Source organism: Pinus tabuliformis, chromosome 3_1, assembly GCF_031772625.1.
Source record: "Pinus tabuliformis cultivar Carrire ecotype Pingquan chromosome 3_1, CPIR1, whole genome shotgun sequence".
Taxonomy (NCBI): domain Eukaryota; kingdom Viridiplantae; phylum Streptophyta; class Pinopsida; order Pinales; family Pinaceae; genus Pinus; species Pinus tabuliformis.
The window spans coordinates 139,502,240-139,646,418 of record NC_142301.1 but is presented as its reverse complement, the minus strand read 5'-3'; the positions used below and the strand labels follow the sequence as shown (position 1 = coordinate 139,646,418).

Below are 144,179 nucleotides of genomic sequence, written 5' to 3'. Positions count from 1 at the left end.
AGAACTTGTCTTAGTCTCTTATTCAACTTGATCATCTCTCTTTGGATACGTCTTGCATTTCATGTCCTCCTTTTTCTTTAGAAACCAAGCTGGTACCAATTTCGGATGCAAATCCAAAATTTTTTCCTACTCATGTCCCCTCTTATGACAAAAACAACAAGATACCCAAGAGCTATCGCTGGAAGACCATTCTTCCTTTTCAACATAGCCCAAACCTTCATATCGAGGTCTCTCCTTTGCCTCAATTGGATGGAAAATGCCTTGATTGTTCACTCCAAGGCCTCCTCCCTTGTAACCTATCTTGGACAAGAGTGTTGTTCATATACCTTTGCTATGCTTCTCAAAGGCTACAAAAGAGCTTAAATTGACATTTTCATGTAAATAAATTGCATGTAAATGCTTACCATTTTCCTCATCTTTCGACTAAGGGACAAAGATACTCTTAAACTCTTTCCTAATTCATGAGGTGTCTTCTTAGACTCTTGGTCTTTCTTCTTTCAACTTCTTTGACTTTGGCGTGTTGAAAAGTGTGCAACAAGAAATGCTTGTTGAGAATGCAACAAGATGATGGAGCTTAGTGGAAAGGAGTCGCCTTCACTAAGTGAGCCCGCGGGCAATTTATGGCGCAAAGTCTATTTTTGGATCACAACAGGAGTGATCACAGCAGGAGCGATCACAGCAGGAGCGATCAGAGTCTATTTTTAGACTGCTAGTCAAAAATAGAAAAGTCAAATATTATTGTCTCATACTAATATTTAGACTATAAACTTTATCTTATCCTCTTGGAGCACTTCAGTTTGAGCTACAGATGTGGCACATGCAGCTGTCAGAAGGAAATACGTTTTCTTATGTGTTAGTTGAGCTATTGCATGCAGGACATCAGTTAGAACTCATGTGGTTGAGTTCTGTGGAGTTGGATGAGCAGTTAATGGAGTTGTGTTCAGTTTGACTTAGTTGAACTAGTTGTATTTAGTCTAACTGGCCAATGGACTAAGTGATGAGTTGTGTGAATTAGTTATTAATTAATTCACTAATTATTAACTCATAATACAACTGAAGAATACGTCAATTAAATCAGTGCATGTACAGTTCAGTGGAGACAAGTGTTAGAGGTTGAGATTACTATCAATTGTGCATGAGATTGTGCACATGCATGGGATTGAGTTATGCCAATGATCTCTGTGTAGTGTGGGCCAATACCAAGAAATATAGCTTGTGCTCACGTGATTCCTAGTGTGGGTCATTTTCACAAGGTAAATAAGAGTTTGGATCAGCCATTCTCATTTATTCTCAGCAGGTATTGTGCAGTGGAGGCAGGCAAGCAGCGGAGGAGATTTGGAGATCAGATCTGAGCTGTATTGTGTGTAACAGGTGGAGATAGTTCTGGATACTTGTGAGGAGTATTGTACTATGTTTGTTACATGTTCTCAATCAATATAATATACAGATAGTTGGGGTTTTTAGCGAGATACTTTCCCCGGGAAAATACTGTGTCGATATGTGTGATTGATGCTTCTATGTGCGCATGTTATTGTTTCTGCTTCTGCAAATTGATGATCAACGTAGAGGAGGTTATGTATTATGCATGTATTCCACAATAGTGTATAATCGAGATAATCTCTGTTGAATATGTGTTTATTATTCAAAATTTCTACATGGCGCTCATAGAACCTCAACATCATGCGGACAAAAAGTGAAGACTTGACCATCTCCCTTCTCTAAGTGGATTTCTACACTAGCCTCTTGTGGGTACTCATCCAACAATTCCTCCTTCTTCTCTGCTCTAGATGAAGTAGTGGAGGATGCTTCAAGGAAACCTCCTTGTGCCCCTGATACATAAGAGGCGTCCTCCATTTGACAAGAGCCATATGTTGAATTCTTTCCATGTCCACAAGATTGCTTAGTATTGGAGGGACTCTTTGCTGCTTTGGTAGAACAACATTCATCAATGTGTTCCTTCACAACATTCTGCAACATGAGGTGCATCTTTTGCTTCTCTTCCTCAGCAGCTTCAAGTAGTCTTTTGAGCTCCATGTTCTCTTGTTGGAGAAATGCAATAATTTCCTCTGAATCTTAGAGACTATCATGCTTTGAACCCATGCCCATGCTTATTGAAGCCTCAACTACAATTTGAGGTAGAAGTGGTGGTGGAGATTGTAGCAATCTTGCTCCCCTGACCAAACCTTCTCCTCTCTTGAGCTTCAAACTTGTAAGCTTCACATTCACTCGCAAACAATTCAATCCTTCTTGCACAAAGAAAACCAATAACTCCGATACCAACTTGATCTGAATGGGAAATTTAGTGTTTGGTGTGTTAAATTCCAATTCAAAATAGTAAACAAAGTGCTTGAGGATTATGAGGTAAATTGCAAGTTTTACATGAGTTTTTTTTATGTGTTTTTATGTAAATTTCATGAGCAAATTAACATAAGTAAAACATTGAACAACAACATAATAGTAATACACTCAACAATTGATAAAGGAGTTCACCCCTCTTGGGCTACGTCTCCTTGGTCCAGCTTCCAATGGCTTGACCCAATCTCATTATGCTCAAAATACTTCAATGATAAAGAGTACATAAAGTGTGCTGACCAAAAGAGTGGTTAGTTTCCCCTTCAAGGAAACATTCTTTTGCAAAGAAATCTCACTCTAAAAACATGACAACCTACAGTTAGTCATGAAACAATTAGCAAGAAAAGGGTTCTCAAATCAAGACCCCATACTCCATCTGACAATGAGCATAACAAGTACAACAATTCACTTGAAGTACTAAAAGAGAGCTTTCCTCAAAGATACAATGAGAAAAGAGAAACATGAGCTACACCATAGATGTCTCAGCTGCTGTAGAAAACATATGAAGGCTGGAAAACCCCTACAAGGTCCTCTCCATTCTCAAAAGCCTTCAAAAACTTATTCAACCCCCTAGTTGATCCTAGCACCCATAGAATTAAAACTGCAAAAAGTCTCCTCAGAAATGCTTCAATGTCTCCGAAACATGTTCCATTAACTTCAGAAGACCCAAAAATGTCTGTCTAGCCTCTTGCTGCTCTTCAATTGGATCAACTGAAGAAGTTATGAGCTCCCCAAGTTTTGTTGTTAGTCGACCTACAAATTCGCCAAGTTCGGCTAACTGCCCTACAACTTCGCCCTATTTTCCGCTAAAAGAGCAACAAATTTGCTCAATTCCAGCACAATTTGTGGGATGATTAAATTCGACATTAACTCTTGTGTGTGCCCTCCTGGTCACGTGGCCACTCCACGTGACCTGGGGTTGGCCCCCGCGGTTTAGCTCCCTCGGTCTAATCGACCCTTGGTCTCGGCTTATGGTCGCATAGCATATTTAATTAAGGTTCGAGGACCGAGGCTAAGCCTTGGACCCTAGTCCCTCCCTTGGTCCTTGTGGGCACGGTGACCAAGGCTGGGGCTAGCCCTCGGCCCTCACCCCATATCCGCCCCCATTTAATATTCAAATAAGGTTTGGATGGGTCCTTTTAACAAGGCCCACCCTTAGCGCAATGACATATGCGAATAGTTGTTGGCATGCGGTCCATAACTCGAATCTTGTGAGGTGCAGTTTGGCCTCCCAACAAGTTTTTGGTGGCCCCCATGCTGCCATGTGGCAGCCTCCGATTGGGCCACGTGGCAGCCTGTGGTTGGCCACCAACGCACCAATGAAAATTGCCCAAATCAGTGCCAATGATATTTGGACAAGTGGCAAGACATGATTGGCCCGATAGAGCCCAGTCAACCATGACCAGTTAGCAGGCCCAATCAGCCTGCTACGTCAGCAGTAAGGACTGCTGACTGGGCTATCAAAATTTTTGCCAAATTCCCATGTTTTGGAAAATGAACATAACATGTTTCTGGGAGCATACAAAGTCTGTTTCGCGCGAAACGAGTTGTGTCAGATTCAGAACAACAAGAACTACATGATCATTAAGGTTCCACATTTATCCGAAAAAATTTGAATTTTGAGCTTCGGATCAGTTCCACCAACTAATGCCTATGCCCATGTCGCGGCTTACTTTGAGGTTGGCTTGATCTTCCATAGGCGTAGAGGTGGTTGTAGGGTAGTTATAATGAGCTGAGAGGTGAGCGTCAAGCTAGCTTATATTTGTAGCTCACATAGAGGTAGCTATTAAACTCTGGGATGGCTTATATTTGGATCTCACGCACAGGTATATTAAACAACAACTAGGAGGGGTTGGTCCTGGAGGGGTTAGGGGAAAATTTGTTGATTGATGATCCCTTCTCAATAATGAGAATAACGAAGAGAGAAAGGTGCTTGGTTATGGCAAGAGAGACAAGTGGTTAGATAGTGGGCCAAAGAGTCAAACAAGTGGTAAAATCATGGGCCCACAGGTTCAGACAAGTTGCAATTTATATTTAATTCAATTATCAATGGATGATTAAGAAATTTTGTATATGATGTTTCTACATGCAATGCATTACATGTGTCTTATGCAGGACATTTTTTAGAAAGTCGCACAACTCCACTTGTTATAACAAATATGTTCCCATCTTCTGAATTCTTGACTTTTCTTCACTTATTGCATTTGCATGAGCGCTGAGTTCTCAACTTGAAGTTTTTGACACGAGACATTAGCATCAATTTCACAGAGAATTTACTGTCACGGAGCTTCCATCTGTATTTCAAATTGACATCTTAAAGTGGTCTTTTAAATTTTGCAACTTGTTCTAAAGTTGAAAACATCAAACCCTGTCATGAGTGATATTAGTTTCCTAGCTAGTTGTTATGTAATGAGGTCCCATAAATTGTGATCTATGTTATTATTTTCCTTGCTTGATTTATCTTTTCAATTTTTAGTAGTTGTTGCAAAGATGTCCTATTGCTCGAGGTTGATTTTAATAATAAGATAATTGTTTTATTGCCAAAAGTGTCTTTATTCAGTGGTGAGGTTAAGATATCCACCAATGCTCTATTTTGTATCACTTAATGGAATCAAAGTAGAAGAGTCCTAACATTCATGGTGATTTGTGAGAAAAAAACATCAACTCTGATCCAATTAACAACATATAGAATTAAAAGCAGTAGATCAGCCACATGCATGGCTTTTGATTACTATATATAATAACCCTACAAGGTTTGTGCTTAAACCTCAATTCAAAAATTGTATTTTAGAGTATAACCACAATAGATAAAAACAAATATTTTCATTGTAAAAGTTTTATTTATTTACAATGTATTGGAGTCACAATGATAGGAACAATAAGTTTAAATTTGTCTCTTTTCCATATAATTGTCTTTTTAACTATTAGCAATGAGTGTCTCAAGTCTTCTTTAGTGCATGATTATGATTGTGCTGACTTTGTGGACATTTATAAGGGTTTGTATTGTTTGATAGATATTCTTTCTATTTGTGAGTTCTTGAAATCTAAGTTCAACCTTGGTCAAAGATTTTCATGGTATATTTTAATAATGAAATTATTGAGGTCATAATATTGACTATGACTGCTATTGTATCAATTTCTTTGTGTTATTGTATCAATTGCTTTGTTTTGTCAAATAATATGAATAATTTTTGTTTCTCTTATGGATGTTCAAAGTATGCTAGATCTTTCTCCAACTTTTTTTATTGGATTTTTAGAGGTAGTATGTTGCATTGTTTCATATGTAAAGAACGTGCAGTTTATAAGCTCAGTATTGCAACATGTTATATATTATATCTATGAACTTGGGTTGTGGTGTATCCTATGTAAGTCCTAATGCCATCTCTCTTCATGAATATTTATGTTGTGGGTTTGGATCAAATATCTCCCATTGCAATAAACAAGGTAATTATCTTGTTGCTTTCTTTCACAATATATTGTTGATCTAATTCATAGTATCGTGTTGCTTTCCTTCACAATGTATTATTGATCTAAAAATCATCATTTTTTTGTCTTATACATTATACGTCTATATAATTGGTTATATTGAATTAAATCTCAATTCATAAAGTGTGTTTGCTGCACGGAGAGGGCAACGAGAGACTTAACATTTATTTCCTTCATATCTTTTGCTAGCCCTGCAAGGGTGTCAAATGAGTTGGAGGAACAAAAAGCTTTATCATATTATAGTATATAGTCACTACTGTGAATTAAACTTAAACTTAAACTTTATATATATAAACACAATAGGGAAACCAATAAATACATAGAGATAGACAAAGATCATTCTCAAGCATTAGATAACAATAAGAGCAAAGCCATAGGCATACTAATGCATGCCTATCCCCATTTGGACCCATACGCAAGCCCCATTGCCACTTAAGCCAACTCAGATAGTTAAATACCCGTGTGAGAGGGACAAGCTTCTATTTTTCATTTGGGACATTCGCATGTGCCTTTTTCTTTGAGCGCATTCCCTACCATCCGCCCGACCCTTGAAGATTCATTTTTTTAGCCAGTGATTTCAAACGCTTGTGCATGCTATGTTTCAAACTTCCTTGCCTCTAAGTTGAAGTCCTGAACCTATTTGACTAAAACCCAAACCTATCTTTTTGATCCTTGATGGCTTCAACCATGCACTTGTCTATCTGCTAGTAAGGGTTCTGCTCTAGTTGTGTTGTTGTCCTGAGCAGGAACAACTGAAGTATAAGGAACTCTTGGAAATTCCAAAATGGGGAGGACAATGGTTCACACTAGGAGAAGCAATGCGTTGAGAGGGGTGAGCAGGATCCCTAAATTGGCACTGCCAAGCCTTCAACCTGCCATTGGTTTGTGAGGTTGAAACTTGGGGCTACGAAGCCATAGTTTCTATGTTGTTTAAAATTTGTTGGCTTATAGATTCTTCCTCACTACGTGGGTCCAAGATCCTAAAGGATTTCAAGAGTTTACTATGTTCAAGATGATCACATATAAAGAAATATTTTGATCCAAATCATGACAAAATACTTTGAATGCAAGTGTCCGATATTATCATAAAATGCTAAATTTTTACTTTAAACATTAGCAATATTGAATGATGTTCACATTAGCAAATGCAAGGGGAAACCCTCTTGGAGTTCCAAGAAATTGACAGATAAAATGGCAGGACAAGTTCATGCAAACATAATGAAAATGGCAGACAGGTTCACAAAGCTGGTTCTTTTCTTCCCAATTCAAATTACCATTACACTGCAAACTGGCATACAGGTTCATCCAAACATAATGAAAATTGGCTTCAGTACCTTGCTTTTGCTTCATACCAAGTGGTATCAAACTCTTGTCAAGTTGGCTTCTTGGTCATTACCTTTACACTGCAAAATGACAGACAGGTTCATGCAAACATAATGAAAATTAGCTTCAGTACCTTGCTTTTGCTTCATACCAACTGGTATCAAATTCCTGTCAAACCGACTTCATACCAAGTGGGCAAGGACTTGTTGCTTCGCAACTTCCCTTGTTACAAATAAGAATTCAAGGAAAGTTTTGCAGATAAATTCAAGGCAAAGTTTCATAATCCTGCCAGTAAAAAAATGTATGCAACAACTTGGATGGGAGGGTATATTAATTTAATTATGCCGTAATGCGTTCCCATTTGAAAAGAGCTCACTTAGTTGCATCCGTGTCATAATCTATGCCATTGGATCTTTTGTTAGACGATTAGGTTGTAATTACCGTTGATTTAAATTGAATGGTGCGGCGGTTGCGACTCGGTAGTTGGAGGGTGATGAACTGGTAACCGACTTCTTTATGAACCGTCAACCAACCTCAACATTTTATATCGACGAGGCGTTGTCTACGGAGCAGTTGTGGTTGATTGGGTTAAAGTTCTTGATTTCAAAACTGAGATATTAAGAGGCCACAACATGAATCTTGAATCTTGGTCTATTGGAGGATAAGCTTTTGAGGTTATAAAAAACTGTATGGGTTTTGAGGGATTTGTTTGTTTTTTATACAAACAGATTCGGCTTTGTTTTCTTATACAAATAGATTCGGCAACTGATTAACCTATGGAACTTTATTTGTAGAGCGTCATATGAGTTTCTGAAGCAGAACATTGATTTTTAAATGGATTGTAAGTTATTTCTCACCTTTAATTTTCTTGCTCACACGTCTTTCGTTTAGTGAAATGTGAATCATTGATTGAGCAGGAGGTGCAAGCTTTACAAAGCAGTAGGTGCAATCTTTCCAACCTATGCATTTGTCGAGTTCTCGGGCCATTTCGCTGCCTAAATTTTCCACTCGTAATGGATTCTACCACGCCCTTCCCCGCTAAGAATTTGAGCACTATCACCACCAAAGAGGCCAAGCACCATGTGGTGATGCTCCCCTTCATGGCTCAGGGCCATATTATTCCCTTCCTACAGCTTGCCAAGCTCCGTTTCTTGGAAGCCTCAGAGCACCTAGAACCCCATTTCGAGTGCCTCATTCGCCACATCACTCAAGAAGACGGCGGGCGCCTGCCGCTATGCATCATCAGCGACATGTTCTTGGGATGGACGTTGGACGTAGGGAACATGTTGGTAATACCAAGAATCCAGTTCTGCACTTCTGGGGCTTACGGCACCTCCGTCTATTACTCTATCTACACTCATCTACCTTACACGAAGACCGACGCCGAGGAGTTTCTTCTGCCCGATATGCCGCATGTTACAATGGATTGATCTCAGCTCCCTCTATATTTAAAAATGGCCATAGGATCTGATCCCTCGATCTTGTTCATGAATCACCAGATATCTCGCAACGTGCATAGTTGGGGGTCAATCTGTAATACGTTCGAAGAGCTTGAGCATAGCAGTCTCTGACACATGAGAAAATCCACTGGCAGGCCGGTTTGGGCGGTCGGACCGATCCTACCCTCTTCATTTCTCTCTTCCTCTACTTCAAATACAACTGTTGATTCAGAATTTCTACTGCGGGGCAAGCAGGCAGAGGCAGAATAGGAAAGGGCATCTTTGCTATGGCTCAATTCCGAGGCGCCCTCCTTTGTGCTCTATGTTTCCTTTGGAACCCAAAATTCGATATCGTCGTCACACATGAAGGAGTTGGCTTTGGGGCGATTGCACCAGATGTTGCAATGGAAATGTTGTAAGGCATAAATTCAAGAAATTCAAGAGCAACAGATGCTAACAAAACATCTAGAAATAAACCATCATTTGCCAAGACAACTTGAATCGAAGGAGGCAAACAATTTTTTGAATGAGTTCAAGAGAAACACATGCTAACTTAGGAATTTTCCCTCTATGCTCTGTTCAGGATCTTCCGTCGTCATGGTCTCATATGTTTATCTCACACTGACGCCAGACAAATAAATAATAGATTTTTCCTCCTACGATAACCAACTCACGTGAGGAAAAAAATTATGAAAAAAATGAATACTTACCCAAATGCCACATATGAAATGAATTGATTCTTGATGAATCAACATAATCTACTACAACGAATTTTCCCTTTGCTGCAACTTCTATCTCTTTAATTGTTTCCCCTGTCGCTTAAACAACCACGGATGTGTGCTCGGGCGTTTCTCATCCTGTTGCTCGAGGTTTTGAATAAAAAGGAAAGGCTTCTTTGCATCACTTAATTTTATTATTCTCCAGCAACAGGATGAGAATCATTTCAACTAAGTCACGTTAGGGAAAAAAATTATGAAAAAAATAAATACTTACACCAATGGCACTTGGTGAAATGAGTTTTTTCTATTGCTCGAGGTTCTGAATAAAAAGGAAAGGCTCTTGCATCACTTAATTTTATTATTGTCAATTTATTGAGTAATATATATTAAAAAATAAATGAATTTTTTTAATATAAGTATTTAATACTATAATTATAATTTTGTAATATAAATAATTTATATAGAATTTTATTTTATTTTTGTTATATAAAATAATTAAATATTTTGTTTATACATTTTATAAAATATTTTCTAAATATTTTTGGTCGCAAGATTCTTCTCTCAAGGAACTATCATTCATATTCTATCAAAATTAATCCTGATGATGGACCCCGTTGGGGTTTGAAACATCGACAAAATGAACATGATACTGTGGATAATCCGGATCATGCTACTCCAAAAAACTACCACAGAAGCTTAAAATCTAACATAACTTCCCTATACGGAGGGGATACATGGAATGAGATCTGTCTTCTCGAAATCTTAAGGATAAAAATTGAGAGGAGAACTGCCGACCTGCAATTATACTCTGGTCGCAAGATTCTTCTCTCAAGGAACTATCATTCATATTCTATCAAAATTAGTCCTGATGATGGACCCCCTTTGGGGTTTGAAACGTCGACAGAATGAACATGATACTGTGGATAATCCGGATCATGCTACTCCAAAAAACTACCACAGAAGCTTAAAATCTAACATAACTTCCCTATACAGAGGGGATACATGGAATGAGACATGTCTTCTCGAAATTTTAAGGATAAAAATTGAGAGGAGAACTATCGACCTGCAAATATAATTTTTTTTATCAAGATCTAGGTTTATTTATACTCTGGTCGCAAGATTCTTCTCTCAAGGAACTATCATTCATATTCTATCAAAAGTAGTCCTGATGATGGACCCCCTTTGGGGTTTGAAACGTCGACAGAATGAACATGATATTGTGGATAATCCGGATCATGCTACTCCAAAACACTACCACACAAGCTTAAAATCTAATATATAAAAACAATCTAAAAATTGTGATTGTTAATCTTTTTTGTTTAACAAATTTATTTAAGTTGCTAGTTTAGAGAAATAATAGTTGATTATATGTTAGGAAGAGTACTAACCTCTTCATGTTCTATGATCTTGGATTAAAAATCTCAAAAAGTTTATGAAAGGTAAAAATAGTTAATTTAGATGAAAATGGCCTGTCAAAAATAATGAGGTCTAGAAACATTTGTGTGCTTGAAAGAATGGTAGTCTAGTAAGGGATTGTGATAAGGTATTCGGTAAAAGCAAGGACAATTATGATCCACAAAGAGACTTACAAGAAAAATCATAGAATAATTAAAAAAATTGTTTTGGTAGTCTAGCAAGCGATTGTGATAAGGTATTTGGTAAAAGGAAAGACAATTATGATCCACAAAGGAAATGTACACTTACAATAAAAGACATAGAATATATTCTCTAGATTTTCTAGAGCTTGAATGCTCATTCAAAAAACTGTTTGCCTATTTCATTCAACTTGTCTAGGAAAATGATGATGCACTTCTAGATGTTCTCTTAGCATCTGTTGCTATTGAATTTATGTTATGTTTTGTTAGCATATGTTGCTCTTGAACTCATTCAAAAAATTGTTTGCCTCCTTCGATTCAAGTTGTCTAGGCAAATGATGATGCACTTCTAAATGTTTTGTTAGAATCTGTTGCTCTTGAATTTCTTGAATTTATGCCTTACAGCGTTTCCACTACAACATCTGATGCAATTGCTAGTTTAAATGTCTCTCATGGGAATACCGAATAATTAGAAGAAATGAAGTTAAAATGAAGAATTCCTATTTCTATATCCTCCTCAATTAATATCGAATTCAAATTCGAGTTGTTTACACTGAAATTCCAAAGGATTTCACTAATAAGCATAATTAATTAAATGAATAAAAGATAACACTCACCCCTTGTAACCAGTGCCGCACCCACAATTCCCTCCACAGCACGACATTTTTCCAGAGCAGAAAGAGTTGAACTCTCACCAAAGAAAGATCGAAGAACTAAACACAACACAGAGAAACCCAAAAGCCCTCACAGAAGCAAATCCCAACAAAGATGAGATGAACAAATAAAAAACCCTGGTGGAGTATTTATCGAAGAGTCGCGCGATTGTTTGTGCTTCACCTGCTGTTGTTCACTGAGATCAGATACTCTTATTATTCAACCTAGACAAGAGGAAAAACTTTCGCTGGCACATCTTAAATATGAATGTATAATGTTTTTAAATAATGAGATTCAAAATATCTAATTTAGAGTCCATGGCTCTTCAAATCTTAAATAAAATTAAATTAAAGTTCAATGAAGCTGTTTTGGGCATTACGAAGCGTTGGCGCCTTTGTTCAAAGTTGAGGATGAATTCCTCAATCCTCATCGATTTGATTGCAGCCATTGATGAAATCTCATCGACGGTTCTCAAGGAACAGGTCGAGGTGAAACGGATCGAGATCTCTGAGCCGTTGATGAGAGGCATTGGGATTGAAGCAGCGAGATGTGAGTGACACAGTCTCTAGATATATATTCTCCTCTCGCATTTCTACCCAGCATCGCTATTCTTCATTCTATCATTTCGGTTGAAAGCAGCAGTAGGTAGCGAGAAAGATGTCTGGGCGTGGAAAGGGAGGAAAGGGTTTGGGGAAGGGAGGTGCGAAGAGGCACAGGAAAGTTCTCAGGGATAACATTCAGGGCATTACAAAGCCTGCCATCAGGCGTCTTGCCAGGAGAGGAGGCGTAAAGCGCATCAGCGGTCTCATCTATGAAGAGACCAGAGGCGTCTTGAAGATCTTCTTGGAGAATGTGATCAGGGATGCGGTGACATACACAGAGCACGCAAGAAGAAAGACTGTGACAGCCATGGATGTTGTGTACTCCTTAAAAAGACAGGGCCGAACTCTTTACGGCTTTGGGGGCTGAGAAGTCTCATTCTGACCATTGGTCATTCTTAATTCACTGTCATTTATGGTGTCTCTAGACACCACCTTCGTATCCACGGGAAATTTTGAGCCTGTCAAGTGCCGAATGCATTTTTTTAGTTGAAGCTCGTACGAATTTATTCAATGTGTTGAGAGAGGAGTTGTCTATGTCATTACTGAATTGCCCTATTATTTATTTCCTTGACCGTAATTTGGTGAAGAAAAGAAGTTCATTCAATTTGATTGCTATATTGTTCAGATGGTGCATTGTGATAACCTGGACCAAATCTAGATTGTGTAATTATGATAAATCTGGATCAATTCAAAAATCAATATCCAGGGTAAGAGGGCAGTTTTTAATTTTGGGATTATTTCTAATTTTAATTTTTCAAGTTATGCCAAGATGCTGCCGAAAATGGGGTGTAGTTAGTGATTGCCTTACTGTGTTAACTTTGGTATTTTCTATGGATTAGCCAAACTGCCTCTATTTCTATCTGTTTTGTCAATAATTTTGTTGGAGTTTTTTAGATGTAAATTACAACTAGATAATCCAATTCATTGCAATTCTTACAATCTGAATCAATTCAGAGGGGCGATTAAGCTGTTTGCGGTTGCAGTTTTAAAAACGTGAAAATACACTTTGATATATATGAGATTTTTAAAATTGAAAGGAGAAGGGTGAGAAAATACTTGGGTTATTGATATTGATATCTAGAGGAAGTGGGTAGAATATATATCTATGATTGTGTGGGGGCTTTGTTTCAATATGATATTTGACCAAAATTGTGGCTTTGGTGGAGTGTCATTTATTAATGAAATTGTGGTTTTGGTGGAGAATGTCATTTGTTAATGAAATTGTGTCTTTATAGGGAATGTGTTAAATTTGGTAACTAGAGTCAAACTCCACTTTACTTGGCATCTCATATGATGGAGTTGATATTTTTATTGGATTTTTTTTTTTTTTTTTCAAGAGGTGTAGCATTGGTTTAAAGATCATTTCATTTTGACTAGTATCTATTTTATTTGGACATTTATTATTTCACCCACTTTTTTTTTTCTTTTTTCATTTGATTGGGTGGTATGAATTTCAAGACAATGTTTTTCTCTTCAACATGTGTGAGGGTTGATTGTGTTTTTTGTTTTTTTGCATTGACCAAGTCTTAGCAAGTTTGACTAGTGTTGATTGAGTAGTATTTGACTTTGTTTGACTAGGTTTTTCTTGGGAGAATTTTTGTTTGGACAAATTGCATTCTTTGACACAAATTTTGAGGATTTATGGGTAGGATGACTAGTGTTGGTTGTAAGCCTTTTGATTGTAGAGTTGACTTTGTGTTGACCAAGTTTGATCAATTTTTTTAGGACTATTTTGGGCTAATTTGGATTGTTTTTGGAGGTTGAATTGATTAGGTTTGATTAAGTTCATTTGGAAGAGTAATTATGTTAATTTGACCATTGTTGAATTTTTGGTTGGGGCATCTTGTTGACCACAGTTTGATTGGATTGATTTGATTGTGTTTGGGCAAGTAAATTTTGTATATTGTATTTTTTCTTTGTTGGACTTTTGAAGAATAATAAGAAGATTTGATCAAAGGTTTTTTTTTTTTTTTTTGTATTTGTTAAATATTGTGTCTTTGTCTTGGTTTGTTTTCTGTTTATTATTTATGTTTTATCTACATTTACTATCATGTTAATATGATTGATAATATAGAAATTGATATTGAGTTAATAAGAAAAATTGAAGTGAAAATCCATTTATTGAGCTTTATGAGCCTACATTTTATTATGGTTGACTTTGACAATTTGTTCATAAGATAAATAAATTCATAATTCCATTTTTTCTTGTCAAAATGAAATGATCTTTATATCAAAATTTATTTCTTCGAAAGAGAAATTCAATGCAATAATTATCTCCATCATATGAGTTGTCTTAAGGTGGAAATTGGTCTTAGTTGCCAATTTTAACTCTCTCTTTCAATTAGGGAGAATTATCCTTGCCAATCCATCATCATGCCAACTTGTGATTTTAAACCATTTTTTTCATCACTGCTTTGTGTTGTTGAACCATGAAGTAATAATGAAGAAGTGATTGAGAATGGTGTATTATATCACTCTCCATTAACTAAAGTGAGTGCTTGATTCCAGATCAAGTTGTTGAACACCATGCATCCTAGTCATAGGGAGCATGGCAGTACACGATGCATCTATCTATAGTGCTATGGTCATTGACTAACTTTTCCCAACTCATTGGTCAGATGAGAGGTACTTTCCATGAGTCTTAGACTTTATGGGTTGGATGTGCGTCAGGGCATTAGCAAGAGAAGGTGAACCATTCACCCTACATGCATGTGTTCGGGTAGGGGAAGGTGAACCACTCACCTTGTATCCAATGTACCACTAGGGTAAGGTGAACCACTCACCCTAGTTGCTCAGCTAGCTCTAAGAAGTACTCCATGCCTCCCAGAACTCTATGTTCAACTCATATGGGACCTTCATAAGAGGATCGTTCCACGACTCTGAATCTCTCTCGGAAGATCAAGAATTTGACCTTCCTGAGAGGCTTCATGAGAATGTTTGCAACCTGTTCATCTGTCCTGATGTGTTGGTGCCTAACTATTCCTTGTTGTACCATATCTCGGATAAAGTGGTACCTAATATCAATGTGCTTGGAGCGGTCGTGGAAAATGAGATTCTCTGATAGATGAATCCCACTCTGGTTATCATAGAAGATCGCAGTGGTATTTAGCACATGCTCAAATAGCTCACTGAAGAGCTTCCTCAACCAAATTTTTTCACAACATGCCATACTTGTAGCAATATATTCGGTCTCAGCAATGCTTTTAGTGCAACTGATTTCTGCATCTTGTTCATCCAAGATATAGAAGCAAACCCCAAAGAAAAGCAACATCCAGACGTGCTCTTATGGTCCACCAAACTGTCAACCCAATCAGCATCTGTATATCCATGTAGCCTCAAATCCCTAGCGATGTATCTTAGTCCATAGTGGATTGTGCCCCAGAGATATCTCAAAAGATTCTTGGCAGCAATCCAATGAATTTGATAAAGCTCGACCATATATTGACTCAACATGTTCACATTGAAGAAAATGTTAGGACATGAGTTGACCAAGAACATCAGTGCCCCCACAAGTTGACGATACTCGGTAGGATTCACCAATCCAGGTCTAGTGACACTTCCACATAACTTCCAATGATGATGATGTTGATGTTCCATCGAAGTAGTTACAAATTTGCAGTCCACCATCCCACATCTCTCAAGTAGCTTTATAATATATTTTCCTTGAGAAAGGAAAATTTCACTTGGCTTTTGCCAGAGTTCCAGTCCTAGGAAATAATGCATCAGTCATGGGTCTTTCATCTCAAACTCGGAAGTCAACTCCCTCTTGCATTGTTGAATGGGAGGGTCATCCCCTGTCAGAAAGAGATCATCCACATAAAGGACTAGAATGAGAGGTATGTCCCTTTCAACCTTGAAGTATAGGTTTGGGTCAACATTGCTTCTTGTAAATCCTAGCTTCATAAAATAGCTATTGATCTTTTCATACCAAGCCTTAGGGATTTGCTTCAACCCATAGAGGGTTTTCTTCAACCTGCATATGTGTCTCACGATCTTGAATCTCGAACCCCTCGAGTTGTTCCACATATACTTCCTCCTTAAGTGAACCATTCAAGAAGGCAGTTTTGACATCCATTTGATGAAGATTCCATCCTTGCGAGGCAACAAGGGCTATGATCGAACGGATGGTGGTATGTCGAGTAACTGGAACAAATATCTCATCATAGTATACTCCTTTCTTTTGAGAGAAGCCTCGCGCTACAAATTTGGCCTTGAATTTCTCAGCACTCCCATTAGCCCCATGTTTGATCTTGTAGAGCCATTTTGAAGTGAATACAAACTTATCCTTAGGTCTGTGAACCACATTCCATACATCATTCTTCATGATTGATTCATACTCTTCGTTCATCGCATCCTTCCAAACATGTTGCATCACAACTACTTCGAATGTACAACGCTCAGATTGTAAATGGTACTTGTGGCAGCTAAGTACCCTTGGTACCTATTTGGCTTCTTGCTTTCACGAAATGTCTCCCTTGGTGCAATGTGTTTCTTGGCATCTTCAAAAGTATCTTTATGCCACAAAGGCCTCTTTCTTGTAGTAAAGGGTTCACTAGGAGGTGGATCAATGGAATCCATCACATGAAGATTCATCATGCTTTTCTACATCAACATCATCATTAGCCTTCCTAGGAATAGGAAGATCTTGAATCTTCATCGAAAGTGACATCATGACTTAATTCCACTTCCCTTTGACCAGACACATAGATTCTGTCTTTGAAGTTTCACTGTAGCCCACAAATGTTCTTTTCTTCCCAGATGCATCTAGTTTGTTTCTTTTCTCTTTTGGTACATGAAAGTATACGGGATAACCAAAACTTCTAAAATGAGAAACATCAGGTTTCTTACCAGTGAATACTTCTTCAGGTGTTTTGAAGTTCAAATCTTGATGTGGAAATCAGTTTTGGACATACACAACGATGTTGGCAGCTTCTCCCCATAAGAACTTCAGAAGACCTTGATCGTGAAGCATAGCCCGGGTGGCTTCAATGATAGTACAATTTTTCCTTTCGGCAACACCATTTTGTTCAGGGGTATATGTGGTGGTAGTATCTCTTAATGCCAGCTTCTCTACAATAGTATTTGAATTCATTAGACTCATATTTGGTCCCATTATCAGTCCTCATAATTTTGATTTTCTTTCCTATTTGATTCTCGACCAAGGCTTTGAAGGAGAGGCACCATTTGAATACTTCGTTCTTCTTCTTTAAGAAATAGATACATGTCTTGCAAGAGAAGTCTTCCACAAAAATAACATAATATAAATATCCACCCAAAGATGTCACAAGGAACATACCTCATAGAGCAGAATAGACCAATTGAAGAATATAAGTGGTTTGAGTTTCACTTGAGGGGAATGGCCCCATTGTATGTTTTTTAGCTTCACATCCCTGACAAACACCTTCATGATTTAAGTTGAATTCGAACATCCTTGTTGTTGAAGGAAATGTAACTAGGTTCAGTCTTCATAAATGTAATTTTGATATTTGTACTTATTCAAGAAAAATAAATATTATTTTTATAATACATGTCAATGAGTTTTTTGCTCATTGAAATAGGTCTAGCACATGTTAAATGCTATAGGTGAGTCAAGGAGTTAGAAGAAAATGTTGAAGACCCTTAGAAGGCATATTAAACTATGTATAATATTGTATAAGGTCAAAGGAATACCTCCAAGACAAGTGCAAGTCCTCTCCATGCATCAACGTCCTCCAAATGAAGCAAAACAATGAAATAAATTCATGTCTCCCTTCTAGTCGGCCTAAAAGGAGGGACAATCCTCTATATGTAGATTGCCCACTCCACTATAACGTCAAGTAACTCTCATATGAAATCAACGAAATATACAAGCCGAGAAGAAGTGACAAAACATTAAGAGAATTTTGAGGTCTAAAATAGGCCTCCTAAGAAAAATTTACAACCAAAATAAAATTTATAAAAATCAATAGGATTCAAGATGATGATGTCAACCATGGGGGATGATTTACCATTTTTGGAGTATAAAAGCAAAAAACTTAAAAATAATAAAATTATTTTTTCAACTCGTATTTTCAAATTATCTCCCTATGATTTTACTCAAATTTCGAGCATGAGTATTTGTTAGAGGGAAAATTTAATTCCTCATCCAAGGGGTACCCATGTTGCATACTTTCGATGGACCCTGCTACATGAAAAATGAGAAATACATGATTGCAATCACGTTTTTTCATGTATTTCTCATTTTTCATGTAGCAGGGTCTATTTAAATTATGGGGAATCAAATTCTACATCCAATGAGTGTTTTTGCTCGAAATTTGAGTAAACCCATATGGAGATAAGTTGAAAAAACAGTTTTTTTTTTTTTCCCTCTAAAATTTGATGATGTAATCTAATATTATTTTATTATTTCCACTATTATTTTATAATTTCTTTAGAAGACCCATTATAGACCTCAAAACTCCCCTAATGAGACAAGTTTAAGAGTCTCCTAGTGCAGTGAAGGAAGGAGAAGAAAAAGTGAAGTTATGGGACTGTTTCTAGGGCAAGAAACAGTCACACGTGCGAAGAAAAAGAGGACAATTTCCAGGTACAACAACAGTGATATCACAATTCAAAATTTGTTAGTGTTTGGGCTAAATATTAGGCCTCCCAAGTCAAGAGAAGAAGTTCCACTCTCTAGTAAAGGCAAAAAGGACTCTAACTCTCCAAGGGTACCTTTCACACTTGGAAAAATTAGGGTTGTTATTCAGTCACATCAAGTTTGCAGACCTACCTCAAGAAGAACCTCGTTGCATCAAGAGAAGGGTATCTCATTAAGTGAAGAACATCTTGAAGGAAGGAAGAAGGACATCTTATCAAGAAGCTAACTAGCCAAGGTCTATCTCTAGACAAAGTAGTGAAGAAAAGGGCGAAGTACTAGGGAGCAAAGTGTCAGAAGGAGGAAGTCAATGTGTCGGGAACAAAGTGCAGAATAGAGGAAGGACTTGACTTGTGCTTCGAGGACATCCTAGTCAAGGTTCTAGGGTTTGGCATTGATCAATGAGAAGCTTCAATAAGAGAAACTTACCAAAGGGTTTTCCTCTCAAGGAAAGAGAGGTTTTGGCCCTGACAGTCAGTGAACATCTTGTGTTCTTGTTCTTATGTTTTGGTAGCAGTTTTATGAAGTACACACACATGCATTAATAAGAAGAAGAAGATTAAGCTAACAAGAAAAGTAAAAAGACTCCACAAATTGTTATCAAGTCAAGAAGAATCACACACCTAATTGCCCTAGATTCTTCAACATGGTATCAGAGTTAAGGTAACACATCAAAGAAAGGGCATCTCAAGAACACTCATAAGGTGACTCATCAAGGAAGGACATCTACGAAGTTGAAGCATCAAGTCAAGAAGTCTCAATCACTTCAAGTACAAGAAGGCCTACCATTTATCATTCATCAAGAAAGACTACAAAGCAAAAGAAGAGCCTTACATGAAAGCATCTACAAAGAAGAGCAGATCAAAGAGGGACCTACATCATCTACAAGTCATCAAGCAAATCTCTTCATCAAACAAGTCCAGTTGGAGAAAGCAACTTGAAGAACATCAAGATATAAGGAAGGCAAGCCATCAAGTCTTCAAAGAGAGAGCAAGTCTACTACATCTCAAAATCTATCAAGTATATGTCAAAGGAAAGCAACAAATTGGTAGGTACCAATAGCTTTCTTGCATGGAAGAAGCTCATTGATCTACTTCTCAAGGAGAATGAACTCCTAGAACACATCAAAGGGAATGTTACTATTTCTGCTAAGGAACAAACTCAAGCTTTAGCCAAGTATAATAAGGATGAGACAAGAGCTCAAAGGATTCTAATAAAATCCATCAAGGACTTTCATTCCTTATGTCTCCAAATTTGAAACATCGAAAGAAATCCATGATAAACTAGTAGAGCTATTCTTAGTAACCACAGCTATAGAAGTTATATCTTTAAGAAATGAATTGTACAAGATAAAGATATCAAAGGAAGGAATAACTCCCTACTTCATGAAAATATCTGAGATGAGAGATCAACTTCAAGAGATAGGGGAAGTCATGTCTGACAAAGAAATGACAACTATAGTACTCAATGCTCTACCTAAGGATTGGGACAACTTAACATCAAGCATATATGCCAAGAAGGAAGCTACCACACTAAGTGAAATGTGGTTTCTATGCAAGATAAAGGAAACCGGACTCAAAGCCAAGGAAGATGTGGGATCAAAGGAGCAATTATTTGCTACCATGGCCAAGAGAAAGGGCAAATTTGGTCAACAAAGATATGTCCAATGTCCAATGCTTTGGATAACAAGAATATGGACACTATAAAAGGAATTGTCCTAAACTTAAGAAGGACAACAACAAAAGAAAGATGGAAGAAGCTCACATGACTCAAGATGTGAAAGAAGAAGAAAATAAACAAAAGAAGGAAGATCCTTTGGATCTCTACTATGATTAAGTCTACTTCTTTACTTAAAGTCTTCTTTCAAAGTTTTGAGTAGGATAGGAGCATGTACGAATAAAATAAAATTACATGTCTAGAAACATATTCTAGAATCTACCTGGGAGGATGGGGTGTTACAGAGTGGTATCAGAGCGTGGTTGCGCTCTCCTTGGGTGAAAGTTTTGGTCATGCATGCATGTCAGTTGCATGTGTATCTCTTACACTTGCATTCCATGTGCTTGTTGCATTACATCATGTTGATCATGATTGTAGTAAGGTTGTCGTGAGGAACTTGATGTGATTTTGTGGGATGCACCATCAAAAGTATATGACTGGTTGCATATGCTTATGTGTCGCTTACATGTTGATTATATGTCACTTGACTACATCCTTGTAGATCAGGTGCATTCCTGAATGTTTTGATTACATGTATTAGTCTTGTAGGTTGATTACAAGAGTTGATCGCTTATGCTCGACTACATGCGTCCATATGTATGTGTAGTTGATTAAGCATTGCTTATGTATGTTGATAGTTGCAGCAAACAATGTGTGCAATGGAGTAATGGTTGTTATCATGGATGAAGTCATAGCATGCATTGTTGATATGGACTTGCATTGATGAATGGACCCTAACTAAAATGATGTTTATGCGTTGATACACTTATTCGATATATGTCTATATGTTGTTATGATTATGTTATACATGTATCACGATGATTTGATGATCTTGCAGATAAGGCATCCTCCCCTAATTATGCTAAGGTACATTGATTTATTGTGATTTGGTTTAGCTGACATAGTATGCCTCACAGGAAAGAGATCATATGGCTAGCAAGGTGGTAGACTACATAGAATCTCCCTATGCATCAGATGGGCAGCGTGGTGTGGGACACTCTTCTGACTTGGCAGACACATTGAGAAGCCTGGAAGAAGAAATAAGGAGTTTCCAAGTAGACAATGACAAAATCATGCAAGCACAAGAGAAACAAGCAGAGCTGAATGTGATACTACTTCAGAGTTTATTAGATTTTCAGCAACATGGATCACTCTAGATCAACCACGGACATGAGAACAAAACTAATGGAGCATATGGCAATAGTAATCCTAGTAGACATAGGTCAGATAGATCTGACACGATCAAAGATGGCAGGTTATTGGACGCTCCAGATAGGGGAGGTGATAGACACAAGTACTATTCTAGATTTAGTTCTGATAGGCATCATGATCGTCATCGTCATCATCCTTACATGAGGAGTGATATGGGATACTTGCCGGATGAGTTTAAGAAGACAAAGCCACCTACCTTTGATGGAGATATGAAGAAATCGCAGGTGCACAAGCATGGTTGCATGGTATGAATAAATTCTTTTGATTGCATGATTATTTAGAAAACATGAAAGCAAAGATAGCCACTTTCAATCTCAATGGTAAAGAAGATATTTGGTGGGAAGATGTCAATAATGTAAAAGGAATACATAATGAGGATTTGACTTGACATGCATTTGAAATTCTCTTTAAGAATAAGTACTTGTCCAATAGGTACTATGATGACAGAGCTAAGGAGTTTTATGAGTTGTGGATGGGTTCTATGACAAATGATGAATATACTAGCAGATTTTTGGAGTTGTTGCGATATGTGCCTTACCTCAGTGATTCAAGATGTTTTTGCTTATAGATGTATAGAAAATAATCACATGTAAAATTGCAGCTTAACACAAAAATGTGCACATAAGAAAAGAATAAGTAAACACATGAAAGGCACAAAAGAAGACACCAAAGCTTGATAACGGAGTTCGTCCAATTCAGACTACGTCTCCAGACCCAGCTCAACAATGGGGAGGCCTTTCTTATTAAATGGCATGAAAGAAAAGAATTACAATCATCCACTGTCCATAAGAGGCTTATACCTCCAATCTGAAAGATCGCTGTAAAAATGAATGCCTGATATGGAGAGGTAAGCAGCACCAATGCATCCGTAGTAATGAAGGCGCTGAAGTCATGTAAAACTATCCAAAACAGACAAATATGTGCTCTCGGCCTCCTGCCAACGAAACAACGTGCTGCCAAAAATGCCTCCTTCCCGCTCTTTTCATCGATCGGGTTTTATAATGGGTTTTCAGACAGAATCCCCTTTAAATCGAGGCTATCTGGATAACAATGGAGGACGGTGTCATGGAAGGATCGGTGGGCGTAACTGCCTCTTAAAATGACCTTTTTATTGTTGAGGCAATAAGGCCTTAAAATCCCAAAAAACACTAAAAATCCGCCCCAAAACCATTTACCCGGACTTCAAAACTGGTGAAATTGGGCATATATTCCATATCGGCTCTGACCTGAGGTCGCAAATCGGTGTATCGCTGTCCCTAAGGTCTTGTAATCGGGGAACTTTCGACCGTCGATCGCTAATATCAGCATCGGCCGATCGCGTCGGTGTCCCACTCATGATCCCGTCGATTGTTTGATCACCGATCGCTCATGCCTATTCGCCAATATATATAAGACCTTTGATCTGATTGTCTCCAATCCAATTTGATCGAAGATTGGCAATTGGGGGTTCCACTGAACCTCTCCTAAGTCCACCTCCATAAGTCCTCCGATTGCGATTTGGCCTTTAAGGCTTACATCCATTTTCAAAGGAAAAATCCTCATTTTCTTAAGGATCAAAGCAACCTTCCTTGTGTGATAACTTCATCATCCAGACTCATATTGAAGTGTCGTTCACGTCGTTGGAATCAGGATGACGAGATCTACGCTCTAATCCTGAGTTGAATTCATTCCGATCATTTTGACTTCTGAGTTTTTCCATGCCATTGTATCTGAAGATCCACCTGGATCAATCCTCTCCATTGAGGAGATTTTGGACCGCCAAAAGCTTTTCATTAGTCAATTGGCAAGTGAGGGAACTGTTCCCTCACTTTCTCTTTCTCTAGCCATGTGGCCTTGCTAGGGTGCATTCCCTTGAATCCAAAATGAAGGTATTCTACATCTCCTCACTGTGAAGTCCTGGTTCTTCTGTCAAAGATGATTTCTTCGGGCAACTCATTGAGATATTCTGGCGCAAAATCATCGATGGTAGGAACTGTGCCCACCTCATCAGTGTCCATGATCAAAGGTGGTTCATACAGCTTTAAGTTCTCCACATTGACTACTAAGTACATCTGCATATATACCGACAATTCAAGACGAAAGGCATTGTTTCCAATCTTCTCCAATATGGTGAATGGTCCATACCAGATTGGCCACAACTTCTTTCCTTCTCCCTTCATCATGTCTTTGCTGATGTGGAACCACACCTTGTCGCCCACTTGGAATTGATGGTCGACTCAGTGTTTATCATGTTGAGCCTTATAACGGGCTTGACTCTTTTCCAATTGCTCTTGTACTGCTTGGTGAATCAATTGGATTCACTGAATGAACTGCTGAGCTTCATCCCTATCATTACATCCACTGGAGCCATCCTCCCTTCCAAAGACCATATCAAAAGGGTCCTTTGGCAGGTAACCAAAACATGTCTTGAATGGTGAACACTACGTCGATGAATGCACTGCTCGGTTGTAGGAATGTTGTATAGAGGGGAGATGTTCATCCCATAACTTGGGATGTTTCCCACAATAGCCTCGTAATAAGTGTACCACGGTACAGTTAACAACCTCTGTCTATCCATCGGTCTGCGGGTGAAATGTCGTGCTTCTTTTCAGTATGGTGTCCATCATCCTCCATAAGCTGGTCCAAAACTCTCCAAGGAAGTGAGAGTCTCGATCCGACACAATTGATGTGGGTAATCCAAAGTGGACCCAAACATGCTGAAAGAAAAGAGAAGCGTTGTGCTCTGCAGTACTCTGCTTTTTACAAGGCATAAGAATACACATTTTACTTAAACGATCAACAATGACATACAAATAGTTTTGACCCTTCCTAGACAAAGGTAAACCTCCTACAAAGTCCATTGACACACTTTCCCATGGACGACTCGGAATAGGGAGTGGTGTGTAGAGCCCAAGTTTTCTATTAGAGGGCTTTGAAACAGAACACATCACACAACCCTTTACATAGCGAGTCACAATGTTTTTCATATGAGGCCAAAAACAAAATCTTTGTACATGACATAAAGTCTTTTCGACACCAAAGTGTCCAGACACAAGAGAGGTGTGGGCCTCTCGAATTACATGTACTCTTTCTCCTGTGGGAATACACAATTTACCAAGGTGATACAACAATTTCCCCTGCAAGTGATAGTTGTCCACCTGTGAACCATGGGTTAGTTTTGCATAAACCTCCTTAAAGTCATCATCGTTAGCATATTGTTCAGCATAACTTTCAAAAGATAACGAAGCATTATGCAAAATAACAGAAGCAGAAATAGGAGGGCGAGATAGCATATCGGCCACTTTATTGCTAGTGCCCTTCTTATACTTTATTACCATATGAAACTATTGAAGAAAGCCCATCCACTTGAAATGGTGAGATCGCTGCAACTTGGTTTGTGACTAAAGGCACTGCAAGGGGTGATGATCTGTATGGATGATGGTCTCCTTGCCGATCAAGTAGGGTTTCCACTTTTTCACACTCTGCACCAAGGCATAAAGCTCCTTGTCATAGGTGGGATAGTTTATCACAGCTTGAGAAAACTTCTCAGAATGGTAAAAAATCGGTTGCTTTTGTTGCATCAGTACAGCTCCCATGGCATAACCCCTGGCATCAGTTTTGATCTCAAATGGTTGTTGGAGATCGGGTAAGGCTAAGACTGGCGCAGTGCTAATTATGTTTCGAAGGAATTCTGTTGTCTTCTTGCCCATTGGAAGACTGGTTTCACACTTGTCAATGTGTGCAAAGGTGTTGCAATAACAGAGAAATTATCAATAAATCTCCTCCAATACTGGACTGCACCTAGAAAGCTACGGACCTCAGTTACACTAGTAGGCTTAGGCCAATTTACAATTACTTCAACTTTAGAGGGATCAATTTTTAATTGACCATGACCAACAATATGACCTAGGTAACCCAAAGAGGTTTTCCCGAACTCACACTTTGACAATTTTACAAAGAGTTTTTCTTTCTTCAGCACATCAAGCACTTTCTTTACATGACTCACATGTTCAAACCAACTTTTGCTAAAAACTAGTATATCATCTAAATACACGAGAACAAACTCATCAATGAAAGGCTGAAATATATCATTCATAACCCGCATAAAGGTGGCTGGAGCATTGCAAAGCCCGAATGGCATCACCATCCATTCGAACAACCCCTGCTTGGTCTTGAAGGCGGTTTTCCACACGTCCTGCTCCGCAATTCTGACTTGGTGATAGCCACTACGCAAATCCAACTTTGTGAAATAAACAACACTTTTTAATTGGTCTAATAAATCATCTATGCGTGGGAGGGGATAGCGATTTTTCACCAATATCTTGTTGAGCGTGCAGTAGTCCATGCACATCCTCCAGCTGTCGTCTTTCTTTGGCACTAGAACGATTGGTGAACCACATGGAGAGGTGCTCGGCCTGATGACGCCTTGGTCTAGGAATTCCTGCACTTGCCTCTTGATCTCCTCCATTTCAATCGCCAACATCCTGTACATGCCGATATTTGGTAGAGGGGCATCATGCAATAGGTGGATTTCATGTTGGATTTCCCTCTTCGGGGGTAATCCCTTTGGCTCTTGAAACAGTTCAATGTAATTAGAAATAAATTCCATTAATTCCTACTTATGCTTCCCATCGCAGCCCTGGAACGCATCAGCGAATTCGACCTCCTTCTCCCTTACAACCATAAGCATGCATGTTTTATTGGAATTCACCAGTCGTTTCATTTGCCCAACGCTTACGAGGCTAGCATTAATTTTATTTTGATGAGCCCACACTATGTATTCTACCCCATCCTTGGTGATGTGATATTTATTCTCATGGCGGAAAAAGACTGTTTTTCTGTCATACAGGTATGGGCTCCCTAATACCATGCCACAGATATCCAGTGGTATTACATCCAACTCTACTTCGTCTACCAGCTTAGACGCAATCACAAATTTGACCTTGCACTGTTGGGTTACATTCAATTTTGCTTTATCATGTATCCATCCCAGCGGGTAAGGTTTTGGGTGTGGTTTTGTCTCTAAGCCAAGCTTCTTTACCAGGGATTCTGCAATTAAGTTTGGTTGGGACCCAGTATCAAATAGAGTTTCTACTTTGGTGTGATTTACTACCACCCTGATATGAAATAATTCAATTCTTTTTTCTGTCATTTGAAAGGGACTCATCTACAAAACTGGTGCCTTCATGCGATTTAGAATTAACAAGAGGTGTAAGGGTACCTTTTGTTCCCGCTGCTATGACCAGCACTTCATCTCCCGAATCTGATCCAAGGTCTTGCTGTGCCACTGCCACTATTTTCTGCTTCCCTTTTCCTCCATACTTCTTTGGACGCCTTTCTGGGTGTTGCTTCCAATAGTGATCGTCATCGTGGCCTTCCTTCTTGCAGTGATTGCAATAAGGCCACTCTCCTTCTTTGGCTGCTGCTATTTTCTTCTCCTTCCCTTTCCATTTCGCTTTGGATTTTCCATTGGGAGGTTTGAACGGTGGCTTTCTAGACTGATCCTCTCTTTCATTCTTGCCCCTGTTCTCAATATGAATTGCTTTTACACTGGCTGAATCAATAGTGGTTGGTTCAAACAATAATAATGAATGCCTAATATAACTATGCAGTGAGCCAATATACTTAGTTACAACTTTAGGTGCATCAAGTGCAATACCCAAATTTAGTGCTTGCTTCCTAAATTCTTTTGTAAAACTCTAAACATCCTGCCCTTTTCCTTGCCTTAAATATTGCCAATTCATCAAAGCTCTCTGTTTGTATCCTAAGGGATAAAATTGTTCCTTTAACGCAGAGGTGAAATCAGACCATGAGGAAAAGAGCTTACCCGCATTTTTACTGCTCTGCAATTTGCTCTCCCACCAAACGAGAGCTGTGCTGCCCAGCCATAGAGAGGCCAGCTAGATTTTCGCCTTATCCTCTACGATTTGTTGAATCCTGCAGTAAACCTCAATCTGCCTGATCCAATTGCTAAGCTTTTCTGCATCACTTTCACCATTAAACACAGGAAGATCAAATTTAACATCTAATTTTAAAAAAAAAGGTTTCTTAGATGCATCCTTTGGATTTCTCTGATTATGGTGGTGAGAGGAAGAAGAACCTTCACTCCCAGAAGGAGAAGGAGGGGGGTCTTCCCCACCATTCCCATGTGCTAAACCTTGTCCTTCTGGGTTCCTCTTTTCTGCTTTTTCCAGTCTTATAACCAGCGGGCTGATATTTTCTACCATTGAATAGAAAGTCTTTCTGAAATTGCGCTCCTCTTCAATATGAGCTTCGTCTTCAGCCATGTTTCTTCTCTGAGGTGCACTCCCTGCTTCTAGATCGAAAGGTTCTAGTTCCCCTTTGCCTCTATGAAGCCTGCATATTGTTAGCATGCAAACATGCAATTCACATCTAAAAATCCCTGCTCTGATACCACTTGATCCAGGATGTTTTCGCTTATAGATGTATAGAAAAGAATCACATGTAAAATTGCAGCTTAACACAAAAATGTGCACATAAGAAAAGAATAAGTAAACACATAAAAGGCACAAAAGAAGACACCAAGGCTTGATAACGGAGTTCTTCCAATTCAGACTACGCCTCCAGGCCCGGCTCAACAATGGGGAGGCCTTTCTTATTTAATGACATGAAAAAAAAGAATTACAATCATCGCCTATCCACAAGAGGCTTATACCTCCAATCTGAAAGATGGTTGTGAAAATGAATGCCTGATATGGAGAGGTAAGCAGCACCAATGCGTCCGTAGCAATGAAGGGGCTGAAGTCATGTAAAATTGTCCAAAACAGACAAATATGCGCTCTCGACCTCCTGCCAACAAAACAACGTGTTGCCAAAAATGCCTCCTCCCCGCTCTTTCCATCGATCGAGTTTTATAATGGGTTTTCGGATAGAATCCCCTTTAAATCGGGGTTGTCTGGTTAACAATGGAGGTCAGTGTCATGGAAGGATCGGTGGGCGTAACTGCCTATTAAAATGACCTTTTTATCGTTGAGGCGATAAGGCCTTAAAATCCCGAAAAACACTAAAAATCCACCCCAAAACCATTTACCCAGACTTCAAAACTAGTGAAATCGGGCATATATTCCATATCGGGTCCGACCTGAGGTCACAAATCGACATATTGTTGTCCCTAAGGTCCTGTAACTGGCGAACTGATGATCGTCGATCACCGATATCGGTGTCGGCCGATCACGTCGGTGTCCCGCTCATGATCCCGCCGATCACTCATGCCTGTTCGCCGATATATATAAGACCTCCGATCCAATTGTCTCCAATCCGCCGATCCAATTGTCTCCGATCCGCCGATCCGATTTGATTGGAGATCGGTGATCGAGGGTTCCACTGAACCTCTCCTAAGTCCACCTCCACAAGTCCTCCGATTGTGATTTGGCCTTTAAGGTTTAAATCCATTTTCAAAGGAAAAATCCTCATTTTCTTAAGGATCAAAGCAACCTTCCTTGTGCGATAACTTCATCATTTGGACTCAGATTGAAGTGTCATTCACGTCGTTGGAATCAAGATGACGAGATCTACGCTCTAATCCTGAGTTGACTTCATTTTAATCACTTTGATTTCTAAGTTTTTCCATGCCATTGTATCTGAAGATCCACCTGGATCATTCAGGGAGGAGAAGGCTAAGGTTCAGAGATTCATCAATGGAATTACAGTTGCATACATAGATCATATTGAGTTTGATGAGCCTAGAGCGTTGGAGGAGGCCATCCGAAAGTTGAAGCATTGTTATGAGTAATTGAAGCGCAAAGTTGAGCCTAAGCATGACTTGAAAAGAAATGACAAAGCTAAAGGAAAATGGCCACCAAATAGAGGAAGACCTCAAGATGCACGTGAGAAAGAAAATGCAATTCCTTACAAGAGATTCAATACAGTTGAGAAGGGGCGTGAAGAGCACCAAGCTAGAGGCAGTGGTAGGGAACCATTGCAATGTTGGATATGTGGTAAGGATCACCGTAAGAGGGATTGACCACAATATCCAAGTGGTGGTACACCCCAAATCTACAGTTCTCAAGAGACGCATACAGTTGGTGATGTTTGTCATAACATTCCTCAGATTTATGTAGTTGTAGACAACAGGAAGGCGGATCATCAAGCATCAATCATTGAGATGGACGGTAAGTTTTGTGATCAAGTTGTTTCTATTTTGATTGATCTTGGATCTAACTATAGCTATATTAACCCTGACTTGGTGGATAATTGTGGTTTGAGAAAATAAGTGCATGAAAAATCTTGGCTGGTAAAGTTGGATACAGGTACAAAGAAGCGAGTTCACCATTGGGTAAGATCTTGTGCATTTGAGCTAAATGGTATGCCTACAGCAGCACATTTGAATGTATTGCGATTGGGTTCGTATAATATGTTTTTGGGTATGGATTGGCTGTACCTTCACAAAACAAAGTGGATTGCTTTGATAAGGCCATTAAGTGTGTGGATGATAGTGGGAAAAAGAGGAATTTGCAGGGGAAGAAGAAGCCTACATCAATGAGGATGGTTACCACTATGCATGCTAATCGTAGTTGCATAAAAGGTTGTGTGATGTTTACAGTACACATTTCTAGCGAAAAAGGTAAGGAGGTTGAGGATGTCGATGTGTCCAGTTTTGCAGCAGTTTCAGAATGCATTTCCTGAGGACATTACAGAGTTTCCAACTCACAAGGAGATAAAATTTTCTATTGAGTTGGTGCCAGGGGCCGCCCCATATTCAAAAGCACCTTACAGGATGAGCACACTTGAGTTGGTTGAGCTAAAGTTACAGTTGAAGGAAATGTTGGACAAGGGGTACATTAGGCCGAGTGTATCACCTTAGGGCGCACCAGTGTTGTTCATGAAGAAGAAAGATGGTACTCTTATATTGTGCATTGACTACAGGTAGTTGGACAAGGTAACGATAAAGAACATGTACCCTTTGCCGAGGATTGATGATTTGTTCGATCAGTTGAAGGGAACAACAATGTTCTCTAAGATCGACTTGATATTGGGATAGCATCAAGTACACATTAAGGAAGAGGATATCTTGGTGATTTCATTCAGGACTAGGTATGGGAATTATGAGTTTGTTGTTATTCCATTCGGTTTGACTAATGCTCCAACTACATTTATGTGTTTGATGAATAGTGTGTTACGTCCTTATCTAGATAATTTTGTTATTGTATTCATTGAGATATACAAGTATATTCTAAAAATTAGGAAGAACATGTCGAGCGTTTAGCAACAATGCTGAGATTGCTAAGAGAGAATAATTTGTATGCTAAACTTAGCAAGTGCAGCTTCTTTCAGACATAGGTGCAGTATTTGGGGCATGTTGTCTCCAAGGATGGCATAGCAGTGGATCTAGAAAAGATAAGGTCTATCATGTAGTGGGCAACTCCTAAGAATGTGGATGAGGTGAGATCATTTATGGGATTGGCAGGTTACTATAGGAGGTTCATCAAGAACTTCTCACGCATTTCATATCCTATCACATCATTACAGTGGAAAGGTAAGAAGTTCGAATGGATAGAAGAATGTGAGGCTAGTTTTGAGCAACTTAAGCAGTTGTTGACACATGCACCAGTGTTAAATATTGTGAATCCGGACAAGGAGTTTGTAGTATGTACATATGCTTGCAAGAGAGGACTTGGTGGAGTTCTCATGTAAGAAGGATAGGTAGTGTGCTATGAATGATGAAAACTGAATGAGCACAAGAAAAACTATCCAACACACAATCTTGAGCTAGCAGCAATTATACATACATTGAAGATGTGGAGACACTATCTTCTTGGAAGGAGGTTTACATTGATGAGCGATCACAGTGGGTTGAGGTATTTGTTTGATCAACCAAATCTAAATGCCAGTCAAGCTAGATGGTTGGCTACCTTTAGTGATTTCGACTTCGAGATCAGATAAAACAAAGGGAAGGAGAATCAGGTTGCATATGCTCTTAGCATGAAGGTACAAGTAAAACATATAGCAACTATGAGCTCTTATGGGACAAAGTTACAGGATAGGATCTTGCAAGCAAGACAATGGGATGACAAACACATGGAGATTATGCACATGTTACATCAAAGCATAGGTACGGGTACAAGTACAGGTGATCGGGATGTAGACTATCGTTTCACGACAGATGGCTTGGTGAGATTTAGAGATAGGATCTATGTGCCGAATTGCATTGAGCTCAAGAAGCTTATCTTGAGGGAGTTTCACACCAAGCCATACTCGGGTCATCTAGGATATCAGAAGACGTTGATGGTGGTAAAGAAGTTCTAATATTCACTGAATATGAAAAAGGAAGTGCCAGAGTTCGTGGCTAGATGCCTAGATTGTCAGCAGGTCAAGGCGAAATGTAAGCATCCATGTGGTTTACTACAACCTATAACGATTCTAGAATGGAAATGGGAGGTCATTTCCATGGATTTCATTATAGGTCTTCTGAGGACAGTAAAGCAACATGATTCTATTATGGTCGTGGTTGACAGGTTGAGCAAGGTAGCTCACTTCATTCCAGTAAAGACTACATATTCATCCAGTGAGGTAGCACAGGTGTTCATCAAAGAGATAGTGAGACTACATGGTGTTCCAAAGAAGATTATGTCGGATAAGGATATGAAGTTCACTTCCAAGTTTTTGAAGGAGCTATTTGCAGGCTTGGGTATAGAGTTGGCCTTCAGTACAACTTATCATCCACAGACAGATGGACAGACAAAGAGGGTCAATAGGATCTTGGAGGATATGTTGAGGATGTACGTGATGCACCAACAGAGGAAATGGGAGGAGTATCTTCCATTGGTTGAGTTCGCATACAACAATGGTTATCAAGAGTCATTGAGGATGAGTCCTTTCGAGACGTTGTACGGACGAAGTTGTAACACTCCCATCAATTGGAGTGATCTAGCGAATAGGGTACTTATTGGACCGGACATGTTGGAAGACATGGAGCAGGAAATGAAGGTTATAAATAAAAATCTAACAGCACAAGATAGACAAAAGAGCTATGCAGATCAACACAAGGTGTTCAAAGCGTTTCAAGTTGGGGAGCATGTGTATTTGCGCATCAAGTCGAAGAAAAGATCTTTAAGGATTGGTTCATGTGCCAAGTTGGCACCATGATATTGTGGGCCTTTTGAGATCCTCGAGAGGATTGGACCGATGGCATATCTACTTGCACTACCTCCAACAGTGAAAGTCCACAATGTTTTTCATATTTCGTTGCTTAAGAAGTATATGCAGGATGTTAATCATGTTATTGATTGGTCTGTATTGCAAGTGGAGAAAGAAGGAGAGTTTTAGCCAGAGCCTAAGTGCATAATGCAGCAGAAGCATCCCATGCTTAGGAACAGAGCCATAGAAAAATTTAAAGTGCAATGGAAGCACTTTGGGCCTGAAAAAAGCAACATGGCACATGGCGGATCAAATGCGGGCCATGTATCCTTCATTGTTTTCCGGTTGAGGCAAAACAATTTTGGCTTGATGTTGGCATATGTTTTGCTGATGTTTTGGTATATGTATATGAATGTAAATACAACCATGAGCTAAGTTATAAAGCTCTAATAAGCGGTATGGGTGTCATGTTATTATGGTTGTTATATTGTCATGTTGTCATGATGTTTTGCTTTTGAGAAGGTCTTTCATTGCAAATATTGCATCGAGCTAAGATATAAAGCTCCATGGGCAGTATGTTTGCTTTTCTACGGTTTTGTTGAGGTCATGGTGTGGTTTAACACCGAGGATGGTGTTCCCCAAGGGGGAGGGTTCTGTAACAGCCCTAGTGAAATTTTCATGTAATAAAAGTTAATAAAGGCAAAATAAGACCACAATTAAGGGACACTTATTCCAAGTTGAATGTTGGGCAAAGATATCTTAATGGGCATCAATGGATGTGTGTTTTGGCTAAGGAAATTTGGCAAAGGCTAAGGCAAAGGCATTAAAAGGTAAAAAAACATTTTTGGCACATTTATTTATGAAAATAAAGGAAAATAGGAGAAAAGGAAGGTAAAAGGTCACGTGTTGCATGTGAGTAGGAAAATGAAGTGAAATAATGTAAAATGAAGAAAATAGAGGCCTCATTAATAAAAAAAATCTTCTGAGGACCCGTTGGTAACCTTTTGCCATTTCAAGTTTGGAGCTCTCTCAGTATTTTCTCTCTTCTTAGAGTTTTCTTGGAGCACTCTAGCTTTGGATCGAGGAAGGAAAAGAAAGCAAAGGGAAAGGAAGGAAAACAAGGATCAAGGAAAGGAAAGCAAGACCAAGTAGCTTTAGCAGGAATACTTATAGATAATCTTTTGCATGTGTGCTTTCCTAGTTGATTTGGACATGCATGGCTTTGCATGTTGGTGTATGGTTCTCTTGTTGTCGGTGGCATGGTTTTGCCAAATCATGACAGTGGTTTTCAGCCTAGCCTTGCCTTTTTTCAGATGCCATGGTATGTTGGGATGTTTATCTCGATTTTGATCTTTGGTTTTTCGGATGGGTTTCAAAATTCGAGGCAGAGGTGGTCTCAAGTTTCATTCCCAAAGGCCTAGAAATCCCTTGACTAGTTTTGGCGGGATACACAGTAAATCCTGAGGGAGAAGTCTTGGTTTAGGGCCTAGTGATCTGGGTTTGGATTGCGGTAAATCCTAAGAGACTGGTCTCAGTTTAGGGCCTAGTGATTCGAGATTGGATTGCGGTAAAGCTTGAGAGACAAGGAGACAGAAAATTCCTCAAGGATAGTGATGGATTCCAGATGGCATTCCAAGTTCGGTTCGATTGTGATCGGAGCACCGGTTTTGGTGTGATCATAGTTTGATGAGGGTGGACGTGGTTTAACCTCTAGATTCCCTTGGTTTTTCTTGGATTGGTTTTTCTATGAGATCCCACATTCATGCTTGGAATATGGCACGGGGGTGACTGGCTGAAAGAGAGATTTGGTTTAGCCATGCCTACGGCCGGGTGGTACGTGGAAGTCCCAAACTTGGCCGAATTTGCCTATGATTAATAAAAGCTAAGTTATATTACTTTTGTATTGATTTATATGCGGATTTAATGGTTTTCATATCTATGATATTTATATGGTTTTATGTTGGTTATAAGCATGGTTAAATGACTGGTTCATGTCATGGTTATTTCATGTATTTACTTGTAATTGTTAAATGGATGGATGCAAGACCTAATTGATGATATAATAGTTCAATGGAGAAGGAGGTGATCCTTCTGGTTATGTTTCATAAGTTCTTTCAGTCATTTATGCTTTGTCTTATATCCTAGATCTGTAGGTTCCATTGATGCCAAGTGTTTGACAGAATGTCAGTCTCGGTTGGGGGTGTTCAGGCCTAGTCCTAAGGTTGATTTTTGATTTATCGACATTCTTATCATGCTTTGATGGATTCTGAAGGTTGTAGTAATTTTTGGGCAGAGGTCAGGATTACGAACTAGAAAAGTGGCTCAAATCTCGGGGTCATTGGCACAGGTCTGCTGAGAAAATTCCACAATTGCTAGCACATAGGCATATGAGAACGACTTTGGGTTGTTGGACGTTGTCATGCCTATAGCATGAGAGTGAATTTGAATTAAAAGGCTTAAATCATCAGTGGGACTCACGGGATAGGATGTGTGAGTGGCTGACATGTCTCTTGAAGGTGTTGTTTCTGATGTGGATGGGTTTGTTTGATATGTTCTGTCGATTCCATTTCCTTAAGGTCACCAACGAAGTTGAATCCCTTATAGTAGCCTCTCTCGTCACATGTTTACCTTGGCTCGTCGGTTTCTTGGGTGGACCTGGGAGGAGTGGGTGTTATACCAATCCTGTCTCTTTGAAACTCGAATTTACATCTTGATAATGCCTTTGTAAAAATGTCAGCATCCTACTCTTCTGTGGGAATGTACTCCAACAACCTAATCTGCCTTTGCACGCAATCTCAAAGATGATGATACCAGATATCAATATGCTTGGACCGATCATGAAAAACTGGATTTTCATAGAGTTTGATACAAATCTGATTGTCACAGTAAATCATAGTTGGATCCATTTGTTAACCAAACAAACCAACCAGAATCTTCCTCATCCAGATGGCCTCATAAGCTACTTGACTAGCAACCATGTACTCTACCTCTGTTGAATTGAGTGTAACTGATCTTTGTTTCCTGTTGTACCAAGAAACAACTATTGACCCAATACTGAAGATCCCTCCTGATGTGCTCTTCTTGTTGGATGGACTCCCTGCCCAATCTGCATCGGTGAAGCCTTGAAGCTTCACTCCCTCTATCCGTATGTACCATAAACCATACTTAGTAGTGCCTCTAAGGTATCTCAACACATGCTTGGTCGCCTTCCAATATAGCTTAGTCAGCCTAACCATCGCTTGACTAAGCTAGTTAAATGCATAACACATGTACGGTCATGTGTTCACCAAATACATGAGTGAACCCACAAGCTGCCTGTAAACAATAGCTTCCAATACTTCACCCGAAGTAGAATCCTCCTTCCTCTAGTTACTTTCTAGAGGAGTCTCCATGGGTTTAATGCTCTCCATGCAAAACCTTTTTAGTATCTTGTTGGCATACTTTCCCTGAGAAACAAAAAGTTCCCCATCACCTTGCCATACTTCCATGCCTAGAAAGTAGTGCATGAGCACCAAGTCCTTCATTTAAAACTCTCTCACAAGATCCTCTTTGCAAGACTTGATCAACTTATCATCACCTGTCAGAATCAAATCGTTGACATATAAAACAATAATCAACAATTTACCTTCCACCACAATATGGTACATGTTTGCATGTACTTCACTTTTGGTGAATCCCAACCCGGTGAAGTAGCTATCGATCCTGGTGTATCAAGCACGGGTGCTCACTTCAACCGATACAACACTCGCTTGAGTTGGCACACATGTGAATCTTGGTCAAAGGTCTCAAAACCTTCAGGTTGTTCAATATCTACCTCTTCCTCAATCATGCCATTAAGGAAGGTTGCCTTTACATCCATCTGATGTATCTTCCAACCCATCTGCGCTGACAGTGCCAAAATGGATCCGATTGATGAGTACCTTGCAATATGAGAAAAGGTCTCATCTTAATTAATTCCCTCTACCTGATAAAATCCTTGGGCCACAAACTTGGGCTTATGTTTCTCCACACTACCATCCGTTGCTTGCTTTACCTTGTAAAGCCATCGAGAACTCACCACTGACTTATTTGCAATTCTTGGGAACACATCCCAAACAGTGTTACGAACAATGGAGCCATACTCCTCCACCATGACATCAACCCAAATTGGTTGCTTCACTGCCTCCTAAAAAGAAGTTGGCTTTGTCTCAACACATCTGCTCATAAGAGTCATGTATCTATTGTATCTCTCAGGTGACCTCTTATGCCTGTGTTGTGATGTGGGTCTCCCAAATTCTCTCTCACATCCAGCAATAACCTATCAGCCTCTCTAGTGCGCTTTCTCCCATCTCTACAAGACTTTGCCTGAGTGGATGTCTCCACTCTCGGATCCTCTGCATGTGGCTGCTCCACATCAAAATCTGAGGTTCCTCCGTAGGAGCCAAAAGTTCCTCAACCGCATGCAGCTGAAGCTCCCTCTCAAGGGAACATCGCATGGCCTTATCTTCATCAAATTTGACATCCTGGTGAACCACTATCATCCTACTGGTCGACAAGTACACTCGATAGTTGTGAGCTATATCAATGTACCCCACAAATATCCCCAACTCTGCAGTCGGATCAAGCTTCTTCCATGCATCTTTGGTCACATGGAAATGTGACGAAGGAACTCCTTTCCCTTACTAAAGATCACACCATAGCCTCTATCCTCCAACATGGAAATAGATACCAAGTTCTTCTTCAAACCAGGAACATACATAACATCTCACAAAGTGAGGGGAGCACCCAAATCCCTCTGAAATATAACTGTACCCAACCTGGTAGCACTATACCTCCTGTCATCACCCATCTTGATATGCATCTGGAGATCCTTCTCCTCCAAGTCACTTAAGAGCTCCTTGTTACCAGTCATGTGGAAATCAGCGCCACTATCTAAGTATCATACAATACCCATCACCGATGACACCATGCATGCGATGAGGGTAAAGTCCAATTCAAATTGTGAGAAAAGAGCCTCACTTTCTGCTCCTCATGAGGACTTCTTCTTGGACTTCTTGAGTGAAAAATTTGTAGCAAAATGTCCCAGCTCATGACAGTGAAAGCACTTGACTTTTGACATGTCCTTCTTCTTACCTCCATGGAAAGAATTCGATTTGGAATGGGACACCTTCCCCTTCCCTTTCTTTGCCTTACCCGCTAAGGCACAATTGTCCTCATCATCAGTCTTTGATGAGGATGCATCTCTGGTGTTCCTTCAAATCTCTTCCTGTACCAAATCTGACCACAGTTGTTCCCAATATAGCAGCTTTTCCCTCCCATTGACAAAGTCCTGATAACTGTGCCAACTCTTAGGGAGTCCTAGAAGAGCTAGGCTCACCATATCATTCTCGGCAACAGTAATCCCAACTCTTCCAATCTCATCATGACAGTGAGTGAACTTGGTCAAGTATTTCAGAATTGATTCACCCTTCTCCATATTGATCTTTCTAAGTTTGTTCTTCAATGCCAACTTCCTATGGTCACTGTTATTCTAAAACAGGTCTGTCAATGCCTTCCACATTGAGTATGGAGTTTCCTTGCCATGGAGACTCGAGACAATGTGGTCTCGAACTCCCTCAAGAATAATCTGCCTCGCCTTTGCCACACACTTTCTCCATTTAGCCAGATCTTGAGCATCTGATGTTGGAGGCTTAGGAATGTCTTGATCAATGAATTCCTTGAGTCCATTGTCTTCCAGCACTACTTCCATCCTGTCCTTCCATGCTATGTATTCGAGTTTCCTTCCAAGGTATACTCAAGTCGCAACCTGTAGAAAGACATATTGCTAATATGAAGTATGAACTGCAAATTTGATTTTCACCTGCACAAAAAACTTGAAATCTCCTCTTCTATACTGTCTTCAGCTCCAATACCATGTAGATTTTTCTGTAGATTCAACAACTCATGTGATATACTAAAACATAAGACAAGAATTTACTCTACTCTTTACAGCGGAAACCAATAATGATAGATGAAACAATAATCATAAAGGGGAATAATATCAATCACACGTAACACAATATTTCTCTGGGGAAAGCAACCGCTCAAAACCCATACTATCTATATTTCATTAACCAAAAGTTCTGAGAAGAAAATACAATGTTTTTTTCACACTAGAACAATCTCTACACAAGTATGATCTAACTCTCTGCTTCCTAGGCTGACTCTGGCCAACACTTAGCCAATTTACTAGCCTTCCAAGCCCCTACTTCCTTGCGCAATTATAGAGACAATCAACCCATATATAATTGGGAAATCCTTCCTCCATACCTGAGCAATCCAAACTTATGTCCTCAAGTGATTGCATACACCATCTGTAAAATTCATAATATTATACAAGTGATAGTACATTGTCCCTGAACTCTAATCTCAACTGGGTCTTCCTCTGAACTGGCATGCATGAGTTATTATTGAGTGAATCTTTAGTCACTATTCCACTATTAGAACTCTATTGGTTCCTCCAACAATGAGAACTAGTTTAACTAACTATAACTCAGTTAGACTGAGTTATCTAATTACAACCCAAAGAACTCAACCTGGGCCCTTAAAATTTAGGGATCACTCTACATGACTCTAGATAGACTTCCAACTCGAATTTTGAAAGCTAACTAAGTCAACTTAACTTAGTTTACTATTACAAGTTGCTATGAGAAAAGAATTACAATTTTAATTCACAATTTAATTCAAGGACAAATTAAATTGGAATTTCTTGTTGCTATTTTAACCCTAAAAATATATATATATAGTGTTTTTCTTGATGCTATGGACTACCCTATTGGGAAATCGGCCTAATAACACATGTTGTGCTCCTTTAGATTATGCATGTTTTCCTTAACTAGTATATCTGGCAAAAAGTATTGATAGTTCAGGCAAGAGCTACAAAATTGTTGATTACAATATGGACAACATCCCTTTGATGGGCCAACCGGATTTCGACAAAATTGAGAAAGAATCTCCATAAATTTGCAACTACATAACATAATTCTTAATGAGACACCAGACTAACCATACACCGAGAGCCTGAGAGGAATTGGCGTCAAGCCAAGAGGGTAACTCCACGAATAACTTGTTGCCTTTGCAATAACATAGAATATGACTATATACAAGGAGAGGAAGACTATTGGGTTTCATCTCCCAATGTCTCTTCATCTTCCAACTTCTCTTATTTTACTATTTACAATATTTACATAAAATTCATAATCCCAAATATTAGGTGTTCAACATTCCCCCCCTTAATATGAAGGGATGTTGGTGAGTCCAAGCATCATTCTGAATCTTTCAAACTTTTCCCTTCCAAGTGCTTTGGTGAAGATGTCTACAATCTGCTCATTTGTGGAACAATGTCGTAGGTGGATTGTTTTGGCCTCAACATGATGTCGAATCAGATGGTATTTTATATTGATGTGCTTCGTTCGATCATGGAACTTCGGGTTCTTGGCTAAATTTATTGTACAAGTGTTGTCAATCAAAATAGGAGTTGAATGCACTTGTTTCTCCTGCAAATATTCTAGAAATTTTCCCGAGCCACACAATTTCCTTCGTTGCTTCAGCTGCTGCCACATATTCTGCCTCAGTTGTGGAATTTGCTAGAACTGATTGTTTGTGTGACCTCCAGGAGACAGCTCCTGATCCAAGACTCATAACATAACCTGAAGTAGATACTCTAGTTTCTTTATCTCCATCAAAATCTAAATCAGAGTATCCATCAAGATGAAGTCATCCACTTGTGTATACTTGAGTCCAAAGTATTGAGTTCCCTTCAAGTACTTTAGAACTCTTTTTGCAGCAGACCCGTGACCCTCACAAGGCTTTTGCATAAACCTAGAGAGGATTCCAACAACAAATGAAACGTTTGGTCTGGTAGTAGTTGAGACTTCCTACGAGTTGTCTATACTTCGTTGCATCCTCAAATTATTTTCCTTCATGTAGGTTTTAACCCCGTACAGAAAATACCTGCATACAAATTCTAAAACACAGAAAATAAACAATGCGAGAGAATAACACATATAACAAATATACACAGAGATTTTCCCCTGGATCCCAAAACCGGGATTACTAGCTTGATTTTTCATTATGTTCCTTTCAATGTTATAATACATATTTATACATGCCAAAGCATCCAATACCAAGGACCAAAAAACCATCGCGTCCAATACCATGGACCGAAAACCCCCTGTGACCTCCCCCCTTCTAACTTCCAATTAACTACGTGGGCTAGTCGTGGAAAGAATATAACACAACCCAACATTCTCCCACTTGTTTTTTTATTTCCACAAGGGGCCACAAGAGAGCTTAGTCATTTATCCAGCCCTGCAATGCCCATTGTTTCTCTACACCAAGAGAACTTCTCAGAGCTCACAGATTTTGTCAATGCATCTGCAGTATTCTTCAAAGTGTCCACCTTTACCAGCAACACCTTTTTGTCTTTTATCATATCCCTCACAAAGTGATACTAAACATCAATGTGCTTTGTCTTTGAATGATATGCAGGGTTCTTTGCCAACAAAATTGTACTTTGGCTGTCACAGTCTATCCTTATAGCTTCTTGTACTAACCCCATACTTGAACACAATCTCTGCAACCAAACTACTTCCTTGCTTGCATGAGTGGATGCCATGTATTCTGCCTCTGTAGTTGATAGTGCCACTACAAATTGTTTCTTACTCATCCAACTGACTGCACCTCCAAATAGGTTAAACACATACCCACTTGTAAATCTTCTCTGATCCAGATCTCTAGCCTAGTCTGCATCAACAAAGCCACGAATATCCAACACTCTGTCCAATCCTGGTCTTCCTTGGTAGCACAAACCATAATCACTAGTGCCACGCAAATACTTGAAAACCCGCTTCACTGTTGTCCAATGCTCCTTTCTTGGTTTTGACATAAACCTGCTCAATACTCCCACTGCATGTGAAATGTTTGGTCTAGTACAGACCATTGCATACATCAGGCTACCGAATGCACTTGCATATGGATCACGGGACATGTCCTCTTCCTCTTCTTGTGTTTTGGGACACTGTTCAGCAGATAACCTCACACCTACAAGAATAGGAACCTTCACTGGTTTACTATCCTGCATATTAAACCTCTGCAATATTGTCTCAACATACTTCCCCTGGTTTAACCAAAGCTTCCTCTTTGCACGATCTCTTTTAATTTCCATGCCCAAAATATAGTTTGCAACACCAAGATCTTTCATGTCGAATTTGGAGGACAATTGGGTCTTCAAATCCTGGATAACTTCTTTATCATTTCCAACCAGCAACATATCATCCACATACAAGACCAGATAAATAACACGGTCACCAATTAATTTAAAATACACACAGTGATCTGCTTTGCTTCTTGTGAAGCCAAGTCCCCGTATAAATGTATCAAATTTCTGATACCACATCCTTGGTGACTGTTTTAACCCATACAGAGACTTCTTTAACTTGCATACCAGTTCTTTCTTACCCTTCACCGCAAAGCCTTTAGGTTGCTTCATGTAGATCTCCTCTTCTAGATCCCCGTGAAGAGATGTTGTCTTCACATCCATCTGTTCTACCTCAAAATCAAAAGCAGCAACAATAGATAAAAGTAATCTAATAGAAGTTACCTTGGCAACAGGAGAAAAAATATCACCAAAATCAATTCCCGACACCTGGGAATAACCTTTTGCTACCAACCGAGCTTTGTATTCCTCCACCTTTCCTTATGCATTTCTCTTATTCTTGAACACCCATTTGCTGCCAATGGGTTTCCTTCCAGCCGACAACTCCACTAGATCCCAAGCTTCATTTTTGTGCAAAGATGCCATTTCATCAACCACGACCTCTTTCCAGAGTTTGCCATCCTCTGAATCTACTGCTTCCTTCACAGTTCTGGGATCATCGTCAGTAATAGATAAAGCAAAATTTGAACAAAAAGCAGATGGACTATACCTTTCTAGTTGCCTTCTTTCTCGAACTGATCTTCTCACACCTGGAGTTTGTGGCTCTTCATCTTCTGATTCCTCCTCTGCTGTAGAGTCTGATTCTTCCTCCTTTAGCTCGAACTCTATCTTCTCAGGTTCCTTTGGTTGGACTTCATGTTTAATAACATCTTTCACCTCTCTGAACACCACATCTCCGCTGTACACAACCTTCCTTATTACTGTGTTCCAAAGCTTATAACCCTTTAAACCATCCTTATACCCAATAAAGATGCACTTTTCAGATTTACTATCCAACTTGGTTCATTTCTCCTTTGGAACATGTACATATGCACATCCAAATACCCTCAGATGTGAAAGAGAGGGTTTATTACCAGTCCATACCTCTTGTGGAGTCTTGTCCTCCAACGCTGATGAAGGTGACCTGTTGACTAGGTAACATGCAGTATCCACCGCCTCTGCCCAAAATTCCTGTCCTAACCTGGCACCACTGAGCATGCTTCTTGCCCTTTCCATCAACATCTTGTTCATTCTTTCTGCAACTCCATTTTGCTGAGGTGTATATGGAGTAGTATTCTACCATGCTATACCACACTTCTTACAGAATTCTTCAAATTCCTTACTGCGAAACTCTCCACCGTTATCTGTCCTCAACACCTTTATCTTATTCTTTGTTTGATTTTCCATGAGAGCCTTAAATTTTTTAAACCTATCAAAGACTTCAGATTTCTTCTTAAGGAAATATATCCATGTATTCCTTGAGAAGTCATCTATAAATGATACATAGTACACAAACTTACCCAGTGATGGAACCTTCACAGGTCCAAACACATCACTGTAAACAAGCTCTAATATCTGTTTCGCCATCTTACTACCAGAGGGGAAACTCACCCGATTTTGCTTCCCATATACATAATTTTCACAGAAATCAAAATCCAGAGAGCTATTACTCATACCTTCTACCATACCTTTACCATGAAGTATTCGAAGGCCCTTCTCTCCAATATGTCCAAGCCTTCGATGCCACAACATGGTCTTTTCTCCAGATACCACTAGATTTTCTGCTCCACTTTCAGGAACCACAGAACTATTGCACCCATCAATAATAGTGCTACCTTGCAACTTGTACAGAGTTCCAATCCGAACTCCCCGCATCAATACCAGTGCTCCCTGAACCATTTTGCATGTATCCTTCTCAAACACTGTTTTTACACCTGCATCATCCAACTTGCTTACAAAAATCAAATTTCTAGCCAATGCAGGAATATGCAGAACACCTAGAAGTGTTCTAACCCTTCCACCTTGCAACTTCAACTTTACTTTTCTGCGACCAACGATTCTAGCCTTCCTGTCATCCCCCAAGAAGACATCACCACCATCATATTTCTCATACTCACAAAACCACTTTCTATGGGGAGTGAAGTGAAAGGATGCACCTGAGTCAATCAACCATGCCTCATGATCTACATGTATACTTGAAGAGGCCAAGTACACATCCCCACCTTCATCTGAGGTGGTTTTCGCCTCTACAGAAGGAGCATCATCAGATCTCTTCTCTTTATCAGGAGCTTTAGATTTACAGTCCCTTTTGTAGTGCCCTTCCTTTCCACATTTCCAACACACCACCTTTACAGGTTTTCCTGGAGATTTAGATCTCCCTCTAGATTTAGATCTCCCACTCGATGACTTATTTTTGTTTCTGTTTTGGGACCGTCCTCATACAGACAAGGCATCACCATTTTGGCTCTCCATATTTTTCTGTCTCATCTCCTCCGTCAGTAAGGATGAGACTATTTCATCAAACTGCAAGGCAGTTGCATTGCTACCTATTGCAATAACCAGACTATCCCACGAATCTGGTAGAGAACACAACAAATTGATGCACTTCTCTTCATCTGAAATTTTAACATCAACAGATTCTAACTGACTTACCACAGTATTAAATGCGTTCAGATGCTCTGTCACCGAGTCTCCATCTTTCATCCTCAGGCTATACAGATTTTTCTGCAGGAACAATTTATTCACCAGAGATTTAGATTGCTACAAAGTCCCTAACTTGTCCCACAAAGCCTTCGTCATAGCTTCCCCTGATACATTCAACAATACTGAATCTGAGACACATAATCGTATTGTGCTCTTTGCCTTCCGATCCAACTTCTTCCATTCTTTATCGGACACTCCCGTTGGTTTAGTACCTGGATCTATTGCGATCCACTGATCTTTATCCACCAACAGATCCTCCATCTTGAGTTTCCACAACTCAAAACTCTGACCATTAAATTTCTCAATCTCTATCTTTCCACTGCTCGCCATCTTCTTTCACCACCAAAATCGATCTCGTAGTTCTTCCACTGAATAGGTTCTACCACAGGCTCGAGCGAAACCGCTCAGCAACAAAGGCGTCCCCTTGAAGCCAAAACAACTCTGATACCAAATGTAGGTTTTAACCTCGTACAGGAATTACCTGCATACGAATTCTAAAACACAGAAAATAAACAATGCGAGAGAATAACACATAAAACACATATACACAAAGATTTTCCCCTAGATTCCAAAACCAGGACTACCAGCTTGATTTTTCATTATGTTTCTTTCAATGTTATAATACATATTTATATATGCCGAAGCATCCAATACCATGGATTGAAAAACCATCGTGTCCAATACCATGGACCGAAAACTATCGCGTCCAAAAACATGTGCGAAAATCATGCACAAAACCATAGGTGGGTCCGCCCAACCTAACATAGGGTTACGGGTACGCCTCAAACCTCCTGTGGCTTCCCCCCTTCTAACCCCCGATTAACTATGTGGGCTAGTCGTGGAAAGAATATAACTCAACCCAACACTTCAATGGATGTGAGCTTTAAGTTATGTTCCATTAGAGCAGTCAAAGAGTTGGACTCGACGATGCCAAACCTGTTCAACAGATATCCAATGTACTTCTTCTGAGAGAGCAATATAAACTTCGAATGTTGAGTAACTTCAATACCAAGATAGTAGTGAACACAACCCAAATCTGTCATTTCAAAACCTTTCCTCAGTTCTTTCTTTATGGATGCAATGTAGCTCTCATTGTTCCCTGTCATCAGAATATCATCTACATACACCACAAGATATACAATTGTTTTGCCAACTTTCTTGACAAACAAAGTTGCATCATCAAGATCATAATGTTTGAAATTGAGTTTCAGAAGATGCTTAGCCAATTTCTCGTACCAGGCTCACGGTGTTTGCCTGAGGCCATACAAGGATTTTACAAGATTTCATACTTTGTGTTTCTAACCCTTCACAACAATTCCTTCTGGTTGCAACATAAAAAATTCTCTTTCAGATCTTTGTTCAAGAAAGCGGGTTTTACATCCATTTGATGGACTTTCCAACTGTTCTGAGCTGCCAAGGCAAAGAGTGTCTGGATGGTAGGCCATTTTGCTGTGGGGGAAAAAGTCTCCTCATATTCAACCCCTTCCTTTTGTGCAAAACATTTTGCCACAAGCATGACTTTATGCTTGTCAAGTGAGCCATTTTCTTTATACTTGTTATTGAAGACCCACTTATAGCCTATTGGTTTGGTTCCCAATGGAGGATTAACCAGCTTCCAGGTGTCCTTCTTTATCAAAGCATCGTATTCTTTCTTCATCACTTCTTTCCTTTCATCATGAGAAGTGACTTCCTAGAGGGAAGTTGGTTCGGAATCTATAGACAAATTTAGCTCACAATCATAAGAAACATCCATATCAATAGGTGAATCATAATCATCTACATAACCTCCATTATGTCTGGTTGAACTTCTTGTTCCTCTCTTTCCAACCACATTAGGACGAACACTTTCAAGTGTCTTTGTCAGCCCTTTTTGAGGACCTTTATGAGATGGCCTAGGCTGCTTAGTTGACTGAGATGGGGATGAAACAAGATTTAGTCTCCCAATTCTGTTAATCACATCACTCAAAGTGTCATCAGTGGTTGAAGCTTCATGTGAGGGAGATAGTGTTTCAAAAGAAGATTCGACAGATTGATCCAGTATAGGAAGCCCCCCTTCAAGATGTGGAATCTCATTATCAAACTCTTGAAAAGACTTTGCATGTTCGAATCTATTCAAGCGATAAAATTAACACTCAAAACCATTGTCAATCTTGGAAGATTCAAGAAATGTCACATATCTAGATAATATAAACTTCTTATTAACTTCATCATAGAGACGGTATGATTTGGAGGTATTTGAGTACCCCAAGAAGATACATTTGCTACTTCTTGCACTGAGTTTGTTTCTCTATTCCTCGAGTATCAAGGCATAACAGGTGGAACCATAAACTCTAAGATGCCTCACCTAAGGAATGTGGCCATACCACATTTCATAGGGAGTCTTGTTTTTTATAACATTAGATGGACACATATTCTTTATATACACAACACATAGAACTACATCAGCCCAAAACATCAGTTTAACATTCTTGAAAAACATCATGGAATGTACCATATTTAAGATTGTTTTGTTCATTCTTTCAGCTACTCCATTCTATTGGGGATTATAAGGCATGATTGTTTGATGTTTGATCCCATGTTGGCGAGGATAGTTTTCAAATTCATTTGATGTATATTCTTTTCCATTACCCGTACGAATAGATACAATATGAGATTGTGCATCATTTTGAATCCATGCAAGAAAGTTCTTGAATGTTTCAAAAGCTTCAGATTTGTTTTTCAATAAATAAATCCAACATATTCTAGTGTACTCATCAATAAATTTCATCATATATTTATTACCATTTGCAGAAGGAACATACATTGGGCCACATAAATCAGAATGAATGAGTTCATGATTTCTATGTGATTTGTAATGAGAATCATGAAAATACTGTTTGATGTGATTTCCTAAGATACAAGCATCGAATTGCTTAAGCTTCCTAGGAATAGTAGGCAAACTTGATGTTTCTCATTTTAGAATATTTGGTTGTCCTAAGTATTTTCATGTGCCTAAAGAGAAGAGAAACAAGTTGGGAGAATTCAGGAAGAAAGGAACATTTGTGGGCTACATTGAAAATTCAAAGGCATATATAATCTATGTGCCTAGTCAATGAGATCTGGAAGTAAGCCATGATGTTACATTCGATGAAGACATTGCCCTTGGGAAAGCAAGAGATCTCCCTATTCCAGGAAAAGAGAATGATGATCCTGCAGATAAACAAATTGAACCTCTGATAGATGAATCTATGCTCGATGTTGAAGGCCCAATGGACCCCATTGATCCACCTCCTAGTGATCCCTCTACCTCAAGAAAAAGACCTATGTGGCTCAAGGATACTATCGAAGATGTTGAAGGACATGTTTCTCCAAGAGGGACATTTCGTGAAAGTAAGAAGTCAAACAGGTATCAAGGGTACCTTGTTAATTTGAGTACTATTATTCAATTTGAGCCATGTACATTCAAAGAAGCCATAAAGCACAAAGTCTGGAAGGATGTGATGAATAAGAAATACAAATCAATCATGAAGAATGATGTCTCAAATGTGGTTCCTAGGCCCAAGACAAGTATGTGGTTACATCTCAATGGATTTACAAAATAAAACATGGCGTTGATGGGAGTGTTGAAATATATAAAGCCATGTTCGTTGCTCGAGGCTTCTCTCAAAAGGAAGGAGTGGACTATGATGATATATTTGCACTAGTTGCCTGATATACTACTATCCATTCAATTATTGCTCTTGCTACCTTTAAGGGATGGAGCCTACACCAAATGGATGTTAAGACTACTTTCTTGCATGGCTCGCTTAAGGAGGAAGTCGACTTGGAACAACCTCTGGGGTTCGAAGTACAAGATCGAAGGACACACATGTGCAGGTTGAAGAAATCCCTCTATGGGTTGAAGCAATCCCCCAGGGCTTTGTATGAGAGGAACAATAATTATCTTATGAAGTTGGGATTTACAAGGAGCGAAGCTGATCCTAACTTATATTTCAAGGTTGAAAATGACATGCCTCTCATTCTGGTCCTTTACGATCTCTTTCTGACAGGTGCAAACCCTCTCATTTATCAATGCAAGAGGGAATTGGCTTCTGAATTCGAGATGAAGGACCTAGGTTTAATGCACTACTTCCTAGGCCTAGAGGTTTGGCAAAGGCCTGGTAAGATTTTCCTTTCCAAAGGAAAATACATTGTGAAGTTTTTCAAGAGATATGGGATGGTGGATTGCAAGTATGTGTCTACTCTAATGGAACTCAACTTCGTGAAGCTATGTGGAAGCGTTGTTGGGCCCGAATTGGAAAACTCTTCCGAATATAGACAACTTGTGGGGGCCTAATGTTCTTGGTGAACTCTCATCCTAACATATGCTTCGTTGTGAATACGTTGAGTCAATTTATGGTTGAACCTCATCACATACATTGGATCACTGCTAAGAATCTCTTGAAATATGTCTAGGGCATAATCAATTATGGAATGAGATACACTGCCGGGAATTTGAGGATGCATGGATATACAGATGTTGATAGGGCTGGCAGTGTGGTGGATCGTACGAGCACGCATGGATGTTGCTTCTCATTAGGGTTTGCTTCAATTTCTTGGATGAGCAGGAAGAAGAAATCAGTTTCTCTAAGCACCGCCGAGGTCGAATACATTACAACTAGTATGGCCTGTTGTGAAGTTGTTTGGTTGAGGAAGCTCTTCAGTGAGCTATTTGAGCACATGTTGGATACCATCATGATATTCTGTGAAAACTAGAGTGGGATTTGCCTTTCAGAGAATCCTATGTTCCACGACTGCTCCAAGCACATTGATATCAGGTACCACTTTATCCGGGATATGGTACAACGGGGAGCAATAAGGCTCCAACACATCAGGACTGATGAGCAGGTCGCATATATCCTCACGAAGCCCTTGGGGAAGGTCAAATTCTTAACATTCCGAGAGAGACTCGGAGTCATGGAAATACCCTCCCATGAGGGTCCCGCTTGAGTTGGACATTGAGCTCTTGGGGGCTTGGGGTACTTCTTGGAGCTATGAGTGACCATAGGGTGAGTGGTTCACCTTCCCCTATTGGTGCGTTGTATATAGGGTGGTTGGTTCACCTTCCCCTATTGGTGCACTATATAGATGGTGAGTGGTTCACCTTCCCCTATGATTGACATATGCATAGGATGAGTGGTTCACCTTCTCCTGCTGATGCCCCAACATATATCCTACCTATGTAGTCCAGGACTCATGGAAAGTACCTCTCATCTGGCCAATGAGTTGGGAAATGTGGATAAGGACCATAACACTATTGATGGACGCATAGTGTACTTCCGTGCTCCCTATGTCTAGGATGCATGGTGTTCAACCACTTGATCTAGGATCAAGTCTGATTGAGGTTCTACCTCTAGATTAACTTTTGTCAGTGGAGAGTGGTAAGGTCTTGTGACTCACTCTCGATCGATTCTTCTTCATTATTCATATCAGTGTTCAATAGAGCAGAGATGAGATACAAATATGGCTCATGATGACATAATGGCACGATGTTCGATGATGATGGATGGATTGGCAAGTGGAATTATCCCTAGTTGAGAGGGAGTGTTAAAATTGGAAACTAGGGCTAAATTCCACCTTGAGACAACTCTTTTGATGGAGATGATGATTGCGTTAGATTCTTCTTTTCGAGAGGACCAAGATTGATATAAAGATCATCTCATTTGGATAAGCAAAAGTATGATTTTGAATTTATGCCCACTCATGTACAATTTGTTCAGGTGAGCCACATCATCATGTGTTATGAAACTAGCTCAAGAAAGATAGAAAAGATAGATCAACGCCTTAGAATTCAGCCTCTTCGAGGGGGAAACCTCCTTTACATTACATAAATGAACAATTCTTGGATGATACAAATGAAAAGACCTCCTTTCTATATATAGGAGTCTAAGGGGTCATAACATTAGCAGAGCCGACATAACAATAATAATGTAAGCGCACAATAATAACAATAGTGGGCTTCTATGGGGCACAATAGTAACAATATGGGCACTACATGGGTACATCAATATAATAAGTGGGTTATACTAATAACAATAAGGGGTTACACTAGTAGTATAGGGGCCTAACATGCCCCTCTCCTTCAAAAAGCGTTGTCCTCAACGCTTGAGTAGTTCTTGATGCTTCTATATAAAATTCTTGTCCTCCCATGTGGAATCTTCAGCGGGTAAGTTCTTCCACTTGATGAGATACTTTGAAATTGATCGATTTCGTAGCTGTCAGGTTCTTGCTTCTGTGACTGCTCCAGGTTCCAATATGATTTTTCCTTCCTCTTCGATTTCTGGCAATATTGTTTGAATTGGGATCTTTTGCAACTTTTGAATAAGTGGCCATACTTCTTCATCCTTCTTCCATTCATCCCTTGCTTCGTTTATCCAATCTGGTTGGATAATATAAATAGCACAAAACAATGCTTCCACATCCTCATCCTTGAAGAGTCTTCCCATTAGGTAAGCTCGCCATTTTTAAAGTGCATGTAGTATTGCCAACATTTCCTTCTCATAAATAGCTTGGTTGAGATGTAGCAGTAAAAATACCCAATCACCTACATCAAAAGATTTTTCACTACGATGTTTATCTACCTGTTGTTTCGTTTGATTTTGCACCGAAGTGGCGTTATCCTTTAAAACTTGGAGAACTTGTTGTTGATGCTCGATGTGATCTTTCACTGCTTGAACCTTTTTCTTCTTGATATGTCCTTCTATCTCTAGAGTTTGAGGAGTGGTAATTTCTTCCAAACCTTTACAAGATATGGTCGGATTCATTTCTTGATGCTGGATGTGATCTTTCACTTCTTGAACATTTTTCTTCTTGATATGTCCTTCTATCTTGATAGTTTGAGGAGTGGTAATTTCGAACAATAAATTACAAGATACGGTTGGATTCATTTCTTCTTTCTCGATGTGATCTTTCACTTCTTGCACCTTTTTCTTCTTGATATGTCCTTCTATCTTGAGAGTTTGAGGAGTGGTAATTCTTGCCAATGCTTTACAAGATATGGTCTGATTCATTTCTTCTTTCTCTGGGGTGGGGTCCTGGCGTATATCTTCTTTTTTTGATGTTTCTTGATCCTTTTCTTCCTCCTCTTCATATTCTATGTAAAATAATTTCTTCTCAACACACTTATGACCTTTAGTGCATTTGCTATCACAATTGTAACAAAGCCCTTTTTCTTTTTTTTCCAATTGTTGTGGTGTAACCCTTGTAGGTTGTGGAAGGCTTGGAGAAACAACACTTCCATCTTTATAGTTGTGAGGGGTACGCTTCCTGGTTTCCATAATTTTTCATTCCACTATGTCACAAAGCCCTTTTACTCTTTCCAATTGCTGTGGTGTTGCTCTAAATAAGGTGTTGCTCTTTGTATCCTCATAATGTGCTATCATTTCCTCCGTGAAAATTGACCACGTAACAAGTTGTTTACGAGAACAAAGCCCTTCGTACCATAAAAATTGATCTGGTTCTAAATATGAAGATGCAATACATACCTTTTGTAATAGTTGTACACCATGTAGATCAAAATATTGCTCCATCTGAAGTATCCAATTTACCGGATCCTTGCCATCAAACTTCCTCATCTTGCTTTTTCTTGATTTTAGGAGCTCAACCTTGAAACAATTGTAACTCTGTACTTTCAGATCTTTAAGTTCTGAAATTGTGACCTATAGTAGCCCTCTATGTCCTCTTTCCAATGCCACTAGTCTGATCCAAATTGGATTCTCTAAGAAAGAGTTATGCACAATCTCCCAAGATGACCTGATTATAGACCTTTCCAAAAGAGCGAACTTGTATGAAGTGCCACGTGTCACTGTTTCGACCTTTGGATCTGAAAGCGATATACAAAAAACTACAGTCCGTCCTCTTTCTGTACCTTCTTACGAAATTTCAATTCGATCCCTAGAGAGAAAGTTATGACGATTTTCCTTAGGTCACCTATTTTGAATGTAATTCAAGAGTCTGCAAAAAGACCAACTTCCTCAGATCATATCTCCGCAAATATCGCGCAAAAAGCTCTAAAATTCGGACCCAACATTCAACGCGATTTCTTCTCAAATGGGTTTTTTTTGCGACTTCTGAAACGTCATATAAAAAAAGTTATAGTGAAAATGCCACGATGACCTATTTGGAGCAACGAAACCCTAGAATCCAAAGCTCTGATACAAAATGTTATGAAACCAGCTCAAGAAAGATAGAAAAGATAGATCAACGCCTTAGAATTCAGCCTCTTCGAGGGGGAAACCTCCTTTATATTACATAAATGAACAATTCTTGGATGATACAAATGAAAAGACCTCCTTTCTATATATAGGAGTCTAAGAGGTCATAACATAATCAGAGCCGACATAACAATAATAATGTAAGGGTACAATAATAACAATAGTGGGCTTCTATGGGGCACAATAGTAACAATATGGGCACTACATGGGTACATCAATATAATAAGTGGGTTATACTAATAACAATAAGGGGTTACACTAGTAGTATAGGGGCCTAACATCATGTAGGCTCATGAAGCCCAATAGACATGACTCTTCACCCTCATTGACTTGTATAAATACAAGTGTCCTCTCACCTCATTTGGCATCTTCATCACTCACACATTCTCTCTCCTTCTCTCATTGGTTCGTACAACATTGGGCATTCTCTCTCCCACGTGTGGCACAAGAAGGACGAAATTTTAGAGTTAAATTGTAGTGCCAAAAATCACAAAAAATCTGCAGTTTGACCAACATTGACCGTGACCTTCTAGGCATCATTTGACTTCAATTTTTTGGGGTTATTTTTGTCTCAGCAAGCCACATCTTTTGGCACAAAAATCGAGGCATTTTGTGCACTTTGACTGCAAACCAAAATTGTAGGTTGACTGTAGATTTCAGACAGTTGTTTGACCAAGTTTGACCATTGAATTTATCATTGCTTTGGGCTCGCTTTGACCTCTTGATCAGACCAAGTTTCACTGGGGAAGATCGAGCTATTTTGAGGACATTCTATTGTTTCTTTGACCAACGTTGATTTTTTTGGTTATGGTTGAAGTTTGACTGCAGTTGACTACAAAAATTTACAGTGTTGTTTTGACTTTGAATTGGGTAAGTTAAATTGACTTTTGTACTCTCTCTTTGTTGAACATTTGATATAATAATAATAAGACTCGATTAAAGGGTTTTCACCACAATGGGGTTTTTCCCTTGCATCCGCCAAATCTAGTGTCCTCTTGTCTTGGCTTGTCTTCTGCATTTTGTTTCATGTTCTATCTGCTTTAACTCTCAATGCGATTCTTTTGCTATTGGAAATTGGAAATTGTTATTGGGTTGCTAAGGAACATTGAAGTAAATTGTGTTAAGCATAGGTTAACTAAAAGGTTAACTAAAATTAACAGGATGTCAACAGGATTCATGATGCTTCCAATGGGGTTGACTTAGATCCCTCACTCTGTAGTTTTGTTTGCCATATCCTAACAATTATAGGTTTCATACATGTCCATTTTTGCTCCTAAATTTTTTTATTAGGGTGACTTGGTTGAGTTTCTCCTAGCAATTGCCAATTATAGGTTTCATACATGTCCATTTTTTCTACTAAATTTTTTTATAAAGGTGACTTGGTTGAGTCACTCAACAATTTTGCATTAGTCTCCAGGGAAGTTTTTACCTCCGAAATCTCCAAATTTTAGTACCAACATATGATTGATACCGTTTTCTTTCTTGTGATCTAACCTTGATGCACATACTACAATACCAGTACAAAGTCAATTGCAGAGCCTAAATGTAAACTTTGAATGCATAATTAAAAAATAATTTTTCTTTTGTGAAAAAAATAATAATTTTACCTACTCTTATTATATTTCCACTTATGTTTATTCATAATAAATATTCATTTTCCATTAAAAACCAAATCCCCAAATCCTGTGATCTTTAAACAATGTAACCACTTTATAAAGTTTTAATTCCCCTTAAAGCATGCTAAATGTCATTATTGAAAGGAAAAAAAAGGTTTTCAAAGACTTGAAAATACAAACTTTTATTATTCTTTTTAACTTCTTTGGGAAAAAAACCCAAAACCCAACTTTTATTATTCAACCTAGAAAAGAGGAAAAACTTTCGCTGGCACATCTTAAATATGAATGTATAATGTTTTTAAATAATGAAATTCAAAATATCTAATTTAGAGTCAAAGTCAACGAATCTTCCAATCTTAAAAAAATAAAATTAAAGTTCAATAAAGGTGTTTTAGACATTCCCAAGCGTTGGCGCCTTTTTTTCAAAGTCGAGGATAAATTCCTCAATCCTCCTCTATTTGATTGCAGCCATTGATCAAATCTCATCGACGGTTCTCAAGGAACCGATCGAGGTGCAACGGATCAATATCTCTGAGTCGTTGATGAGAGGCATTGGGATTGAAGCAGCGAGATGTGTGTGAGAGGGTCTCTAGATATATATTCTCCTCTCGCAGTCCTCCCCAGCATCGCTATTCTTCATTCTATCATTTCGGTTGGAAGCAGCAGCTAGCGAGAAAGAAAGATGTCTGGGCGTGGAAAGGGAGGAAAGGGTTTGGGAAAGGGAGGTGCGAAGAGGCACAGGAAAGTTCTGAGAGATAATATCCAGGGCATCACCAAGCCTGCTATCAGGCGTCTCGCCAGGAGAGGAGGCGTTAAGCGCATCAGCGGTCTCATCTATGAAGAGACCAGAGGCGTCTTGAAGATCTTCTTGGAGAACGTGATCAGGGATGCCGTGACATACACAGAGCACGCCAGGAGAAAAACTGTGACAGCTATGGATGTCGTCTACTCCTTAAAAAGGCAGGGCCGAACTCTTTACGGCTTTGGAGGCTGAGAGGTCTCATTCTGACTATTGTTCATTCATTACTCAGTCATTTCTGGTGTCCCTAGACACCACCTTCGTATCTATGGGAAATTTTGAGGCTGTCGAGTGTCGAATGCATTGTTTTAGTTGCAGCTCGTACGATTTTATTCAGTGTGTTGAGAGAGGAGTTGTCTATGTCGTTACTGGATTGCCCCACTTTTAGCTCCCTTGGCCGTAATTTGGTGAAAAAAAGAAGTTCGTTCAATTTGATTACTCAATTGTTCAGATGGTGCAATTGTGATAACCTGGACCAAATCGTAAGGTAGATTGTGTGATTATGCTAATCTCTATCAATTCAAAAATCAATAGCCGGGGTAAGAGGACAGCTTTTAACTTTGGGATTCTTTTCAATTTTAATTTTCAAGTTATACCAAAATATTGCCGGAAATGATTTGGAAATGGGGTATAGCTATTGATTGCCTTACCGTGTTAACTTTGGTGTTTTTCTATGGATCAGCACTGCCTCTATTTCTCTGTTTTGGCTAGAATTTTACAGAATTTTTTTAGATGTAAATTACAATTAGATAATTACAATTCATTGCAATTTGAATCAATTGACAAGGGCGAATAAGTGGTTTGTTGATGCAGTTTTAAAGGCGTGAAAATACGCTTTTTGATACATTGACATTTTTAAAATTGAAAGGAGAAGGGTAGTTGGTAGTGTATTTTATTGGGTACCTGGGTTATTGGATTTCAACGGTATTGTATCATATTTCAGAGAGAAATAGTTAATAAAATTCCTCAATGGTATTGAAAATATTTAATTAAATTTCTCAATCTTAGGATTGAGTCCCTGCACCTGCAACAGCAAAATGGCCACCCACACACACATACTTTGCTTAGTTATGGGTGCAATGAAACAAAATGATGCATTGCGACGCTGACTGGGATCTTCGTTTATTTCTCACTGTAGCAATTATCTCAACATAAATCCATTGCAATACAAAACATTATCGCGCAATTCTTATTCCCAAAATTGAGAGATCACGCACCTGCTAAATCCTAATTTTCAACGGTACTTTTATCAGATTCCAGAGAATTATTTAATTACCTTCAGTTTTAGTCCCTGCACCTGCAGCAGCAAAATGACCATATTTTCAGGAGAGCCAACATCGCCATATACACCACTACGGATATCAACACCCCTCGGTACATCTTAGCAATGATAGGATAGATAGTGGTCTCTATCTTCTTCATCCTGCCATCAAACTCAAACATCAGTCAGCTACTTGGCATCCAGCCACTGGATTTTTTGGTTCAAGGCCATCTTGAATTTTACATCCATCTTTGCTACAGTCTTATCATCTCTCTTCTCCAAGGAGTTCTTGGCCTCTACCTTCTTCTGCTTTTCATCTTCGGCCTTTAATGTCTCATAATCATGAACCATCTTATCAATCTGCTTGTCATCTTCAGCCTTTAACGTCTCATAATCATAAACCATCTTCTCAATCTCCTTGTCATTTGTGATGGTGGTTTTGTTTTTTGGACCAATGGTTTTGTCCCTATCAAAGACATTATGAATATTGTCATCAACATCAAAGCACAATGATTTGTGGAACTCCTTTAGCAGCAGGGGTTATACTAGAAAGTTTAGATTTGCCTGGCAACAAGTTATTGTCCCTGGTTCAAGTTCATTCACCCTCCTACACTTGAATCAACACACCAGCTTGGTTGTCTTAAGTAGAAACGATCTGCTCCTTTGAGAGGATGTTAGTGTTCCTAGGGATGAGAACTGTCATAACCCCAGCTGCAGTTATAAGTCCTACTGAGAGGGAAATAACATCTAGAAGCAACAGATCTTGCACTTTCTCATTGCCTAGGCGGTTGTTAGTTTAGAGCAGAAGAGAGAGGAGCACCATTCATGAGGCCCATGGGCTTGGAGATGATTCACCGAGAGCTCCCCAAACAATGTTCAGGGATTTTAGAATCGCATATTCTTGTACATCGATCCTGTGCGTAAAATGCAGGTGAACAGATCATTAAACCTCGCTGCTAAAACCTGTTGAGTCCTCAACTGCTGAGAGAAGCTTGAGCATTCCTTTTAACTCTGGCCGCATTGCACTTAGATCTTCCCCATGCTGATGGAGAGAACTGTGTGTAGCCTACAGTTCATTGGAATCCATAACCATTGTCGACCACAGAAACCTGAATTAGATTTTAACAAATAATAGTGTATTATCCATTTCATGTGTTTCTTGTCTATATGTACGTATTAAAGGAAGAAGTGGGGAAGCATGAATGAATTTCGTATTTTGATCATTGACCAAAAAGATTGTTATTTAAAATGAACTATGTATCATGTGTGTGTTTTTTAATGTCCATGTCTTTGGCACGGAAAACTATAATCTCTGCCCATGCCTTTTATGTTTAATATCTATGCATCTTATATGTCTTTCATTGTGGGTGGGCTCCTTTTTGTCTTCATCCTTGCTATCCTTTACATGTGTGAGTTTGGACCCTTGTCTAGGATCAATGGATATCAACTCTAAGGATGGAAGGGTTTCATATTACTTATGATGGGAAAGCTTTTTCTCTTTCATCCTTGCTATCCTTTACATGTGTGAATCTAGCTTTTTCTCTTTCATCCTTGCTATCCTTTACATGTGTGAATCTGACCCCTTGTCTAGGATCAATGGATGTGAAATCTTATGCCAGAAGGGTTTCATATTACTTAGGATGGAAGAGCTTCACAACATTAGTTTTGACTATTAAGTCTTTAACTATCCTAATTTATGATATATTATATGGTTTTTTAATATGACAATTGTTATTTTATAAGGTGTGTGGGCCTAATGGTTAAGAGCATGTGTTTCTTCTTAAAAGATTACAAGTGCAAATCCAAATGGGAATAGAGTATGTACACCTCCATAGACTTTAGTAGTTGAATTGTTATGTGGAAGTGACTCCCTTTCCCATAAACAAGGGCATTTCATACACCAATTTCATGTCTTTGGTTATGACTTTAAAACTAGATTATTACTATTATTTTATTATAACATAACATGTGTTGCTAGTACAATTACTCAATGAAAATAAAGAGACAATGACATCGACAAGATAATGACTAGGGGATTAGTGCAACTAGAGAGGCAACAATGTTGGGGAGAGAAGGACATCAAGGAGATCATCATTGTGTCGAGAAGTGATCGACAACCCAATATGAGGAAAATGTTACAATATTTGTAAATAAGTGTAAATATTTAAATGTCGAATCAATATGGAAGAGATGTTGTAGTATCCATAAAATGAAACATTAAATCAAAAATTAATAATAATAAAATACAATGTCGACTCAATAAAAAATAATAATAGAAAATTAAAAAAACAGATTTTTTAAATTTATTATATTGTAATTTTGTTTTTATATAATTTTTTTTCAAAAAGAGTCATAATATATATATATATATATATAATATGTATGTCATATAAATAGTAGTTATAAATTAAATCCCTTAGACCATATAAATTAAAATAATGATTCATATTCATAAAATTATATTTCAAAACTTCATATTTAAATTTAATGGATAAACATATAAAAATTCAATATTTACAATAAACTTTTTCTTTTTGAGTTATATATCTATCCATCTATGTCATCAATGTTATGCACCTCACATTTAAAATTTAAATTAAAAAATTATAAAACATGTTAAAAATAAATGTTTTATAATTTTAATACATATATTTTTTTGTATGAAGGTTCGACTTTATATTACTGTGCCAAAAAAATACAGTGTATTTTTGTTATGCCATGGGTTGCCTTGTTGTGAAATTGGCCAAATAACACATGTTGAGCTCCTTTAGATTATGCATGTTTTCCTTAACTAGTCTATTTGGAAAAAAAGGATTGATAATTTTGGTAAGAGCTACAAAATTGTTGATTACAATATGGACAACTTCCCTTTGATGGGCCAACCAGATTTTGATAAAATTGAGAAAGCATCTCCATAAATTTGCAACTACATAACATAATTCTTAATGAGACAGTGGACTAACCATATGCCGAGAGCCCGAGGGGAGTTGGTGTGAGGCCAAGAGAGTAACTCCACGAATAACTTGTTGCCTTTGCATTAAGATAGAATATGACTATATACAAGGAGAGGGAGACTATTGGGTTTCATCTTCCAATGTCTCTTCCTCTTCCAACTTATCTTATTTTGCTATTTACAATATTTACATGAGACTTTTAACTCCAAAGATTAGGTGTTCAACATTCCCTCCCTTAATCTGAAGGGATGGTGGTGAGTCCAAGCATCATTTTGAATATTTCAAACTTTTCACTTCTAATTGCTTTGGAGATGTCTGCAATATGCTTATTTGTAGAACAATGATGTAGGTTGATTGTTTTGGCCTCAACATGATGTCGAATTAGATGGTATTTTGCATTGATGTGCTTTGTTAGATCATGGAACTTTGGGTTTTTGGCCAAATTTATTGTAGAAGTGTTGTCAATCAAAATATGAGTTGAACGCACTTGTTTCTTCTACAAATCTTCCAGAATTTTCCTAAGCCACACAATTTACTTCATTGCTTCAACTATTGTCACATATTTTGTCTCAATTGTGGAAACTGTTGGAATTGATTGTTTACGTGACCTCTAGGAGACAACCCTTGATGCAAGACTCATAACATGACCTGAAGTAGATACTTTAGTTTCTTTATCTCCATTGAAATCTAAGTTGAAGTATTCAATCAAGCTGAAGTCATCCACTTGTGTATACTTGAGTCCAAAGTCTTGAGTTCCCTTCAAGTATTTTAGAACTCTTTTGCAGTGGACCAGTGACCCTCACAAGGCTTTTGCATAAACCTGGAGAGGATTCCAACAACAAATGAAATGTCTGGTATGGTAGTAGTCAGGTAGTTGAGAGCTTTAAGTTTTGTTCCATTGGAGTAGTCAAAGGGTTGCACTTAGCGATGCCAAACATGTTCAACATATCTCCAATGTACTTCTAAGAGACGAATATAAACTTCGGATGTTGAGTTACTTCAATACCAAGATAGTAGTGAACATAGCCCAAATCTGTCATTTCAAAACCTTTCTTCAGTTCTTTCTTTATGGATGCAATGTAGCTCTCATTGTTCCTTGTCATCAGAAGATCATCTACATACACTACAAAATATACAATTGTTTTGTCAACTTTCTTGACAAACAAAGTTGCATCATCAAGATCATAATGTTTGAAATTGAGTTTCAGAAGATGCTCAGTCAATTTCTCGTACCAGGCTCGTGGTGCTTGCTTGAGGCCATACAAGGATTTTACAAATTTGCATACTTTGTGTTCTTGATTTTTCACAACAAATCCGTCTGGTTGGGACATAAAAACATTCTCTTTCAGATCAAAGCAATTTTTACATCCATTAGATGGACTTTCCAACCATTCTGAGCTTCCAAGGCAAAGAGTGTCTGGATGGTAGCCCATTTTGCTGTGGGGGCAAAAGTTTCTTCATAGTCAACCCCTTCCTTCTGTACAAAACCTTTTGCCACAAGCTTGGCTTTATGTTTGTCAAGTGAGCCCTCTGTTTTATACTTGTTCTTGAAGAGCCATTTGCAGCGTATTGGTTTGGTTCCCAATGGAGGATCAACCAGCTTCCAAATGTCTTTTTTTATCAAAGCATCATATTATTTCTACATCGCTTCTTTCCATTCATCATGAGAAGCGTCTTCCTTTAAGGAAGTTCGTGCAAAATTTGTAGACAAATTCAATTCACAATCATAAGAAACATCCATATCAATAGGTGAATCAAAATTGTCTACATCACCTCCATTATGTCGAGTTGAGCTTCTTGTAACTGTATTTCCAACCTCATTAGGACGAGCACTTTCAAGTGTCTTTGTTAGCAATTTTGGAGGACCTTTTTGAGATGGCCCAGGCTGCTCACTTAACTAAGATGGGGCTGAATTAAGATTTAGTCTCCCAATTCTGTCAATCACATCACTCAAAGTGTCATCAATGGCTTGTGCTTCATGTAGGGGAGAGAGTGCTCCAGAAGAAGATTTCACATATTGATCCAGTATAGGAATCTCCCCTTCAAGATGTGGAATTTCATTATCAAACTCTTAAAAAGACTTTTCATGTCTAAATGTATCCAAGCGTTCAAGTTACCACTCAACAACATTGTCAATCTTGGAAGATTCAATAAATATCACATCTCTGGATATTATAAACATCTTATTCATTTCATCATAGAGACGATATACTTTGGAGGTATTTGAGTACCCCAAGAAGATACATTTGCTACTCCTTGCACCGAGTTTGTTTCTTTGTTCCTTGGGTATCAAGGCATAACAGGTGGAACCATAAACCCTGAGATGCCTCACCGAAGGAATGTGGCCATACTACATTTCGTAGGGAGTCTTGTTTTTTATAGCATTATATGGATACTTATTATTTATATACACAACACATAGAACTACATCAACGCAAAACATCAGTTTAACATTCTTGAAAATCATCATGAAATGTACCATATTTAAGATTTTTTATTCATTATTTCAACTACTCTGTTCTATTGGGGATTATAAGGCACGATTGTTTGATGTTTGATCCCATCTTGGCGAAGATAGTTTTCAAATTCATTTGATGTATATTCTTTTCCATTAGTAGTACAAATAGATCCAATATGAGATTGTGCATAATTTTCAATCCATGCATGAAAGTTCTTGAGTGTTTCAAAAGCTCAAGATTTGTTCTTCAATAAATAAACCCAACACATTCTGGTGTAGTCATCAATAAATTTCATCGTATATTTATTACCATTTAAAGAAGGAACAAACATTGGGCCACATAAATTAGAATGAATGAGTTCAAGTTTTCTATGTGCTCTGGAATGAGAATCATGAAAAAATTGTGTGTTGTGATTTCCTAAGATACAATCATTACACTGCTTAAGTTTCCTAGGGATAGTAGGCAAACTAGTAACACCATTTTTCTTCAACAAACGGACGATGTCATAGTTCAAGTGTCCAAATCTAGCATGCCATAAAATACTTGATGGACATGTACCTTCATCATAATGAGAATTTTATGAAAAGTTTTATGCACGAGTAGAAGTTCCTTGCAACTTCAGAGGCCTTTCTTCTTCTATCACAATCATGACAAGTGAGTGATCTGATGCTTTTTTGACCTCAACTTTGCCATCAAATATGTGAATGGAGTGTCCTTGTTGGCAACTGATGTGGACCAAGACAATAAGTTTCTCCTCAACTTCGAGAGGTATAGAACATCATGTAGAAGAACGTCTAGAAGACCAGGGAATTTGAGCTTGATGGTGCCAAGTCTCGATGGCTTGAGTTTTGATTTGTCTTTTAAGTATACTGCTTCATCAACATTAACAATGAATTCTTTAAAGAAATATCTTTTGAAGTTCATATGGCAAGTTGCTCCTGAATCAAGCAACCAAACATTTTTCCATGAAGCAAGTGAAACATTGAATAAGTCTTCAATTACTCCAATGTTGCAATGTGCTACAACATAATGAGCAGACTTAGGTGCTTTTCCTTTCCCTTTGTTAGACATTTTACCTTTTCCTTCATTTCTTTCCTGATCAATTATGTCCCAAGATAGCTTACATGTGGAAACATCATGTCCATCTCTATTGCATCGAATGCAAAGAAGATTAGAACTTTCTCCTTGGAAATGCCTGCCCCCCTTGCCCCTAAAATTCTTCCTTCCTCTTCCTCTTCGGCCACCTCTTCCTCTAGAAGAATATTGTGCATGATTCTTCTCTTTCTATGCAAGACACACAACTTCTTCATGATATTGAGGAGTTGTCTTTTTCCCAAAAGTATTATCTCTTTCAACAAACTTCTTTTCAAGGGAGTCAAAAGTAATCTCCTTAAGGTTTCCACTTGCTTACAATGAGTCAAGACACTGTGAATAGGTGTGATATAGTGCCTTGACATAAGCTATGAGAGGAATATCTATTTCAACACCAGTGGCTTTTATGTCATGCATAATGTATCTTACTTCTGATGCTAACATAAGAGGGTCATCATTTTTCAACTCAAAATTGAACAACTTGATCATCAATTGAACAACTTCAAGTTTAAAGTGTGAGTCATACAATTCCTTCAACTTCTTTACGACTTCAAAGGAATTTGGAAATGGAGAAATATGACTACTCACCTCTTCATTTACGAATGTTGCAATCAAAGTATAGGCCTTGCTATTCTTGTTTTCTGAGATGGCAAGTTCTTTGTCTGAAGTAGGATTTTCAGGTGCATTGTCTCCTTCTTCACAAACACCTTTCCACAACTCATTAAAAATAAAGGCGTGTTTTATCCTCTAAGACCGCTAATGGTAGTTCTCTTTGCCAAATAAAACTACCCCCACACTGGAGATGAGCGAATGCATCATAAAATCTCAACGTTAGACAAAAACGTTCACCGTGGCAGCAGTTTCGACCTCCATAAGATTCAACTTAATGTTTAGATGCGAGCCTCTTCAATCCTGAATCGACCTTTTTTTTCTTTGATATACAAACTGTAAATTTGAGTAAACAGCTTGTGAAAACCATTGGTATCTCCCTAAAAATATCGTATAATAGGGTTGAATCTTACGCTAGAACACACTCAGACATCCTGCAAAGTGCTCACGGGTTCCCTCTTAGACAAACTTGGGATCTTCACTGTGTATGAAGAGAATAAGCGAGTCTTTAAACACAGAGAGTGCACATTCAAGTAGGGATGCAACACTGCGTAGCATACAGGAGTGCAACATCAAGCGTAACAGAGAGCAACACCAAGTGGTAGAAAATTCAATCGACCAAAACGACCACCAACGCATATGCCACAGTGAATAAACAATCTAGAAATTAATGCTGAGCTCAAACACACGTGGATAGAGGACAATAATGACCATAAAGATATTATAGTAGGGAATAATGGCAATAGATAGGAGTTACAACAAAAAGGCTAATTTGGGAGCTGACTCTGATACCATGTTAGGCCAAGAGGGTACCTCCACGAATAACTTGTTGCCTTTGCATTAAGATAGAATATGAAAATATACAAGGAGAAAGGGACTATTGGGTTTCATCTCCCAATGTCTCTTTGCCTTCCAATTTATCATATTTTTCTATTTACAATATTCACATAGGATTCCTAATCCCAAAGATTAAGTGTTCAATAGTCACAAAACTCTGATTGGCATGTCTTCTAGCCTAAATTAGCCTTCCTTACAGTGTCCTAGGTTGACCTTTGATCTTTTGCAATCCCGACATGAAGAATGGGGCCCGAAGTCTTCAATTGAGCCCGCCATCAATACCCTTGAGCCTGTAACTAAATGCTCCATTGAAGTCCTTGAGAAGGGTGGGTTGAATTTTCAATTCGTTGAGATTGGTCTCTTGGGAAAAATATTGAGAGGGGGGTGGGGGTGAATCAGTATTTTAAAAACTCACTTAAACTTTTCTTTTATTATTCATATTTCTGTGTGCGACTATAATGAAGTAAATTTGCGTTTGTATGCAACTGCTATGCATACAATTAGCGTATACCTAGTTAACTAACTTTTCAGTTAATTCATCATTTGTTTAACTTTAACCAGTGTATCAGTATTTCATTAGGGATTAATTAAACAATAACCATGTGCAATGAGAACAAAATAAACCATCACACATAAGCAACACATCAACACCCATGAACACCATGATTTTTAGGTGGAAACTCAATGTGGGAGAAAACCATCGATGTTGTCGTCTCTATCTTCATTTTTTATTATAATGAAAAACTTCTTACAATCTTGTATTGGCACAGATTCATACTAGCACGTAGGAAACCACCTGTAGAAGGCTACAAACTTCTCTCGTTCTCCAACAACCACTAGAAGGGATCTTCAACCCCCTGATCTCATTTACCAAAACCCCCCGAAAGGGAGCTCCAACCCCCTGATCTCATTTACCGACACCCACCGAAAGAGAGCTCCAACCCCCTTATCTCATTTACCGGCAACCACTGGAAAGGAGCTCCAACCCCCCGATCAGATTTACCAACTACTATTGGAAGGAATCTTCGAGTTCCTTATTGAAGGCTCCAACCCTCAGCGCCTTTGTAGACCATGTTTCATATTTCATACTGGATCCACCTGAACCAAAACATCAAATCTGTAAGCCATGTTTCATCAAATTTTCAGACTGGACCCATTACCATCATTTAAGCCCAATATCAAATAACAAACTGAAATCAATCACTGTATCAAATCATTGAACCAACTTAATCACTAAATAATTGAATAAATCAATTACCAAATCTCAAACAACCAAAGCAACGAGGTCATCTTAATTCACTGTATACTCTTCATCAAAATGTCAGACCTCTTACTGTTCATCACATAAACCAGATCCTGTCACTGCAAACCTTGGTTAATCTTATGTTAGAATATATACGCTACTGTTATGAGACATACCCATGTATATATGTGCCTTCTCTTCATATAACCTATGTACAAATATCAAAACATTGAATCCTGAAATTGAATCACTACACTACTGAAATCAATCACTGAAACATATATTGATATTGTCACATATCTCTGAACCAAATACAAATCATCTCATAGCAACATCATTACTATTCAATATTTCATAACATAATCAGTTCAACCTCAACCAACATTGTCAAACACAGATCATCATGAAAGACTTCATCGACAGACAACAATAAACACAACAAGACTGATCATACATCATATACAACAAAACCCTAGCATATGTATGCAACCCTTATAAGACACTTCTGCGTATGTACACGCCTTTCAAGAAGCATACCCACGTACATATCTATCCATATTGCAGAATCGATACGCGACTATCCAAAAGCCAATTTGCGTATGTATGCGCTCTTTCTGAAGAAAAATTGCGTATAGATCTGTAACTATTGAATAATACCTTTGTTGCACAATAGATCATCAATCAAACCCAAATATCGACACATACTGTAAAAGACACACATCATAACATCATCATCACAAATCTATCAACCCATAAGCAGATTATTCAATGTGTAGTCATTTCAGATCTATAAGATCTTATCCATCATCACATTCCTGAGTGCACACTTATTTCAGATCAAACAATTAATCAATAAACCAAATCATACACTCTTAGCACTTTGATCTCCATCCCCTTATATATCTAAGGCCTTAGCCAATACTTTAGGCTAATTTCGTAGTTATGTCGATGGTATTATTTGATGGGATCAAATATCTGTTGTCGAGCTCATTACTATGGGCCAATACCATGGTAAAGACTCGTGGTATTGAGAACACTGTTGTGCGAAAAATGTACGCAACTTTGCTTCACCATACCTGCATATGTACGTGGCTTTGCTTCACAAAACCTGTGTATACGTGGCTTTGCTTCACAAATATGGAATTTATAACCAAGTCCAAAGACCTCAATAAGACCATGATAGTCATAAGCAATAATCATACACCATATAGGGTTTGCACCATAAGCATCTATCAGCAGCAAAATGAACAACAATATGCACATTTTCATCATCAATTTACAAGATAAGACAATGTAGCTTAAATATCATCAACCTGTGACCAAGTATGCAGCGTAAGATTTTCCATAGAGATCTCTCAACTCATCCTCTTGACCTCATCAAGGTCAACTTTCTCTTTCCCTTAGTAGGAAGAGCCTCAATATATGTTCATCAAAGACATATGGATCTTTTGTAGCATAGCAACATATCTTTTCATGCATCAATTAGCATATGTGAGAACCAATCATATCATCATAAAGTAAGATAGGGCAAAGTATAATCATTCCTCAACATCATCAATATGTGACAAAATATGCCATGTCTCCAAGTATTATTTAGCAGATGTAGCAGTAGTATATTAATAACCATGTCTTCATGAAAACCTGCAGTAACATCATTCTCTTGGCCCATTTTCTTCATGCAAGAAGAACTATCACACTAAATCCACTTCATCAACATGCAACTTATATAATCATCCATTAGATCCTTATCTATAATTCACCCATCAATGATATCCCATGACATAGAGATAGTAGTATGTATCTAGCTTCTCATCAATGAGAAAAATCATTAATAGAAAACCATGATCTCATCATCATTTATCAAATTTTGTTAGTAACCCATTTCCTTGATACCATCAAGAGAAACAATCTTCAAACAATATACCATATGCAATAGATAATGTACATGTGAGAACCAAACACTATAGGCATCATAACTGCACGATATGCAACTTATGCATCTTTGAAGACATAATGACATCAACATAGCATGATGCAACATATAGTTATCATTCAAAAACTTCAGTAACATGAGTATCTTCAGCAACATCATTAATATAAACATTATTATGTGACAAGAAATTCTATGCCAACAATGCACTATTAGAAGCATAGAAAATTTCTCCCCCTGAACTTGTGCCAACTATTCATTGTCATGTCTGATCACATCAACTCATCCATCAGTGAGGTCATCAAAGCAAATTCATCAATCAGTAAATCCATCTCATATTGCAGTGAATCATAGACTATTATAAGTCAATACTATTTCTAAGTAGCATCCACTGACTGTAACCAACCAAAGTCAGAACCGGAAAGCCAAATAATAACTAATTGAAGCATATCATAACTTATCCCTGGGGCGCCCACGAGGCTTTGGATTGACGGTGAATGGGTGCGCTGTTAAGGCACTCCTTGCGATAGGTCACCGGTTCAAATCCCACGTGGGTACTTAGGTTAGTCTTAACTAGAAAAAAAAAAACTTATCCCTGGGGCAGCCCTATTGTTTCTTCATCATAGAGAAACATACGTGATTGTCTGGATCTGAACTTGCGTATATATGTGACTGTCCTTCATAAGATCCACATACAAAAATTAAAATGTTGAATTTCCATAACCATAACTCCCCCTGAGCATGTATTGTATGTACTTGTTCATTGTTACTACATTAAACGTACTGATAGTAATAATGAATATTAAAACAACCATGGGAATCATCATCAAAATATGTATTTCTCCCCCTGAGATTATACATCATTGATCATGAGGACTTGATAATCATATTTTGTTCTCATGAGGTCATGTACCTCACATCACTTCTGCAGTCATTATTAGAAGTATTCTTTTAATAATAATGGACTACAATGGGCACCATCTTCTTTTACTCTGAGTCTGAATCCTCTTCATATTTGTGAGAATTCAGTTATTTAATCACATATAACTTGTCTGGGTTTCTATATCCTCTTAGAATATTCTACTTTAGCCCTTGAACTAATAAAGTATCATTTTCTCCTCTATTTTTATTAATTCTAGCTATACCTTTTCCCAAAACTTTTGCTACAACGTTATTTCAAAGAATAACCTTACCATATTGGTTTTTCTTGAGAGACTTCATCTTATTTTTATCTCCAGTCATGTGATGAGAGCATCCATATATACCATTCATCATCTTCTTCAAATGAGCAGAAAGCAAGACCACACCTTATTTGATCTTCTTCTTTCTGCTTAATATGAGAAATGTTGGTGGATTCATCTTTTTCAGGTCTTCTGACATCAATATTCTTCCCTGATTGCTTGCCACGTTGTCTGAAGTGATCCATAGATTTGTTCCTGCATTCTTTTGCTACATGCCCAAACTTGTTACAAGTATAACATCTTATATGAGCAGAAGAATCATAATATGTTTGTTACATATTCCTTTTATTGCAATTAATAGCTTTGTGACCAAATATATTGCAAGCAAAACAATATCCCTTAAAGAAGCCTGAGTACCTGGAAGCTAATGATCTTTTTGTGAAGCGGTTATTTTCTTGAGGTTGAAACAATATACTTTTGCAATTGGCTACAACGTGTCCATAATTATGACATATAAAACGTTCAACATTATTGATCAGAGGAGAGAATCGATTAAATGGTTTTCTTTGAAGATTCACTTTCCTTGGTTGTTGATCAGGTTGACTTCTTATCTCTTTGTTGAGCATTTTAGGTTTTGCATTGTTATCCTTTAAATTCCTTGCATCAACTTGTGAAATATATTCTCTTTCAACAGTTTCATGAAAAACAAGACAAGATTTGATGGAGGGAGACCTTTGGCTTCTAAGAACATTATCCAAAATTTCACTACTATCTTGAAATCTCAAATGTTTATCTTTTTCTTCTAATTTACCTTTTAGAATGTTTATCTCAACCTCCATTCTTTGGTATTGCTTTCCATTTTCTAGATACTTCTTCTTGATACCTTCTTCAACCCTTCTTCCTTCTTCTACTTGCTGCTTTAATTTGAGAATATCTTCTTTCAGCCCATTTTCTTGTCCTTCAAATGCTTGAAGTAGTTCTTCATTCAACTTATATGATTTTCCAAGATATGCTCTTAGAGAGACGATCTCAAATTCAATACCTTCACAATATTGTTTAGATTCCATAGCAGCATTTACTGATTTAATATGATCATTGTTATCATGATCCTGCAACTTATATTTAAGATTAACAATTTTTTTCAAAGCAAGATCAAGTTTTGTTCTAAGATCAAAAATTTATTCTAATTTGTCTTCTTCTGAATCAACAACTCCATCTAACATAACAAATGTTGTTTTGTTATCATGTTCATTTTTTGACACATTGTTAGGGATATGATTACCTGGTAGTTCCCCTAATGAGGAATCTTGCTTTAGGATTTCTTCTTGGATTGCTTGTAGTTTATCCCACACTTTATTTGCAGTTGCATAATGCATAATCTTATTTAATGTTGAATCAGATATGCTATTAATGATTTCACTTATTGCCTTAATTCTCTTTTGCACTTCTTCGTCTGATGGAGGAATTTTGGTGTATCCACTACATACTAAATACCAAACACCACGATTCATTATATTAGACTTCGTATTTTGTTTCCATTGGTGATAATTATCATTACTTAGCATAGGTATGCCTTCATTGTCCATTGTTTTTGACTTGCCTTGATCTTCTGCTTCTAGGGCCAACATTTTTGAATATGTTTTCTCTTTAGAGTGCTTACTTTCACTTTTACCCATGAGTGAAAGTTCAATTATTTCACTGTCATCATCACTATCATTATTGCATAGACAAGGAAGTGGACCACAGTTAGAACGAAAGCCTATACCCGATAACTCTTTGTTACCATCTTCGTCATTCTTGATCAATAGAAAGCGAGGTGCTCCCAAACCTGAATATTTGTTGACATATGTAACTATTACTCCATCTGATACATCACTGACACAATTTTCTGAATCCCTCCTTTGAGCTATTTCTTCTTTCCCATCACCTTGACAGATCTCCTTAAAGCGATCAAGCTTCTTCTGAAGGACTTGCTCTTATACCAATTGTTGGAAAAACATTGAGAGGGGGACCGAGGAGGAGAGGGGAGGGGGGGGCGGGGGGTGGCGGGCCTGCGGCGCAGCTGAATTAGTATTTTAAAAACTCACTTAAACTTTTCTTTTCTCATTCAGATTTCAATATGAGACTATAATGAAGTAAACTTGCATATGTACCGCGACTGTTATGCATGCAACTAGCGTATATCCAGTTAACTAACTTTTCAGTTAATTCATCATCTGTTTAACTTTAAAAAGTGTATCAGTATTTCATTATGAAGTAATTAAACAATAACCATGTGTAGTAAGAACAAAATAAACCATCACACGTAAGCAACGCATCAACGAACATGAACACTAGGATTTTTAGGTGGAAACCCAATGTGGGAGAAAACCACCATTGTTGTCGTCTTTATCTTCATCTTTTATTATAATGAAAAACTTTTTACAATCTTGTACTAGCTCCAACCCCCTGATCTCATGTACCAACACCCATCAGAAGGGAGCTCCAACCCCTGATCTCATTTACCGACACCCATCGGAAGGGAGCTCCAACCCATTGATCAAATTTACTAGTGACCACTGGAAGGAAGCTTCGACTACCTTACTAAAGGCTCCAACCCTTAGCACCTCAGTGGATCACGTTTCATAATTTTCATACTGGATCCACTTGAACCAAAACATCAAATATGTAGGCCACGTTTCATCAAATTTTTAGACTGGACCCACTACCATCATTTAAGGCCAATATCAAATAAAAAACTGAAACCAATCACTGTATCAAATCATTGAACCAACTTAATCACAAAATCATTGAATAAACCAATTACCAAATCTCAAACAACCAAAGAAGCTAGATCATCTTAATTCATTGTATACTCTTCATCAAAATGTTAGACCTCTTACACACATCACAGGAACCAGATCCTATTACTGTGAACCCTGGTCAATATTATGTTAGAATATATACGCTACTTTTATGAGACATACCCGCATATATACACGCTTTCTCTTCATATATCCCGCGTACAGATCTCAAAACATTGAATCGTGAAACTGAATCACTGCACTGTTGAAATCAATCACTAAAACACATATTGACCTTGTCATAAATCTCTAAACCAAATACAAATCATCTCATAGAAACATCATTATTATTCAATATTTCATAACATAATTAGTTCAACCTCAACCAACACTGTCAAACACAGATCATCATGAAAGACTTCATCGACAGACAATAGTAAACACAATAAGACTGATCAAACATCATATACAACAAAACCCTAACATATGTACGTGACCCTTATAAGACACTTTCGCGTATGTATGCGCCTTTCAAGAAGCATACCCGCGTAAAGATCTATCCATATTACAGAATAGATGCACGACTACCCAAAAGCCGATCCGCGTATGTACGCGTTCTTTCTGAAGAAAAAATGTGTATAGATCTGTAACCACTGAATAACACTTTCACTGCATAACAGATCATCAATCAAACCAAAATCTTGGCACATAATGTAAAAGACACACATTGTAACATCATTAAATCTATCAACCCATAAGCAGATTATTCAATGTGTAGTCATTTCAGATTTGTAAGATTTGATCCATCATCACATTCCCGAGTGCTCACTTATTTCAAATCAAACAATTCATGAATAAACCAAATCATACACACATAACACTTTGATCTCCATCTTCTTATATAGCTTAGGCCTTAGCCAATACCTTAGGCCGATTCCGTAGTTATGCCAATGGTGTTCTTTGACGGGATCAAATATCCATTGTCACGCTCATTAATATGGGTCAATACATGGTAAAAAAACCCTGGTATTGAGAATGCTATAGTGCGGAAACTGTATGTGACTTTGCTTCACCATACCTACATATGTATGCGACTTTACTTCAAAAAATATGTGTATACGCGACTTTGCTTCACCATACCTGTGTGTTTACGTGGATTTTCTTCACAAAACCTGTGTATACGCAACTTTGATTCACCATACCTGCGTATGTACGTGAATTTGCTTCACAGAACCTGTGTATACTTCTTCAAACCTCATCTTTATCATTTCTTTGTCTCTGAACTGATATTCCTTTGTCTAATCTTTTTGTCACATCTATATTGGCTTGAATACTCATCATGCTACCATCATGTTGGTATCTTTATTAAGTAGGTTTCCATCAAGGACAACACATTTGTCATAATCCCAACATGGTCTACCATCCTGAGAGGTAATGTGACAAAGCCCCAAACTACATGTAGGCTTCGAAGAGGCTTCTCCAAGGGGCATAGTAGATTAACATGGTACCATGTTGGTTGAATTATCATCCTTAAAGGTGTTTCAATGACTAATTATTCTTCGTGGTGATTAGAAGGGAGTGTGACAATGCTTTTCAATACAGAATCCCAAGCCAAGGTCGTGATATCATACTAGGAAACCCTAAGCATCCAAAGAGAGATGAGCTTGTACCAATTCTTATGAATTTTCTACTAGACTAATACCTGCAAATGATGATGAAGCAAAGAAGCCGACTAGAGGGTGAAATGAATGTTGTAATACCAGGAGGCCATTGCAGATAAAACAACCACCTTGTGAAGTTAGGAGGATGGGGTTCTCTGAGAGCCGATCCCACTGCAATGAATGTATTCCATCATTGAGACAACCATAACAGGCTTACAAATGGGCCAATTGTGAGAAGAGAGAATTAACATGAGAGGCATTGTTCTTGCTAATTACCACCACCAAACTCATTGTAACCTTGGATGTTTGGTGAGCATTGGATGTCACAAAATTAAAAAATGGCTTGCAGAGGGATTTCGTCTCATCCTTATACCATATCTATCCTTTCTTACCAGTAACTGTAATGAACCATAATGAGCCTCCATCATGATCTCGCGAGTGAGGCGACCTGCAAAGTACAATCTCCCATGGCTTACCTATGTGAGTATCATTTTGAGGAGAGTGCCGATGTGTCAAAATATTGATTGCATGGCTAGGTGTATTTTGTTCTTCGATGGCCTTGTAAACCTTTTCACTATTGTTGGTTCTATGCACACACGATTGGGGACAAAAATTTAATAAAATTAAAAATAAGAATATTTTCTTTTTTCTTTTCTATGTGGTTCATAGTCCTCGGAGATTAGTGAACGCTACATCCACAAAAATATTTGTACTAGGAAGATCTAGCTGAAAGGGTCACTTCTTGTTGGCTTGACCATAGAGCCTAACCTTGAGAGTGTCAAGAGAATTGAACCTATGACTTCTCAATAGTAGAGGTGCTTTAACGACGGGGAATCAACCAACTGAGCTAAACCTCAAAGCTAAAAATAAGAATATTTCTATATATAGGGAGATGTAAAATTTACATAAATATAAATAATATTATTAAGAACTAGCATAGATCCATCTTAACACCAGACAGAGAAAGACCCACGGTACCATAATCCCGCAACCAAAACTGGATAGTTAAATGATATTCCATAGGGTTCAATAGATTAAGGGTCGACAGAAGAGAGGACAACCACCAGCTCAAACACCAAACCCGAAGAAGAGTTATGCAAGAAACAAACAAAAAACATCGATTACATACATTTGACCCTGTCGACTCCACTATAAATTGTCACACTGAAATATCCTTATTGAAGTGTGTCCAACTAAGACATGACCCAAAAGAAACTATGAAGAAACAACTTGTTTTAGGCGTCGTGACCCATAGTGAATTTATAGTAAAGACTTGCAGAGATATACAAGTTGACCCTCATGCATTTAAACACAGTGACACCAAAGCATATGAGTTAATATCTAAGTTGAATCTACTAGAAAAGATAGTAGTGAAAGAAAAAAAGCGAAGCTCCAACATATAACCTGCATACAAAGAAACTGTTATTCACTACCCTGAGAAAAATATGACTACTCACCATACCGAGGTATCATTCAAACCGTTATATAAGCATACAATCTTGATACTTCCTTTATCATACAAAGAAACTGCTTGACACAATGCCTCAGAAAAATTCCAGGTGGCCTGCTTTACCCATGGTTTTGCCATTCCAAGGACCTTCATCATGGGAGGAACATGAATGTCCCATGATCAATTGTTAGAATATATTAGGAACAAATCCAAACCCTCCAATGTTCTCACCCCATGCCTGCTCGAGAAGAGAAGGAATGTCTCGACTGGTTGATCCTACCAACTTCGTTAGCACTCACCCATTGGAATTTAATGTGATAACCCAACTGTTCTACGGAGGCATTGCGTTAACAAAAATATGCCACCGTTATACATCAAACACCAAGTGGAGGTGATGGCTCACTCTCCAAGAGTTTCCTCACACTCAACCATACATACCCTTTGCATGGTGTTCATTGTGAGGGGGGAGGGGGGAATTTCGTTGTAGAACGGGGACATGCGTTTTACCGAAAATGTCTTTCTGATTGGTCACCCCCATTGGGGAGATCTTGTTACTTCGTCAATCTCATTAGAATATCATGGTTGGAATCCTATTAAGTTTCATGTGTCCATTACGTGATCTATACACCATATGTTCTTGATGGTTGTATTGTGAGATGAAAAAGAAACAGTCCATTGTGTTCATGTTCTGAAAAGGGAGATGGCGTGTAAGAAAAGTCCTTTGGAAAGATGGGTTAGAACCATAAAAGTGTTTTAAGTTTTTCCAGATGTTAAATTTATTTATATATTTAAATGAAAAACTTTTTAAATACAAAAATAATAATATTATAAAAAAATACTTCACCGCATTCTAACCCAAAAAAATCCCATATCTTTATACTATTTGGTAAGAAAAGAAGCTTAAACATTGTCTTCAATTCCTTAAGAAACAAAGCCCAAAAAATCCCAGAAATTTATGCTATTCGGTAAGAAAATAAGCTGAAATATTTCCTTCAATTTCGTAAGAAAATAAGATGAAATATTGCCTACAACAACAAGAAAGAGAATTGGTATGTAAAGTGTTGATTGTAGGTGTTAAAAATTGTGATTGCTTTCAAAATGCATGATTCATATTAAATCAGGAATACAAAATTGTAATTGATTTCAAAATGCATGGCAAGTATTGAAAATTGTAATTTCTTTCATAGTGCCACTACTCTATCCTTTGATATTAGAAGAGCTATGGAAAATTGTACGTGGGCTCCCCTTGCATTACCTAGCCAGGTACTCTAAACCCCAGGCATTCAGATGCTCACATCACAACTAGGACTCGTAATGTGTAGTCCACTCCTAGCCAAAACAATCTTCAAAACACACACACACACACACACACACACATATAACCATTGAGCCATGTTTTCTTTGGAGAAATTTTGAAGTGTTAAAAATGACAACACAAATCTTTGAACATAATCACAAAATCAAACACTCAAATAAGAGAGCATATAATCTATGTTTACATGTGATGCATGAGCATTGCATCTTATGTTCATATTTTGAGTGTACCTTAATCTTGCTTAATCATGGGAGTCATGTTCATTCTATATCTCATTAGAAAAGAAGAAATTGTAAAAGATCTTAACGTTTAGTGGAATGATGATAATTCTATGAAAATACTGTTAAAAAAATGAAGAAAAAAATAGTGAAGAAACTCTCCTTACTTTATAAGCCTCTAGGAACATGACAACTTAACATGACTGCATTCATTGCTTATTATTTAAGTTAAGATGTTAATGATTTGGAACTTCCCAAGATCCATAGAAACATGAAACTAAACGAAATTAATCTTCAAGATATCCAAGTATGTTGTTTTATTAAGGATATTGATTGTTCACTTTTATCACACAAACCATGTAAAAACGCATGAAAGAGTGGGATGTTAGAACACAATCCCCAATGCATAAGTTTGATCATAATAAACATAATGTTACCTTTTCCTTAGATTTTTGAAGAATCCCACCCATTTTTAAAAGTGTTATTTCAAGCATTATTGCTACAAATGATATGTCTCCTTGGCCTTGGTCTTGGGATGAGGTAGGGGGAAAGAGAGCTATAAGGCATTCCTAAAATATTTGCAAAGTATCATCACACTAATCTCAATGTTGCTAAAAACACAAAGAAGAAAGTGGAAGAACGTGATAGGTAAAGATGCATGGAATTAGTAAAAGGAAAATGATCATTTTGGAGAGCTAAAAGTGAGGATTTGATGATTTTATAAATTGCATGAACATAATCATATTTTTCATTGTTGTCATCCCAGTTTTAGGTTTTGTGATGCTGAAAATGTTCCTTTTTTGCAACTTTATATAAACTTCATCAAGAACATAGAAAATTTCATCCAGATTAATAGAGTTTTTGTTCCCAAATGTAATCATCAAATAGTTTGATGTGAAACAAAGGAAAATATATATTATCTTTATGATGAGCTTAACCAAACTATTGTACGATTGGTGTATTTTTCAGACATTTACATTCAATTCTTAGTGATGTGTTCCTCCTCATTATCTATCGTATTAGTTTGGATGCCATGAATTACATACTATATGGTTGAAAAGTCCATCAATGTGCTGAAATAATAATCATATTAGATACAATTATAACAATGTCATGAATTTTGATAGATAATCACATAGTATTTGTAGAAACTCCTTGTAGCTTCAAACTGTAAATTGTAATATGCTAAAACAATTGACTTGAATCCACTCTACTCATTAGCGAAAACAATAAATGATAAATGAAATCACGAAGCATAAAAGAGAAACAATTGAATCACACATAACACAATAATTTTTTGGGGAAAGCCACAACTAAAAACCCATGCTATCTGTATATTGCATTAATCAAAAAATATGAGAAGATTACAATGATTTGCTCAAGCCCGAGCAACCTCTACACTATATCTATCTCACTGCTTCACAAACCAACTCAAGCTAATACTTAGCCAATTCTGCTTCTTGCCAAGCTCCTATTTCCTTGCTTTGTTCCCTTGGGAATTAGCCCATATTTAATTGGGAAATTCCATAAATATGAATTGCACAATCCTCATAGGCCTTCCTCTAATTGCATGCACCACCTGTACAATTCAGATGCTTATACAACTGATAGTACACTATCTCTAAACTCCAATCTCAACTAGGTCTTTCTTTGATCTGACATGCATGAGTTAATTATGAGTGAACCTTCAGTTTACTGGTTGGTCAGTGTTGGTTACACCCCACTACTGGATCTCCCACTAATTCCTCCATCAGTCAGAACTAGTTTAATTGAATTTAACTCAATTAAACTAAATTAAATAACTACAACTCAAAGTAACTCAACCAAGGCTCCTAAAAAGTGGGATACACTCTACATGACTCTAGTTAGACTCCAAGATCGAATTAACATTTAATTCCTAATTTAATTCAAGGACAAAATTAAATTAGGATTTTCTTGTTGCATCTTTCAACACTCCCTCTCAACAAGAAAGGGGTTATCTGCTACCCCGATCATGCCTCTGTGAAACTCGAATTTGCATATTGACAACGCCTTTATCAAAATATCTAGATCGTGCTCCTCTGTAGGAATGTACTCGAGCAACATGATTCTCCTCTGCGCACAATCTTGTAGATGGTGATATCGTATGTTGATATGCTTCGAACGATCATGAAACATTGGCTTCTTAGAGAGTTTGATACAACTATGTTTGTCACAGTGAATCATTGTAGGATCCATATGCTAACCAAGGAACCCAACAAGGATCTTCCTAATCCAGATAGCCTCACAAGCTGCTTGACTAAAAACCATGTACTATGCTTCTATTGAATTGAGTGCAACTGATCTCTGCTTCCCGCTGTACCAAGAAACTTTTGCTGACCCAATACTGAAGATTCCCCCTGATGTGCTCTTCCTGTCGGATGGACTTCTTGCCAAATCTGCATTTGTGAAGCCTTGAAGCTTCATGCCCTCTATTTGTTTGTACCAAAGACCAAACTGAGTGGTGCCTTTGAGGTATCTCAACACATGTTTAGCTGTCTTCCAATAAAGTTTGGTTGGCTTAACCATGGCTTGACTAATCTGGTTAACTGCAAAACACATGTCCGATCGTGTGTTCACCAAATACATAAGTGAACCCACAAGTTGTTTATAAATATTAGCCTCCTCTACTTCACCTGAAGTAGCATTCTCCTTCCTCCAATTACCTGCTAGAGGAGTCTCCATGGGTTTGCTTCTTTCCATGTAGAACTTATTCGGTATCTCGTTCGCATACTTTCCCTGAGAGACAGACAGTTACTCATCTCCTTGCCATACTTCCATACCAAGAAAGTAATGCATGAGCCCGAGGTGCTTCATCTCAAATTCTCTTGCAAGATCCTCTTTATCAGCTTCTCATCACATCTTAGAATTGAATCATCGACATATAATATTTTAATCAACAATTTACCTTCAACCACAATATGGTAAAGGTTCACATCTGCTTCACTTTTAGTGAAGCCCAACCTAGTGAAATAGCTATCAATCTTGGTGTACCAAGCACATGGTTCTTGTTTTAGTCCATATAATGCTCGCTTGAGTCTACACACATGTGAATCTCTGTTGAAGGTCTCAAATCCTTCTGATTGCTCAATATACACCTCTTCCTCAATCATACCATTGAGGAATGTTGTCTTCACATCCATCTGATGTATCTTCCATCCCATCTGTGCTGACAGTGCTAGAATAGATCTGATTGAAGAGTACCTTGCTACTGGAGCAAAGGTCTCATTGTAATTAATTCCCTCCACCTAAGAGAATCCTCTGGCCACAAATTTGGCCTTGTGTTTCTCCACACTCCCATCTGCTGCTTTCTTTACTTTGTAAATCCATCTGGAACTCACAACTGAATTGTCTGCTGGTCTTGGCACCACTTCCCAAACATTATTTCTGATAATGGAGTCATACTCCTCAACCATGGAATCAACCCATACTGGTTGTTGCACTTCTTCCTCGAATGAGGATGGCTCAACCTCTACACTCTTGCTCATCAGAGCCATGTAGCCATTATATCGATCTGGTGACCTCCTCTACCCACGCTGGGATGTGGGTGCTCCGACATTCTCTCTAGAATAATGCATAAATTTGTTAGCCTCTATGGTGTGCTTCCTTCCAGCTCTGGAATTCTTTGCATGAGTGGGTGATTCCACTTTTTTTTCCTTTACATGTGGCTTCTCCACATCGTCCCGAGGTTCCTCCTTTGGAGCTAAAATATCCTCATATGCATGTAACTAAATCTCCCTCTTATGGGAACATCTCATGGCCTTTTCTTCATCAAACTTCACATCTCTACGAACTAATGTCATCTTGTTGGATGGCAGGTACACCCGATAGTTGTGAGGTGTATCAGTGTACCCCACAAATATTCCCAACTCGGAGGTTGGCTCTAGATTCTTCCATGCATCCTTGATAACATGATTGTAGAATGATGAACAAAATATACTGAAGTGTGCCACATCTGGTTTCTTACTTGAAAAATATTATTATGGTGTACTCATCCTGAGAATTCGATGAGGGCTTGTGTTCTGCAAATAAAATATTGTGTTGCGTGCTTCAACCCACAAGTGCAACGATAGGCCCTGATCATGTAACATCGCCCATGTCACTCCCACAATACTTTTTTTCTTCCTTTCTACCACCCATTCTGTTGTGAGTTATGAGGTGATATTAACTCCTGTTGAATGCCTTCTGAAGCACAAAATTTCTTGAATGCATTTGACACATATTCTCCACCATTATAGCTTCTGAGAGATTTAAGTTTCCTGCCAGTATCTTTCTCAGCAAGTTTTTTAAACTCACAAACTTTAGCGAACGTCCGATCTTTCTTCTTCATGAAGAAAATATAACACTTACGAGAAAAATCATCAACAAATATTACATAATACTTGTGCTTGGTCGTGGATGTTGTCGAGAACGGTCCACACACATCTGAGTGAACTCTATCAAGGATCGCTTGCGCTCAATTGTGTTTATCATGAAAGGAAGCTTTGGTGTACTTCCCCAATGTACACCCTTTTCATGTGTCTCTCTGCTCTAGTGTACCATTGGGAAGTCTTATAGAAATTTGTTGCATGATCTTCAAAGCTCCATGATGCGACTAGTGACCCAATCTTCTATGCCACAACTCACCAATGTCTCAGCTCTGCACCTTCTCTTCTTTTGTGCTCAAATCAACACAGTCTTCTACATCCAATTTGTAGAGGCTCTTCACCCGAACCCCGATCCACTTCACTTGTCTTGAGGCCATGACAAAGGAAAGCCTTTCCCTTGCTAAATATCACATCGTAGCCACGGTAATCCAACGTGGAAACTAAAACCAAATTCTTCTCCAAACCTGGAACATACATGACATCTTTTAATGTGAGAGGAGAACTAGAATCCCTCTAAAAGGTAACAATACCGATGGCGTTCGCACTATACCTCCCATCATCTCCCATCTCTATGTGTTTCTGGAGGTCCTTCTCCTCCAAGTCACTAAATAAATCTTTGTTGTCGGTCATATGGAATGAGACTCCACTATCCAGGTACCACTCACTACCCATCAATGATGTCAACATGCAAGCGATGAGGGTGAAATCCAGCTTGAATTGTGAAGCAAGAGCTTCACCTACTGCTCCTCCTGAGGGATTCTTACTGGCCTTCTTGCGCGGACACTTTGTGGTATAATGTCCCAACTCGTGACAGTGAAAACATTTAATCTTCGACATGTTCTTCTTCTTGTCGCGATGACTAGAATCTGATTTAGAATGGGATGCCTTCCCTTTCCCTTTCTTTTCCTTTCCATCTAAGGCATAATTATCCTCATTATCATGCTTGGATGAGTATCCATCTCTAGTGTTCCACCAAATATCTTCTTTGCACCAAGTCAGATCACAATCGCTCCCACTTCATTAGCTTCTCCCTACCATTAATTGAGTCCTGGTAGTTGTCCCAACTCTTGGGAATTCCTAGAAGTGCTAGGCTCACCATATCGTCTTTAACAACTATAACACTGACACTTCCAAGCTCATCCCGACATTGGGGGAACTTGGTAAAGTATTTTGGTATTGTGTCACTCTTCTCCATCTTGATTTTTCTGAGCTTTTCCTTCAGTGCCAACTTCCCATGGTCACTACTGTTTTGAAATAGGTTTATTAAGGCCTTCCAAATTGCAAATAGAGTTTCCTTACTGTGGAGGTTCAAGACAATATGATCTCGAACTCCTTCTAGGATAATCCTTCTCACCTTTGCCACACACTTTATCCACTCTGCCAAATCCTGAGAATAAACTGGCTTAGGAATATCTTTTTCTATGAATTCCTTAAGGCCATTGTCTTCCAACACTGCCTCCATCCTATCCTTCCAAGCAATATAGTTTGAACTACCCTCAAGGGCATATTCGAGTCTCAATCTGTAGAACAACATCCTGCTTGCTCTGAAGTATGATACTATAAATTCGATTTCTCCTGCAAAAGACAAACTCGTATTCTCTTCTTCTATAGTGATTTCAACTATTATACCATGTAGAAATTCCTTGTAGATTCAAACTACAAATTGTAATATGCTAAAACAATTAACTTGAATCTACTCTACTCATCAGCAGAAACAATAAACGATCGATGAAATCACGAAGCATAAAAGAGAAAGAATTCAATCACACATAACACAATAATTTTATGGGGAAATCCACAACTAAAAACCCCTGCTATCTGTATATTGCATTAATCAGAAAATATGAGAATATTACAATGCTTTTCTCAAGCCTAAGCAACCTTTGCAATATCTCTATCTATCTCACTACTTCACAAACCAACTCAAGCTAATACTTAGCCAATTCTGTTGCCTACCAAATCCTATTTCCTTGCGATGTTCCCTTGGGAATTAGCCCATATTTAATTGGGAAATTCCACAAATATGAATTGCACAATCCTCATAGGCCTTCCTCTGATTGCATGGAACACCTGTACAATTCAGATGATTATACCACTGATAGTACACTATCCCTGAACTCCAATCTCAATTGGGTCTTTCTCTGGTCTGACATGCATGAGTTAATTATGAGGGAGTCTTCAGTTTACTGTTAGATGATCCAAAAATAAATATTATCATAGGTTATTAAGTTAGAATAAAATAATTATTAATTTAAGATATTAAATTAATAATTATTAATATAGAATATTTAATTATTTAATGGAGACATTTAGAATTAGTATATTGTTGTAAAAGATACGACTCTACAAATGTGTCATATCTTAGGCTCTATTTTAGGAGAATTGTTACTAAAATTGTTTGAATAGCTTTTATTGTAAGTGGACACTTGTTATTGCATAAGTGTTCCATAATTAGAGGTAGTTAGGACATTGAGCTTATAAATAGATCATTGCAAGAGTGTTTGGTTGTTAGGGTGTAAACTCTTCCAAAATTCCAGATGTAATTGTTTTTTCTGATTAATAAAATTACGTGTATGAGGACACTTCTGCCATTATTGTGGTATCGGAGCTCTAGTAATGTTGCAGCTGATGTGAGGAGGAGATTCCAGCTCTACAAGTTTTTGGAAAACTCCATTGAATTGATCAACAAATGATTGGTATGGAAATTGTCCAGTTTTTTTGAAGGAAAAGAAATTTTATTATTGATTTTAGATTTTTAAATCTGAAAACCATTTTTTATTATTATTAAAAAATCTGCCTCAAAGTAATGTTTAGGGTAGTAAAATTTTTGGAGTAATAAGGTGATTTTATTTGTAATTATTTTTATATATGGAGAGATAAGTGTGACATTGTAACTCAAAGCAATTTTACTTTGAGGGGGGGTAACATTTTTTTTACCAGGTTTTGCAAGAGCATCATTGTAAAAGTCAAATTTTGAAAGTTACCTTGTAAATATTTGAGAAATTGACTAGAGCCAAGTGCAAAGCTCAGTCATTTTTCTCCTGTTTCAATGACTATACGAGGGTCAAGGCCAAGCCCCGATAGATCGTTTTTTGCGTAGTGTGTTGCGTGTTGTGTTGCCCATCTTTCTCTTTCTTTTTTCTTTTTTTTTTCTTCTTCTTCTTTTGTGCCTGATTATTGGTGCGAAGCTTCAACACTACAATGTCAAAGTTGATTAATTTGTTTTCTGATTCCGACAAACTTGAAGGTACAAAATCTTATAAAACATGGCAACGCCTCATCGAAAGCACTCTCATTTATAATGAATTGTGGCAGGGTATATGTGATGGTGATATTAAGCCAAATAAACCCACAGATGCAACTGCACTAGCAAAATGGGAAGTTAAGAATGCCAAAGCATTAGCTCTCATTAAATATTTTGTCAATGATGAAATGTATGTCCATATAGCAAATGCTACAGATGCATGGTCTGCTTTGAGAACTTTTAAAAAATTCTTTGATATTGAAGAGAGATTCCATACACGCTGGAAGAGTATTTAATTAATGGAAAAACCTGTGAGCAATTTTGAAACCAACGTTTCGGACTAGCTAGGTGAGTCCCAGCCTGAATCAAAGAAAGTTTATCTACAATTAAAATTGTTGCAACAAAAATTGATTGAAGGAGGTGATGTTCTTGAATATATCTCCAGACTTAAGAATATTAGGCAAGAAATCATTAATGTTGGTTTTCAAGCAGTATATTATAGTTTTATGGTCACAACTTTAATTGTTGGACTTCCTTCTTCCTACACACATTTTTTGGAGACTCTACAATTAACTGGAAAGTTAGAGAAGCTAAAGTTTGATGAGCTCTGCGAAATGTTGACTCAACATGATAAAACCTTTGGGAAGAAAAAGAAAGTTGGTGAAGATGTTTTTTTCACAGATGCCAGCACTAGTAAATCATCAACTGACAGTTCTAGAAACAAATGCAGAGGGAATTTCAATCAGAATCAAGCAGCACATAATGTACAAAGTCGAGGTCAAAGCCAAAGCAAAGGAAACAACTTTAACAGTGGCAACAGTTCAGGCAGGAGTAATTTTCAAGGCAGAGGAAACAATCAAGGACGAGGATATTTTCAAGGCAGAGGAAACAATCAAGGACGAGGATATTTTCAAGGCAGAGGATATAATAATCAAGGTAGAGGACAACCTCAAAACAGAAGTCAAATCAGAGGCAGTGGACAGTCTCCAGGAAGAGGAAGAGACTTAAGTCAAATTGTGCGTCGACGATGTAACAAAGTTGGACATTATGCTGAAGATTGTCGAACATCTATTAATAAAATTCCCAAGTTTCACCAGCACTCAACACAATTTTTAAATGATCAAGATCATGATAACTCATAATATGTTTTTACTTCTTCGCTGGCTTTACAACTTTCATCCCATCTTAGAAGTGATTATGAAGATGCTTGGATCTTGGATTCAGGGGAAACTCAGCACATGACTTGTTGACATGACTTTTTTTTGGAATTTTGAAGATTGCCAACTTAATTCCATTTTTCTTGCAGATGATACAAAACATACTCCTTATGGAAAAGGAGCAGTTAAAGTTTTTCTCCTTGGCATTGGAGAAAAAATGATTTCAAATGTATGGTATGTACCAACCTTTAAGAAAAAATTGCTATCTTTAGTCACGATTCGACAAGCAGGACATCAGATAATTATGGAAGATGGCCTAGTTAAGATTAATTCAGTCAAACAGAGCTTGAAAACTGTGATGACAGGTTATGAAGATGGAAAATTGTTAAGGATGAAAGGGACAGTTATTCCAAGGCATTCTGATTTTGCAGGGGCAGTGACTACAAGAATTTCACCTATAAGATTATGACATGTAATATATGGACATTTAAATTTTGATAGTCTTTCTCAATTGCAGAAACAAGGGATGGTTAAAGGACTTCCCACTTTCAAAAAGGAAAATGCAAAATGTGAAGCTTGCATTTATGGAAAACAAAGTCGAGAAAGCTTTCCAACAAGTTCATGGCGCGCAAACAGGCTGCTACAACTAGTTCACAATGATGTTTGTGGACCACTACAGACTTCATTCAGTGGTTGAAAATATTTCTTACTAGTCATTGATGATTTCAGTAGAATGATTTGGGTTTATTTCTTAAAGCAAAAGTCAGAAGCATTTGACAAGTTTAAAATTTTTTGCCAACTTGGTGAAAATGGAGTCAAAGAAAAGATAGGTACTCTTAGGACAGATAATGGGGGAGAATTCACTTCAAATGAATTCAAAACGTATTGCAGTGATAATGGCATAAGAAGACATCTTACAAATGTTTACACTCCACAGCGAAATGGAGTAGTAGAAAGAATGAATCGCACCTTGTTAGGAATGGCGAGATCTATGTTAACTTTTAAAAGGTTAAGTCCAACATATTGGGCAGAAGCAATTCATACAACTATCTACTTAAGAAACAGATCTCCAATTGCTTCTTTAGACGGAATCACACCTTATGAAGCTTGGTTTGGTTTCAAACCTCGAGTTAAACATCTTAGAGTTTTTGGATCAGTATGTTATGCCTTAGTTCCGAAAGAAAAACGAACTAAGCTTGACTCAAGAAGTTTGAAATGCATAATGATTGGCTATTCTGATGAGAAGAAAGGGTACCGTCTTTTGACCAATGGAAAATTTATTGTGAGCAGGGATGTAATTTTTTATGAAACAGAGAGTAAGAGTGCTGAAGAAATCGAAAGTCTTCTTCAAAAGTTAGAAACTAAAGGCAGTCAAAGAAAAGGAAATATGAAAAGTCACCAAATTGGTATGAACTTGATTTTCCTTCATCTGAAGATGATTCCTCTAGTCCATCTACTTCAACAACACCATCAGGATCTTCTAGCAGTTCATCCACATATTCAAGAAGCAACAGTTCTTTAGACAATGATTCTCCACCTCCAGAGTCTTCAACTGATCGATGAATGTTAGTTTATATTAATCCACTTTACAATGACGGTGACTTTTCATAATCTCAAACAAGTGAGCATCAACTACCAAAATGGGCAGTTCAACTTTTGAAAGATGTAAGGCCTGATGAGCAGAATAAAACAGGAACAAGGAAGTCACACAGAAGTGAAGGCAATTTTGCATTGATAGCACATGATTTTACTGAACCTTCCACATACAACGAAGCAGTAAAACATAAAGAATGGCAACAGGCTATGATTGAATAATATCGAGCAGTAATTGATAACAACACTTGGAAACTTGTTGATTGTCCTCAAAATGTTAAACCCATAGGATGCAAATGGGTTTACAGAATTAAGTACAACCAAAAGGGTGAACTTGAAAAGTATAAAGCAAGACTTGTCGCTAAAGGTTTTGCACAGCAGGAAGGCATTGATTATGAGGAAACTTTTGCTCCTACAGCTAAATGGAACACCATCCAATTAACACTTGCATTGGCCGCTCAGAAAGGATGGAAAGTTCATCAAATGGATGTGAAAAGTGATTTTCTCAACGGGGATTTACAGGAAGAAGTGTATATGACACAACCACCAGGTTTTGAAATTGAAGGGCAAGAACATAAAGTCTACAAATTGATCAAGGCTTTATATGGGTTAAAACAAGCTCCCCAAGCTTGGTATGCAAAAATGGATGAATACCTTAGGAAATTTGGTTTTCAACGAAGTGAATCTGATGATACTTTGTATGTGCAACAATAGGGCAAATATTTGGTGATTCTTGTTATGTATGTAGATGATTTGATCATTACTGGAAACAATGATGATCATATTGCCCAAGTGAAAAAGGAGTTACATGCAGGTTTTAAGATGACAGATTTGGGATTACTTCACTACTATCTTGGAGTTGAAGTCTTCCAACGTCCACATCATATTTTCATTTCTCAGAGTAAGTATGTCACAGAGGTTCTTCAATGATTTGGAATGCAGGATTGCGAGCCTGTTCTTACCCCCATGGAGCAAAACTTAAAACTTTCAAAATTTGAAGGGGGGGGAGGTGGACAACACTACTTACAGACAGTTAATTGGTAGCTTGATTTATTTAACAAACACTCGCCCTGATGTATCTTATGCAGTCAATATTCTTTCACGTTTTATGCAGGAACCACGAGACAGCCACTGGAATGCAGCCAAAAGAGTTCTTCGATATATCCAAGGAACAAAAGATTTTGGTCTTCTTTACACAAAGACTAAAAAATTTGTACTTGGTGGATAATCAGATGCCAACTTTGCTGGAAGTATTGATGATCAAGCATCAACATCAGGTTATTTAATGAATATGGGGTCAGCAGTAGTATCTTGGAGTTGTAAGAAACAAGCTACAGTGGCCACTTCTTCAGCAGAAGCAGAGTACATTTCAGCATGGGAAGCAACATGTGAAATTGTTTGGTTGCGCAAAATCTTGTAGAACTTGGGCATTTCTTATTGCCAAAGATGTCCTCAAGCCAATTTATTATCCTTCAGAAGATCAGATCTCCGACATTTTCACGAAACCGCTTGGCAGAATAAAATTTACTAAGTTCAGGGATGAACTTGGTATCTGTTGTAATGTATCTTTGGATCATAAGGGGGGAATGTTAGATGATCCAATAATAAATATTCTCATAGGTTATTAAGTTAGAATAAAATAATTATTAATTTAAGATATTAAATTAATAATTATTAATTCAGAATATTTAATTATTTAATGGAGACATTTAGAATTAAGATATTGTTGTAAAAGATATGACTCTACAAATGTGTCGTATCTTAGGCTCTATTTTAGGAGATTTATTAGTAAGATTGTTTGAATAGCTTTTATTGTAAGTGGACACTTGTTATTGCATAAGTGATCCATAATTAGAGGTAGTTAGGACATTGAGCTTATAAATAGCTCATTGCAAGAGTGTTTGGTTGTTAGGGTGTAAACTCTTGCGAAATTTCAGATGTAATTGTTTTTTCTGATTAATAAAATTACGTGTTTGAGGAGACTTCTACCATTATTTATTGGTTGATCAGTGCTGGTTACACCCCCACTACTGGATCTCCCATTAATTCCTCCATCAGATGGAACTAGTTTAACTAAATTTAACTGTAACACCCTCCTCCCACATCTACACAATAATCGGCCAACCGAAATAAACATGTGACGATAAGTTACTATGATATTATTCGACTCCCTATGTGTCAGTTAAGGAAGTGGAACTGGTGGAACACATCACATAGACTTTCCACATCAGCAATAGAACTCCCAAGATCCATCCCAACCACTCAGGTAACCAACCCCTAAGACAAACTAAAGTTTTAGACCATTAAAACCCCAGACACTCCCTTAATATGGTTAAGCATGTGTCTAGGAGGCTCCAGACGCTCCCATAGCATGGGTATGCATGCATCTAGGGACTTTTCTGCCTAGTGTTGTGCCTGTGTTTCAGGGATTTAAGCCACTTTTTCAAGCCCATAGCCCATGTTACTGCCCAAAACTAAATGGCACTTTCAGAACTAAAAGATAACAACAAAACAACGATACAAATGCAAATACTTGAATAAGAACTTGAATGGACCCCAACTAGCCATGATAGGAATTTCGTCAAACATGTCACAGATATGTAATTTACAGGTTTAAACAACAGATCTGAGCACATGGGTCTCATACTCATCTGAGAAACGCTAAGACGAATTGATGCCTCAACACATTAGTTTTCATTTCATCCATTAGGCCATAAATACATTGTTCATTTATTTACAAGTAAAAACATGATGAGACCCATACATAGCCACTATCATAGTACATGTGCATAACCAACATAATAACAACAGAAATACCAAGGAAACAATAACCATATAATCCTTGTATAAACAAGTATAATACTCATGAAATAACAAGGATAAATAACCTCATATTAATGATACAAACGCCAACAAGTTGTGGGAATTCCACGAACCACCCCACCGTAGACATGGTTGAGCCAAATCTCTCTTCATCCAGTCACCCCCATGCCATATTCCAGGCATGGATGTGGGATCTCATAAAACACATCAATCAAAACCATTCAGGGCTTCTAGAGGCCAAACCACCTCAACCCGTCAAACAGTGATTCCGCCTCACGATCAGACATCACAAAACCATCATTATATTGGTCTCTACCCAAGCCTTCCAGGGCTCTAGAGTGATCCAGGTGGCTCTAGAGATGCCAAAGAAATCAAAGAAGACTTAGAATAGGTCAAAATTCAAATTGGTCATATTTCTCTCGAACTAGGACCAGATGAAAGTGCTTGTCTCCCTGATTCCAAAGTGCGAACAACACTCCAATTCGAGTTCATATGAAGAAGATAGGATTGGTCAAAGTGGGCAAGTGGGACGGGTTTAATGATCCTACAAATTGACTAAGTTCGGGACATGGAACTTGCCTCTCGAAAGCGGGCAAATTTTTTGAATACTTAATTTGTCTAATGACCCTTAGTTTGGTCAAATTGACAATATATATATATATATATAAAGGGGGGCGGGATGCCACCCCCACATTACGGTTATTATATGTCAAAAGGGTTGGGACAGGGCTGCGTGGAGCATACCGTGCCCACCAACTATATACCACATATAACCGTTATACGTTGCATGTCAAAACCGAAACCGTCGGAGTATATATATATATATATATATATATATATATATATATATATATATATATATATATATATATAAAGGGGGTGGTATGCCACCCCCGCATTACGGTTATTATATGTCAAAAGGGTTGGGACGAGACCACGTGGTGTGAACCCTGCCCACCAACTATATACCACATATAATCGTTATATGTTGCATGTCAAAACCGCAACTGCCAGAGTCAAACAATGTAACACCAAAACTCAAACTGTTATATGTAACCGTCGATTCAGCACAAATCGATGCCACAAATCTGATGGTACACTCAGATTTGTCATTCTCTCATTTTTTCTTCTAGTCACTTTTCTAAGTGCCAGTGCAGATGTCCACATTCATGTGCGAGCAATCTTTTTTCATACGATCGATGCCTTGAGATCGATGGTCCGAACAGCTTTAGTAGTGTGACATCCACTTCTTCAGATGGCCCTTGGTTGTGAGGTATATGAGGCGTTCAGGTACTTCTTCTTTATGCATTATGCTGCACAGATCCTTGATTGATGTTGATGTAGGATCTTGTTTATTACATGTTGTCATGATTCCTTGCTTGATTTGATGCAGAATCTTTTATGTGATGTACTTGTTATCATAACTCATCATGTTATGTTTTGAGATCCCTTTGTTGTATGTTGTTGGGATTCTCTTGTTGTCGTCATGCATGTTTTGCATTGAGATCCCTTTTATGCCATGTGATGAGCCCCAAATTTGGTAACATTTTGGGCTCATTTGGCCTAACTACCTTTGCTCAATCCTTCATATTTCATAACTTATGCATCATTTTTTAGTATGTTTATGTCATTTGTACGAATAAGGGCAGTCACTATTCCTAGGTGGCTAACACGTGCTCATTTCAGGTTTTTTAACACATGATTGGAACAAAACTGAGCAGATAAGGACCAGGAGACAGCCAAGATGGGGTTGAGGATTCGTAGGAGGGTTGTCCACAGCATTAAATGGCCTTGCTCGGGATCTTCACCCCCAACTCTGAGCTCCAGCAGCCACCACAACCGGATTAAAAGACAGCCAAACGGATTTTGAGGAAGCAGCAGTTCACTCCTAGTTTGGTCAGCCGAGTCCCACTGATTTAGGAAGCCAGCTTGGGGCCTCGTGATGTATAAATGATAAGGCTTTAGCCTTCGAAAAGGACTTTTGAAACGTTGTTGCACATCCTGCACTACGAGCTGCTAGCTTAGTTTTTTTCTTTTGTAGCCATTATTGGCATGCTCTTTGACTTATGATTATTATTTTTTAATGGAAAGCAGTCAGATTTGATCTCAGTTCTGAGCTTTTCAAGGAGCCATATCTCTCGGGGTTGGGCCCAACCTGAGAGCCTAACGCCTCCTTCTTCTGTATTGTTATCTTTTCTTTCAGCATTATGGTTTTTATTCACATGCATTTGAAACGCAGTTTGTTGAGTTAGATTTCTTGGTGTGGTTAAGTAGGTCATTGTTAGAAGATAGAGTTGCTTCAGCTATTTAGAATAAAGTGAAGAGATTAGAGTTGATAACAGTTCCAGAAAAAGGGTTGCTTGCACACTCATTTTCACCTCTTTCTAGGGGCTGGAATTGCAGACAATGCTACCCACCAAAAACATTGGTTTACGAAGTCATGCAATCTGTGGTGCCATATTTTCGTTTGTAGAAGTTGTCCATGCGTTCAGACCTCTGGGAATGTTTCTTTGCTTCAGTATCATACATGGTTTTCCTTAGAAATAACGTTTCTGTTCATTGGTTCCATTAAACAGTTAAGAATGTTTTGATTATGTGCAGGACGTGGATGATCTGGTTCTGTTTACACTGTGCAGTGCTACTCCCTCACCTTCTCATCCTTCTAAGCCTTGCCCAGGCCAACTACTCATCTCCCAATTAGACCCCTTGTCTCTCAGCTACTCTACTACCCACGTTATCCTACCTTTTCGGCCTTCCATTCCCTCTACCCTCCTTTAGACAAACCAACTTAGCACACCCCCTCATCATCTCATCTCTTTGTCACTAAGTCATTACAAACCCCTCTCCTACCTCCCTATCCACCCATGCAGCCTCTTCCACTCACCCATCACCCAAAAATCTGATTGTAGAACATCCTGTAGGAATTACTGAACATCCTGTAGAAGTTCTGAAACATCCTGTAGAACCCCTGCAAACTTCCTGTAGAAGCTCATAAACGCGGTCTCTTGGTAGCCAAACTTTGTGGAACTCTCTGGAAGGGTGTTAGGGACACCTTAGACCCTCTCTGAACTTTCCCCAACCTTTTTCAAGCCTTCCTCCTCCTTGATCCACCTCTGCACAGTAAAAAGCTAGTTAAAAGCACATGCATGATAATTCTAATGATTGAAACAAAATACAAAAAGATATTTTCTTCAGATAGAGGTAGTCTAGACACATGCATTTCACCTTCATAGAAGTAATGGCATCTCCTTCAGTAGTTTGCATTCCCATCTCTGCATCAGTAAGACTCGCTGGTAGAACTAGGGTTTGCTAGGGTTTGCGTTTCTTGTTGGCTTTCAGTTCCTTTCTGCAAATAGATTAGCTTCTTTTCAGATTAGCTTTCGTCCATCAATTAAAAAGCTTCTTCTAAGAGCTCATAGAAGTTGGCTTGAGCCCCTAGCGGACTTGTGCCAGCTGACCAAGTGACAGCTGCAGCAAGAGCTAGTACTTGTGCATACAGCACCGTTGCTTCCAAGTTTGTTACGAACTACCGGGTTGATAAAACTAAAGAAGGAAGCTCCATGAGTTGTAGCATTATTGCTACAATACTGGAGCCCACCATCTTTTTGGCGTCATTGCCGGGGAAGCGTCAGAGTATTGGTGATTGTTGCTTTTCTTCTACTTTCCTACTCTCGCCTTCTGCTAAGTAGTATTTCATTTCCATTCTGCAATTTCCTTTCTGCAAAAGTAGCATAGACATTTCCTGCTTTCATAGATTAACATTTCAATTCCGCAATTTCATTTCTGCAAGCGTAGACTAGCATTTCAATTCTGCAAGCATAGCTTAGCATTTCATTCCTGCAATTTCATTTGAGCAAAATAGATTAGTTCTTTCATGCTTTCATTTCAATTCCGCATTTCCATTTCAGCAAGATAGTTAGTTGCAGTTCAATCTGTTTTAGTTTTGTAGGTACCAGAAAAAAAAAAAAAAAAAAAACAAAAGCAATCAGAAGTCTTTTCATTTCATGCCTCGTAGAAATCGAGATAAAACAGGCAAATTCTTACCCAACACCCCCACCACATCACTGAGTCACCCTTCTCTCTTCTTTGGTGACAGTGATCCAGAAGAACCTATAGGCGAACCTCCTGAGATATACGAAGATCCTATAGCAGAAGAAGAGTTAGAGAACACTCCATCTGAAGCTATGGCTGAAAATAGGGGAGAGAATGAGAGAATTGAAGGTGCCTTCCCCATCCGAGAGACCAATGGAGACATGAAAATGAAGAACATCAGCCCCTTCGCTTTACTTCACTTCCATGGACTGACTACTGAAGACCCTGATACCTTCCTATTTGAGTTTGCCATCCTTTGTCGAACCTATGACTATACCGAAGATGAGCAAAAACTGAAACTCTTCCCCTCTACCCTTAAGGATGCAACATTACGCTGGTTCATGGGCTTACCTGGGAACAGTATCACCACTTGGGCCCAGATGTAGGCTTTCAATACCAAATACCGAGACTACTGTAGGTCCAAGGAAACCAAGGGAGAAATCTTTCGGATGACCATGGGGAATGATGAGTCTTTAGAAGATTACGAGGAAAGGTTCCAACTTAGCTATAAACGGGCCAGGTGCACACTTGACCCTGAATCTCTTAAGTTGGTCCTACTCCGAGGAGTCCCTGAAGACCTCTTAGATACCCTTCACATGCTAGCTGGAGGAGATATTTACCAACTGCCTTATGAGGACATAAAGAATGTGTTTAGAAACCACTCTAGGGCAGCCCGGAAAAGAGGTAGAGGAAACCCCCTCTCAGCTGGTATTCCTTTCTCCAAACATGAGTTTGCAAATCAATTAGAGGACCTCAAGAGTGAGGTGAGGCAGACCATCGCCATGCAACTTGATACATTCCGAATCCAGCAGAAGAAAGAGGAAGCTGAGAGGGCTTTGGCTATCTTCTGCCCTAGGTGTACAAGGAAACACCCTAAGAACGAGTGCCCATTACATTCGGTTGAGGTATGTTTTGTCTGTGAGGAGAACCACCCCACAAACCAATGTCCAACCTTACCTGGGCTTAAAGCCATGTATCAAGGGACAGAAGCACCCACTGAACCTCTCTATTTCCTCAACCAAAGGAGGCCACAAGGACCTAGACCTTACCAACAGGGGATGCAAGGGACACCCCAAGCTTATTACAGCCCCAACCAATCCGCTCCTATGCCTTCCTGGGGACCCCCTGTTCATCCTTCCTGGTCTATACCTCCTCCATGGTCTTACCCGCCTCAGTACCATACTCAGCCCACTACTCCTTCGTTTCACTCACATGCCTAGCCACAGCCTCAGTGGAATGCACCTCAATCGGGGTGGAGGCCCCAGTACAATACTCCTCCCGCCATTTTGCCTCCACCACCAGCTCAACCACAACCATTACCTCCTGCTCCTCCAAGGCAACCCCAAATGCCTGCTCAACCGAACCCGAACCCCAACAACAGACAGGCCCAGCAGGTATATACTGGGGAAACATCATGCCCTACCTATGCTGTGGAGATCCAGGAGATCAATCTGCGATCTGGAAAGACTCTTCCGGATCGCCAACCTCCTTCCCTAGAGGACGAGGAAGATAAACAGGAAAGTGAACCAAAGGCCATTCCACCCTTTCCTGAGAGACTAACGGCCATCACACAACCCAACCCAGAGGAGGATGAGCTTCTGGGAGAACTCAAATAGTTGTGTGTGAGAATACCACTTCTCCAAGCCATCAAAGATGTACCAATATACAACAAACTGGTTAAGGAAAAGTGTTTCAGACACCCAGGCAAGCGAAAAAGAGATGCTTCAACCATCAATGTCATAGGACAACTGTCTGATCTTATGTTGGGGCAGGCCATCTGCCCAAAGTATCTGGATCCTGGGAGTCCTGTAGTGGATGTCCACATCAATGGCACCATCATACCTCACACATTGATTGATCTGGGGGCTGCCATTAATGTGATGACCAGAGATACCATGCTCAAACTCAACCTTCAGGGTTCCCTGAGAAAGACCTCGACAGTCCTACAACTAGCAGATCGCTCCACTGTGACTCCCGAAGGGATCGTAGAGGATGTCTTGGTCTCTGTTGACTCTTGGGAGTACCCTGCAGACTTTTTGGTTCTGCAACCAAAGGCAAAGCTTACTGGATACCCTCTTATTTTGGGAAGGCCTTGGTTAGCCACTGCAGATGCTTACATAAGCTGCCGTGCAGGAAACATGACCATCAAAAATGGTCCTATGTCCAAGCAGCTAGTCCTGTACCCTCCTGCCCAACCCTTATTAGAGCATGACTTACCACTCTGGTTGGAGGAAGGAGAAGAGGATGAGGTGTACTCAGCACCTTTGTGCACCCTAGACACCACTAGGGGAGGCCACCCAACCGAGGATGATTTGATTGAGACCTTGATCCAGGCTCCACCTCCCAGTGCATTGTCCTTAGAGGAATTGGTGGAGGATGCCCGAGCCAGCACCTTAGTGGACCTTTGTGTGACCGACCCTATCACTCCCAGAGTCAAAAATGTGGAGTTCGGCCCTGAGAGAACGTTAAAGATCAGCTCCTCCCTATCTCCTTCCCAGGAAAAGGAGCTGTGTAGTCTGTTGGCCAGTCATCTAGATGCTTTTGCTTGGAGCTATAAGGAAATGAAAGGAGTCCATCCTTCGGTCTGTACCCATCACATCTACATCAAAGAAGACTGTAAACCTCTTAGGCAACCCGAAAGGAGAATGAATCCAGCCCTTAAGGACATCGTCAAGGAGGAATTACAGAAACTGTTGGATGCTGGATTCATTTACCCCATCTCGGATAGCGAATGGGTGTCCCCTTTGGTGTTGGTTCCCAAGAAAAACGGGAAGTGGAGAATCTGTGTGGACTACCGAGAGCTGAACAAGGCCACCAAGAAATACCATTTTCCTCTACCCTTCATAGATCAAGTGTTGGATGGACTGGCAGGAAAGAAGTTTTTCTCTTTCCTGGATGGGTTTAGCGGGTATAACTAGATCCAAATCAACCCGGAAGACCAAGATAAGACCACCTTCACTTGTCCTTGGGGTACCTTTGCTTACCGAGTTCTTCCCTTTGGACTATGCAATGCTCCTGCCACCTTCCAGAGAGCCGTCTTGAGCATCTTTTCTGAGCTGGTCCATGATTCGGTGGAAATCTATATGGATGACTTCACTCCTTATGGGTCCAACTTCCAGGAAGCATTGTCCAATCTGGGAAAAATCCTAACCAAGTGCATTGAGATGAACCTGTCCCTTAGTCCTGAAAAGTGTGAATTCTTGATGACTGAAGGGACCGTGCTAGGCCATACCATTTCTTGCCAAGGGTTACAGGTGGATCCTAACAAAATTGCTCTCATTAAGAAGGTTCCACCTCCTCAGAAGGTAAGAGATGTTCGAAGTTTCTCAGGATTAGCAGGGTATTATAGGAGATTCATTAAAGACTTCAGCAAGCTAGCCTCGCCACTGTTTAGCCTCTTGGCAAAAGATGTTGAGTTTAAATGGACTGACGATTTTCAGAAGGCTTTGAATGAATTAAAGGACAAGTTGGTGTCTGCCCCAATCTTGAGAGGTCCGAACTGGGCCCTACCTTTCCACATCCACACTGATGCCTCGAACAAAGCCATAGGGGCAGCCTTAGGACAAGTTGAACAAAAACTTCCATACGCCATCTACTTTGTCAGCAAAAACTTATCCAAGGCAGAACTGAATTACACTGTAACTGAGAAAGAATTCTTGGCCGTGGTCCATGCACTGAACAAATTCCGACATTATATCACTGGATATCAAACATTTGTACATACTGATCATGCTGCAATTAGATATTTAATGAATAAACCAGATGTGAATGCTCGTATTATTAGATGGTTACTTTTGTTGCAGCAGTTTGATTTGACTATCGTTGACAAACCAGGTAAAGAAAATGTTGTTGCTGACTTTTTGTCTAGATTGGATTTACCTGCAGGAGAGGATGGAACAGTGGATGACCAGATGCCAGATGAACATCTGTTTGCTATCTCAATACTCTCTCCATGGTTTGCTGATATAGCAAACTACCTTGTCTCAGCACAGTTTCCTCCGCACCTATCCTCAAGAGAGAAGAGCAGGATCATACGGAAGAGTGCCTCATTCACTTGGATCGGGGGCAACCTGTTCAAGCTTGGCCCTGATCAGGTCTTAAGGCGTTGTGTAAGGGAGGAGGAAGTCTTTGATATCCTCCTAACCTGTCATGACGGGCCTTGTGGAGGACATTTTGCAGCCAAAAGGACTGCCTTCAATATCCTGCAGGCAGGCTACTATTGGCCCACGCTTCATCAAGATGTCAGAAGGTATATCAGCCAATGTGACCGATGCCAAAGGATGGGGAAACCGAATCCAAGGGACGAAATGCCTCTCCAACCTCAAGTGACTCTTGAGCCATTTGAGAAGTGGGGTATGGATTTTGTGGGTCCGATCAATCCTCCTTCGAGGCAAAGGTCTTACATCATTGTGTGCACAGACTACCTGACAAAGTGGGCAGAAACCAAGGCAATCAAAGCAGTGACAGAAGAAAAGGTGGTCAAGTTCTTAAGAGAAAACATCTTCTACAAATTTGGCTACCCAAGAGAGTTAGTCACCGATCAAGGAAGCTAGTTCACCTCCAACTTAATTGAAGACCTACTCGCTCATCACAAAATCAAGCATAGGAATTCCACCCCCTATCATCCTCAAGCAAATGGGCAAGTGGAAGTCACCAATAGCGCATTAGAAGGGATCTTGACTAAGGTGGTGAGCAGCAGCAGGAAAGATTGGGCAGATCGCCTGGTTGAGGCCACATGGGCTTACAACACCACTTGGAAGACCACAACCGGCTTCACACCTTATGAGCTGGTCTATGGGAAGAAAGCTTTGCTGTCAATTGAGTTCGAATACAACACCTTGAGGATGGCAGCTCAGCTGGACCTGGATCTCAGCCATGCCCAACAAGAAAGGTTATTCCAGCTGAATGGATTGGACGAGCACCGAATGCAGGCCCTTCTCCACTCAGAAGTGGTTCAACTTCAGAGGAAGGTGTGGCATGACCAACACCTCAATGACAAGCAATTTCAGCCGGGAGATTGGGCGCTGTTGTATGATTCCAGGCATAAGGATTTCAAGGGGAAGTTGAGAACCAGATGGCTGGGACCATACGCTGTGGAAAAATGTAATGACAATGGATCTATTCTTATTCGGACCATTGATGAGGAGGCTATCCCTATGCTTGTCAATGGGCATCGACTAAAGATCTACAGAAAACCTCTCTCAAGACAAGAATTCATCAAAACTGTGGAAAAATCAGTGCTGGTCATAGAGCAGGGTTCTGCCTCTGTTTTGGGCATACCCTGAAGATCTTAAAAAAAAAAAAAAAAAAAAAAAAAAAAAGATCCTTGGGTGAAAAACTTTCTGAGGCTCCCAAGGCAGATGGTAGGGGTGAAAACCTCCTTGAGGCATCCCTGCTGTCTTTCTGAAAATGATTGAAAAAGACCCTTGAGTGAAAACCTCCCTGAGGCGCTCAAGGCAGATGGTAAGGGTGAAAACCTCATGGAGGCGCCCTTGCTGTCTTTCCAAAAAAAAAGCAAAAAAAAAAAACAAAAAAACAGGGAAAAAGCAAGTTCACAATGTGGCAATACATGCAGGTTGCAGTTATTCCATGCAGGAAAAAAGGCCCTCAACTCAAAGACAAGGGTCCCTACTATGCTACCAGGAAGCTAGAGGACTTTCTACAGGAAGTTCTGTATTTCTACAAGAAACTTCCTGTAGAAGCTTGGGACGGCCCAAAACTGACTGTGTGGGGAGATCTAACGCCCGAGGTCCGACACGAAGGCATGCAAGCTAATGTTTTCTCCATCACGCACTGCTATCGCCTCCTCCTACCACCCCAGTTTCCATGCAATGGAAATACCTGCACAGTCAAAACAAAACATTGAAATTATCAAAGGAAGCGATTCTCAAATGAAAAAAGATGCATAAACACCATGCACTACTTATCAAAGCCATCCGAGGGCCCTGTGATCGTGACCTTGATGCCACCGTCTCCACCGTCTCAGCATGCACCCGAGGAGGAAAAACTGCTACAGGACATCCTACAGGAATCCCGTAGCAGTTCATCCAGCTAGAGTGTACACCATCAAGGCGCCTGCAACACATAGAGCGGGCACATGCACCACCCGCAGCCAAGTAACAAGCTTCGTAATCAGCAGTAGTCTGCAAGGAGGGACCCCCGTGCCTGTGTATGAAGCAGCAACCAGAAAATCCAATCACCCTCGTCCCGAAACCTGAAAATAATGTCGCGGCCGCACAGGTAAGTGCCTCACCCTTTTTTTTCGTCAAATTACATGAATAATACTCTAGAATGTTTGCAAGTGTGGAAATGAACGGGTTGAGCAGTCGGGTAGCCATTCAACTGGCCACCACGACCAGTCAGATGGTCTAGTCGGATTTGGAAAGTGGTGGTCGTGGCAAGCAAAACGGGTAATGGACACGTGAGAAGCGTCCAGTCGAGGAGAAGCGGCGATTTAACGGAAATGGCGGCGGCAGATCTGCAGGGAATGATGCGGCAGTCAGGGAGACTTGTAGTGAAATGAGTAGGTGACGTCGTCCAACGGTCCGGCAGGGACAGCTCACCCCCGCGCCACGAGTTCGGCCGGGATTCAAATCCACCGGCTAGATCGTCACTCCACTCATTTATCACCAGCCATTTTGCAGTCGAGTAGCGTCTGAATTTCTCTGAAGCTCGTTACTCCAAGTCCTCGGCTCGTTCAGACGTCTGGTGGTGGCACAAAAGGAGCAGAACCACTGACGTGCTCTCTGGAACCTGTGTGCGACTTCTACAGGAAGCTGCGCTACAGGAAGCTCGCCGCTACAGAGGAAAATTGATCTATTCACGTCAAAGGTGGCGAATTGGAAAAGGTAAGCCTGAACCTGTTCCTCCCATGCAATTGGTTTGAAGGGTGGCAAAGTCGACGTCCTCAAAAATGTAAAACTACAGTCTTCCTTTTGCATGAAAGTTGTCGTCGAAGTATATGCGGGGTTTTCTACAGGATGTGGTTTGTAATGGAGCCCTTGTCAAGGCTCATCTGTAGATAGCCCAGAATTCACGAATTGTGTGCGTGACAGAGGCGTAGTTCTACGCTCTGTCCCAAAGAAATATGAAAGTCCATCTTTTGATACGCACCCGCCACCTCCGGCTAACATAGCAGGCTTTCACCATGCCGGGCGGATTCATCAGAAAGGAACCGACAGACTCAAAGAAACTATGGGAGAACCCGGAGGTGGTAGAATTGTTCACTCGTGCGCGATGGATGTCGTTCTGCGACAAGCTTCAAGGCTATGATGATGAGGTGGCAGAGGAGTTCCTGCGAGCGTTGAAACCAAAATCAAAAACGCTGGCCATTGTTAATTTCAGGGGTTTGAATCTCAGACTCACCCCACAGTTCATCAGCAGAGTCACTGACCTCCCAATGGGGGTACCGTGGGACAAGGAGGAGAGGAAATTAGGCCAAAAGGCTAAAAAAGAGTTCTTTCCACCGGAGGAGCAATTCTCAGAGGATAAGAACGGGGTTCGCAGAGCTAGCCTACAGCCACTTTGGAGTGAGGTCAGCCTCCAAATTATGAAATACATCACGTGCGAAGGACGATTCAGCATTGTATATGGGTACCATTTCCGGCTACTCACAGAATTGAGGCACCAAATGGACCTACCTTCAGAAAACAAGCTAAGTATTCCTTACTTCCTCCTGCAGTCTATGACTGAATGTGCCACCAAATTAAAAGAGGGCACGCCAGACCAGGTAGCCCATCATGGGCTCATTAAGCTCCTCGTGGAGGATGCACTCCACACCTACACAGTCCCTCTCTCGTGGGAAGCCTTCCGAAATCTGACTAAGGATGGCGATATCAAGATGTTGACCGAGGAGCTCACCTCCTCCAGCAGCGAGGAGAAGGAGCCAGTACACACATAGAAGAAAAAGAAAGGCCAAGAACCCGCGGCCAAAGCACCGAAGAAAGAACAAAAGGGGAGGCAAGAGAAACCCCAGGTTGCCGAAAAGGAGGGTGACAAATCCACATTGACACCCAGAGAGAAAAGGCTACAGAGTAGGATGGAAAGAACTGAACCAGTCCACGTCAGTAAAGGCACCTCGAAAGCAGCCTCAACCAAGTCAAAAGGCAAAGCACCCTCAGTCAAACAGGCTAAAACGGTGCCACCTGTTTCTACAGGAAAACCAAAAACGGCTTCTACAGGAAGCCAGAAATCAGTTGATACAGGGCCTTCTACAGAAAACCCTGAGAAAGGAAAACCAAAGGAGAAGAGTGTCGAAATTCTTGCAAGGGAGGCAGCAGCCGTGCTGGCCGCCCTTAGTACACCTCCTAAGCCGAAGGAAAAATGAAAGAGGTAGATCCCTCTGTATTTCAAAGCCAGGAGAAGTGTGAGAATCAAAACAGGCATGCCACAACCTCCATCCAGCAGCCCAATTACTATAGAGTATACCCCTACCTCGCCAAGGGAGAGGTCCCCCTCAAAAATATCAGTCACTTATGAGCGGGGGAGCCCGAAGACAACTACTTGGAAGGAGAGAATGGACAGGTTGGCTTCAAAAGCCCGGCTACAGGATGCTGAGGCCGCTCTACAGGAAACCTTGGCCCAGCTTAAGGAGACAGAGAGGATGGAGGGAGAGGCACCCTCATCACCACTTAGGGAAGACGAAGTAGAGCCACCAAGGGAAGAAGAGAAAGAGCATATTCCGGAACCTAGTCCCCAGCCAAGCTTGAGCTCGTACTATAACTTTTTGGAGGCTGGGAAAATTATTCCACAAAAATTTACAGTGTCGCTTTTCTTTGCATTGGAGGAAGAAAGGGTGAGAACCCACACGTGGATGAAAATAGCTAAATCAAAAGGAGTGGCAGATATAGGCCCCTTGGAGGAGCAACTCAAGGAGGCAAGAAAAGAATTAGCTATGGCTAAACACGTGGCAAACTGCCAGCGGGTATTCCTACAGGAAGAGAACGAGAAACTTAAACTGCAGCTACAGGAACTGAAAAAGGAAAAGGGCACATCCTCAGGGGACACTACAGCAGAACATCAAGGCAGAGAAGGACTGCAAGTTGGTCTTGGGGAGCCAACCTCGCATCTACAGGAAAAGGAACTGCAAGCACAAATCGAGATACAAGCTCTCAAACAGCAGTTGCAGCAAAAAGAGGCACAACTGGCTTGCATGGCCAGTTGGGCCATGGATGCTCTACAATGCAGACAGCCGGCCAAATCCTATGGCCTGTACCTACGAGACCAGTGGCTGCAATATCAGATTAATGCATTGGCACAGAGGGGTATCTCCCAACTCCAAGACCCCCAACAGTTCACAGCATTATGCAACAACAGTTCATCAGAGGATAAGGCCAAACTCTCGGAGTTCTATCTCCATAATTTGGCCCTTCCTAACGTGACTACATGGGATCCCAACACAGTTGTAGGGGATATGCAGTTGATGGCATTTGCCTCATGGTTGAACCATGAAGAAAAGAGGGCAGCAGCAGTCAAAGAGGTCATGGACCGAGAATTACATGAGCCACTTCTGATTAGAGCAGAGCCAGGGGATCCCACTGCATTAATATCGGCCCACCAACACTTAGCCACCAACCCTCAAACTTTATTGAAATACATGGATCAGCAGGCACAGGCCATAGCACATTTCGAGGACATGGAGCGACTATTAGGGGACAACTGTGTTCATGCTTGCACCCACCGATGGAACACATTGTCCCACAGCCTTAAAATCAGAGAATATCATACTCCAACTCGAATGAGGGAAGCTCTAGCACGGGTGCCCCTCTACAAGAAATCCATACAGAACCTCCAAGCCAACTGGATTGGCCTCAAGCTAAGCCCACCTCTGCTGTTAGGATTGATGGAAGGCAGCACAGAAAAAGAAGAGCATAAGCAGTGGGCAGAGGTGGAAAGGAAGGTTGGGTTCCATGCCAGTGAGGAGGAGACCACTTCAGAAGCCTGGGATGTGAGGGTGGCGGTGAAAGCAATGAAGGACGAGGAGCTGGATTAGTTGCTCATGGATGAGCAATCATTTTAGCTGGGGGGTGATGATGAGCCCCAAATTTGGTAACATTTTGGGCTCATTTGGCCTAACTACCTTTGCTCAATCCTTCATTTTTCATAACTTATGCATCATTTTTTAGTATGTTTATGTCATTTGTACGAATAAGGGCAGTCACTATTCCTAGGTGGCTAACACGTGCTCATTTCAGGTTTTTTGACACATGATTGGAACAAAACTGAGCAGATAAGGACCAGGAGACAGCCAAGATGGGGTTGAGGATTCGTAGGAGGGTTGTCCATAGCATTAAATGGCCTTCCTCGGGATCTTCACCCCCAACTCCAAGCTCCAGCAGCCACCACAACCGGATTAAAAGACAGCCAAACGGATTTTGAGGAAGCAGCAGTTCACTCCTAGTTTGGTCAGCCGAGTCCCACTGATTTAGGAGGCCAGCTTGGGGCCTCGTGATGTATAAATGATAAGGCTTTAGCCTTCGAAAAGGACTTTTGAAACATTGTTGCACATCCTGCACTACGAGCTGCTAGCTTAGTTTTGCTCTTTTGTAGCCATTATTGGCATGCTCTTTGACTTATGATTATTATTTTTTAATGGAAAGCAGTCAGATTTGATCTCAGTTCTGAGCTTTTAAAGGAGCCATAGCTCTCGGGGTTGGGCCCAACCTGAGAGCCTAAGGCCTCCTTCTTCTGTATTATTATCTTTTCTTTCAGCATTATGGTTTTTATTCACATGCATTTGAAACACAGTTTGTTGAGTTAGATTTCTTGGTGTGGTTAAGTAGGTCATTGTTAGAAGATAGAGTTGCTTCAGCTATTTAGAATAAAGTGAAGAGATTAGAGTTGATAACAGTTCCAGAAAAAGGGTTGCTTGCACACTCATTTTCACCTCTTTCTAGGGGTTGGAATTGCAAACAGTGCTACCCACCAAAAACATTGGTTTACGAAGTCATGCAATCTGTGGTGCCATATTTTCGTTTGTAGAAGTTGTCCATGCGTTCAGACCTCTGGGAATGTTTCTTTGCTTCAGTATCATAAATGGTTTTCCTTAGAAATAACGTTGCTGTTCATTGGTTCCATTAAACAGTTAAGAATGTTTTGATTATGTGCAGGACGTGGATGATTTGGTTCAGTTTACACTGTGCAGTGCTACTCCCTCACCTTCTCATCCTTCTAAGCCTTGCCCAGGCCAACTACTCATCTCCCAATTAGACCCCTTGTCTCTCAGCTACTCTACTACCCACGTTATCCTACCTTTTCGGCCTTCCATTCCCTCTACCCTCCTTTAGACAAACTAGCTTAGCACACCCCCTCATCATCTCATCTCTCTGTCACTAAGTCATTACAAACCCCTCTCCTACCTCCCTATCCACCCATGCAGCCTCTTCCACTCACCCATCACCCAAAAATCCGATTGTAGAACATCCTGTAGGAATTACTGAACATCCTGTAGAAGTTCTGAAACATCCTGTAGAACCCCTGCAGACTTCCTGTAGAAGCTCATAAACGCGGTCTCTTGGTAGCCAAACTTTGTGAAACTCTCTGGAAGGGTGTTAGGGACCCCTTAGACCCTCTCTGAACTTTCCCAACCTTTTTCAAGCCTTCCTCCTCCTTGATCCACCTCTGCACAGTAAAAAGCTAGTTAAAAGCACATGCATGATAATTCTAATGATTGAAACAAAAATACAAAAAGATGTTTTCTTCAGATAGAGGTAGTCTAGACACATGCATTTCACCTTCATAGAAGTAATGGCATCTCTTTCAGTAGTTTGCATTCCCATCTCTGCATCAGTAAGACTAGCTGGTAGAACTAGGGTTTGCTAGGGTTTGCGTTTCTTGTTGGCTTTCAGTTCCTTTCTGCAAATAGATTAGCTTCTTTTCAGATTAGCTTTCGTCCATCAATTAAAAAGCTTCTTCTAAGAGCTCATAGAAGTTGGCTTGAGCCCCTAGCGGACTTGTGCCAGCTGACCAAGTGACAGCTGCAGCAAGAGCTAGTACTTGTGCATACAGCACCGTCGCTTCCAAGTTTGTTACGAACTACCGGGTTGATAAAACTAAAGAAGGAAGCTCCAGGAGTTGTAGCATTATTGCTACAATACTGGAGCCCACCACCATGGTGGCGGGATGCTCATCATGCATGTTTTTGTGTCATACTGATAGGAGTCTTTTGATTGAGAATTCCAGTAGTGGAGCAACTCTTAGAGCCACTGCTGCGTGAGGGCATTTTTCCTTGTATGATCGCGACATCATCTCTTGTGTACATCATCATTATTGATAACACTTAATGCAGCGGCCTACACCATCTTGACACTGGGGCCCGGAGACGTAGTCCCTCCTGGACGAACTCCATTATCAACGCTTATGTTTTCATGTGCTGATGATTTTTATGTTCCTCTTCTTTTCTGCATGCAGATGTATTCATTAATGTTCTTTTAAAATGCAATTTAACACATCACGAAAGTAAAAGGTCTTGGAAGGGTCCTTCATCACACCCTTGACCTGGATCAAGTGGTATCGGAGCGGTCTTTGCGTGTATCTGAATTGCAGCGTGAACAATGGAACGTGCAGCAACAGAGGATGAAAAAGCGATGTATGAGACCATTCTTAACATTTCCAAAAAGAGTGGAAATCATGTATGAAACTCTACAGAAAGAGACAAAGGAAAAGGAGCGATTGATGCTTCAGTTGCAAGCCACGGAAGAGGCCATGGAAGAACTGAAGCAAAACAAACATAATATTTAAACATAGAATGATGAATTGAAGATGCATCTACATGAAGAGAAAGAGGAGAAACAAAGTTTGCTACGACAGCTGCAAGCAAAGGACGAGGCCTTGGAAAAGCTGCAGCGAGACCCATGTGAGGTAAAAAGTAATTCTCCATCTTCATGTATGTTTCTTGATGATGATTTCACTGTTTTTGAAAATCATACCACAGGAATTGGCTCCACACTGTTTAAGAGAATGGGGTATGAAGGAAAAGGCTTGGACGTTAATGGCCAAGGAATTGTCAATCCCATCAAAGTAGAGGAATTACCCCATCAGGAAGGACTTGGGTATGTCAAAAAGGAAGTTAGGGAATGTGCCACGACAGTTAGCGAACCATCAATAAAAAATGATGAGCATACCTCATCAATTCTTTCCAAATCGAAAGAGGAGGTAAAAGATGTTGATTTCCTTTCGGTTTCATCTTCTCATAGTATGATGTCTGTTGGAGATTTGGAGATCCCAATCATAGGGACAAACATGAGGCTCCTTACAAGGATGAGCCACAAGGAGAAAGAAGAACTTGGTGTTAATAACCAACGCATGCCTCAACCTTTGGAGGTTGTGCACGAACATCGATTTGCAGGCTCGAGATACACTAAAGGAGAGTGCTCGAAGATGTCAGAGTCGTTCGAGACATAGATGAAATCGTCGAGGAAAGAGAATGATGGAAACACATCCCCATCATCCCACGGCAGTGCCCATTGCAGTGAGAGAGCTGAGGCAAGCTCTCATCGCCATACTGACATCAGAAACAACAAGGGAAGGTATAACCACTTTCGATCTTTGAATGTTCATTTCGATTATGATCATGTTGTTAATAATGAATGTAAAACATGGCATCAAAAAACATGTACCTTTTGTGGATTCCATAACCATACCTTTTCTAAGTGTTGGAAAAGGATGGCAGCACTCAAAAAGATGAGGCATGAAAAACCCTCACAATAGCAGGTTAAGCAGATATGGAGGAAGAAAACCTACTGCAGTCATTGTGACAGAAATGGCCATCAAAGAGCCACTTGTTGGAGGCTCCATCCAGAGCAGCGCCTTAAAGACAAAGCGTCGGTGCGTGAACCAGGAAGAGCAGTTGTTCAACCAGCAAAACCACCTCAAGGAGGTGACCCATTCACATTGATAAGTGAAAAATGGTTTCTAGACATGTTGTCGTTTCATGGTCATTCTTTTGTAAATCATTTGTTGCATTTTAAAATGTAAAAGTGATGATGTGTTTCCATCACTTGGTCAACAACAATGATGTCTGGTCATGTTTTGAGTCGTATTTTAAACTCTGAAAGTGATGTTATGTTTCCATCACTTGTCGAAACAATAGTGTATTTCCTTGTGTATGTAAGTTATGTGTTGCAGTGATGATGACTTTTCCATCATTTTTTGAAGCAACAATGACAAGTTGGTCTTGTTGTCATAGCTGGGGTATTGCGTCCATCTTGTTGTAAACTTGACCATCGAGTATGTGTTATAAACTCATGGCAAGTGTGGGACGTTTGGGTCATTAGTTGGTCATGTCAATCAAGCATGTAATTTTCAAAATAATGTACTACAGGTTGCAGAGGTAGCAGGTGTCGGCTCGTCGCTTAAGGCTCCGAAGAACAAAGGTGAAGGAGATGGAAGCAAGACCTTTTTAGGACGCTTGTGATGCAGACAGGGTACAAAGAAAGTTGCAGATTATTTTTCATGCTTTTGGAGGACCAAAAGCTCCTTAGTGGGGAGGATTGATCCAGGTGGCTCCATAGAGACACACAGGACAAAGAGGGCTTATGAACGCTCAAAAATCAAAGTGTTTGGATTATGCTCGAACCAGGACCAAAGCGTAGATCTCGTCGTCCTGATTGCGAAGGTGTGAACGGTTCATCAAAACCGAGCTTGTATGAGGTAGAACGGGCCAGTCAAATTTGGGCTGTGGGCCAGGTTTAACTATGCTACAATTTGATCGACCTCGAGGCATAAATCTAGCTCCCGAAATCAGTCGAAATTGTTGGCTCCTTAATTTTCCCAATGACCCTTATTTTCTGAAGATTTTAAGAAAAGTTCTTCTTTATAAAAATCAAAGAAAATAATTATTATGAGGTGGAAGGCCACCACCCCCGCCACCCAAAAATTTCATAACAAAATTGTTATTGTAAGGCCGACGGGCCATAACTCCCCGCCGGCCTAATCGCCCTTACCCTCCATCACATTATATCATACATATGTATTATAAGGCCGACGGCCATAACCCCTGCCGAACCCTCCAACCGTTGCATATATATACAAATATCTATCTATCTATCTATCTATCTATATATATATATATATATATATATATATATATATATATATATATATATATATATATATATATATATATATATATATATATATATATATTAAACCATTTGTTATGGGGTGGGCGGGCCACCAACGGTGGACCCGGCCCACACCCCATCGCCCCAACCCCTTAATTCACGTTGATACATACAATGGTAGCACTAAATTAAAGCGTCAATCACAGATGTTTGAAATGTGCCAACCTTTATAGTAAAGCATTGATCATCGATATTAAACAGCGCCAAAGCAGGATTAAGGGAACGGCGAGGGTCGAACCCGCCTGGCCCACGTGGCCAGCCCCCAAGCAGGCGGCCTCAATCCATAACAGTCACCTTGGCAAATCCGCCGAAGGTTTTTTATGTAAACTCAGTATTGTTTTACCAAGCAGACAGTTCCAGGAGGCAGTATGCAGGCACAAATTTCTAAGCGGATTAATTAATTTTTTAATGCAGGAACCATGAATTTTGCAGGAGGGCAAAATTTTCACTTTGTCAGATTTTGACAAAATTTATATGGATTCTACACCTCTCGTCGCCACGAGCCCAATGGCACTGTCAGTTTCTCCATCTGAGTTCTACATTTTTCAGTCATTTTTAGAATGCACGTGGAACCATGATTTTCAACCGAAAAAAACAGGGAGCGGAACCATGAGCCTTAAAATTTTCCCGAGGTAAAATTTTGCCATGTTAGAATATAGTCAATTTTATACTTGTTTTTCATGGTTTTCCACGGGGATCACAATGGCGAGATCAGATTCGTCATCTAAGTTGCAGATTTCCATTCCATCCATGGAACAGAATCTTTGAGGAATCCCGGGGGAATCTAAAAGATTCCTTGAGCCCAGAATTCTCAACTTCTCAGAATTTGGATTTTGGACAGTCGATTCAGCACTACTCGACGCAAAAAATCTAATGGTACACTCAAATTTGGCATTCTCTCATTTCTTCTTCTAGTCACTTTTCTAAGTGCCAATGCAGATGTCCACATTCATGTGCAAGCAGTGTTTTGTCATACAATCAATGCCTTGAGATCGATGGTCCGAACAACTTCAGCAGTGTAACATCCACTTCTTCAGATGGCCCTTGGTTGTGAGGTATATGAGGTGTTCAGGTACTTCTTCTTTATGCATTATGCTGCATAGATCCTTGATTGATGTTGATGCAGGATCTTGTTTATTACATGTTGTCATGATTCCTTGCTTGATTTGATGCAGAATCTTTTATGTGATTTATTTGTTGTCATAACTCATCATGTTATGTTTTGAGGTCCCTTTGTTGTATGTTGCTGGGATTCTCTTGTTGTCGGCATGCATCTTTTTCATTGAGATCCCTTTTATGCCATGTTGGCGAGATGCTCATCATGCATGTTTTTGTGTCATACTGATAGGAGTCTTTTGATTGAGAATTCCAGTAGTGTAACATCTCTTAGAGCCACTCCTACGTGAGGGCATTTTTCCTTGTATGATAGCGACATCATCTCTTGTGTACATCATCATTATTGACAGCACTTAATGCAGCGGCCTACACCATCTTGACACTGGGGCCCGGAGACGTAGTCCCTCCTGGACGAACTCCGTTATCAACGGTTATGTTTTCATGTGCTGATGATTGTTATGTTCCTCTTCGTTTCCGTATGTAGATGTATTCATTAATGTTCTTTTAAAATGCAATTTAACACATCACGAAAGTAAAAGGTCTTGGAAGGGTCCTTCGTCACAACTGGACCTGGATCAAGTGGTATCAGAGCGGTCTTTGCGTGTATGTGAATTGCAGCGTGAACAATGGAACGTGCAACGACAAAGGATGAAAGAGCGATGTACGAGACCATGCTTAACATTTCCAAAAGAGTGGAAATCATGTATGAAACTCTACAGAAAGAGACAGAGGAAAAGGAGCGATTGCAGCTTTAGTTGCAAGCCACGGAAGAGGCCATGGAAGAACTGAAGCAAAACAAACATAATCTTCAAACAAAAAATGATGAATTGAAGATGCATCTACATGAAGAGAAAGAGGAGAAACAAAGTTTGCTACGACAGCTGCAAGCAAAGGACAAGGCCTTGGAAAAGCTGCAGCGAGACCCATGTGAGGTAAAAAGTAGTTCTCCATCTTCATGTATGTTTCCTGATGATGATTTCGTTGTTTTTGAAAATCATACCACAGGAATTGGCTCCAAATTGTTGAAGAGAATGGGGTATGAAGGAAAAGGCTTGGGCATTAATGGCCAAGGCATTGTCAATCCCATCAAAGTAGAGGAATTACCCCGTCAGGCAGGACTTGGGTATGTCAGAAAGGAAGTTGGGGAATGCGCCATGACAGTTAGCGAACCACCAACAACAAATGATGAGCAGCCCTCATCAGTTCTTTCCAAATCAAAAGAGGAGGTAAAAGATGTTGATTTCCTTTTAGTTTCATCTTCTCATAGCATGATGTCTGTTGGAGATTTGGAGATCCAAATTACAGGGACAAACATGAGGCTCCTTACAAGGATGAGGCATGAGGAGAAAGAAGAACTTGGTGTTAATAACCAAGGCATGACTCAACCTTTGGAGGTTGTGCACGAACATCAATTTGCAAGCTCGAGATACACTAAAGGAGAGTGCTCGAAGGTGTCAGAGTCGTCCGAGACATCGATGAAATCGTCGAGGAAAGAGAATGATGGGAACACATCCCCATCATCCCACGACAGTGCCCATTGCAGGGAGAGAGCTGAGGCAAGCTCTCATCGCCATACTAACATCAGAAACAGCAAGCGAAGGTATAACCACTTTCGATCTTCGAATGCTCATTTTGATTATGATCATGTTGTTAATAATGAATGTAAAACATGGCATCAAAAAACATGTACCTTTTGTGGATTCCATAACCATACCTTTTCTAAGTGTTGGAAAAGGATGGCAGCACTCAAAAAGATGAGGCGTGAAAAACCCTCACAATAGCAAGTTAAGGAAATATGGAGGAAGAAAACCTACTGCAGTCATTGTGACAGAAATGGCCATCAAAGAGCCACTTGTTGGAGGCTCCATCCATAGCAGTGCCTTAAAGACAAAGTGTCGGTGCGTGAACGAGGAAGAGCAGTTGTTCGACCAGCAAAACCACCTCAAGGAGGTGACCCATTCACATTGATAAGTGAAAAATGGTTTCTAGACATGTTTTCATTTCATGGTCATTCTTTTGTAAATCATTTGTTGCATTTTAAAATGTAAAAGTGATGATGTGTTTCCATCACTTGGTCAGCAACAATGATGTCTGGTCATGTTTTAATTCGTATTTTAAACTCTGAAAGTGATGTTATGTTTCAATCACTTTTCGAAACAATAGTGTTTGGCCTTGTGTATGTAAGTCATGTGTTGCAATGATGATGAATTTTCCATCGATTGTTGAAGCAACAATGACAGGTTGGTCTTGTTGTCATAGCTAGGGTATTGCGTCCATCTTGTTGTAAACTTGACCACCAAGAATGTGTTATAAACTCGTGGCAAGTGTGGGACATTTGGGTCTTTAGTTGGTCATGTCAATCAAGCATGTAATTTGCGAAACAATGTACTACAGGTTGCAGAGGTAGTAGGTGTTGGCTCGTCGCTTAAGGCTCCGAAGAACAAAGGTGAAGGAGATGGAAGCGAGACCTTTTCCGGACGCTTGTGATGCAAACAAGGTACAGAGAAAGTTGCAAATTATTTTTCATGCTTCTGGAGGAGCAAAAGCTCCTCAGTGGGGAGGATTGATCCAGGTGGCTCCAGAAAGACACACAAGACAAAGAGGGCTTATGAACACTTGAAAATCAAAGTGTTTGGATTATGCTCGAACCAGGACCAGAGTGTAGATCTCGTCGTCCTGATCACGGAGGTGCGAACGGTTCGTCAAACCGAGCTCGTATGAGGGAGAACAGGCCAGTCAAAGTTTTGGTCAAAGTTGGGCTGTGGGCCAGGTTTAAGTGTCCTACAATTTGACCGACCCCGAGGCATAAACCTAGCTCCCGAAATTGGTCAAAATTGTTGCCTCGTTAATTTTCCCAATGACCCTTATTTTCTGAAGATTTTAAAAACAACTCTTCTTTATAAAAATCAAAGAAAATAATTATTATGAGGTGGCAGGCCACCACCCCCACCACCCCAAAATTTCATAACAAAATTGTTATTATAAGGCCGATGGGCCATAACTCCCCGCCGGCCTAATCACAACCATTTAATATATATATTTTCGGGTTGGCAGCCATAACCCTCGCCGAACCCTCCAACCGTCGCATATATATATATATATATATATATATATATATATATATATATATATATATATATATAGATAGATAGATAGATAGATAGATAGATAGATAGATAGATATATATATATATATATATATATATATATATATATATATATATATATATATATATATATATATATATTAAACCATTTGTTACGGGGTGGGCGGGCCACCGGCGGTGGACCCGGCCCACACCCCATCGCCCCAACCCCTTAATTCGTGCTGATACATACAATGGCAGCACTATATTAAAGCGCCAATCGTCGATCTTTGAAATGCGCCAACCTTTATAACAAAGCGCCGATCGCCGATATTAAACAGCGCCGACAACGGGATTAAGGGACCGGCGGGGGTCGAACCCGCCCGGCCCACGTGGCCGACCCCCAAGCGGGCGGCCCCGATCCAAAGTCAAACCAAATATTACATGCACCAACGGTTATTCGCCCGTAATTCAAAACAATAAACTGTTGAGTGTTATTTCGGGAGGGGCGGGATTTGATCCCCCGACCCCTCCTCAACAACCTTCCAACTTTTACCAATGCACCATAACAGTCACCTTAGCAAATCTGACGAAGGTTTTTTTATATAAACTCAGTATTTTTTTACCATGTAGACAGTTCCAGGAGGCATAAGGCAGGCATGGATTTCAAGGTGGATTAATTAATTTTTTAATGCATGAACCATGAATTTTGCAGGAGGGCAAAATTTTCACTTTGTCAGATTTTGACAAATTTTATATGGATTTTACACCTCTCGTCGCCACGAGCACAACAACGTTGTCCGTTTCTCCATCTGAGTTCTACATTTTTTTGCCATTTTCAAAATGCACGTGGAACCATGATTTTCAGCAAAAAAAAGAGGGAGCGGAACCATGAGCCTTGAAATTTTCCCAAGGAGGTAAAATTTTGCCATGTTAGAATATAGTCAAGTTTATACTTGTTTTTCATGGTTTTCCGTAGGGATCGCAATGGCGAGATCAGATTCGTCATCTGAGTTGCAGATTTCCAGTCCATCCATGGAACAGAATCTTTGAGGAATCCCAGGGGAATCTAAAAGATTCCTTGAGCCCAGAATTCTCAACTTCTCAAAATTCGGATTTTGGACAGTCGATTCAGCACTACTCGATGCCACAAATCTGATGGTACACTCAGATTTGTCATTCTCTCATTTCTTCTTCTAGTCACTTTTCTAAGTGCCAGTGCAGATGTCCACATTCATGTGCGAGCAATCTTTTGTCATACGATCGATGCCTTGAGATCGATGGTCTAAACAGCTTCAGCAATGTGACATACACTTCTTCATATGCCCCTTGGTTGTGAGGTATATGAGGCATTCAGGTACTTCTTATTTATGCATTATGATGCACAGATCCTTGATTGATGTTGATGCAGGATCTTGTTTATTACATGTTGTAATGATTCCTTGCTTGATTTGATGCGGAATCTTTTATGTGATGTACTTGTTGTCATAACTCATTATGTTAAGTTTTGAGATCCCTTTGTTGTATGTTGCTGGGATTCTCTTGTTGTCATCATGCATGTTTTGCATTAAGATCCCTTTTATGCCATGTTGGCGGGATGCTCATCATGCATGTTTTTGTGTCATACTGATAGGAGTCTTTTGATTGAGAATTCCAGTAGTGGAACATCTCTTAGAGACGTACAGATCAGCGATGTACACGTTCTCAATTCGATATAGCCTCTTCTTTACTGGCTCAAGCTTCAGCTAATTATGATCCTGACACCTTTGCAGAAGCTTTAGGCCATCTAGATTGGGACACAACTATGAATGAAGAATATCGTTCATTATTGGCAAATGATACATGGGATCTTATTCCCCTTCCAAAGGGATGAAAACTTTTTAGATGCAAATGGGTTTACAGAACTAAGTATGGACCAAATGGAAAAGTTGATAAACATAAATCTCATCTTGTTGTTAAGGGGATTTCACAAGTTGAAGGCATTAACTATATTGAAACCTTCCCCTCTGTTGCCAAAATGAACTCCATCCGCCTTGTTCTTTCCCTTGCTGCCTCTTTCAAATGGGAAGTCCATTAGATGGATGTTAAATCTGCCTTCTTGCATGGGGACTTGCATGAAGAAATCTATATGGAACAACCTACTGGCTTTATACAAACAGAGTCCAGCCTTGTATGTCGGCTTAAGAAATATCTTTATGGTCTCAAGCAAGCCCCTCGGGCTTGGTATGCCAAAATGGATAACTTTATTTTAGAAACTGGATTTTCTAGGTGTCATTCTGACAATACTGTCTACACCAAGAAAGTGGAAAAGTCTCTTATCATTCTTGTTCTTTATGTTGATGATCTTATCCTTACTGGTAGTGATCCCAACCTTATAAACCATGTGAAGTCCAGCCTTAAAAAGAAGTTTGAAATGACAGACTTAGGACACTTGCATTATTTTCTTAGTCTTCAAGTCTTGCAATCCAAGGAAGGTATTTCCCTTTCCCAGTCCAAGTATGCATGTGATCTTCTACGCCATTTTCACATGGAAGACTGTAAGCCAGCCCCTTATCCCTTTCAGTCTGGAGCTAAACTTTCAGTCACTTGTACTTCCCCTGAAGTTGATGCTACCTTATACCATCAACTTGTAGGAAAACTTTTGTATCTGACCCATACTCGTCCTGACCTTTCCTTTGTTGTTGGCCTTATTGCTCGGTTTATGCAAAACCCACATGAAATTCATTGGAAAGCAGCTAAAAGAATACTTCGTTATGTTCGAGGTACAGTTTAGTTTGGGATTCATTACAGTGTAGAAGCATCTCCTCTATTGGTTGGTTTCACTGATTCTGATTGGGCTGGTGACCCTGATGATCGGAAGTCTACTGCAGGTTATGTGTTCACTCTTGGTTCAAGACCTATTACATGGGCTTGCAAGAAACAAAGTGCCATTTCTCTTTCTTCAGCAGAAGCAGAGTATCGTGGTGCCGTAGAAGCTAGTAAGGAAGCCATGTGGCTTCGTCAGATCCTGTCAAAGTTTGGCTTTCAGCAACAGCATCTGACTACACTTTGGTGTGATAATCAAAGTTCCATTCAACTATGAAAAGATCCAATCCAACATCAACACAGAAAACACATTGAATTGCACATGCACTTCATCAGAAAGCTCATTTACGACCATGTTCTTGAAGTGCAATATTGTTCAACAGATGATCAAGTTGTAGACATCTTTACAAAGGCTCTCACAGAGGCGAAGTTTACTAAACTTCGATTTATGGTTGGAGTTCAGGAAGTTTTCACTAAGGGGGGATAGGCTCTAATGCCTCCTTCCTTCTCCTATTGTGTCATATTTGTACATCCTTCAACCATATCCCAAGTTGTTCTTAAGGGGGGATGTTAGGATATTCCGACACATAGGAAATAGTTAAGTATAACTTGGTCTAGTGTAGAGTTAGGTAAAGTGTGTTCTTTACTATGTACTTTTGTAACTTACAATTTGACGGTCACGATATATAGTGATCCGACAGTTCATTCTCTCCTCAGTATTACCGACACTTGATCCGTGGCTTAACACCCGATTGGTCCATGATCTCTATTTAAAGAGCATGGACGGTCATTTGTGGGGTAACTGTTAATGAGAGAAGCTTATGTAAATTTTCATTCTTTTATTAATAAATTGCCTGAAGTGGCTGCGTTGGCTCAGGCCATGGACTGTTTCCCTCTTTGAAGGTTTTAACCACATCAAGAATATTGGTGTATTGATTTTTGATCTGTTTGTGAGCGGTGTCCTTTGGTGTTCTATCTGAGGAACTTACCCTATAAATTCCTACAAGAGGGTCAAGGGATTTTATCCCCTGACCCCACGGTAACCAAATTCTAATTTCGTCAGTGGTTTCCAATGGGCCAACGACCCAGACTTTGTAAATTTCGCTGACATATCCTTTAAGAATCGGTTCATGCCATTCGATCAGGGGATAGAGGTGGCAGAACAGAGCGACCAATAGAGCATTTGGAGGCAGAACCTTGAGCCATGGAGGAGAGGAGTTCCAACTAGTGGAACCATGAGCCCATGGAACCATAACCAGGGGTGGAACCTTGCCCAAAAGTTCCAGTGGAACCAGGAACCATGAACCATGATTCTATTTAGATGCCAAAAGATTCCTTGGAGGGACAGAGGTGCCAGTGACAGAATTGGACTGTGGATAGTCCTTTATACATGTTTTATCGCCAGGACTCGAACCGTGAAATCAGAATCCTTATCCAAGCATATTCAAAAAGGAATATTTGGGGAATCTAAAAGATTTCCGAGGGACTAGATTTTGATGGTGTCGGAATTGGACAATTTGACAGTCGATTTTGCACCATTCATCGCCTAGAATTCAGTGGTGCATCCCATTTCAGTAGCTAAGCCTTTCATTTTTCAGCCAACTTCGAAAGTGGAGATGTATTATGCAGTTATGTCATCTTTTTCTTCTTGATTTGCTGAGATGATGTTGTTATTGTTGAGATTCCCCATTACCATCATGTTGAGGGATGCTTGTTTGCCACATTATGTGAGATTGTATTAGCTTGTCATGTTGGAGGAGAATCCATTTGAGTGAGAGTTCCTGTAGGGAGAATGTCTCGTGGAGATACATGCCACGTTGGTTGAGGGTATCATCCTTGTAATGGAAAAGAACATACTATGTACATCATCATCATATTGGAGCATTAATGAAGCGACCTCCACACTCTTGACACTGGGCCCGAAGACGTAACCCACACTGAGTGAACTCCATTATCAATGTATTTGTGTTCATTGATTTTATGGTTGTTGTTATGTTTCATCTTCCTTAAAGCATGCACATGTTGCTTTTTCATACTCTTTCATATGCAATTCTGCTAACATCACATAAGTAAAAGATCTTGGATAATTTCGGTAGCTAAAGAGATTCAAATCAAGTTTGGTATCAGATTGGTATTCTCATTGATGTGAATTACGAGTGTGAATGATTGAACTTGCAACAAGAAAGAAAATGGAAGACAACAGAGATATGTACGAGGACCTCCTCAGGATGTCAAAAATGGTAGACATAATGTATACAACTTATCGGGAGAAAATGGCAAGAGAGGGACGAGAGAAAGAACGAGAAAAGAATGATGCTCCATCCACATATTCTAGTGAACATTCATCTTCTTCATCATCTTGCCATCATTCAGAAGAGGAGATCAACCAGAGCCTTCAAGCAGAGAATTATGAATTGAGGTGACTACTACGAGAGTAGAAAGAGGAGAAGTAGGGGTTGTAGTTTCAGCTACAAGCCACAGAAAAGGATTTGGAAGAGTTGAAGCGCAACGAAGGCTTAGCCAAGCCATCATCACATGTTTCATAATCGACAATTGAGGTAAATAGTGTTGATAATTATTCAGTTTCATTTTCCCATGACATTATTTCTGTTGGAAATGTGTAGGTACCCATTACAGGAACTGGCATGAGACTCCTTACCAGGATGGGATATAAAGGAGGAGAAATTGGTGTTAATGGCCAAGGCATGACTCAACCATTGGAGGTGGTACAAAGACCTCAATTTGCATGCTTGGGATACATTGAAGGAGAGAGATCAAAGGTGTCTGAAGCTTCCAAGACATTGTTGAAACCGTCAAGGAAACAGAATGATGGGAACACATCACCATCCTCCCATGGCAGTGAACATTGCAGAGGAAGGGATGAGGAAAGATCTCATCACCATAATAGCACCAGAGACAACCAAGTGAGGTATAAATAGTCTCAGTGTTCTAGAGTTCATTTTTATTACAAGCATGTTGTTAATGATGAACATAAATCGTGGCGTAGAAAACTGTGTAGTTTTTATGGTTTACATAACCATCTGGTTGCTGGGTGCTCAAAGAGAATGGTAGGAAAGGCCTTCTCAACATCAGGGAAGGAAGTAGGTTAAACATTTATGGAGGAAGAATACTTTTTGCAGTCATTGCAACAGAGGTGGACATCAAAGAGCCACATGTTGGAGGCCCCATCCAGAGGAACGTCTCAAGGACAAAGCACTCGTGCACAAACCAGTTGGTGCAGATGTGAAACAAGAAAATCGCCACATTCCTCGTGGATCACTTCATTGAGTAAGAGATGGTTTTACTAGATTTGGTAGCTTATCATGGCCACATTTTGTAAATCATGTGTTGCAATTTAAAATATAAAAGTGATGATGTGTTTTCCATTGCTTGTTAAAGGAATAATGATGTTTTGGCATTTTATTGATAGTTGGGGTAATGTTTATATTCTGATGTAAACTTGACCAAAGAGTATGCCTTATAAACTCTTTGAAAGTATGGGGATGTTTGGGTCATGATTGGTCATGTAATTGAGCATGTAATTTGCAAATATTGTACTACAGGTTTGCAGGGGATGCAGGTGTCGGCTCATCGCTTATGGATTCGAAGAACAAAGGTGAAGGAGAAGGAAGGGTGACCTGTCAAGACACTTGTGGTGCAGATAATGTACACAGTAGTTGCAGATTATGTTCATGCTTTTGGAGGAACAAAAGCTCATAAGTGGGGAGGAATGATCCAGGTGGCTCTAAAGATGCTCAGAAGTTAAAGAAGACTCAAAATAGGTCAAAATTCAAAGTGGTAAGATTGCTATCAAACTAGGACCAAATCGAATTTCTCATCGCCCTGATTCCAACTGTGTGAACGACACTCCAATTCGAGTTCGTATGAAGAATATATGGCTTGTCAAAGTTGTGGTCAAAGTATGCAAGTCAGCCTCGTTTAATGATCCTACAAATTGACCGAATCTGGGACATGGAACTTGGCTCTTGAAAGTGGGTGAATTTATTGAACACTTAATTTGTTTAATGACCCTTAATTTCAGTCAAATTGACAAAATAACTCTATATATAAAAATTTAAAAATAAAACAAAACAAAAATATATATAAAAGGGGAGTGTGGGGGGGAGGCCGGGGGGGGCTGCCACCCCTGCATTACAGCTATTATATGTCAAAAGGGTTGGGACGGGGCTGGATGGAGCGGACCCCGGCCACCAAGTATATACCACACATAACAGTTATACATTGCATGTCAAAACTGCAACCGTCAGAGTCAAATAATGTAACACCAAAACTAAAATTGCTATATGTAACCCTATGACATTATAAAAAAATATAACCGCGTGCCAAGTTTAGATGGGTGGGAATTTGATCCCTCGACCCCACGGCAACCAAATTCCAATTCCGTCGGTGTTTTCCAATGTGCCAACAACCCAGACTTTGTAAATTCTGTCGACATATCCTTTAAGAGCTAGTTCATGCCATTCGACTGGGGGATAGAGGTGGCGGAACCGAGCAACCAGCAAAGCGTTTGGAGGCGGAACCTTGAGCCATGGAGGAGCGAAGTTCTGAATAGAGGAAACACGAGCCCATGGAATCATAACCAGGGGCGGAACCTTGCCCAAAAGTTGCAGTGAAACCATGAACCATGATTCCATTTAGATGCCAAAAAGATTCCTTGGAGGGCCAGAGGTGCAAGTGACGGAAATGGACGTGTCGATAGTTGTTTTTTCACGTTTTCTTGCCAGGAGTCCAACCGTGCAGTTAGAATCATCATTCAAGCATCTTCAAAAAGGAATCTTTGTGGGAATCTATAAGATTCCCAAGGGCCAAGAATTTGATGGTCTCAGAACTGGACAAGTTGACAATCGATTTTGCACCATTCATCTCCACAAATTCAGTGGTGCAGCCCATTGCAGTAGTTGAGCCTTTCATGGAGGTTTATGATGTAGTTATGTCATGTTTTGCTTCTTGATTTGTTGAGATGATGTTGTTATTGTTGAGATCCCTCATTACCATCATGTTGAGGGATACTTGTTTGCCTCATTATGTGAGACTGTATTAGCTTTTCATGTTGGAGGAGAATCCATTTGAGTGAGAGTTCTTGTAGGGAGAACGTCTCATGGAGATACATGCCACTCTGGTTGAAGGTATCATCCTTGTAATGACAAATAACATACTATGCACATCATCATCTTGAAGCATTAATGAAGCGACCTCCACACTCTTGACACTAGGCCCGGAGATGTAACCCACACTAGGTGAACTTCGTTATCAATGTGTTTGTGTTCATTAATTTGATGGTTGTTGTTATGTTTCGTCTTCCTTAAAGCATGCACATGTGGATTTTTCATACTCTTTCATATGCAATTATGCTAACATCATAGAAGTAAAAGATCATGGATAATTCCAATAGCTGAAGAGATCCAGATCACATAGTGTTTGTTCCAACCAAGGCTTCCAGGACTAGTAACTCAATCCACATCTATCATCAGGCTTCTAGAGCATTTTTTCAACCAAAGCTTCCAAGACTAATAACTCAACCCACCAAGGGCTTCCAGAGCGTTTGTCCAACCAAGGCTTCCAGGGCTAGTAACTCAACCCAAGTTGTTACAGGGCTTCCAGAGCATTTGTCCAACCAGGGCTTCCAGGAACTAGTAACTCAACCCAAGTTAAAGGAAACATGAGAACCAACCAGAAAAACAAAGAAATGAATCCACAACACCATGGCTATCCACAAAATGGAAAGGCCAAGAAAATACATTGTCAATCTAGGTGATTCCATGCCAATGACATATCATAACCAAGAAAACACATGCATGTGTCATGCATGCCAAAACTAGTGAGGAAACATACATGCAACTCGGTACGTGCAAGAAAAACCCATTGTAGGTACCGATCCTGATGTCCTCTTATGATTTCCTGCTCTTCCTTTGTCTTCTTGCTCCAAAACTCCAAGTATGCCACACTCCTCCAAGAGTGCTCCAAGAAAACTCTAAGTGTCAAAGAGTATGGGAGAGAGAGAGAATAGAAGAGAGCTCCACCAAAAACCTGTTAAAATCTTTCCAACTGATCCTCATAAGCCTTTTTATCAATGAGGCATCTATTTTTCTCATTTTCCATTATTTTCCTTCAATTTCCTCCTCACACGCAACCTATGACCTTTCACCTTCCTTTTCTCCTAATTTCCATTATTTTCATAAATAAAATGCCAATTAATGCCACTTTTCCTTTCCAAAGCCTTTTCCATTGCCTTTGCCAATTTCCTTAGCCATAATAAATCCAAAGTGAACACCCACTAGGATGTTTTACCCACCATTCATCTTGGAATATGTGTCCCATGACCACGATCTTATATATTTTTAGATGGATTTTAGACAAGGATGTTACAGAACCCTCCCCCTTGGGGGACTGTCATCCTTGGTGTTTAATGACACCTATAACTAGCAAGACTTTTGAAAATAAAAGATACTTCCCATGGAGATTTATAACATAGCTCATTGCAGTATTTACAATGACCATCTACTAAAAAATGACAAACATACCATTTACTATAGCTCTATAACACAACTCATTACAGTATTTACAATAATAACCACATATACACACATACACATTTGCTTCACCCAGCAAATAATCATACTGTCTATGGATCTTTATAAATCCAACTCGATACAATATTTACAATAATACACACATATACACATATGCACATTTCTCAACCAACAAATAAAAGGATACAATGTCTGCATCCGCAACAAGGGAATCCAGAGGCTCACACCTCCACCCTCAAAGTAATACCAGGATTCAACTCCTTCCCAGGAAGTCCAAAATCCACTGCAAGGTCAAATCTGCATCCAATGTACAACGCTATAATCCTGCACCACTTGTCCTCTCAGTGAACAGTTACCGACTCATTGTTCCAGGGCACACTCCCAATGTGCATTTGATTCCATATGGCAATGCTAATGACCAAAACAAATATATCCCTAACCTTCCCTTCTTTGCTACACAGTCCCTCGGGAAATCCAGTCACCCCCTTCCATGCAATCACATACCTTCCAAGTTCCATTGGCACCCCCATCCCGGCCAATCCATCCCTCGGCAAGGTTTCCTCGCATCGTAAGGTCCAAAAACCAAGGCATATCCCTGCCTTAAAACCATCATACCGGTTATAACATGATCATGGAAATCAATGGACACTATTGTGCACCAATGTCCCACATTGGCCCTACTCCTAAAGTGCTTTACCAACATGTTGCTACCTGTTCCAATTTCTTTCATTGTTGTTTCTATTCTTGCAGTTAGTTTCAACTACCTAACCCAGGCATTTCCCATGCTTTCCTGTACCAAGCACATAATTGCCATTAGATTTAAAATAAATTGAAATAAATTCACATCATACCTCATTGATAGCTCGTCAATAAGGTACACTTGCAATCCTGTTTACTTCCTGTCATGTCAAGTCAAACTAACATCTTTGACCAAATCATCATGTATAAAAATATCACATCATGTTAGCTCAAAACACAACCACCATAGATCAAAATCATAAATCGCATGTAACCATCATAAACCAGAATCATGGATCACATATAATAATCATAGACCATAATCATAAATCACATGCATAATAAAACTGAAATAAAACACTGATACTTATCCTTTAATCAATCCTTAGCTTCTACCTTTATCCTTATTCCGTACACACACTGGATCAGTTGCCAAACCCGACAAACACCTCATGCCTTCTCCTCAACCATGTGCACATACACATAATGTGCATCACACACATACAACCACACATGACATACAACACCATGCAATACATGCAACTACACCTGAAATATACACACATACACCTACACCAAGTGTACAACACAACACAATACATACTCCTACATCCAGTATACACCACAACACAATACATACACCTACACCCGGTGTACAACACAACACAAATACATACACAGAGTACAACACAACGAGTACACATGTCACGATATCACAACTACACAATGCACATACATAGTACCGCATGCCCGTAACACAACATGTACGACATGCACACAATACCAAATGTACACCAGTACCATATGTACAACATGTACACAATACCACTTGTACAAAGTACCACCTGCATGTGTGCACACCATCACATGTACACGACACCACCTTCACAATGGCACATGTACATTGTACCACTTGTACAATGTGTACACAACGCGAGACGTACATAACACCACATGCACGACATGTACACGGCACCACATGTACACAACACCATATGCACGCCATGTACACAGCACCACCTGCACATAGCACCACATGTACAACATATACACAAGACCACATGCTCACAACACCACTCGTACAATCATGCACACAACACCATATGTACATAGTACCACATGTAAAACATGCACACAACACCACATGTACATAGCACTGCATATACAACATGTATGTAACACCCTATGTACACAACACTGCGTATCCAACATGCGCACAACACCATATTCACACAACACCACATATCCATCATGTGCACAATACAATATGTACACAACTCTGCATATCTGACATGTACATAGCACCATCTATATCCAACACTGCATATGTAATGTACACACAACACCATACATACAACATGCACACAACATCATATGTACACAATACTACAAATATTACATGTACACATCACCATAGGTACAATAATTGAATATACAACATACACAACAGTAGTACTGCACATCCAAAACCACATTATGTCTACTAGGGAATCTTGCTTCTAGTGTCTCTCTGCCATCCATGCTTATCCTAGCATGCCTCAGATCTCATTGCTTTCATTTAGCTGATGTATCCCTCAGAGTTACCTGTCATAACATAAACATAGGCATAATACAAGCATACAATATCCATTCATATACACATGATATTGACCTCGAATATTTTTCATGACTACTCTCCCCACTTGATTCCACATAAGACCAGGAACCTCGTCATGCCATTCACCTGCATAAGCAATCATTCCTCCATAAGAATGATCCCTGACAACCCTATCGGACAATGACATAGATACATGGATACATACATACATATACATAAACATTAGCATAAAACAATCATGATCCTGTCAAACAACGACATACATACACATAGATATACATATAAACATTAGCATTAAATAACCATGATCCATGACGACCTTTCCAGACATGACATACATACATACATACATGTATACATATAAACACAAGCATAATCATGATCATAAAATAATTACCAGATAGCATAAGGTCAAGGTTAAGAGAACCCCCTTTATCTATTCACACCATGCAAAACATTGAGAACAATCATTCCCAACATAGCCAAGGCATCTGATGCCTCAGATCCATTTACTTCAACTTTCCTATTATCTTTCTCATGATTGTCTTGCCTTTGTCCATTTACCCCAATGGACCCAACCAATCCAACTGACTGTCATACTCTTGCCTTCAGTTGCCCTTATACTTGCACAAAGCTTCATTACATGTTGGGTTTCATTCAACTCTTCCCGAGATCTGTTAACTTTCCTATTTTCCCAACCAATTCCCAAGAATCAAAACATAAAAGGAAAGAACAAGAATCAAACAAGAGAAAACCATGAAAATCAATAGCAATACGACATCACAAACAAAGTGGCAAGGCCTTGCGCCAAACGCAATCAAAACCCATCAATCAAGCTCAAACAAATCACAAAATACTGAAGGCACGAAACTCCTAACAAACACCATGACTCAACCCCATGGGTTCCCAATGCCTCCAAGGGAAATTCAACCTAAGCCTTCTTCAGTATTTCATGGTGGTCTCTTTTGCCATGCAATCGCCTACATCATACTGCCATAAACACACAACTGTCAGTGCATAAGTAAACATCACAATATACTAGTTATCTTATCTTGTTGTGCTAAGCATGTTGCCACATTTTACACCTGCACATATCATTCCTCAAGGGATTCTGATTCTCTCGACGAACCCAACTATAGCTAGAAACTAGCTAATATATTTTTCAAATACATGTTTAGGAATATAACATATATCCACATAATATCAGACAAAATATAGGTTAAGAAGACTTCATGTATTCAAAGCATTCATTCATTTGGATTTGTTGTTTCCAAACATAGCCAAAGGAATCCTCACCCAATTCCATTCTTTACCTTTTTACCTTGCTGCAATCAAATCTTACTGTGTACTGTCACATCACCCCATTGTTAGTTATATAAACAATTCAACTATTACCTTGTCATCCTAATACCAAGAACATTGCCCTACAACTGTTCACACATGTTAGTCACATGTTACACAAATCAAGGCATCATGTCTATGAATTTGAAATCAACCTTTACCAAGTCTAACAACCATGTCATACTCAACAATCAACTCACATTCACCAGTCATAATACATAATGCTACAACTATCACCTACTTACACTCAAGTACATATCAACTGTCTCAACACATATGTGTTAGTACAACCATCTTAAAACAAGATCATTTCTTCATGCAATCTTATAGACACATACTCATATGATGCAATTAATCAAACATTCAAACAAACTGTAAACATACCATGTTAGATAATTCAACTAGATGACATAATCAAACACTCAAAGACCAAATATATGACATAATCAAACAGTGAAGCACTAAGCATATGACATAATAAAACTCATACCTTGATGTATCTCAAAGGAGGTTATCTTGTCTACACAATCAAGCTATATTAGCACGATATAACTTCACAACATATCCACTCAACCATAAACAAAGTCATGATATCCATGACAGTAATTAGCTAACATGTTCACATTATAAACTCATAAATAATTAACATCCATGCCTAACAATCACATATGCACCACCAGTCTAGATTAGTATGACATAATATCACAACATATTAACTCATACCTGAATGTCATAACCCTGACCATTTGCATAGACTAATCCAAATTAGCATGATACATATAACATCAAGATCTTAAATGCAATAACCCTAATCATCAAGTTAACTAACATATAACAACAACAATTTAACATATAACATACTCATCAACAACATATAGCATAATCATCAAGTTAACTAACATAAAACAGCTACAAGTTACTACCATGCATGATTATGCAACATGTGTGCATATGACTACACTAATCAACTAGCATCTACCATGCATGTAATTGCAACAACAATAGAATGACAGGCATACACATAACCATAATGCATATAACAATCCTTAACCTACATACATGCATGCCCAACATAAAAACCTGTATGACGACATGCTCTTGCCTTGAGGTCCAATGTTGCAACTTCACTTCAATGGTTTGCATCTCCTACTCTATCTCAACCAACACATTGGCGTCATAACAACCAACAACATCATGATGAACTAAAATGCATACAATGACCTCAAAATGCATGTTTGACCTATTATACATGCATAACTATAACCATGACAATGTGTGCATAATAACATATGGACACTGACATGCATAACAAATTCATATACAACTGACATCCATTCATGACTAAAGCATCCCAACAACAACATCATCAACCTTCACATGGCAACATCACTACAACCATGATCAACACCATGTAAATGCAACAAGAACATGAACTACAAGCATAAGGAACACATATGCAACCGATATGAATGCATGACCAACACATTGCCCATCCAGTCCGAGGGGTGAACCATGCTCTAGTACCACTTTATAACACCTTCCTCCCACATTTACCCAAGTAATCGACCAACCAGGGTAAACATGTGACGAGAAGTTACTATGATATGATTCGACTCCCTATGTGTCAGTTAAGGAAGTGGAACCAACAGAACACATCACATAGACCTTCCACATCAGCAACAGAACTCCTAGGAGCCATCCCAACCACTCAGGTAACCAACACATCAGCATAATAACAACCAACAACACCATGATAAAATAAAATGCATACAATGACCTCACAATGCATGTTTGACCTCCTATACATGCATAACTATAACCATGACAATGCGTGCATAATAACATATGGACACTGACATGCATAACAAATTCATATACAACTGACATGCATTAATGATTAAAGCATCCCAACAACAACATCATCAACCTTCACATGGCAACATCACTACAACCATGATCAACACCATGTAAATGCAAAAGAACATGGACTACAAGCATAAGGAACACATGCAACCGATATGAATGCATGACCAACACATTGCCCATCTAGTATGAGGGGTGAACCATGCTCTGCTACCACTCTATAACACCCTCCTCCCACATTTACCCAAGTAATCGGCCAACCGGGGTAAACATGTGACGAGAAGTTACTATGATATGATTCGACTCCCTATGTGTCAGTTAAGGAAGTGGAACCAGCAAAGCACATCACATAGACCTTCCACATCAGCAACAAAACTCCTAGGAGCCATCCCAACCACTCAAGTAACCAACCCTTAATACCAACTAAAGTTTTAGGCCATTAAACCCTGGATGCTCCCTTGATATGGGCAAGAATGCGTCCAAGAGGCTCCAAATGCTCCCACAGTATGGATATGCATGCGACTAGGGAATTTTCTACCCAGTGTTGTGCCTACGTCTACGGTATTTGAGCCACTTTTCAGGCCCAAAGCCCAGGTCACTGCCCAGAACTAAATGACACTTTCAGAACTGAAATATAACAACATAACAATGATACAATTGCAATTACTTGAACAAGGACTTGAATGGACCCCTAATAGCAATGATAGGAATTTCGTCAAACATGTCACAAATATGTAATCTACAAGTTTAAACAAAATATCTGAGCATAGGGGTCCCATACTCATTTGAGAATCGCTAAGAAGCATTGATGCCTCAACACATTAACTTCCATTTCATCCATTAGGCCATATATATATTGTTCATTCATTTACAAGTAAAAACATGATGAGAGCCATACATATCCATTGTCATAATACATGTGCATAACTAGCATAATAACAACAAAAATACCAATGAAACAACAACCATATAATACTCATATAAACTAGTATAATACTCATGAAATAACAAGCAGAAATAACCTCATATTAATGATGCAAAGGCCAACGAGTTGTGGGACTTCCATGAACCACCCAACCGTAGACATCGCTGAGCCAAATCTCTCTTCAATCAGTCACCCCCGTGCCATATTCCAAACATGAACGTGGGATCTCATCCAATGTTAGGTCCCTATAGTACTAGTGTAGCCCCTTATTGTTATTAGTGCAACCCCCTTATTGTATTATTGTGCCCATGTAGTCCCCATATTGTTATTATTGTGCCCATGTAGTCCCCATATTGTTATTATTGTGCCCCTTAGAAGCCCACTATTTTTATTGTTGTGCCCTTAGAATATTATTGTTATGTTGACTCTGATTATATTTTGACCCCTTAGACTCCTATATATAGAAATGAGGTCTTGTCATTTGTATCATCCAAGAATTATTTATTTGTGTAATGTAAAGGAGGTTTCCCCCTTGAAAAGGCTCATTTTGAAGTCATTGATCTATCTTTTCTTCTATTTTGTGAGTTGGTTGCATAACATTTGGTATCAAAGCTTTGGATTCTAGGGTTTCGTTGCTTCAAATACGTCATCTTAGATTTTTCACTATAATTTTTTTTCTACGAAGTTTCAAAAGATAAAATTAAAACCCATTTCAGAAGAAAACTTGATGAACCTTGAGTCTGAATTTTGGATCTTTTCTCACTACATTTGCGGAGATATGATCCAAGGACGTTAAGGTTATTACAGGATCTCGAATTACATCACAAACAGGTGACCTTGCAAAATCATCATAACTTTCTCTCTAAGCATCAGATTAAAATTTCATAAGAAGTTACAGAAATAGGACAGGCTTTAGTTTTTTTTGTATCGTTTTTAGGTCTAATTGTCGAAACAATGACACATGGAAGGTCATACAAGTTCTCTCTACTGAAATAGTCTATAATCAGGTCATTGTGGGACATTTGACATAACTCTTTCTTGAAGAATCCAATATTGATCAGAATGGCGGGGTAAGAAAGATGACTTACAGGGCTACTACAAGAAGAAATTTTAGACCTTGGAGATCCAAACTTACAAAGATACAACAGATTCAATATCAATCTCCTACAAAGAGAAAACATGTGTGTAGTTTTAAAAAAAAATTCATAAGTTTGGTTTGAAAAATTAGTTTGAAGTGATTCAAAGGGATTAGTGAAGCATAATTATCATTAATTGATGCCCCAAAGAAATAAAATGGAAACGCCTAGTAAGCAACCTGAAATCTCTACCATGACTCATAAAGAATAGGAAGAAATGCAACATGATATATCAAAATTACGAGACCAGGTGCAACAAATTTCACTCTCACAAAAAGTAACAAAAGCTAAGATGGATGGTTTAAAGAAAGGCATGGAAGCTAAGATGGATGGCATGGAAGATAAGATGGATGGTTTAGAAGTAAAACTGAAATAAAACATTGAAGATTTGAAGATAGACATGGAAGGTTTGAAATGAGATTTGGCAAAGTTGCTACACAAAATGATTCCTAATGGTCAAAAGGTAGTAGAGGAAACTCATGATGAGAACAAAAGTAATGTTAATCATGATTTCATAGAATATAACGTTCGATTGAAGACTCACCACGTTCCAAAGATCAATATGTGGAAGTTTGATGACAAGGATCCCGTAACATGGATACTAAAATGGAACAATATTTCGATCTCCATAATGTGCAAAAACACAAAAGGTACGCATTGCAACTTTATATTTGGAACCCAATCAGTTTGTATGGTATCACTGGCTTTTCTCTCGTAAACAAATTGTCACTTGGTCAATTTTTATGGAGGAAATGATAGCACATTATGAGGATACAAAAAACAACACCTTCTTTAGCCAATTGATAAACCTCAAACAAAAGGGTTCTATGGTGGAGCACATTGAGGAATTCCAAAAATTAGATATAAGGGTAAAAGGTATTCCAGAGGAGCATAAGATTGATGTGTTCATAGGGACTTTAAAGGATAACATCCAACACGAGGTTCACCTTTGGGAACCTAATTCAATTGAGAAGGCATTTAGGTTGGCAAGAAAAACTGAAAGCAAAATTATGGCAACAAGGAAGCCTGCCACTCACAACTATAAATATGTCAGTGTTGTTGCCCCTAGCCTTCCACAACCTACAAGGTTGACACCACAATAATTGGAAGAAAAAAGAGTAAAAGGGCTTTGTTACAACTGTGACAATAAATACACTAAAAGTCATAAGTGTGCCGAGAAGAAATTATTTTACATAGATTGTGAAGAGGAGGAAGAAAATGAACAAAAAACGTCAAAATAAGAGGATATACACCAGGAACCAAACCTAGAGAAAGAAGAAATGAATCTGACCATATCTTGTAATGCATTGGCATGAATTACCACTCCTCAAACCCTCAAGATAAAAGGACATATCAAGAAGAAAAATGTAATAATGCTGATTGATTCGGGTAGTACCCATAATTTTATTCATTGTAAGATAGCCAAGGAATTGATTTTCTTCCTATATCTAGCACCAGAGTGTCAAGTGATGGTTGCAAATGGAGGAACCATAAATTGCTCTGGAAAGTTCCATATTATAAAGTTATCTATGGGAGAATATGTATTGAATAGTTCAATGCTTTCCATTCCAATGGGTGGTGCTGATGTTGTACTAGGAGTCCAATGGCTATAATCTTTAGGTACGATAACTAATGGATTAAGTGGTTTCCCCTTGTTGAATGGTGGTATAACATTTCCTTCCATACTGAAGCAAAAATGACCCCATTTATGGCACTTTATGGATATCATCCATCATCAGTCACATCATATTTAAGAGAAAATTCTAAGGTTCAAGCAGTGGAAGTTCACATCAAGCATCAACAACAAGTTCTCCAACTCTTAAAGGATAACCTCAATTTGGCTTAGAATAGAATGAAACAACAAGCATATCAAGATCGTAGCGAAAGAAGTTTTTATGTAGGTGACTGGGTATTTCTATGACTACAACCATACAAACAAATGTCCCTCAAGCAAGCTAAGAAGAATAATAAATTATCACCAAAGTATTATGGTCTGTACAAGGTGTTACAAAAGATTAGTACTATGGCATACAAATTGGAGCTTCGTACATCTTCACGAGTGCAGCCAGTTTTCCATGCGTCATGCTTAAAGAAGGTTATAGGTGACAAGATCCCAGTTCAAACAATATTTCTAGAACTTGACGAGCAAGGAAAAATCATATTGGAACCTGAATCGGTCACAGAAACAAGAAATCGACAACTAAGAAATTGATCAATTTCAGAGTATCTCATCAAGTGGAAGAACTTACCCGTTGAAGATTCCATATGGGAGGATGAGAATTTTATATAGAAGCATCCATAACTACTCAAGCATTGAAGACAACAATTTTTTGAAGGAGAGGGGCATGTTAGGTCCCTATACTACTAGTGTAGCCCCTTATTGTTATTAGTGCAACCCCCTTATTATGTTGTTGTGCCCATGTAGTCCCCATATTGTTATTATTGTGCCCCATAGAAGCCCACTAGTTTTATTGTTGTGCCCTTAGAATATTATTGTTATGTCGACTCTGACTATATTGTGACCCCTTAGACTCCTATATATAGAAAGGAGGTTCATTTGTATCATCCAAGAATTATTCATTTGTGTAATGTAAAGGAGGTTGCCCACCTCAAAGAGGCTGATTTTGAAGTCATTGATCTATCTTTTATTTTATTTTGTGAGCTAGTTGCATAACATAAAACACATCAATCAAAATCATTCAGGGCTTCTAGAGGCCAAACCACCTCAACCCATCAAACAGTGATTCCACCTCACGGTTGGACATCAAAAAACCATCATCAGATTGGTCTCTACCCAAATCTTTCAGCGCTCTAGAGCGTTTGTTCCAATCAAGACTTCCAGGACAAGTAACTCAACCCACAGTTGTCGTTAGGCTTCCAGAGTGTTTGTCCAACCAAGGCTTCCAGGACTAGTAACTCAACCCACCAAGGGCTTCCAGAGAATTTTTCCAACCAAGGCTTCCAGGACTAGTAACTCAACCCAAGTTGTTACAGGGCTTCCAAGTGTTTATCCAACCAAGGCTTCCAGTAACTAGTAACTCAACCCAAGCTAAAGGAAACATGAGAACCAACTAGAAAAACAAAGAAATGAGCCCACAACACCATGCATATCTAGGAAATGGAAGGGCTAGGAAAATCCAATGTCAATCCAGGAAATCCTCCATGCCAATGACAGATCATAACCAAGAAAAAACAAGCATGTGCCATGCATGCCAAAAATAGTGAGGAAACATACATGCAACTTGGTACCTGTAAGAAAAACCCGCTATAGTTGTTGATCCTGATGTCCTCTTGTGATTTCCTACTCTTCCTTTGCCTTCTTTCTCCATAACTCCAAGTATGCCACACTCCTCCAAGAGTGCTCCAAGAAAAATCGAAGTGTCCAAGCGTATGAGAGAGAGAGAGAATAAAAGTGAGCTCCACCAAAAACCTGTCAAAAGCTTGCCCATTGATCCTTATAAGCCTTTTTATCAATGATGTCTCTATTTTCTTCATTTTCCATTATTTTCCTTCAATTTCCTCCTCACATGCAACTTGTGTCCTTTCACCTTCATTTTCTCCTAATTTCCATTATTTTCATAAATAAAATGCCAATTAATACCACTTTGCCTTCCCAAAGTCTTTGCCAATTTCCTTACCCATAATAAACCGAAGTGAACACCCACTATGATGTTTTTCCCACCATTCAACTTGGAATACGTGTTCCATGACCATGGTATTATATATTTTTACATACCTTTTTAACTAGGGTTATTACATTAACCCAGTTAAACTGAATTGAATAATTACAACTCAAAATAAACTCAACCAAGGCTCCTAAAAAGTAGGAGACAATATACATGACTCTAGTTAGACTCCCAACTCGAATTAACCAAGCCAACTAAGTCAAATTAACTTAGTTAATTATTAGAAGTTGCTATGAGAATTGGATTTGCAATTTAATTCAAGGACAAAATTAAATTAGGATTTTCTTGTTGCATTTTTCAACAACATTATGAATGTAATAAAACAATTGTGAATCAATATGTTCATTGCTATTAGTGAAATGGAATATGTAAACATGAAAAAAGAGAGACAACCTAATTTTCTTGGGTTTGCTCAATGTCTGTTGTTTTTCAAAATTGAAATTTAATGACTTATTTGTAACTAATCTTACTAGTAAGCTTCCAGTGTCATTACAATTTGCATCCATAATCTATGACTAATTGTTTTGATTTTTTATATATGCAAGAGTGGAGGCAAAGTTAACAAAGGAAATGATATTATGATGAGTGTTGGAGGCAAAGATACTGAAGCAAATATCATTATAATGACTGTGGAATTCAAAAATATGAAGCATGTAAAATAAATATGATGTCAATTCACATATTAACAAGAATGAATAATGCTCATAACACATAAATGAAAGTGATGGTTCACTTTACAAGGTATCATTGCTTTGCTTCTTTTGGAAGCTCTTAGTAAGTGACGATAAAAATAATGCACACACCAATATGGTGATTGGATATCTATCTGTGTGTGAGCTATGTGATGGATTTAATGTTGTGGAAGAGTAGGCCATAGCAAGAAATAGATAAGAGCCATATATAATAGAGATGATTTTAGTCTTTAAATGCTAAAGGAAAATATTGTGTGATGAACCAATCCACATTGACCAACCAAACATTGGAAGTGGGAGAATTAATGAATTATTACAAATCTAACCTTTAGATTAAAATCTTATAATATTTGTCTTCCTCCATAAATAACAAATAATTTCAAAACTTTGTATTTTTGAATTGCCCTTTTAAAATGGGGTTGAATCCATTAAAAAAGCTATTCAATTTTGACCATTGTTGAAGATAATAATTTTAAATAATAATTTTAGGATTGAGATACACAAAAGGAACTTTAATGAAGAAGCTTCACAACTTTTTCTTATAATCTTATATGGGGACAACTCTATCTTGTTATATGGGGACAATTCCATATATTCACACTTACGAGTCTCGAAAAATTCAAACGTTACTTTTGCACGACTGGGAGGTATTCCTATAACTTACCATTGGAGTGGTTTCCCAACTTAAAGTCGTTATCCTTAGTTTGTTGATTTTGTTTCTTGGAAATAATGGCTCTTGAACATAGGGATTTGGGAAGAAAAAACTATATTCCAATGTTAGAGATGTTGCATCTCATATCTCTACCCAATCTACAAAGAATAGTGAGGTTAGGCAAAAACATTTATGGAGGAGGCTCAACGGAGGTTGGTGCTACTTGAATCACATAAGAGGGATATTCTACAAAAAAAAAAAACAAGAATGGCGCCTTAAAAGTGGAGTGACTTGGATAAAATGTGGTGACAAGAATACAATATATTTTCAAAGTTTTGCTTCCCATAGAAGAAGGACAAATACAATTTGGGAAATTGATGATGATTATGGAAATAAGGCTACAAAGAATAGGGACATTCAACATTTGACCGTACAACCCTTTGAAAATCTCTACAAGGCAAGGGAGGATGTTGAAATTGAAAACCAATTGACCTTTGCAGGTTATCCTAGATTCTTCTAAGAGGAAGAGGATAGGAAGGTGGGTGGTCCCATATTGCTGGAAGAGGTACACAAAGTCCTACAAAAAATTTCAAAAGACAAGTGTATGGGTCTTGATGGATGGACGGTTTAAATTTGTATTCACTTCTTCGACATTAGGGGACAAGAACTATTAAAAATGGTGGAAGAATCGAGGATTCTGAGGAAAGTTTCAGGTGTTATTAATGATACTTTTCTTGCTTTGATCCCAAAGGTTTCCTACCTGGAGACTTTCAAGGATTGTAGGCCCATTTCGCTCTGCAACATAATATACAAACTAATTTCGAATATTATTGCAGATAGATGAAAACGTTTCTCTCTTCACACATTCCTAAAGAACAATTTGACTTTTTAAAGAATAGAAAAGTACAAGACATTGTCGCCATAACACAGGAAGCCCTACACACGTTAAAAACCAAATGAAGGGAGGCCATCATTTTAAATTGGATCTTCATAGGGCATATTATTGCGTGGAATAGACCTATCTTAGACTGATACTACATAAGATATGTATTTTTGTGGGGACTGTAGAATGGGTAATGGTATGTGTTACTTCGACGAACTACTTTGTTATCATAAATGACATCCCTACTAAGTTTTTTCGCACTTTTCATGGATTGAGACATGGTTGTTGTTTATCCCCACTTCCGTTTCTAATTGTCATAGAAGGCCTCAACAGACGGATCAAGGCGGAAAAAAGCACAAGTTTTATTTTTAGGTCTATAGATTACAAAGAAAACCTCCATCACACATTTGATGTTCGTCAATGACATTTTTCTCTTTGGAAGGGTATCAGTGGAACAATGGTCTCATCTACTTCGCATCATCAACACATTTGGGAATGCATTGGGATTAATTATGAATTCCACAAAATCAAATATCATACACTCTATGGAGGCAATCACAAACATATTTGGGGTTTCCACTATTCTAATGGAAACAAGCTTCACATATTTGGGGTTTCATATGAAACCAAATAAATACCTTAGTTTAGATTGGCAATGGATCATCAACAGATACAAGGGAAAATTAAATAATTTGACAAGCAATTGGCTTTCTTTTGGAGGTAGACTAGTATTGGCCCATTCTGTTCTACAAAATTTAATAGTGTATTGGATGCATCTATATAGACTTCCAAAAGAGATCATCATGTGCATTGATATCATTACTGCAAATTTCATCTCATTAGGCAATAAGGAAGGGAGGAAGATTCACCTAGTATGTTTGGACACTATTACCAGGCAGCTAGAGGTTGGCGGTTGGGCAATAAAAAAGATATAATTTTTCGATGGGCGTTATTGACTATAAGTCTCTGGAGGGAAAGAACTGGGAGCGGCATTTGGAAAAACATCATAAAAGAAAAATACTTAAAAACAAGGAGCCATGGACTGAATAAGACAAGGTGCAAAGAGCACTAAAATTGGTTCATATATATGGAAAAGCCTTATACAAATGAGGAGATGGTCGATAAAGAACATAGGACAGTACATAGTGTTGGAAGTAATGCTTCGATGTCATGTGTTCCATGTGTATTAAAAGTTGTCAATGAGTATTCCGAGGTGTTATTCTAGATGTGGTTGTTTCCCATGTGTATGAGTTGTAATTGTGAATCCCAAGGAGTGAATCTAGAAGTTGTTATTTCCCTATGTGTGTGAGTTGTCTATGAGTCATAGACCTACTTTCTTCAGATTTTATCATCTAGAAGTCAATGATCTAATTCTTATATATGTAACTACTTTATGTGATCAATAAATAAAAGGTGTGTGATTTGTTGTGTGTATAACCTCTTAGCTCTCTTATATTTTTCTAACACATAGCCTCGGGTAGGGAAGCCATGATCAGAGTTGATAGGATATATGGCATTGGGGGAATCAAAACCTCCCAACAAATATCATAAAACATTTGCATGACAGATATATTTACCACTTCTCACAAATAAAAAAAGAATAGGATTCACACAAGCAATACCCAATGTGGAAGAACGCGAAGGAACTTGATATTAATGAGGAATTATCCAGCCGCTGGAATAAATATATACAACAATTATCTATGGCAGTTATTTCATTGAATGGAGACGCAGACAAGCTAACATGGCTCGATGATTCCCTAAAGGACGCATCTTTGTTAAAATGATTTATAATCATATATCATATACTATGAGTGGCCCGAAAGTCAAGAACTTGTTTTACAAAGCGTGGATATGGCATGTTCCAAAAAAACTCCTGCTTTTTGGGTGGTTGGTATGCAGGGACATAATCTTTAAAGGGACAACCTATGCAAAAGGGCATTTCAAGGCATGGATAGGTGTTATCTTTGCCACAAAACAGGTGAAAATATCAAACCTGCTCATTGAATGTCAAGCCTCAAAAGTAGTGTGGATAGGTGTCCTACAAAAGATTAATATAATCACATAATAGAACTTTGCAACCATTGAACAATGTTTTAATATTGGTTTGAAGCCCATGAAGAACACATAATTATTTCTTTCTTCATCCGTTGACGCATTTGGAAATGGCGAAATGCCAAAATATTCGAAAACAAGCCTTTCCACATTGATAGTATAAGCACATGCATATGCCATTTTCATATGGAATACAAAAACCCTCCCAAACACATGCCCCCAAGATATATTAAACCCAAGGATGCTTCGATCACATTTCCTCTTGGACACTTTGATGGGACAGCTCAAAACGTAATATGTGGATGTGGGGTTTTTATAGCCATTAACCCAGATTACAAATTTCATTTTTGTTGGAATGGTGGAAATGGCATGAAAAACAGGGCATAACTCATTGCTTTATGGGGTGCCTTGTACTACACAAGATGGATGAACTTGGATATTGTACACACTTTTGGAGACTCACAACTGACAATTGATTAGATTAAAAAAGACTTGACATTTGCACCCGTTCTTATGGGACATTGGATGTAGAGGATCCATAAAATCAAAGACCTATTCCGAGTGGTCACTTTCACACACATCCATCGTGAGTTCAATAAATCGGTTGATGCCCTGTCTAAGGAAGGTCTCTACATGTTCCCAGATTATATTAGATACAAATCCTTCTGATTAGGATATGTTAAAATTGGCAACTAGGGCCAAATTTCACCTTGGGACAACTCTTTTGATGGAGATGATGATTGCATTAGATTCCTCTTTTCGAGAGGACCAAGATTGATATAAGGATCATCTCATTTGGACAAGCATAAGTATGATTTTGAAATTATGCCCACTCACATACAATTTGTTCAAGTCGGCCACATCATCATGTAGGCTCATGAAGCCCAATAGACATGACTCTTCACCCTCATTGACTTGTATACATACAAGTGTCCTCTCACCTCATTTGACATCTTCATCACTCACACATTCTCTCTCCTTCTCTCATTGGTTCGTACAACATTGGCATTCTCTCTCCCCCACTTGTGGCACAAGAAGGATGAAATTTCAGAGCTAAACTGCAGGGCCAAAAATCATGAAAATTCTACAGTTTGACCAACGTTGACCGTGACCTTCGATGCATCATTTGACTTCGAGTTTTTGGGGTTATTTCTGTCTCAGTAGGCACATATTTTGGCACATAAATCGAGGCATTTTGTGCACTTTGACCACATACCAAAATTGAAGGTTGATCAAAGATTTCAAACAATAGTTTGACCAAGTTTGACAATTGACTTTATCAATGTTTTGGGCTAAGTTTGAGCTCTTGATTAGGCTAAGTTTGACTAGGGAAGACCAAGTTGTTTTGAGGACATTCTATTGCTACTTTGACCAATGTTGACTTTTCTGGTTAGGGTTGAAGTTTGACTGCATTTGATTGCAGAAATTTAGAAGGTTGTTTTGACTTTGAATTGGGCAAGTCGATTTGATTTTTGTATTCTCTCTCTCTGTTGAACATTTGATATAATAATAAGAAGACTCGATCAAAGGGTTATCCCTAGAATCCGCCAAATTTGGTGTCCTCTTGTCTTGGCTTGTCTTCTGCATTTTGTTTCATGTTCCATTTGCTTTAACTGTCGATGTGATTATTGTGATTGCTATTGGAAATTGGAAATTGTTATTGGATTGTTAAGGAACATTGAAGTAAATTGTATTAAACATAGAACATACTATTGTTAACTAAAATTAACAGGATGTCAACAAGATTCAGGATGCTTCGAGTGGGGTTGACTTAGATCCCTGACTCTGTAATTTTGTTTTCCATATCCTAGCAATTATAGGTTTCATACATGTCCATTTTTACTCTGAAATTTTTTATTAGGGTAACTTGGTTGAGTCGCTCAACAATTTCATTTAGGTCGATAATATGTATTTTACATTAGGCTCCAGATTTTTTTTTTGTTGCTTGTAAAATCTCCGAAATTTAGTACCAACCTATAACTGGTTCCGTTTTCTTTCCCCTAATCTAACCTTGATGCACATACTACACTACAAGTATATAATCAATAGCTTAACCTAAATGTAAACTTTGAATGCATAATTAAAATTTGATTTTTTCTTTTGAAAAAAAAAACGATTTCACATACTCCTATTAGTTTATTCATAATTAAAGAACTTTTAAAGTATTCCATTCAAAACCAAATCCCCAAATCTTTAAATAATATAACCGCCTCCTAAAGTTTTAATTTCCCTTAAAGCATTCTAAATGTCATTATTGAAAGGAAAAAATAAGTTTTCAAGACTTGATAAGAAACGAACTTTTTTTATTCTTTTTAACTTCTTTGTAAAATAAAAAAAAATCCAAAACCCAACTTTTATTATTCAACCTAGAAAAGAAAGAAAAACTTAACGTATAATGTTTTTAAATAATGAGATTCAAAATATCTAATTTAAAGTCAAAGGCAACGACTCTTCAAAACTTAAATAAAGTAAAATTAAAGCTCAATGAAGCTGTTTTTGAAAGCCGACGGTGAATTCATCAATCCTCATCGATTTGATTGCAGCCATTGATGAAATCTCATCGACGGTTCTCAAGAAACCGATCGAGGTGAAACGGATCGAGATCTCTGAGCCGTTGATGAAAGGCATTGGGATTGAAGCATCGTGATGTGAGTGACAGAGTCTCTAGATATATATATTCGCCTCTCGCATTTCTCCACAGCATCGCTATTCTTCATTCTATCATTTTGGTTGAAAGCAGCAGCAGGTACCGAGAAAGATGTCTGGGCGTGGAAAGGGAGGAAAGGGTTTGGGGAAGGGAGGTGCGAAGAGGCATAGGAAAGTTCTGAGAGACAATATCCAGGGTATCACCAAGCCTGCTATCAGGCGTCTCGCCAGGAGAGGAGGCGTAAAGCGCATCAGCGGTCTCATCTATGAAGAGACCAGAGGCGTCTTGAAGATCTTTTTGGAGAACGTGATCAGGGATGCCGTGACATACACAGAGCACGCGAGAAGAAAGACTGTGACAGCCATGGATGTTGTCTACTCCTTAAAAAGGCAGGGCCGAACTCTTTACGGCTTTGGAGGCTGAGAAGTCTCATTCTGACCATTGTTCATTCATTACTCCGTCATTTATGGTGTCTCTAGACACTGTCGAGTGTCGAATATATTGTTTTAATTGAAGGTCGTACGAGTTCATTCAGTGTGTTGAGAGGAGTTATCTATATCGTCACTGGAATGCCCTACTTTTAACTTCTCCCTTGGCCGTAATTTGCTGAAAAAAAGGAAGTTCGTTCAATTTGATTACTCTTATTGTTCAGATGGTGCAATTGTGATAACCTGGACCAAATCGCAAGGTAGATTGTGTGATTATGATAATAACGAGGGTAAGAGGGTAGTTTTTAATTTTGGGATTATTTTCAATTTTAATTTTCAAATTATGCCAAGATATACTGGCCGAAATTATTTCTAAATGGGGTGTAGTTAGTGATTGCCTTGTTAACTTTGGTGTTTTCTATGGATTAGCCAAACTCCCTCTATTTCTACTGTTTTGGCCAGAATTTTTTTAGATATAAATTGTAACCAGTTAATCACAAGTCATTGTGATTCTTGCCATCTGAATCAACAGACATGGGCGGGTGGTTTGCTGGTGAATATATAATGATTCTAAAATCTGGCTGGAATGTATTGAAATTACAAGTTTGTGAGGTAATTTTTGGCACAATCCAAGTGTCTTAGAGTTTTTAGGGTATTGAATTTGATGAATCTATATATATAGTCACTCTGAAAAAAAGAATCTATATACACAGTCAAAAAATCAAATAATCAAATGAGTTTAAATAACAGAAATCAAAAAATCAAATCTGTTTAAATAACAGAAATCAATTTTTATTGAATCTGAATATAATTTGAATCTATATATACAGTCAAAAAATGAGTTTTAAATAACAGAAATCAATTTTTATTAAATCTGAATGTAATTTGAATCTATATATAAAGTCAAAAAAATCAGTTTAAATAACAGAAATCAATTTTTATTGAATTTGAATGTGATTTGAATGTCAAAAAAATCAATTTAAATAACAGATCAATTTTTTCCAAAAAAAAAAAATCAATGTAAATAACACATTAATTTTTTCAAAAAAATCTAAAAAAATTACCCCTATATATTTTAAATCTTTCCTACAATCTTAACAAAGCCTATATTTTATCTTTGCTACAATCTTAAAAAGGTTGCAAAGTCTAAAAAATTAGTTATAAAAGTGTTGCCCTCCACGTATATTGACCATGTATGTAAAAATAAAATTATGGTTTATAAAATAATTTGTAATATTTTTTACTCCACAAATATTGATATTTGTTCAAAAACCACTTTTATAATAAAAATAAATATGGCTTATATATTTGTTAAGCTGTAGTCAAAACCATGAAAAATTATGGTTTACATATTTTTTTAAGCGGCAGCTAAATGTAAATCCTCGTAAGATTTTGAAATATTTTGGCAAGGTTTTTTTGTAAATACTGGTTACTGTGAATTTGGGTGCCATAGAGATTTGATTAAACTGAATTCAAAAACACTCTAAAATTAAAATTTTTAGATTGAATTTTGTGGTTGGGATGAAATTGTGGCCTTACTATACAGCTCTCTGTTAATGCTTTAAAGGTAACACTTTTTAGTAAATAATGTAAAAAATATATATAACAATAAAAATAAAAATAAAAAAATTCAATATGGAAAAAGTGATAATAAATTTAACCATTTTATAAGTATTAAAAACATTCTAAATTATATCAGCATAAATCTATTTTCATCTTATAGATATAAACATTCTTAAAAAAAAATTGAAAAAAAAAAAAACATTTTATAAGTATTAAAAAACATTCTAAATTATATCAGCATAAATCCATCTTCATCCCATAGATATAAACATTAAAACAAAAAAGGAAAAAACTTTGTATGCGAAGAAATTTAATATATCCATCCTTGCTACCATCTTAAAAACAAAAAACTCAAAAAAACTTTGTATTCGAAGAAATTTACCATATCCATCTTTGCTACAATCTTATCATCTCTCCTGCAAGGAGTTCTTGGTCTCTACCTATTTCTACTCTTCATCTTCAGCCTTTAATGTCTTGTAATCATGAACCATCTTCTCAATCTCCTTGTCATTTGTGCTGGTGATTTTGTTTTTTGGATCAATGGTTTTGTCGCCAACAAAGACATTGTGAATGCCATTGTCATCAACATCAAAGCACAATGATTTGCGGAATTCCTTTAGCAACAGGGGTTATACATAAAAGTTCAGATTTGCCTGGCAACAAGTTATTGTCCCTGGTTCAAGTTCACTCACCCTCGTACACTTGAATCAACACACCAGCTTGGTTGTCTAAGTAGAAAAGGTCTGCTCCTTTGAGAGGATAGTAGTGTTCCTAGGGATGAGAACTGTGATAATCCCAGTTGCAGTTTCAAGCCCTAGTGAGAGGGAAGTAACATTTAGAAGCAATAGATCTTACACTTTCTCAATGCTTAGGCGGTTGTTATTTTGGAGTAGAAGACACAGGAGCACGATTCATGAGGTCCATGGGCTTGGCGATGATATTCACGGAGAGCTCCCCAAACAATGTTCAGGAATTTTAAAATCGCATATTCTAGTACATCGATCATGTGCATCAAATGCAAGGTGAACAGATCATTAAACCTCGCTGCCAAAACCTGCTGAGTCCTCAACTGCTGAGAGAAGCTTGAGAATTCCTTTTAACTCTGCTCGCATTGCACTTAGATCTTCCCCATGTTGATGGAGAGAACTGTGTGTAGCCTCCAGTTCATTGAAATCCATAACCAGTGTCGACCAAAGCCTTTTATACACACAAAGAAACCTGAATTAGATTCACTACCAATTGAAAGATAATCATCTGTGACTAGCTCCTCCTTATCCTATATATTCACTCTGGCCATGAACAAGGGAGTCATCAACCTAATTCATAACCAATACACGAGCCATTAATTGAATCTTATTTATCCAATCCCTACTGCATGTGATGACACCACATCAAATATTTTCGGAGGTGACACAGACACAAATCAAAATGAAGAGGGGGGGGGGAACTTATGGAATGACTTGGTTCATTTGTGTGGATTTAACTTTTCCTTGCTACCTCGATGATTCCAATTGAGCTGACATTCCAATTAAGGTGACACTTAGAAATAATGAGGCTATGGCATAGGTTGTGTAACATGTTGGTTTTTTTTGAAAACAAACAACTCTTTTTCGCTTAATTGGTCTAGGAATTGATTAATTGGTTATTGCCTCT

At 38.9% G+C, this 144,179-nt stretch overlaps 3 protein-coding genes across 3 annotated transcripts; all 3 read left to right on the top strand.

Moving 5' to 3' along the window:
* Positions 1-12,136: 12,136 nt before the first annotated feature.
* LOC149186166 (histone H4-like) lies at positions 12,137-12,896 on the top strand. Its single transcript, XM_089412565.1, has one exon. It carries the CDS (start codon positions 12,226-12,228, stop codon positions 12,535-12,537), a length of 312 nt encoding a protein of 103 aa, XP_089268691.1. The 5' UTR covers positions 12,137-12,225; the 3' UTR covers positions 12,538-12,896.
* A 42,269-nt stretch (positions 12,897-55,165) lies between these two features.
* On the top strand, positions 55,166-141,173 carry LOC149186165 (histone H4-like). The gene is made up of 2 exons (XM_089410924.1): positions 55,166-55,653; positions 141,034-141,173. The coding sequence occupies exon 1, from the start codon at positions 55,237-55,239 to the stop codon at positions 55,546-55,548; it is 312 nt and encodes a 103-aa protein (XP_089267050.1). The 5' UTR covers positions 55,166-55,236; the 3' UTR covers positions 55,549-55,653; positions 141,034-141,173.
* Positions 140,597-141,173, top strand: LOC149186164 (histone H4-like). Its single transcript, XM_089410923.1, has one exon. The coding sequence runs from the start codon at positions 140,647-140,649 to the stop codon at positions 140,956-140,958; it is 312 nt and encodes a 103-aa protein (XP_089267049.1). The 5' UTR covers positions 140,597-140,646; the 3' UTR covers positions 140,959-141,173.
* Positions 141,174-144,179: the final 3,006 nt, after the last annotated feature.

Coding starts and splice junctions, on each gene's coding strand:
- LOC149186165 (XM_089410924.1), top strand. CDS start 55,237: ATGTCTGGGCGTGGAAAGGGAGGAAAGGGTTTGGGAAAGGGAGGTGCG.
- LOC149186164 (XM_089410923.1), top strand. CDS start 140,647: ATGTCTGGGCGTGGAAAGGGAGGAAAGGGTTTGGGGAAGGGAGGTGCG.
- LOC149186166 (XM_089412565.1), top strand. CDS start 12,226: ATGTCTGGGCGTGGAAAGGGAGGAAAGGGTTTGGGGAAGGGAGGTGCG.